The sequence below is a fragment of the Onychostoma macrolepis genome, chromosome 07 (assembly GCF_012432095.1).
Source record: "Onychostoma macrolepis isolate SWU-2019 chromosome 07, ASM1243209v1, whole genome shotgun sequence".
Taxonomy (NCBI): domain Eukaryota; kingdom Metazoa; phylum Chordata; class Actinopteri; order Cypriniformes; family Cyprinidae; genus Onychostoma; species Onychostoma macrolepis.
The window spans coordinates 15,931,193-16,038,681 of NC_081161.1; the positions used below are offsets into that span (position 1 = coordinate 15,931,193).

The window sequence follows — 107,489 nt, forward strand, 5'->3', positions numbered from 1 at the left end:
ACAGTAATTGTGAAGAGTTGGGAAAACAAAAGCATGTTTTAAAAGGGATTGTTGTTGATGACAAAGCTTGACATCTAAATAATGCATACGTTGTCACTTGTCAGAATCAGCCAAATTAGTCATATGCTAGCCTTTCTGCTGGATGTAAACCGTATCTTCCTGGAAAAAAGAACACGGTGTACTAAAAACTAAACCTCATCCCAGCTGTGATGTAATGCTAATGGAGAAGTATGATGCTGCGGGTTGTTTTGCTGTTTCAGGGCCTGAATGGTGTGCAGAAATTGAGTGACCAATCAATTACAAACTATACCAAGAATTTCAACATCAGAACATCTGACTGTGATCCGGCAACATAAGAGAGACCGAGGCATGAAACATGGTAGTTACACAAAACATAATGACTCAAACACAAGAAATGCAGTGTTTTAGAGTCACATCAGAACCCAGACCGCTTCCCACTTTAGTCCTGTGGAATCGCGCTATTTAAGCAATTTAGGTTTTTAGGCTTTGTTTAATATAATAAGCTAGATAATCAACTCCCTTTATTCCCAACTGTGTAAGGTGGAGATTCATTTTCTCACATTTTTATTCCAGTCACTGGTTTAAAATAAAACAAAGAGGTTAAAAGGTTGTTTCAGTGTTTTAGCTACACTCTTAATAAACTACTTTTTAATTCACAGCAAATTAAATAGATCATTTGACATACAGCTACTGCTAAATAAGGGTGCCGAGGCAGAGCTATACAGGGAGACACATTGTTTGTCCGACACTCCAAATCTGCACAAAATGTCACAATTGGAGCTCAAGAGCTGTTGTTAGTTTATCACAGGATTACTGCCACCTTTGCCGCTCCGCAAGAGTAATTACCTGTGAAAAACCAATTAAATTTGCATTGTAATAAAGCTGAGATTACAAATGTAATTAATTTTAAATTATGAGGAAGCACCAACAAAATCATTACACAAGAACGGCCAACTACCTCAGTAACGAGGCTCATTTAGGTAACGTCTTCCATCATGTATCATATATTCTGCATAAATATGCAACAGACAAGCAGTTTTAAGTTAAATTTGCTTTATTGTCCTTCATTTCATGTTTCAATAGTCGGCAAGAATTTGTGCTTGCAATTAACATAAAATAATCTGTACATGCATTCGTAACAGGCAACATTGTAACAAGCTGGATGGCTCCTGATCAAAATTTCTAAAAAAAAAAAAATACATTGTGCAACTGAAATGTGCTGGAAATAATCACTTGATCACTAGGAGGCGGCATCTTGATTTTGAGTTGTGGATTGAAGAGGAAGCCCTGAGGGGTCCTGACGGGATGAGCGACGGACACCTGACGTGGGCAACTCCAAAAGCGTCTGAACGGTCTGAGCGATGCGAGTGAGCCCCTCTTCCTCCAGAATCAGCTGCGGCGGACACAGTGTGTCCTGGTGGGATTTGATGATAAAAAAAATAATACCATTATAAGTTTGTTTACACAATAAAGATCATACAATAAGCAATAAAACATCTCGGCATAATCAGACGGCTCTAGGAACATTGCTTCTTGTATTGCAGGCCCTGAAATCTGCAAATATATGCTTCTAAGAGGAGATGCTGAAGGGTGAAGTGCACTCTGGTTAGACAAGCAAGACCCTAGACCTCAATATGAAAAGCTTTCCATGCACCTAAGGATGGTTGAGACATGCGACTCCCATCTGTCATCTCAAGGACCCACAACATACAAGATAGCCTACTCCTCAGATGCAGACAGGATCACATAAAGTGGCAGTCTGGAACACATGCCATGCAATGCACGATCAATGCAAAATCAACGCTATCGCACAGCAGCGGCGTTTAAGACACCGTCTCTCAGAGACGCAGCCATGCAGTTATAGCACTTCACAGAGAGGATGCTATTTCATCCCAGGGTGAAGTACAGTGAGTGGAGCATAACAAGCCAGCATCTCACCATCTTCAATATCCATCATGCATTCCAATTATTAAGTTCAGTCAACCTTAACCGTATACATTAAGTATAGATTATGTATGAGTTGCATTTGATAAAAGGCTCTTATTGGCATATTCAAGCTGTATATCACATGCAGTATATATCAGATTTTGCAGTATTACAGTGTAAACATATTATGTTGTTAACCCTCTTTTGTGCCGTGTGGCCATATGGAAACAATTCACTGTCTTGTTTTTCAGAAAAAACAATGACGTGTGGCATTGTTAAATTAAAAGAAGCCAATAACGTTGTTTTTAAGACACGTAATTAGTTTTTCCTGGGGGTCAACACATGCTCAAGAGCTCCTCTTATTACCCTATTAAAAAACATTTCTTCAACATCTGGGTTTTTGCTGCTTCTCTGTTAAAATAGGAGTTTATGCTCATATATTCTAAAGTTTACTAATACAGCTTTACAGTAAACTAAGAAAATATGAATGCAGCTATATGGCAACTGGCAGTGATGAATTTCTTTATTGTTAGGGGCATCAATTATTTATTTGGAAGAAATTGTACTTATAATTATGTAGAACTCAATTATGATTTATGTTTTCATGTGGTTGAAAAAAACGTATATACTACTGAAATGCCGTTAAGAAGAGTACATGATTGATTCTACTTCAGAAGAGTGTTATAAACAGAGTTCATAGTTCCAGAAACACATAATTAAAGGAGAAAATGAGGAGAACTCTGAAATTAAAATAGATTTTCTTTAATGCTAGAATTTTTTTTTAAACCGTTCCATAATTAGAAGAAAAAGCGACACTATAGAGGGTTAACTAGCAACTGTTCTCCCCATGAACACAAAGCACTTTATAATGTCAAAGTGACAAATGAGCTGGCCAGTTAATTAATAAATGATTAAAAATAATAAACAGAAAACAAGTGAGCACATAAGTGTTCACTCGCCTGCTTTGACACACTTTAATGAGTTCAGATTTGCTTGATGAAAGTACACCTGTACGCAGATAAGGTGCTTCACATGATTTCAGTGTATAACTGCACCTGCGTCTGATAGCATCCTAATCAGTGCATTTACACCATTAACACTGGCAAGTGTGGTAGGAAGAAAGTCTTTGATGATTTAAAAACTCAGTTTGCACAGAGGAATGACATTCATCCAAGTGTTGATTAATTGTACAAGCAGCTTTACAGTTCTAACACTTCCTGCAGACAAAACCTGAACTGTTGCAGTTAAATAATAAGCACTGTGTTTGAAAAGAAGAATGAGCCAAAGCGCCATTGTCACTATATGACCAATAATAGCTGGTAAAGTATCATTTACTTAAAGTGAGTGAACACTTAAAGCTCAGTTATTGTCTGTTACTTTGATTTGTTCTGGGGTTTGTAAAGTTGTTTGTGCTGATGGGTGGCAGTATATTTTCATCTAAAGAACAGTTCTATCATGCAGTTATAGATCAAAAACTCTTACCGTACATTGCATTTTATATGAGCATGCACTGTATGCATGCACTACCATTCTTAAAGAAATGAATAATTTTATTTAGCAGACGCATTCAATTGATCAAAAGACAGTAACAAGATAAATAATCATACATTAAAGATATCCATCACATAAATTTGTTCTTTGGAACTTTCCATTCATGAAAAAAACATGAAGGAAATGTATCACTGTTTTCAACACTGATCATAACAAATGTGTTTTGAACAGCAAATCAGTATATTAGAATGATTTCTGAAGGACCATGTGATACTGAAGACTGGTATAATGCAGACTGCTGAAAATTGAAAACAGTTCTAATAATATTTCAAAATATCAAATTTTTACTGTATTTTTGATCAAATAAATGCAGCCTTGGTGAGCACAAGAGACTTTTTTCAACTCTAAACTTAGCTTCCAGTATAAACAAGCACACACTAGGGTCCACAAGTCTCAAAAAGCAAGTATCAGTAAAAAGCTGAATTGAAAAACCATTTTACAATTTGACATTTTTTTTGTAATTTGTACATTCTTTGGCTTTAACGGCAGCAGCACTCCGCTGTCCACTGAAAAATGAAACTTTGGACCCCACTGTGTAGCCAAGTGTATACTTTTCTTTTTCTTTGTTTTCTACTACCCACACAATGGATCAACACTTACCTTTTGGTAAAGGGCACAGAATATCTGGACCCATTAGCTACAGAGACGAGCTGACGTGAGGATTTCATCCTCAGCAGAGAGACAAAGAACTAAAGCAGAATTAATCATGAGCGAGAGCAACAGTCAGTCATGAACATTTGACAAAAGCACATGTAAAGCAGCAGACAAAACATAAAATATCAATGTTTCAGTTTTTTAATAATTTCTTTACAGACAAAACAAATCTTTATATCAATATAAACTCATTAACTTCTTAAATACACAGTATTTTATAAATATTACAAAATACGTTTCATGTGTTGCAACAGCTTCCACTAGGTAACATTTGGACGGAAACATTCATGTAGATCTAGTGCCTTCTAAACTGAGTCTAGCGTATGTATGTCGTCCTCTGTAAAATCCTTCAACATATAACACATCACAATCCCTATTTCATATGGCTGAAGCCTCTCGAGCAATGCGAGGAGGTCTATCTGTGCTAAACGTGAAGTCTGAGTTCATTATCAGAGTGGACATTTTAAATGAAAATCTCTATTATGATTAGCTTTAGCATTGACAACAATGTACAATATTATAAAACCTCATCAACTTACTTAACTCCTCAACAAACCCTCTTAAAATATGTTTAAGACATCGTTAGGTGAGAGATGGTGCATTGGTAACTAGTTACAGCATATCCCTTCACCTAGCCTTATTTCCCAGTCTCTCTCTCTCCTCTTATCGTTCTCTCCAGATGAGAGGCTGCTCGTTAGTAAACTGTCGGCAAAGCTTCTAAATCACATTAAGTAGGCACGGAATACAAAAGCAACATCAGCATACAGCACCGGGGAAGATGGGTGCTCATGGCACATTACAGGACTACAAAACCACTACGGCCACATTTAGAATCAGGAAGGCTGTGGAGAAGCATGACTCACAACCATTTCATCTTTAATTTAAAAAAAAAAAAATTATTTTGCGATATTGTGCATCCATGAATTTAAAAAAAAACAACTAAATGTCCACAATTTTTTTCCAGCTTAATCAGAGATGTATTACTCATTTAATCTGTTCAATTTAATTAGTCTAATTTCCGTAATGTGCTCAGTGAGACTGGGTTTCCACCAAATGCTGCTTCGGCAGAACATAAATAAACTGAAACAATAACTTAATCCTCAACTGTTTGCATATAGGAATTATATTAAAGATGCTCTCAAGAAAACCAAAATGAACATTCAAAAAAAAAAAAAAAAAGTAACAAGTTTACACAGCTTTGAATCATATTAGTACCGTCAAAAAGTGTTTAAGGAACAGTTTAGTAACAGCACTGCCCTCTGATGGTCACAGTCAACAAAACAAGAAAAGGAAAGTGAAATAGTCCACTCAGCCCTGACCCTAACAGATTCCCACAACGTGCAAATTAAACCAAATTCAGCTGAGAAGTACCATCACCACACTGTTATCCACTGTTAAACAGACTGTTTACCAGATGCTACAAACTCATTTGCACTGCTGCGTGAACAGAAGGAACCTACAAGCTTCTGAGGCACTTCGATGAGGACCAAATACAAGCCATTTTAAAGCCCTTCAAGAGATAAAAAAAAAAAAAAAAGGGATGGGGAATTTGTGCCAGTGCTTTAAAACTCTTAGGATAACAAGATCCTTTGCAAAGACCACTAGAGGTGTATAAACTATCCTGGGATCAACAGCGATTCTAAGGCAATCAGGTGGAAAAGCCCTTCATTAGTGGAAACCATGTCTATGTACAGATAAATTCCACATCCTCTATAGAAAAAGCGGTATGTGGCCATTAATGAGCAGTTTATGAGCATTTTGGTGTGGAAAAATTTGGATATTTGATCAAGACATCTGATAATTTGCAATATATTTCAATATTTCACTAGTTATACAAAAATGAAGTTCTGAAGTCCTACAACTAACCTTTTAAGATATCTGTAGGGAGCTTTAACGTGTAAGCTGAAAGGCATTATGGGTAAGGAATTCGCTCTGATATATATATATGTCAGACAGCGTCAACGGTGTGTGTGACAGTGTACACAGTACAGAGATGATGGACTTTAAAATCCATTACATTTGCACATTGATACTCGCTCACTCTATGCTATAAGGTGGCAGTAGAACAGATAGAGCAAAGCCATGAGGAGAGAGTAGAAGAGCAGGAAGCCGGTGGAAAAAGGGGAGGAAGGAGAGACAGAGGGAGAGGTGCCGCTGTTGTCCTCGTTCACCTCCTCCTCTCCTCCTGCCATTGCCAGGAGCGCCGTCACACAGCGGTGCACTGCAGATAGCTTACTGCACAGGATATCAGACGCTAAACACAACTCCATCTGAGAAAGAGAGAGACAGACAAGGGCAGGAAGAACAATGCAGAGGGGACAAACAAAGATGTTTGGACACACTGTTCAACAAAGACAAAATTAAAGCCGGATCATTTAAAGGGATAGTTCACCCAAAATATGAAAATTCTGTTATCATTTACTAACCACTTTTCGGAACATGTATAACTTACTTTCTTTTTTTCTGCGATATAAATTGTAATATAAAAAAATTAAGAAAATTATCACTAGATTACTTAAATCCAGGTCCAGTCACCATCTACTTTCATTATATGGAAGAGAGCAGCTCAGATATTCTGATAAACATCTCTTTTGGGGTTTCCACGGAAGAAAGTCAAATGATTTTAGAACAACATTAACTACTTGAGATGACTATCCCTTTAAGATAAATAAATAAGATAAAAATAAAACGAGAGCGCACAAAAAGGAGCAAATCGAGCTTGAAGCAATTGAAAGACAACATAAAAGAGCTTTAACATTGTTGCAGTCACATGTCAGTGGGCAAAGTAGGTTTTTCTCATTTACAAACAGCTCAGACAACACATCTCAGGAAGACCAAAATATGGAGGATAATAAAAGCAGCAAACAATAAAAGATGAAATTTATGTTTACCTCAGGGATTCCCAGTCTACGACATGCAGCAATGAAGTTTTCGACATTGAGGCGGCACTTGGCAGCACTCAGCTTTGGCTGAACAGATAGAAATATTGCACATACATTCATTAGAAAGCAATTTGAGAACAGCCTGCTAGTAATCCAGCTGATCCAGGATCAATATGGATAAATAAGGATTACACATAAAGATCCAGGTATAGTGCTTGTTTTATGAGATATTAGATTATGTTTTGGCCATAATGAAAATAAGATCTAAGTGTTAGCTCACCACTGCCGGTGAGGGGATGTGGATGATTGACACAGAACGAGGTCGCACGTGATTGGCCAACTGGCAGAGAACTGTGCCATTGGACAACGCCTCTCCCAGATCCTCAGCCAGAGAGATCTTCAGACGTGACTCCAGAGTCTAGCAGAGAGACATGGAAAAAGTGAAGTGATTAGGAAGATCCCTGAAGAGAATTTTCTTGGAAGATACATATCACTTTGTGAAGACTCCGGAGATCAAATCAGAACACATCACAGCTGAATGTTGTGAAAATCATGCAAATCATGCATATTAAACTCCTATCTAACCCTTAAACAATACTGGACTACATTAAAAAATAGAAATATAAACAAATATATACAGTACATATATATATTTATATTTATAGAGTATTATTATGGAACACTCATAGTGAACTGAAAATATAGCTATTAATAAAATGTATTTGTTTAGGTACTTTATTTATTTATTACTTATTACAGTACTCTTCAAAAGTTTGTGATTTGTGATTTTTTTCACAAAAAGTCTCTTTGCTCATCAAGGCTGCATTTATTTGATCAAAAACAGTAAGATTGTGAAATATACTCTAATATGCTGATTTGTGCTCAAGAAACATTTCTTCTTATTATCCATGTTGAAAACAGTTGCGCTGTTTAATATTGGAAACCGTGATACTATTTTGTTCAGGACTATTTAATGATTAGAAATAAAAAAAAAACAGCCTTCACTTGAAATAATAAATACTTTCACATTATTATAAAAGCTTTCTGTCACTTTTTTTATCTATTAAAAAATAAGATCACTGCAACAAAAATAGGCTGAGGTGTTTCAGAAAAGCTAGAGATGCCTCTTTAATACAGGATGCTTCTTTACTTTGCGCAGTTGCAGGACGTCTGTTCTCTCCTCTCGAGGGGATCTGAGTGTGGAGCGGGATTCACTGCGGCCAGACTCCGCCAAACTGTTTCCTGATCCTGAGAGAAAGAGACAACATATATTATCGACCAAATCAAGAAAACAGGTCCTATATTCCTAGATTTACTTCTCTATGTGTGTGTGTGTGTGTGTGTGTGTGTGTGTACCAGTCTTGACATTGCAGCGTGAGGATGTGCGGAATAAGAAGCTGTTGGGTTTGGGAGCAGAACCTGTAGGAGAACAGGGCTTCACATAGGACGCATCTAAAACATGAAACAAACATAATTCATTAAAAAACTAAGTTACTTTACCAATACAGCTTCAGAAAATAAATAAATAAATAAATTTAACCAATATATATCTATATTATATTTTATTTTATTTTGGCCAGAGAAGAATTGGTTCCCCAACTGAGCTTGGTTTCTCAAAAGGATGTTTTCTCCATTTCTGTTACCTGATGGAGTTTGGGTTCCTACCCATGTGCTTTGTTGAGGATTGAAAAGATCCTTAATATTCAGTAATATTATCATTGTCTTCAGCAGAGATGCTTTTATCTGAATTTTACTTGTTTCATAATTGATAAACTTTACACAGTCACTGAACTGAACCAACACTGAACTGACTTGAGCATAATAATTACGCTATTGTCTTGTTAGAGTTGCTTTAAAGCAGAATTTGGATTTGCCTCATATTTGATGACGTTTGCATCACTGATTCTGTTATTTTCCTGTTTATTACTGTGAAGCTGCTCTGAAGCAATCTGTACTGTATATAAATAAAAGTCAAATAAAACTGAACTTGACATTTAACTATAATAAACTAAAATAAATTAAAAACTATATCAAAAAGTACCAAAGCACTTTTGAATCAGCACTGCCCTCTGGTGGTCACAGTGCTTTCGGAAGATTCATTTCTAAAAACAAAATTAGAATTCACTCTAGGGACTGTTCAGGATGGTCTTTCACAGACCATGTTTTTTTGCCACGGTCTCTTCAAGACCAGTGGTTCTCGAACAGGGGGCCAGATAGCCCCCTTGCCATCCAAGGGGGCCGGTCTTAAATTTTTTTAAACAAGACAAACCGCGTTAAAAAAAGGGGGATCCCTGAAGAACATTCAGCTTATAAAACTTGAATGCAATTACTTAAATTTTAATTATAATTATTTTAGTGACTTAATTTACAGGAACTAGATGTGCCTGTAAATTGGTCGCATGAATGCAAAATATTTCCCCAAGCAGATTCCACAACAGGTTCAAGTTGGTCATTATGTGCGAGAAGCTCACACAGAAAAAAAAAGATAGATCTTACATGCTATTTTTCATTTGTACCGTCTATTAATAACACAATGTAATCTTAAAGCATCTTGGTATGGAGGGTACCTGTGCGACTGATGGAGCGTTGTAAAGAACCTGATTGAGAGGATGAAGAAACCTGATCTACACTCTGACAGGAAGAGAGAAATAAGTTAAAGTAAGAAGTATTAAACTCTCATGTACAGTTAAATACTCCAGTATAATATTATGCATTTATAACAGAAGCACTCACTGCACATCTCTGCTTCAGGCCATTGGGTGGAGAGTTGCTATCAGAATCACCACTAGAGGGACACAGAGATCAACAATAAACTGATCACACAACTACAAACACGTTCACTGCTTTGAGAAATTCACTAACGTGACAGCTACAAAGCAAAATTGAAATAATACAACCACATCATGCCTGTTTTACAAAGGTAAGTTCAATAAGGTACAGTGTATCTGTTTGCTTTGACTGTTCATTATGCCACCACAACTAGTAATCTGGTCCCTTGAGCGTCTCAAATTCAGATTTTTGTCTCTTCTTTGTTAAAGAGACTCAGATTGCCACAACAAAATGTTAACACAAGCACGCATGCAAACACAGAACACAAAAATATGCGCCACTAGGCCATTCGTTCCACTCTTACACTGAAAAACTTCCTGTTCCTCCGTGCTTTGTCGTGGTGGCCAAGTTACTTCCTGTTTTTACAGTCATCTTCTGCAAACTGTAAGACATCAAATGCTTATTAGTCAATAGCCTCCTAATACAGAAGAAAAGCACAGGCATTCTGGGAGAGTCCCTCTGATGTTGTCCTTCTGGCTATGCTTTCAATGATTCAAGACTCTAAATGTGTTTTAAGACAATAATGAAGTAAAGGCACGCGACAGCAGGTAACAGTGGTTTCCTTTACAAACACAATGCCTTTGATGACAAAGCATCAGAAAGAAAACAAAAGAGGCCATTTTATGCACTTTATAGCCATCACGTGCTTTTGAAGATGCTTGCTATGCATTAGCAAACAGGCTTATTAGTTCTATCACTTTTAAGGCCTAACCGTTTTTTTTTTTTTTTTTTTTGATGCTGTATCACCAATTGTCTCCTATATCACATTCATTCAATCCCATCAGCCACTCACGTGCTAGCTCGGTCTCTCTGCTGTTGGGCTCTCTCTCTCTCCTGCCAGATGAGCAGGTTTCCAGGTTTCCTTCTCTCCTCTAAAGTGGGACTGGATGGTGAGCCAGAGTCTGAACCATCTCCAATCACAAATATCCTGAAAGAAAGAGATTTACGACATCTACATCTAAGAATTTTCTTAATATAAAAATATTCTTAACTTAATATAACTGTGGCACTTTATTAAGTCACCACCACTATGCAAGGGCGTTGTGGGCGGTTGCTGAAGTGTTTTGTATGGTTTTTAGTCATTGCTATGCAGTTTCTAGGGTGTTCTGGGTGATTACTTACTGACTTGAGTCAAAAGTGTCTCTATCATTTTCTGGTCCCTAAATATAACTTATGTAAATTGAAGTCTAAGGGATTTCTTGTCCATTTTAAAATCGCCCACCTTATGTCTGATTGCTTAAAACCTTAATAACACACCTCTCCACAACAAGCCACATGATTTGAGGTATCACACACATCAGGCATCATACACTTGCTGACTTTGTGAATGCATACAGAAAAACCTTGGCATCACACACCAAATGACTGAGGACCACACACTACATTACCAGACTTTCAAGTGTTATGTTTTCTAGAATCAGCAAAAAATATAACAACTGGATAGAATCATAAACTGAAGCTAAACAAAATTCAAAATCTGATAGCAACTATTATTTTTTTTTAGTAATATTTTATTTTTGACAGTAAAAAAAGCCTTTATTTGGCTGTTATCATAACACAAAAAAAATGGACAAGTTTACTGCGTGAGATACTCAGTTACACTGAAACTGTGGGAGGAAACTGGCTGTTGACTTTTCCCAGCACTGCCTCACAGATTGACCTTGTGCAATCAAAGTGGAGGAGGGATCCAGTACACTCTAATTAAGAGACTCTGTTTTTCACAGCAACTGTTTGAGCATGTATTATAATCAACTGAAGGACGTCACTGTGGCCTTCAAATCACACAGGAACAGGAAAAACAGGTAATTGTAATTCTGACCGTCTTCTGCTTTTTCTACCTCTGTTTATCTCTATAAATGAACAACTCTGCACATCTTCTCCATCTTGGAGCGCCTTTGGTTCGTTGACTTATTCCACACTCCAAGGAGAGCTACTGGAAATTTTCCGGCCTGCTGCCATGAGACAGTACAATGTCTTCCTCTCCTCCATTTATCATGCCCATCCACACATTACGTAGCACGAGAACTGATCCTTACCAGCTGTATTCAAATGCATTCAAATTCGGACGCTCTTTATGTCCTCGTACTCTCAGTTCATCCTGCATTGTCTAATTTGAACGCAGTATGTCTATATGACTGATATTTCTTCATGGCCAACACTTTCATCTACAATGAAAAATATTTGGGCCAAAATTTCACTCTGTGCCTTGGAATAGAAATATGCCATCTGTCTGACAGATTGTTGAAATATCTGAACCAGATCAAGCCGAAACTATTTGCAATGTCTGTAAAATAAACGTGTCTAACACAAGGTGCGGTGCAAGTTAACCTGATACCACACACACAAGCACAGATCAGTTTGAGTATCTAGTGTCTGTCCTGTAGATCTAAAAGTTCCACTATCAGTCACCTAATAGGCTGGTCAGATAAGCTAGTATATACTGCTGAATTGGCATTTTATGTGGCTCAAATGCATATAATTTGCTATATCTGAGAGTTCTGGGGGGCTCTTTTGTATGTGAGGACCCTTCAGAGACATTCTCCATTTTAATAATAATAGCAGGTTTTGTGAGCAATATATGTATTTGCAAACAAATCTGAACATGTGCATAAGCCCTCACCTGCTGCCTGTAGATTCAGGGCTCTGGGATGGTGTGCTGCTGGTACTTTCACTCTTTTCCTGTCATGGAGAGAGGGGATAGTATTTTAATTTGACATTACATCAACCATTTTTATTTGACTTCTACACTAACGATCAAAAGTTTGAGGTAAGCTTTTTTTATTTTTAGTAATGACGAATGTTAAATGAAATGAGTAGATGAATGTTGTTTCTATTTACATTTTATTCATCAAATAATCCTAAATACATGGCTTACACAAAAAATAATAAGAAGCACAATTGTTTTCAACACTTATAACAATATTAAATGTTTATTGAGCTCCAAATTAGCATATTAGAAGGATTTCTGAAGGATCATGTGACACTGAAGACTGGAGTAATGGCTGCTGAAAATTCAGCTTTGCCATCACAGGAATCATTTTAAAATACATTTAAATAGAAAACATAGAAAATAACAAAATAGTTATTTGACTTTGTGATAATATTTCATAATATTGCTGTTCTACTGTATTTTTGATCATATAAATGCGGCCTTGGTGAGCAAAAGAGACTTAAAAAAAAAATTCTAAAAATATTACAGAACTTTTGAATGGTAGTGTATGTGCCTGAAAATGTATTGAAAATGTAGAAGTGGAGGGTTAGTTAATTTAAAGGTGCTCCTGGGGCCTGTACCATGAAGCCGGTTTAGCTGGCTAGCCAGGTAAGTTTCAGTTTAGTTTGCCCCAACTCTGGGTTTTAGGTACCATGAAAGTGGTTTGGCTTTTAGCAGTGTTCATCGCCATAGTAACTTACACTCCACAGATAACCTGCTCCGGGGCAGGTTATGTTCTGGTTTACAGAGCTCAAACCGAAATTTGACCAATCAGCTTCAAGCAAAGTGGAATAAAGTCACTCCTCCGGTTTCTCTTACTCCAAATTAAAGGACGCTACATAAAACATTTTTAAAGATAAAATCATCTGATTTTTTAGAGATGATTATTTTTTATAATTATTTTATATTATTTATATAATTATTATACCCTTAATTCATTACACAAGCCAGCTTAGTTTAATAGTAATTAAGCTTTTATTTAAAATCAATGTAAACATAAAGCTATTGATTCTAAAACTTATTTATATTGCATATTATCTATAAGCATGACTACATATGAGCTTAGAAGTGTTTTTATACCTATAAACATGATCAACTCTATAAACTAACTTTACAATTTTTACTTGCACTTATATGGTAAGATGTTTTCTTTAAGTTTTCCTCATTAATGGATAGATCGTTTCATGATCGTGCTGTGTAAATGTGTTTAAATTCTTCATATTGTTCAATCTTTTAATCTTTGGTAGTGAATCGCACTCACCCTCTCATGAGAAGTGAATCACAGTTTCAAGGCATGTTATTGGCTGCTCATTAATGATGTCACACTTTCATGTGCACGCGCTCCATTAACTCAGGATCAAGCCTGAGTTGACAAAGTTGATGATCAGCTTCATGGTACCAACAAAGCCGGATTGGACTGGTTTGGTTTTGTCAACTCAAAACTAATCCTGTAACCCTTGATGAGATTAACCACTTAGGTATCGAAATTGGGTACCGAACGACAAGACGTTTTTCGATACTCGATGGTATCGAGGCAGTTCGGTCGGTGCCTAAAAAGTATCGAACTCGACACCCAGCCCTAGTGCTATTGACAGCATAGTGGCTGACATCTTCAGATCACATGACCAGCTGAATACTTCTCACTTCTTCAGTGTTAACCCTGAAGAAGTGAGATTATCACCCCGATTATCACACACTTTCAGTTGTGTAATGAATCACAGATGACAAGCATACCATCATAAAAATGTGCTATTTACACAAAAGTTATACATTTTCATCAATTTAAATATAACCTGACTGCAGTTGGTACCCTAATGTACTCAATATGTACCCTAAACTAAAATGTAAAAATATCTAAAAAATCTTTAGCTCTGTGTATGTAAATGGCTACCTTTAGTATCAACCTTACCGCAGCAGCAGGAACCTGTCTGAAAGGCTTTCATTTCCTCAAAAACGGATTTGAATAAGTCATTGCTTCTTACTTTTAATCCTCTCAACAATCATTTTATCCATTAAAAAGTCAAGTAGTCTTATCTACTAGCTAGTTCTACACACCCTTACCATGCTTGAGGAGGTATTTGTTCTGACTGAGCGAAGTCAGATTACTAACAGCTGCATGTAAACATGGCTAATGATATTGGTAACCATAATTTTTTTTTGTTGCCAATAGCTGTCAGACCACTGGAGCATCAGCCAGCACAATACAGGGTACCATTTGGAAAAGGGCCAAAAACAAAATCCCTGAGTGCACCTTTAAAGGGTCAGTTCACCCAAAAATGAAAATTAGCCTGCGTTTTACTCACCCTCGAGGCATCTTAGGTGTATATGACTTTCTTCTTTCAAATGAATCCAATCGAAGTTATGTTAAAAATGATCCTGGCTATTCCAAGCGTTATCATTACTCATCAGGTGTTTCTGTTCAACCGTCCAAAACACGTCAAATAAAGCATGCGCATCCATAAAAAAATGTGCCTCAAATGGCTCCAAGGCATGAATAAAGGCTCCTGTACCAAATCCATGCGTTTTTGTAAGAAAAATATAAATTTTTTCAAACATAATAAACACTTCTCTCTCACGTCATCTAAATGTCATAAGCGTAAGCCATTCCCGGTGGATGACGTAGGGCATCGGCGTTGCGTGATTATGGACTGCTCGATCTTGCAGGTTTGCACTACACAACATCAGAAAGATCAGGCCCTTTCTGACGGAGCATGCTGCACAACTTCTTGTCCAGGCCCTTGTCATTTCTAGGCTGGACTACTGCAATGCTCTTCTGGCTGGACTTCCATCAAACACAGTCAAACCTCTACAAATGATTCAGAATGCGGCGGCACGACTGGTCTTCAAGGAATCCAAAAGAGCCCATGTTACACCTCTCTTTATCTCATTGCATTGGCTACCAACCGCAGCTCGCATCAAGTTCAAGACACTGATGCTTGCTCATAGAACAACCACAGGCTCAGCACCCGCCTACATGCACTCACTATTAAGAATCTACATCCCCTCCAGAAGTCTGAGATCTGCTAGTGAGCGACGCCTCGTGGTACCATCACAAAGAGGCTCAAAATCACTCTCCAGAACATTCTCGTTCACCATTCCTGGCTGGTGGAATGATCTTCCCACCCATATTCGGAGTACTGGATCCCTGTCAATCTTCAAGCAACAGCTGAAAACTCATCTCTTTCGACACTACTTGACTTCAACCTACACATAAAAAAAAAAAAAAATCTTTCTCCTTACTTATTCCTTCCCTTGCTAGCTTGTACTTATTTAAACAATGCCTGAGACTTGGTGTTACAAGCACTTCCTTTGTCGGATTGCCTCTTCAAGATGAATCGCTTCATGTGTTCCCCAAATTGTAAGTCGCTTTGGATAAAAGCGTCTGCAAAATGACTAAATGTAAATGTAAATGTAAATGTGACGAACGCGGAGAGAGAACAAAACAAAATGGCGGTCATGAATTAGAAGTACAAACCGAGGATTTGTAAAGAAAAATGTTGGAGGATTTCGATATAAGCCAAGAGGAGACCTGGTTTTCCTTTGGTAAAGTAAGGAAACTTTGCTTCCTTTGCTCCTGTACACAAACTCACGCGATTAGCATATCTCAGAGGCGCACACACGACGCTTACGTCCTACGTCATCCGCCGGAATGGCTTCCGCGTACAACAGTAGTGAGAAAAAAGTGTTTATTACGTTTGAAATATGGATATTTGTCTTACAAAAACGCATGGATTCACTACAGGAGGCCTTTATTCACGGCCCTTTATTCAACATATTTTGGACTGTTGAACAGAAACACCTGCCCACTGCAATGATAACGCTTGGAAGAGCCAGGACAGTTTTTAATATAACTATGATTTGATTCGTCTGAAAGAAGAAAGTCATATACACCTAGGCCTCGAGGGTGAGTAAAACACAGGCTAATTTTCATTTGTGGGTGAACTAACCCTTTAATGTCCAGTGTACTGCTTATGTCACTGCAGTAAATCTTCCTCACCTGTGGGGGCGCTGTAAGTGGAGGGTGACATCTCTCCTCTTCTTCCTCCGTTACACTGTTGTCTATAAAATCCACTTGCTCCAGTTCTCCATTCACTACAGAAAGGACCAGAAGTTTTAGAGGTGTTTTAGTCACAGACATCCAAGAGTAGCCATCTATATTTATAGAGCAGCTATTGTTGCAGCCCTTGTTGTCCACAACAATATCTGAATATTTATAAGAATTAATAAAGATTTTAAAATATATATTTTTAAATCACAATTTCTATCATTTATCATTTATAGCTTGACATTACTACAAACATGTATATTCAGAAAATGTGTAAAAATCCCAAATGAAGCATTTATTATTATTTTTTTTTTTTTATGGAATATTTTATTGATTTAAATGACTTCTAATAACAGGTCTAGAATTCACACAATGAGGCTTCTTCATATATCCAAGTTTTCCAAGACCGTAAGAATCCTGGTTCTTTAAAAGACAAAAGAGCTGTTAAGGGGGTGAATTAAAATAAAAAAAAATTGTTGTTTTAGCTTATTTTAATGCTTGTTTTGTCTTATTTTAAATTCTGTAAGTCATCCTGAGGCCCCCTTGGAAATTTGCTTAGGCCCCCTAGTGGGCCCCGGCCCCTAATTGAGAACACTGATCTAGAGAGTTCATTAACATTACCTTTGGGTGTATCTAGCAATATATTTCTCTCCTCTTCCTCCTGAAAATTTGTGTGTTCGCGGGAAATGTCCGTCAATCGCAACGACCGTTCCGAGAAATCATCAGCAGACTAAAATAAAACAACACACACAGCTGTTTACATCGTCCAATAAAATGACACTCAATAAGCCTGTAGCAACCAGTGAATTAATGCTTAAATTAAATGCTTAAATCTCTTTATACCTCATTTCCTGACCATCTTTTGCTACCGCTGTCCACGCTGTTAAAGCCAGAATCCAGGCCACCATACTGACCGGGGAACAGGTCCTGTTCCAGACTGCAGAGACCACACACATAAAGAGAAGCATGAGTAGAGTTTTCACTGATAGAGGCAATTAAAACTTTTCAACACCCTAAGATCACTCGTCCTTGACGATCCCTCACCAGCTGTTGAAGGCGGTGGGCCGCAGAGCTTTCTCAAACTGGTCCTGAGTCCTTTTGCAGGCCTCCATGTTCAGATATTTAAAGATGTGGAACTTTCCTTTGGAGCAGATCTGGGCCGGGGGCATTTGGAGGGGGTTGTTGTCAAGAATGATGCTTTGGAGGTGCCGGAGATGACGGTAGCACACAGGCACGTGCGATATGCGGTTGCACGACACATCCAGACGGACAAGCGGCAACTCTGACAGCTCTGAGATGAGAGAAGAGTCAATTAGATGAGTCAATGTACAATATACACTGTTCCTAAAAACTAGTCGTTAATGCTTGAATGCCACAAATCAAGTGGCACTGTGAAACATATGTATGTCACAACTCAAAACATTACTCTTTGGAGTCATATTTGCAATGACTTTTAACCAGTGAAGTGTCTTCAAATTCATAAATGTGTGCTATCTGAGTAACCACGAGTGTAGTTCATCACATTAACCATTATCATGACAGGAAGTGTCCAAATACAGTAAAGAAAATCAGTTGTTTTATCATTTAAAATGAAAAATAGTGAAATAGCTTGAAATAGTGATCTTCAATGACCTTCACAAACTTTTTAAGTGTGGTTTAAGTGTCATGTAATGAAAGCCTCTGACAACCACAAAACACATTGGCTTTTGGGATGTTTGTTCATTTAAAGAGGTCAACACTTTTTTGTGATATTTCAAACAACATCTCAATCTCCGTAATACTGCAAAATAACACACTATTGGTTTATGTGATAAGGCCTAGAAAATATGATTGAGATACTGACCTTCTGGTAAAGTTGTAAGCTGATTTCTTCTCAGATTTAAATCCCTTAAACATTCTAACTGGCCGAGCTCAACAGGAAGTGACTGCAGCTCATTACAGCTCACATCCTGATGGAGAAACACATAGTGAGAGGAAGGTGCAGTGAGAAAGATGAAGGTATGGAAGAAATTATAACTCAGGGACTGAATATTGCGCATACACTACTGTTCAAAAATTAATACTTTATTGAGCAAAGGTGCATTAAATTGCTCAAAAGTAAGAGTAAAGACATTTATTTCTATTTCAAATAAATGCTTTTCTTTTGAACTTTCTATTTAGTAAAGGATCATTAAAAAATATGCATCACGGTTTCCACAAAAATATGGATATGGTTCTAAAGACTGAATTAAAGGTGGCTGAAAATTCAGTTTTGCCATCATATGATTAAGTTACATTTTAAAAAATATTAAAATAGGAAAAAGTTATTTTAGAAATGTAAAAAATATTTTACAGCATCACTGTTTTCATGGTATTTTTAATCAAATAATTGCAGCCTTGGTGAGCATAAGAGATTTCACACCACAGACAGCTGTCAGAAATGTACAGTCATTAATAACTGTGTTCATGTGACTGTTTTTGTCATGGTTTAACTATGCTAACTAAACTACAAATTTAGAAAAACATATCGTGAAAATGTTGAAAACACTTGTGAGAACATGTTCCTAGAGAGTGCTACTGTTGTGATGACAAAACCTGGAATAGTAATTCACTGTCACAGTGGGTTCCCGAAAAATTTTCCTGTGGGTTTTTATGATAAATATAAACTGAAGATACTTGGATGTTCTGTTCTTCAACATAAATTAGTCACTCATACTGAATTTTGATGAAGTCATGAATTGGAAAAACCCCATAAAATTTTTTTTTTTAAAAACCCATAGGAAAATCTCAGGGGAATCCATGCCATATTAGTCTTCTGTGTTTTGAATCACGGCTGCAGCCCTTCTATTTGAAAGGCTCATAAATCTTTTTTTTTTTAACCAGTTTGTGTGAGGGGGAGGGTTAGGATTTAGCAGATAAGGTGATATCATCACCTCTGTATAAAAACCTTTGTGTCTGTAAGATGCCTTTAAAATGAAGATGAGGGTATATCTGTCAGTTATACGTACCAGTTGTCGCAGGTGTATGAGTGTGTGTATGGAGGCCGGTATGACTGATAACTTGTTGTTGCTGACGATGAGCACCCGCAGGAGAGGGAGCTGACATACTGACAGCGGTAGACTGGACAGCTGGTTTCGACTACACCACACAAACAGAAAGAGAGAGAACTCAATTGATGCAATCTAACACCGGTACAAAAGACTGAATGACAGATTTACTGTATATACAATCCTTCAAAAATCTTTAACAACAAACAGACTGAAGTTATTTTGTGTACATTACCATCCAAAAGTTCAGGGTCAGTTTTTTTATATTTTTGAAAGAAGTCTTACATTCATCAAAGTCAAAATACAGTAAAAACAGTAATATACTGTGAAATATTACTACTAATACAGGTGCTGGTCATATAATTAGAATATCATCAAAAAGTTGATTTATTTCACTAATTCCATTCAAAAAGTGAAACTTGTATATTATATTCATTCATTACACACAGACTGATATATTTCAAATGTTTATTTCTTTTAATTTTGATGATTAGAGCTTACAGCTCATGAAAGTCAAAAATCAGTATCTCAAAATATTAGAATATTACTTAAGACCAATACAAAGAAAGGATTTTTAGAAATCTTGGCCAACTGAAAAGTATGAAAATGAAAAGTATGAGCATGTACAGCACTCAATACTTAGTTGGGGCTCCTTTTGCCTGAATTACTGCAGCAATGCGGCGTGGCATGGAGTCGATCAGTCTGTGGCACTGCTCAGGTGTTATGAGAGCCCAGGTTGCTCTGATAGTGGCCTTCAGCTCATCTGCATTGTTGGGTCTGGTGTCTCTCATCTTCCTCTTGACAATACCCCATAGATTCTCTATGGGGTTCAGGTCAGGCGAGTTTGCTGGCCAATCAAGCACAGTAACACTATGGTCATTGAACCAGCTTTTGGTACCTTTGGCAGTGTGGGCAGGTGCCAAGTCCTGCTGGAAAATGAAATCAGCATCTCCATAAAGCTTGTCAACAGAAGGAAGCATGAAGTGCTCTAAAATTTCCTGGTAGATGGCTGCGTTGACTGTGGACTTCAGAAAACACAGTGGACCAACACCAGCAGATGACATGGCAGCCCAAATCATCACTGACTGTGGAAACTTCACACTGGACTTCAAGCAACATGGATTCTGTGCCTCTCCACTCTTCCTTCAGACTCTGGGACCTTGATTTCCAAATGAAATGTAAAATGTACTTTCATCTGAAAAGAGGACTTTGGACCACTGAGCAACAGTCCAGTTCTTTTCTCCACAGCCCAGTTAAGATGCTTCTGACGTTGTCTCTGGTTCAGAAGTGGCTTGGTAGCCCTTTTCCTGAAGGCGTCTGGCGTGGTGACTCTTGATGCACTGACTCCAGCTTCAGTTCTTTCCTTGTGAAGCTCTCCCAAGTGTTTGAATCGGCTTTGCTTGACTGTATTCTCAAGCTTGCGGTCATCCCTGTTGCTTTGCACCTTTTCCTACCCAAATTCTTCCTTCCAGTCAACTTTGCATTTAATATGCTTTGATACAGCACTCTGTAAACAGCCACACCTTTCAGTAATGACCTTCTGTGACTTGCCCTCTTTATGGAGGGTGTCAATGTTCGTCTTCTGTTTCATTGCCAAGTCAGCAGTCTTCCCCATTATTGTGGTTTCAAAGAACAAGAGATACCCAGAATTTATACTGTAGGGATGGTCATTTATTCAAACTCAAATGTAAATATTCTAATATTTTGAGATACTGATTTTTGACTTTCATGAGCTGTAAGCTCGAATCATCAAAATTAAAAGAAATAAACATTTGAAATATATCAGTCTGTGTGTAATGAATGAATATAATATACAAGTTTCACTTTTTGAAAGGAATTAGTGAAATAAATCAACTTTTTGATGATATTCTAATTATATGACCAGCACCTGTATATATGTATTATTTTTTTTTTTTTTTTTTCAGGATTCTTTGATAAATATAAACGTGAAAAGAACATTTATTTGAGATGAAATTCTTTTGCTACATTATTAATGTCAATTTAATGCATCTTTGCTGAATGAAATATTAATTTCTTTTATTAAAAACTTACTGACCCCTGGTTCAGGTAAACTGCACACTGCAGATGATGTGAATGTGTGTGTGAGACTGAGCCTGTATCTGGAGATGGGTGTGTGTTTTACCTGAGGTTGAGGTAGGTGAGGGCTTGCAGCTGGCACAGGCTGGGCGTGAGGGATCGCACACAGTTGTGGTACAGGCTGAGCGTCTCCAAAGAGACAAACTGACACACCTCCTCTGGCACCTCACACAGCCGGTTCTTTGACAGGTCTGAAAGAGAGAACCACCAATCACAGTTAGCACACAATAAATAATCACAGATGCACACACACATACACACACACATATAGGTTTATGTAATGCATCATTATTATATATATCATTAAGATAATTCAGCACATTTCCCCCCTTAAATTCTCATTTACCAAAATGTGTGCAAGTTATTATTAATCATTCTTAATATTTTTGAAATAATTCAAAGCATTCTCAAAGATAATCCTATTTGATTATGTAAGAGTAAATATAAATTAAAATCAGCAAAAATCCATGAACATATCTTATTTAAAATGTGTAAAAAAATATATAACATTAAAGTTACAGTAAAGAGAATGAGTATTGCAGGTACTGAAGGTAATGAAAACTCATGAAATTAATAAAAACAATGGTCCTAAAAATACAGCAAATATATAAATGTTGGTAAAAATTTATTTAAAACATAATGCATTATAATTATTCATAATGTGCGCTGTAATGCATTATATCTTGTTGTAAATAATTATAACCAAATTTAAAATGCATAGCGTAACAATGAATTGATTGAAGTCTTATAACATATTAACTGTGGTTATAATTATTCCCAAGATTGTACAATGCATTATAAGGTGCATTACAAGCCACAATTCATGCATTGGAACTATTTTTATAAGGCATTATACATAAAGGCTTTCAGTCAAGTGTTACGTAAATTTGTGAAATATAACCCAGGCATGTACTTGACAGGTTTCGTGAGACCAAAACCAAAACGGACACACTAGATTGGAGATGATCTTGCCGATTACGACACTTCCTTTGTGTTTACATTCTGTTAAAGTCACACAATCAATGGCAACAGTCAGACTTATAGATGCATCTATTGTCCAGCTAGCATATGCATTCAAACACATTGTTATGCCATCCATGGTTTTTGTGAGCCAGGGACAGGAAACGCGTAAACAGTCATGATGTTTCCCAAAGTGAACAAAGACTTTTTTTATAGGAATTCAGATTTCATCCAAGTCCATTTTTGACAGCAATTGTGGATGTGAGCTTTTTGTCTGAATATAGCTCAAATGTTTCCAATTCCCTTCCATATTTTCATTCCAGACAGAAGTTGCTCTCTCCAGATAATCGTGAAACACACACTCCCTCTGTGGCGCTGGTCGTAGGGTCAGGATGTATTTCTGGAGAGGGCAGGATTTTAATTACAGGGCCGAGGAAGCTTAGAACAGGGTGTGTGAATGTGAGCGTAAGTCCATGTGACCAGAGAGACAAACCAGACCAAAACACAGAGAATAGGGCTGAATGAAGGTTAGCGTGTAATGTTTTCAACGTACATTAGCGTCATATACACAAGTACAGTGTAATTTCAAGCCTTTCAGATCCAGTTCTCCACACTTAGTTTTGACAAATAACCCTCTCGATGATCTTAAATCCAAATTTACTTTCACACTGTGAGAACAATAGCTTGTGGAAGTGTGTGTGTGAGTGTGTGCATTTTTTCTCTTCTTCCCTGCACTGTCCAATTGTCCAATCTGCTCTCCTTCTCCAGATCTTTTGTTCAGCTGTTTTATTTGGCAAGGAAGCATTTCCCGCCTCTCCGTTCCCAGTGGGAACTAAAGATTCCCAGGGGCAGCCCACATTTCCCACAATCCCCTGCACTGCTTTGCACTCGCACCAGCCTAACATGGTAGAAAATGAGAGAAATGCCAATGTGCCCACATCATGGAGAAAGATGATATGCATGAGTCTGAATAATGCTGAGACACTTAAGCAACTTTTATCAATAACTCTTTGATAAATTACTCCATGTGGTGAACTAACAGCTCTCATTAATAACAATTAAGCATTTAACAAAATATTTAAACATCACAATTAGTTTCACTTAAATTTTGTATGGTTCTTTTGTAATTCTGAGGGGCTAATTATTACTGTTCTATTTAATTTCACATAAACATCAAAACATCAATAGGTCAGATGCATTTTAGAACTTCTATCATTAATTATGCAACACTGGTTTAGTACAGATACTTTTTGTAGTAATTTTGAATAGTTTTTAAAGATATTTTGCTTTTGCAAGGATGGGAACATTCTAAAAGTTTCTTTATTCTAGTGCTTTCTTGAACATTGTGAGGAATAATATTAAAAACAAAAACCATCCAATGTACTCAAGTCTTGGTAACTGTTCATGTTAAATTAACTGTTTATGTATAATTTTATGCATGAGTACTAGTAGATTAGTTTTTTTGACAGCATATAAATTGTCCGCATAAATATTTTAGTTTTCATGAGCAGTGTTAATGCTACACATTTTGTTTGCTTTAGTGGCCTGACAACTTCAATGGCATCAGTTTGAGGCGGCACTACCTGTTTAGCTGTACAACAGAATCAAGCTCTTTTCTTTTTAGTTCTAGTATTTGCAATACTAGATAATCTCTTATATCATTTTTGTTTGAGTGGCACTGCGTAATGCTTTCATTTCAGTTCTAGCCATGTTTACTTTGTGTTCCTGGAAATAGTCGCCTAGGAGTATCACATTCTCCTGAGGGGCTCACAAACACCTCCTGCGTGAGGTCTCCAGCTGTGCCCAGGCTCAATGACACATCCAAATGATTATTATGGCATGACAAAAGCCACTAGCTAATAAGCAGGACTGTATTTCAATTATGTCCTGAAGGTCTCACTCTAAATATCTTCCGTGCGTGTGTGTGAGATGAAGAAACTTCTTAAGAGTGGCAGTTGGTCTACTGATCCCCTCCCCTCTCTCTCTGAGGAATCTGACCGTTCTTCTGCCTGCTAGTGTCTCTTTAGTGTAACTAAAGCTGGTTTTGCATCTGCTGTGTGTGAGAGAGTGTTAATCAACACACACACACACACACACACACACACACTCCTCTCCACACCCTGCACTCCTTCTTTAGCCCTAGAAGGAGATTACACAGATTAGCCTGCTGGATAACAACAGACTCCCTTACAGTTCATTTCAGACAAACATTTACACAAAAACAACAAACAATCCCTAATTATACTGTACGTTCCACACAAGCTTTATGTAACATTTTAATAACCGCATGACTACTTCTACAACAGGTGTTGAGGTGTGTTACTTGAAGGGCTCTGACCCAAGCAAAGATTTTTTTCTCTAGTCATCCCTGAGATTACCTGAAACATGACACTGTGCTTGTGTCGACACAACACACTGACTAGACCTGATGTGTCAGGCACTGACTCATTTTTATCTGAACAAAACATTTTTTATGCTGCATTTGTATTTATCATCAATGCGTGTCCTGTCTTAAAGGGGAAGCACATTATTTCTGTAGCACTTTCCAAATACTGTAGGTCTCCACTCTACCTATTCATCCATTGGTTGGACAAACAAGTGGCCCCATCCCAAACTCACATCAATATAAATAATATCAATCATATGCTAGTATACTTGTATTCTAAAACAATGTTTATTCACAGTGGAAGATTCACCACTGTCAGACATTTGAATAGGAATCTTTGTGATTGGGGATTTCGTGTGAGGGCGAAAGCTTTCCCCGTGTAGATTCTGCAACAAGTTTAAGTTGGTCATATGGATTTACCATATTGAGCAACAGAAAGCTGCTTGGTTTGAAAGTGACTTCTATGTGAGCTGTGCTTCATTCATTGCTACACTACTGATAATAACCAATGGATTCATTTTGCAGAAATTTAACTAATGTGACCACACCTTTACAGTTATCTCTGTACATTAAAGCAATTAGGGATAGGCATTTTTGGCAATTTCTCATTTCGATCATTGATAGGTTTAAAAAACGAGTACTTGAGTACTCGGGGGCGGGGGCGGGGTGTGTGCGGGGAGCGGGGCATGGTCATAATGGAGATAATGAAAATATCTGAAGACTGTTATGAAAATGAATGTTAAAAATAAAAATATGACATGAAAACCTGTCTATGAAAACAAACACATGATTAGAACACTGTTAGATTATGATTATGATGCAGCAATGTTATTAAAAAAGAAGCATTTAAAAAGGAATAGCTGCCTGAGGTGAAGCTGAAGAGTGACTTTATGCCAATAAACTGAAGCCCATTCTATGACACATCCTATGAAATTAATCAGATAACTTAGGCTACAAGTTGTTATGTTACGTCTATGTTATGTATCTATCTGCACAAAAGGATGCAAATGCCAGTGAACTTTAAGTTATGAGAGAGAGAGAGAGAGAGAGAGAGAGAGCGCTCGCGCCGTGAAGTGCTTTCTGAAACACAGGCAGGGAAAGCAGACAGAATTTACTATAGATTTAACATTCTATAAAGTTCTAATTATAATGTTGTTTATGGCAGATTTGTGCTATATTTTCACCTACATTAACAAGTGATTCCTGAAATCGCCTGTGAATTTTCGAAGCCATACGAAGTACAAAAACAATAGGCCTATAAGCCTACTAAAACAAATATATGATGAACATCAGTAGGGCTGTCGCGATTCGTTGATTTTAGTCGACTAGTCGATTTGTTAAAATGATCGACTTCATTTTGCTTGCGTCGACTAACGGGCAAAATACCGGAAGTGGCGCATTTCAAGGACGAGAATCCATAAAAGGCATTTTTAGACTATTTTCCAAGGCTGCAGGATATATTAAACCCATTTAAAAATCATAATTAAGCATAATTGTGAATTCACAAATGCTATGATTTAATAAAATAATTATATGCGATGCAGTTCTACTACAGTATATGCGCTTTAATTATTTACATAATTAAATGCCCCTGCAGGCCTTTGTTGTTATGCGTAATCTACATTAGCTCTATTGTTTATAATACTTTATGTATTTTAACAGTTTTGTTCAATAAAACCATATGATTTCTTGTTTTTGATACTTTATTTGAACTAATTATTATTGCATCATTGCTATATATGTATTTTAAGAAATACATGAAATCCTATGAAATCCATTTTATTTCCAATTTTCCATTTTCATTTTTCTATAGGCCTACTCTTTCTTTTAATAATCAAAAGCATCTCCAATTAATTGATTTTATATTAAAATAAGTATTTTATTTGATTTTTTTCAGAAATACTGCACATTTACATTTTTCACGTGGATATGTTGTCATTCTGACACTATAATACTGAACTTTGGTTTCAGTGAGTTGGACACTTGCTTCTTGCACTCTGTAGCACTTTACTTTTTTAAAAAAGAAACATCTGAAAGTAATAAGACGATCTCAAATAACTGCATTTGAGCATGAAACTAAACACTGGTAATATGCAGCGCATTCAGCATGTTAATAAATGTTAATATCCCAACGCATCCTATATAAGATTCATCAGATATGTATGTAGCTAACCCAGACATCTATTCTCATCTGTCTCTTCTCACGTCTATTCTTTGAACCACATTTTGTGGTCAGCTGAACAATGAGAGCTCAGGGTGCTGCCCAAAGTACTGCTATAACCAATCAGAAAAAAAAAAAGTCCATGATCATCATTTTCATGATCAATCGTCGCTGTCACGGCCGAGCACTCAATCACTCGATCACTGTTGCACATCCATAAAAGCAATAGATTTTATCATCACTTGATTACCTTTATATGACTTTCTTCAGTTAAACACAAACTGAGATGCAAAATATTCAGACTGTTCTTCCTTTCGATACAACAAATGTGAATGGCTACTGTCAAGCTCTGAAATGGAAAAACATAAGCAATGGCCAAGGCTTCTGTTCCGAAGCTATATTTTTTGTGACCCAAAGGATAAAATTGAGGTTATTATTCACTTAAAATCCTTCCCTCCACTGTATAGCTCTAAAAACCTCAAATTTACACATTAAATTTCACATCATGCCATGTGACATCAATAATCTCATAACATATTTCAACACAATGTTTTGAATCAACCACAAGAACTAAAATGACATTTGATACTTACAGAGATGGGGTATATTTGTAATATTGAACCAATTACTTGTAATTAGTCACCAAATACTAATTGGAAGGCTTGGAAAGTGGTACTTGGTTAATTAATTTATTTATTTTGAAGATTCTTTTTTTTTTTGCCTTTATCTATAGAGGACAGCACAGATAGCAGATAGAAAGAGAAGGGGACGGGACCTCTGATGAGCTACTTTTGACTTGTTTGTCTTTTGTCCCATTAATTTCCTCTGTAAGGAAAATTTCCTTTGTATGGAAAATTGTTCATACAGAAAATACAAGTTTGAAACAACACGAGAGTGAATAAATAATCACAATGTTCATTTTTGAGTGAATTAAGGAGGAAAACAAGCTGAAAAAATTGCACAGTTCACCTTCCAAATTTTCCCCTAGAGCCACTAAAGAAACAACACCTTATTCCTTCTCTTCCTCAGAAGGAGGAACAACAATAAACCTTTCCATGACTTGACTTGAGATGGGGGCAGAGAAAAATGAGAGAAAGAAAGGGAGAGGGGGAGCTTGAGAGGGGAGAGGAGGGCAAATCTTGAAAGGGGCGAGTGAATGAGTAACAGCAGCATGACAATAGCTGTGAAAGCATGAATACCGGCCTGAGCCGAGGGGGTGTCGGAACAAAAACACACGGGCCAGAATGACTCAACACATTCAACAGAGCACTACTGGAGGCCAAAACGTAAGATTGTGTGTGTGTGTGTGTGTGTGTGTGTCCACGAGTGCTATTCAAGTACATCAGTAAATTTACTGTCAGAAAAAAGCTGATTGTTTGACCTCACTAGCACTTTAGAGAGCACTTTGGAGTGCACTGACCAAATCGATCAAAACACAAGTGTGCCGCATCCTTTTCATTATTCCTTGCTGCACTAACAGAGGTTTATTTTCAGACCTCAGTCTCCAAACAAGCTCTAACATATCAGTAATGCAATCATATACAGTTCAAACACCATAATCCAACAGGACAGGCCTGATTTATACAAGCTTTTAGCAAATGTCAAGGCCCATCAGGCTTAATTTCATAACAACGGCATAAAGGCCAGTCCGAGTTACTTCAGAAAGCCTATCCGAGCATTAGCAAGTTTCTGTTGTTTTCCTCTGAGAGAATCCTTTTCAAAATAAATTTGTGTGAGTGGTAACAAAGCAAATCTGGTTTTCATTCCACTTGCATTTCATCTAATTAACACTTTTGAGGAAGCACTAAATAATGAATGCTAACTATTCATAATAACCTACAATGTATTGTTTGTAACACATAATAAAGTAATGGTTTCCTAGTTTATTTTGAGATGCAATGCATTTCATCACATTCAATTCAGTTCAATGAAATTGTTTGGTTATGTTTGCCATTTTTGTTTTGTTTGTTTGTTTTTATTTGTGTGTGTGAGAGAAAGTATTTTGTTTGTTTTTGTTGTGTTGCATTTATTTGTTTTGTTTTGAACCAGTTCTGAATAAGAAAGAGGTTGTTTCCCAACCCTAGCTTTAAAGGGATAATTCATTGTCTTTTTCACTCTCAAGTAATTACAAATCTGTATGGCTTACATTCTTTGGTAAAACACACACACACACACACACACACACGTGTGAAAAATGTCTTAAAGGGGTCATATAATGCCATTTTTGTACAAGCTAATATGATTCTTTAGGGTCTAAATTGAAAGTTTGTAATATACTTTAATTAAAAATTCTCATTAGTATTGTAAGAAAACACTCATTTTACCTGCTCAAAAACAGCTCTGTTTTCAGCACACGGTTTTAGTGCGTGTGTTTTTAAATGCTAATGAGCTTTGTTCGCCCCGCCCCTCTGTTCTGTGGGGCATTTTTGATTCTTCAGATGTGCTTGCCTATACAAAAGTAAATATGTGATCAGATAACATAACTTATTCTGGCATAATATTGAAAAACATCAATTAGAGTATTTATAGTCTTGGACCATATGCATTTGCAGGATGTAAACAGTATTTTGCAGGTATTGTGTTACCATTAATTTTCATGCAGTTATAACTGTTTTTTATTTATTTAAATTTTTTACATTACTTCTTCACAGACACCGTTATAAACCATCTACAAAAGTAAGCTTAGTGTAGTGTTATCATGTTAACTTTAATACCTGCGTACACAGTTTGTAATAACACAATAATCATAACATTTGTTCATTATAAACGTGGGATTATTAATTATATTGAGAACGTCGTAAATAGAAAACATGCATGTACCCTGAATGTAAACATTAGCCACATACATCGTGAAGCCTGCTAGCGATTTGCAAAGATTAATATAAAGATTAATATAAAGGTTAATTAAACGTTACACTCACTTCTTCTGGAGGTTCAGCAGGAACACGAATAGTTGGTACCGATTCTTTTTTCAGGAGCAGCTTCTTAGCAAAACCAGCTTTATACTGACCTTCATTTATAAAGCAGTCTGGTGAAAAATGATTCGCGCAAACATGAAAACATTGACGTTGCTCGTGGGGAATATTCCCTTCAAAAGCAAAACTCAGCCACTGTGTCTTCAGCGGTTCGGACTTAGGAACATCAAAATGACTGCTGTGTTCATTATTGCACCCGAGAACAGAACACCACAATCGCTTAGACGCCATTCTGCTCATAGACAGCTCCAGCGTATATCATAGACTGTAAAAAAAATGGACGTAGTGTCCGTGACGTCACCCGTAGGTTTCTGTAAAGCGTTTTTGAAGCCTAAAGTGGGCGGAGCCGGCCGCCGCCATCTTGGAAGCGCGTCACCGCGCATCACTCCCGGATAATCGAAAATGGGCAAAAAGGCGGGACGTGGGTGAAGCTGAGCTGAAACCACGCCCCTCTATAGTGACAGCAGTGCTGCCGTGCAAAGACTAAACACCATAACTTCGTTTTTGGTCGAAAATGAGTTATTGATCATTTTGGGACATGTGTTTAACTTGTTGTATCATGGAGAAAAGCCCCGGAGAAACCAAGGCAGAACACAGTATAACATCAGTTACCATTTTGCAGACAGTGCAAAAGCAGAGTACAATATCAATATAGCCGTAAAAATCAAGTTTGAGATCATTTTCATTAAAACATCTAATTGCCAGATTCCCAGTGTCCTACCGATAATAATTTTTTCTGTACAAATACAAAAGTTTCACACTCTAGCGAGTTTCACACTCTGGAGCAGAGCGGCAGTCCACCTGTCACTCAAGTGGCCACGCCCTTAATTATGCAGAACTTTAAGGCTTAATATAATTTAAACGGATGAGTTATAAAAAAATTCACCCCCCTCACAGTTGTCACGAAGGGCAAAATTAGCTATATAGACCAAAATAATTTTTTGTACCAGGCTATAAACATGTTTTTTTCTGCTGTAAAGTTGGGCATTTTTGGAGCCAGCCTCCAGCGGCCAGTCGATGAATTGCAGTGTTAGTCACTTCCGTGTTGGTTTCAAGAGAGGGAGCGGGAGGTTGCCGCTTGGCGTATATCAACAATGACGCGCGGACTATGACTGACAGCTCGCTCACGAGCAAGGGCGGGTCTGTGTTGAAACACTGCTGTCAATCAACCATCGTGGGAGGGGCGTCCGACCGTGTGGCGTCACACGGTCGAACGGCTTGATTTGAGACAGGGTAAAACAAATAAGGAGATTTAAAAAAAAACACTGGATGGATTTTTATCATTTTATGATGGTTGTGTACAGGCACTGCTAACACACATTTCAGTACAATCAACTTGTAAAAGTGCATGTACCATTATATGACCCCTTTAAGTGTCTACAGAAAAAAACAATTACACAGGTTTGGAACAACTTGTGGATGAGTAAATGATGACAGAACTTTCATATGCCTTTAAGTCTTTATAACATGGTCACTAGGGCCACGTTCACACAGCAGCAGAATACGGTTGTCAGTCCTGTATTTGAGTCCTTAATACGGTTACGTTCACACACAGTTCGGTTATTTACGGGGGTGACAACCGCATTCTGTAACCGAACTCACACCTGTAAATTTTCAGGACTTACAACCGCATTCTCGGAACACACGCACTGTGTGAACGGAACCGGACTGGACAACTAGTTGTCTGTCAGGTCATACCGCACAAACGCGCGTCTACCGTGTGTTTCGGTAACTTACAGTGACGGAGAAATGAGCTGCGTGTCATCTGAAACTTTTAGATCCTGTCAATTTTGCTCCGGAGCCGCTCCCGTCAGTTTTGTGTTCTGTGCGCGATTCAAATGCTCCGCTCTCCACCCAAATTTAAAAGCTGCCGTCGGTTAATGAAGATTTGACGAATGAACTCGCAGCTCGATTGGACTCTTGTCGTGTCAGAAAGTGATAAGACTTTCAGTTTTATGGCCGGCGCCATCTTTGATTTTACTTTGGTCACTGTCGCTATGGTTACTGGCTTGACTCCCGTTGCATGTTCATACAGACAGTATTCTAAACACAGCTGTGTGAACGGCACATTTCGAGACTCACACCTGTAAAGAAAATGCGGTTGTCAATCCCAAAAACTGAAAGTGTGAACGTAGCCCTATGGTAACGCAAATCTACCTATAGGATTTTTTTTACCCATGTAATTGTCTGCCAGGCAATAAATGAAATCAGTTAGAAAAGTAAAAGCACATTTCTGCTCAACAAGCCACTGGATTCAAGTTGTCATAAATGTCACAAAACATGCAAACATGTAATTTGTCAAAGTTTAATACTTGTAGATTTATTCAGATTTGAACTATAAGCAACAGTATTTGTGATGGTTTTGCAGACTCATGGTTAGGGAGTGTCCAATCTGGTCTGTGTGAAGCTTTGCCAAGGACAACAGTAAAACCCCCACTGACGTTAATCACTTCACTTATGGGACAGTACAGTCAACAACGCTGTCTTCAAACGCTCTGAATGAACAGAGGAGTCTGTGTGCATCCTGTTTAATCCACGGTCAACGGCCCAGCGCTTAGACTACAGTGTTATCTTTGTCTTTAAACATGGATGAAGGCCACAAAAGGTCAAGCTGATGGATTTAACCAGCCAAACATTTAGGGGCCCCCTGAGTTACACCACACAACTCCACCAGTGGAGTGAAAGCCTTTTGTGTTCAAATACAAACACATCTCAATTACCTACACACCTAACGATTTTCCTCCTCTCCATCTAAACAGTTTTATTAAAATCCTAATGAAACACCAACATGTTTACTGCTGTTCAACAGACACCTTCTAAACTGACAAGCAATAAAACAACCACAAAGACCGTTTAATCGCAGCCAAACAGGGTTAAGTTTCTTACTTTAGAGCTCAATGAGTAAATCGATGGTTATCAGGTTCTCTGCAAAAGAAACCACTAACGCTTGAGTTACCAGCCTAGAAGATCCCATTTATATTCAGAAGATTTGTCATGTCTAGTGACGTATGTACTTCACACAACAACACAGAGAACACGCAGAGAACATCAGCACTGATCATCCTTCTGAATTATTATTTTTAATGCAAACAAATTCATTAAGAACAAAATTTAGGTATGTATTGAGTGAAAACAATTTTTCAAAAACTACGGCTGTTGTGGCGGCAGCTTCTACCATGCAGAGCAATTTTGCCCATAATAAAGTTTTTGTAATCTAAAATGAATGTACTTGGTTAGTGTTTTTATTAACTAAAACAATTAAAAATCATTTACATTATTTGAAATAAAACTTGAAATTTATGAATACTTAAAAACAAATACATAGAAATGTGTTTTTTTATTTTTATTTTTTATTTTTTTACTAAAACCGATAAAAGCACATTACAAAATTACTAAAACTGTACTTATAAACACTAATTGAAAATATTAATAAACAATATAAGAGTAAATAAATATGCATTTTCTAATGCATAATTTCCAGTCGTTTTAATTTTGTCAAAGTATGCAAAAAGTGTGAAAATACTATGCAATTGCATGTTGTAGGATGCATAAAAGGCCAATTCTGAAACAAGTCTTAGCAAGTTATAGGAGTCAGCCATTTTAACACAAAACAATTCAATGGAATTGATGGAAGTGAATCTGTGGTCAGAACTGTCATTACTTAATGAATAAAACAATGAAAACTATTAAGTGACATGGTCCTCATTTATTACTTTTGGTAATGTAAAGAGAGAGGAAATAAATTAGTATTTTGTCCCCTTTCGTATTTAGTTTTCTTTACTAATTGCCTGAAGCCATTTCACTCATCCGTGATGTTTAATAACAATGGCAATATAGAGACAACCAGTATGTAACACTCTGATCATTCACCAGGATTGTAAAATCTGAATTTACATAAGCAACACTTAATGAAGTAAACTCACATGGAGTATTTACTCATAGCGCACATGCCAGCCTGACACTATACGGGCTGCTGTGTGTGTGTGTGTGTGTGTGTGTGTGTGTGAGAGAGAGTGTATGAGTGTGTACCAGCATCTATGCAAACTTTCCAAGCTGGCAGGCAAAGTTGTGGTGGAAATAATCTTTGTATCAACAGCAAACTTAAGGATCTGTTGCTATACCCCATAAACACAACTAACTTATAACACAGAGCTTTAATGGGCAGGTTTGTGAAGGTGGAAGCATGTCTCATGCGTAATCAGATTATGTTGTGCTGTTCTGAGCCCTTGATCTCATTGCTGTGGAGGTGGTTCAGCGGTGACTCAAGACGCTTGAAGTCTCAGCTCTATATAGCAGGAGCTCGTATCTGTTACACAACACAGTGCGGTGAAATCCATCTCACACAACCAAGACGAGGTTAGCGGATGTGTTCTGTTGCCATAACAACCAAATCATCATGTGTCAAAGCAAACACAATGCAGTCAATTAGTGATCAAACCAGGCATATATTTGTTTATTGAACACTCTCAGAAAGGTACAAAAGCTGTCACTGGTAAAAAAAAAAAAAAAAAAAAAAAAAAAAGGTACACCTTTGTATCTTAAGCATCCATATTGGTACTTTAAAGGGAACATATTAATATTTAAAGTGTACCTAAAAGCAGGTGTAGCTTTTGTACCTTTTTTTTCAGAGAGTGAATAAATTAATAAATGTTTAGAACGCATGCCTATTTGAGAACTTTCGCAATTTTAATTTGAAATGCATGTTTGAGCTCAGTTGTTAAACAAATAGATTTTCTGCTGTGAAGAATAAAGAGGGTGTGTTTCACCAATGTCTGAATAACCCTGAAAAAAGGTCATTTTTAGCAGTATTTGCTAAGGCAAGTCACATAAGTGAAATTTCAGCTACATTTTTCACACAAAAAAGATTCATTGTCAGTATTATCAGCAGTGTAGCGATGCATGAAGCAGAGCTCAAGCGAAAGTCACTTTCAAACCAAGCAGCTTTCTGTAGGTCTACACTCAAATCCGCCAAGGCGACCCAAATGCATTGCAAAATCTGCATGGGGAAACTTTGCACCCTCACATCAATTTTATATTGAGTGAATTCCTATTGAAATGACTGGTTTGCACCAGCATAAATTCACCAAATAACGGTAAATGTGGCCGCACTTTAAAAGTTAACCTGATACTTCAGATCGTGAGCCATCATGGTAGACCATCGAATAGGCTAGGTAAAAAAAATTAAAATAAAAAAAGATTCTGTATACATTAAAAGTGAGAACCAATCTAGAGCCATTTTTTTTAGGATTTTCTGAATCATTTTTTATTAAAAATAATAACTAATTGATCAATCAACATGCATGTGATGGGCTCAAAAACTGCAGTATGTAGGCTACAAGTACTGGTATTTTATTAAAGTACAAGTACATTTTCAGTTGACTATTTCAAGAGACATAGGCCATGTTTACTATTAATTTTAGCATTAATTTGTAAAGTGTTACTATTAATAATGTGTTTTTATGCTGAAATGGATTAGATTGATAGATCATGAACATCCCTCCTAGCAACCACATAACAGCACAAATTTCACTCAGAACACCTTAGCAACTACACGGGAACTGCCTGGCAAACAAACGCCCTCACACTGTGGAGTTTTGCACAGGCAAGCACAGCTTTGGCCAAACTCACTAAAAACAATCAACTAGCACTAACCGTCAGTGTGATAATCCTCAATGTTCTCTCTCTAAGATAATCTACACCAGAGGTCTGATATGGTCTAGCTCAGTCGCTCGCTCTCCCGCTCTCAACCAAGCATTCACCAAGCTCTCAAGCGTACACACACACACACACACAAACACAGTAATCACCCCCAGAGCCTCTCTAAAGCCTAATGGGAGATGGTGATTCTGCCATCTGGACACGCTTCACGTTACATAACTTATCAGGAGCTGGTGTTCATCAAACAGTTGAATCTCAATCAGATTTGAACTTTTGCATCCTATCGAGTATGCTTATGTGGAAAGGAGAGGAGCAGATATATTGAGACACCATATGAACTGTGTGTTCATTAAACACAGCCATGTGTGCAGTGAGATATCACCCCATGTGTGCATGGACGAGATGTTAGCTCAGAATGTGTACGAGTGAATGAAGCATGACATGGTATAGAGAACGTTCAGCAAACACTTACACCTACACGTTTTCTAATTTTTCCCAACAGTTGTATTATCAGCAATTCACAAAAGCACAAAGCAGCATCAACTCGACTCAATTTTTTAGAATATCAAATATGCAAAGTGTTAATTTTTAGATAAACAGAAGCATGTTTTTGTGAAGTTCGAGTAAATACTGTGTAAAATAGGCAAATAAATATACATATATTTTGGTAAACCTACTATATACTGTAATAATATGGAGCCCTGCACATGACATGCAGGTAAAAAAAAGAAAAGTCCTATGTCATTGTATAATATAACAAATTAAATTAAATTTTTGTTTACAATCCTTGAAAATGGTGACAAAGTTACCTAAAGTTACAGGATAAAGCAGCGATATAAAAGTCTTCAATACTGTGAATGCACTGATTTTTTAATTACACTTCATAAACAACGCATACTTGTGCATGCAAGTGCCAGCCATCGCAACACAACTAATCTAGAAAAATGTGAAAAAGTTACATAAAAGTGTCACAGCAAAAATAGCTCTACAAATCTTAGAGGAATAAATCTGAGAAGACTTCCTGTGAGTCTGCAATGGTCTCTGCTGCAAAGATTGATAATAATACAGCATCTGTGCGATTTCACTATTTTTCATTATAATGGATATCCGTTATTAAAAAAAAGAAGCAATATAGCAATTATAAGTCGAGGGTTTCTAGCTGTGCTCCTCTCTTGAGATTTGAGACCTTCTGACCATCTGCTGTGCTTTAAAAGCATGAGTGAAAGTAGAGGAAGAGGAAGAGAGAGAAAAAGAGGGAGGGAGTAAAGCTGAGAGTTTGTCGCTGAGGAGAAGCAGAAGTTGAAGTCAAGGAGCCCACATCCGGTGGCTGTGTAGTTGAAATGCAACTGCAAGGGGAAACAGAACAACTCAAACAGGGTGCTTGTTGACTATCACGCAGCTGGTGGTGCAGTCACACTCCAGTTCTCACTCATGGACAATTATCTGCATTTTTCACATATATATGCACTACAGACCTAAACATGACCACTCACATACACACTCACACAAACAGAGTCTCCAACAGCTGGCACTTAAAGGATGCACACACACTTATACAAAACACAGCTGGCAAACACTCAAAACATAATGACACAAAACAGAAAACCAACACACACACACAAACTTGAACTTTTGCATAGCAGAGCTGAATTCATAATAAGTCCTCTCTAGCTCTGAATCTGAGAGACTCATTTGCATAGGAAAAATGACCTTATGTTTAATATTCATTAGTAATGTGCAGGGTTGACCACATCCTCACACAACAGGAAATACTTTTATGAAAAAGGGACTACTCAAACGACCCATAAAACACAAGGGATCATCTCAAAACCGAGTGAGCTACCTACCTAGACAGCATTTTTTTTTTTTTAAACATTATACAACTAAAAAGTTGCTGCGAGATTTCTTGCTAACAACAAATGTGAGAAGATGGACGTGCTGATTTGTTGCATAACCCACTGTGAATAAGTCACATGCATCGACTCAGCCATGAAATGGTCATTGTGTCACCGTGTATGTATACGGGATCTGGTGTTTGCCTGACTGGGAAAGGCAGTCGGTGTCATTTTTACTTCCTTGTTGTCAGTTTATGACACGAACGTGTGGGTGTGGACTGAATCCTTCAAACTGTTTTAGATCTAAAAAGAACCTCTGTGATGCATGACAACATTGAAAAGTACATAATAGCATGATAGCAATTAAAAGTACATTTTAAAAAAAAACGCCAAACCCTTTATCTGGAAAAATTATGCACTCAAAAATTACCAAAACATTATTTGTATCTTTGACAATGAAGCTGCAAAACCACTGTTCTATAACAGGAATATACAGATCTATCTAAATACTGTAGATCAGTTTGCAAAGACAAAAAAAATGTGTTTGTCTAAAACACTGTGGGTGAAATCATGCATTTCTGTCTAAATTTGTTCAGTCAAATCATGTCATAGTTTCCGCAGATCATCTGCTCCCATTCTGTCATCTACCCACCCTCACATCTCTCTATAAACTCCGTATGACCCACGGATTTTAAATGATCTTGATATGGATTACTTTTACACTATCTTAAAGAACTTTTTGCAGCGTCAAAGTTTTGGTATGATGAACTTTCAACTGAGGGACAGAAATCGTTTTATGAAAAATATCTGCATTTGCGCTTCAGATACGGAATTCTTACAGGTTTGTAACTAGGAAAAAATTCTGGCTAAACCTCATAATTTTCATTTTTGGGTGAACTGTCCCTTTAATTTCCCCCCACTCACAGCAAGAACCATAACTATAGTGATAACTATATTAGCATCCACAGCAACAGATAACAATGTTCTGTTTATTATAAATGTGTGCTGCAGTTATATCATCTAGCTGCTGCCTTAATGCTCAAGCTCTTCAAAGTCTGGATTCCGACTGGCTGTCAATGTTTTTATCTTTCTTATGCCTAAAAAAAAAACATTATTAAAGTGATTCCAATGATATTGTTCTTCTGTATTGTTACCGTTATAGATGTGATGTGAACTTCCCTATTCTAATTGAATTAGAATACTCTATACTTCTATTTCTGTCACTACTTCACAACTTTAAAGAACGTTTACTTCTTTGGTCATGTTGTCTTATCTTGTGCAGTGAGCCTGAGCTTCCACAAAAAATAAAAAAGGTGAATGAGGCCTGTGAACATGAATGAACACACATGAATCATAAGTATTTACCTATAAACACAAAAACAGAAGACAAATCAAGACATTTCTAATGAATGCTAGCCGCTTTGAGGAGTTTGTTTCTTACAATTACTGAACAAACAGGCAACCGAATCACAGGCAAAACTCCAACACAGATAGTCAAATGCAGCTCTAAACTAGACCGTTATTAGACCAACATCCAGACAGTCCAGACACAGCCATGCCTACAGGCTAATGTCGGACAGGAAACATTACTGATGGGGGATAGCAGATCAATGGAAATAAGCCATGAGGAGAGTATCTTGTAGAATATAATCTAGGCCATCTCCAGAAAACCCTTTGAAAATCATTCAACCCACACCAAATTTGATGACCTGGATAAATGTGAATCTTCACCCGACCAAAAAAGGAAAGAGATAAAAACCAAGAGAACTAACAGGAATGGGAAAAGCAAGGGGGAGAGAGAGAAGCCTGCCTCAGACAATGGAGGAGGGGTCTTGCCGAACGGGACTCCAGTTGGGGGGAAATAGGAGGGTCCCTATTTCGGGAATATCACGACAATGGGAGCAGCCCACGAGCCCGTTTTATCAAAAAAAAGGCCTCTCTCCCTCCCCTCTTTCTCTCAGCTGCTGTGAGGCTTAGTTGTGGTATGGAGTGTGTGTCCCTCTGAATGAAACACTGTGTTACGGGCTACATGACGTTCATGCCCCAGGCATGGTCACAAGTATGTGGGAGCTGGATGGAAACAAATATTTTCATCTAATGCACTCACAAAAACACATTCACTGTGATTTCATTTGGAGGACCCCTCTTGGTGCCCATGTCCTGAGACATCTAAGGTGGTCCTTTTGTTTTCATACACTCTAATCTTAAGCTTTCTCTACATTCGTCTTTCAGCACCTCTTCCAAATAACCAAATTTATTCCACTTCTCCGATGAAAACAAAGTCAATCCGGGACGTCAACTCACCCTAAAGTGCTGAGGCACAGTCGAGCTTGTGTTATTGCTGTAGGGTGAAGTCAACAGCAGCTATATTATTACTCTGGTTATGAGTGTAGGGGTCTGTTTTTAAGGTGGATTGATGGGCCTGAGCTGTAGATCTGGACCTCCAGCAAGACTGAACCCCTGACCTTCCTGAGGGGAAGTTAGTCCATACTGGAAAGTGAGCTTCAGTAGAGAATGGGACTACGAGTGTGTGTGGACTGAAAAGAGTGAAAGAACAAACCAAGGCCCATCAATCCTTGCCTCCTTAGGTCTCCTATAGCAAAAGAGACACTATCATCTTCCACCTACCTTCGAGTACACTTAAAATACACACAGCAACTGCAACCAGTAATATGTGAGCAACACCTAGTAATCATTCTCCACCTGATGGTAGGTGTGTCTGGGGAACATGATTATTATGGAATGATTTTTTTTACACTGGATCTATGCTTGGATTTCTAGCATTTTTAAATGGCAGTTTCAGGCCTAGTTGAATTGTTTCGCACCCTCGGACGGCTCCCAAACTGGCGCTTGGATTTTGGAGAGTCAGATGTACAGTACGGTTGTCAAGGCAACATGGTTATCCATGCAGAAAATTGATGTGAAAAACATCCACTGAAAAATATGAGATTAGACCATCTAAAATATCTAAAGACAGGGCTTAATATACTAAGCTAGAGAGTACAAAACTCAAATTCAGCAGTGCCTCAGTGGTATCAATGTCCAAAGTCCAAAATTGTTAACAATGATGTTAACAAATATTTAAGATCATGAGAGAAAAAAAGTGAAAACTATATTGATTGACTACCACGCATACGTTCTTCTCTCAATTACTATTTTGCACAGCATTTGATCTGATTAAAGTATACGTTATAGTTAAAAAACAACAACATTGGATTATTTCAATATGTACATGTAGCCCATCAGCATATTCCGAATAAACTATCACATGTGCATTAATTTCCTACTGGAGATGCTCATTCTTGCCATTTATTATGCTGCATTTAATTTAATGAACTCTAAACAATTCTCATTCATGTCCTTAACAATGGCATACCAGAGCACAATGAATTAGAAAACGTAGGCCTCTTCCTCACTCCAAAAAAAAAAGAAAAGTGTTTTGTTCAGTAGCTTTTCAACAACTGTCTTTTTCCAACATCACACATAACGAACACGGTTTGGACATGTGCAGATAAAAAAAAAGGATGTTCAGTTACAGTGAATACTCTAATTAAACAAAAACCTGAATAATACAGCCATTTTCCAGTTTGCCAATCTCAAATATTGTCTTAACTGGGTTATGATTATCTTAATAATGCATTTAAAACAGTGATTACATAATGTGAATATGTGAAATATCAGAAATGCAGATGGTTTTAGTCCCGTTTAGTATAATTTATAAGTTGTAAATGCATTTTGAGTAGCTAAATATTCCAGCAGAGTCTATTTCTAACTTGTCAGTAACGCCAGCTGTGGTAACAAGTTACAAAAAGAGGTACAAGAACTGAAATTACAGTAAACAGATAGAATCTGTGCTAGCTCAGTCTAAATAACTGGTAAATGCACTGCAATGTCTCTATTAGACTGCAGACCATGTGCGTGTGGGGGTTTGTATGGCTCAAAGACAAACTGCTTTATACCCACTTTGTATAAGAGGAGCAGATGGTCATGTTAGTGCTGCTGGCAAGATGGGTCTCAATAGCGATGAGAGTGCACTCAAAAGAGCTGACTACAACCATATCATTTTATATCACCGGTTCTGCGGGGTTTTCACTGCACTCAAAAGTTTACAGTGGGTCTGTGGTAAGATGGCTCAGCCCCAGTGTAGTTTCCACCTCAACAACAGGAAGAGAAGCACAACGCAGATGTCTTCAATCTCTAAAGCAAACACACCAGCCTCAAACTCAACAACTTGACTTTAAAAACAAAATAAGCTGAGGTACGGGCATTGATAGAGTTCTTTAAAAACGAAAGCGAGGACTAAAATGAACTTATCAGATGATCCGCTTCCTACAAAGATGACTAAAGTGAAAGATCCGCTTTTTCTGGGGCGGGCGTGATGGTGGTGGTGCTGGTGCTCCCCTGCAGAAGGGGCGCAGGTGAAGAAGACACTCAAACAAAGGACATTAAATGCACTGATACATTTCCTCCCCCTCTCTCTCATCCCCTGACCGCTTTCTTTAAGTCTTACCTGCGTGTGTAATGTCGGACAGGTCATAGTTCTTGGCGGTGCGGGGGAACTCTTTGAGTTTGCGGTTGGAGAGGATGAGCGCTCCGCTGGACGCAGCCTCTTCCAGCGCCTTCTCCACGCTCCTGCTGGCCGCTACGGTCGCCGGCAGCTGCGCTCCATCCCCAGCAGCCATCAAACGCTAAATATGACCCAAAGCTTACTCTTTACAACGACAAACAGCCCTCCTAAACCTCCATCGCACCCGAGGCCGGTCCAATAACGTTACACCCCAGAAAAGTAAGTTTTCGTACTCCAAAAGTGATGTAAAATCCAGTGATTGAGCAAAGTTGCGCGGTGAGTTGACAGTCCTTGTGCTGCATCGAGCCGAGAGCAGAAGGGGCGGAGCTTACGGATTGAGCAAGTCTTGATTGACAGGGCGGACACACCCAATACGAGCTCGGGAAATGAACACAAAAGCGCCGCTCTCATCTCAAGGGGGAAATGATAAAGTTTTTTGGACGTTCGGAGATTTTGTAATTCAAACTGTAGAAGCTTCACAGCTGAAACCGAAGAAGTTTTCGCATTGTTTGCATACCGATAGCAGGACTGACAAGGTTCAGCAGTAAGCGGAAGCTTCTAATGGATATATCACAAAGCATTTCCCTGTTTCCTGATCCATTAAACGACGTGAACTTAGAGAGAGGAAATGAAGGACATAAATATTGCATTAACGTTATAGCATTGGTTGACCCTTACTTCGCTTTATGGGTGTGACACCAAACACTCTTCTGACTTTGTGTCTAAGCTAACCATAAAATATCGGATTTGGCTCATACTTCCAAAACGTATTAAATAAAAATAACTTTTTAAAAAACAACAACACTGAGATTTAAAAAAAAAAAAAAAATCTTCCTTTAACAATTGTCTGTGATACAGTTGCTAGTTATATATATATATATATATATATATTTTTTTTTTTTACTTTAAGTAGGCTAATTTAACTTTATATTAAAATTTGATAAAACTTTTCAAACTCTAAAAACATTTGTATATAAAAAAGCTTAATTTCTATATGAACCTTTGAAAGTCATTTGAAATCTACACATAAAGCCATTTGAAATTTAGTGAAAATAAACCTTCATAACAAAAATAGATCTAAAACTTTATCTAAAAATCTCTTCTTTTTTTTGTAATGAAAAATCAAGTCTGAAAAAGTTGTTGATGAGGTTATACGGGTGCATCTCAATAAATTAGAATGTCGTGGAAAAGTTCCTTTATTTCAGTAATTCAACTCAAATTGTGAAACTCGTGTATTAAATGAATTCAGTGCACACGGACTGAAGTAGTTTAAGTCTTTGGTTCTTTTAATTGTGATGATTTTGGCTCACATTTAACAAAAACCCACCAATTCACTATCTCAACAAATTAGAATACTTCATAAGACCAATAAAAAAAATATACATTTTTAGTGAATTGTTGGCCTTCTGGAAAGTATGTTCATTTATTGTATATGTTCTCAATACTTGGTAGGGGCTCCTTTTGCTTTAATTTCTGCCTCAATTCGGCGTGGCATGGAGGTGATCAGTTTGTGGCACTGCTGAGGTGGTATGGAAGCCCAGGTTTCTTTGACAGTGGCCTTCAGCTCATCTGCATTTTTTGGTCTCTTGTTTCTCATTTTCCTCTTGACAATACCCCATAGATTCTCTGAGGGGTTCAGGTCTGGTGAGTTTGCTGGCCAGTCAAGCACACCAACACCATGGTCATTTAACCAACTTTTGGTGCTTTTGGCAGTGTGGGCAGGTGCCAAATCTCTCATCTGAAAAGAGGACTTTGGACCACTGGGCAACAGTCCAGTTCTTCTTCTCCTTAGCCCAGGTAAGACGCCTCTGACATTGTCTGTGGTTCAGGAGTGGCTTAACAAGAGGAATACGACAACTGTAGCCAAATTCCTTGACACGTCTGTGTGTGGTGGCTCTTGATGCCTTGACCCCAGCCTCAGTCCATTCCTTGTGAAGTTCACCCAAATTCTTGAATGGATTTTGCTTGACAATCCTCATAAGGCTGTGGTTCTCTCGGTTGGTTGTGCATCTTTTTCTTCCACACTTTTTCCTTCCACTCAACTTTCTGTTAACATGCTTGGATACAGCACTCTGTGAACAGCCAGCTTCTTTGGCAATGAATGTTTGTGGCTTACCCTCCTTGTGAAGGGTGTCAATGATTGTCTTCTGGACAACTGTCAGATCAGCAGTCTTCCCCATGATTGTGTAGCCTAGTGAACCAAACTGAGAGACCATTTTGAAGGCTCAGGAAACCTTTGCAGGTGTTTTGAGTTGATTAACTGATTGGCATGTCACCATATTCTAATTTGTTGAGATAGTGAATTGGTATTGGTGAATTGGAAAATCATCACAATTAAAAGAACCAAAGACTTAAACTACTTCAGTCTGTGTGCACTGAATTTATTTAATACACAAGTTTCACAATTTAAGTTGAATTACTGAAATAAATGAACTTTTCCACGACATTCTAATTTATTGAGATGCACCTGTACATCCATGAACTGTAGTAATTGAGAGGGAGTTTTTTTTTTTTTTTTTGTATAAGTATAAATAAGGCCATTATTTGTTTGTTTCAACCATGTTGTATTATTATGTTGGCACGTTTGCCCATAGTACACAGAAAGCTTTCACGGAGTTATTGCTTACCCATGCATGCTTAATGTCTATCTGTTTTTTGTTTAGTGTTTCTGAGTTCAGTGTTTTAAGCCTGACAGGGGCACAAAGTGGGTCACAAAATTATCCACTGTGTCATTACTCCCCATGGAACAAACAGAGAGGAAGAGAGGGATCGAGTGAGCCCAGAGGAAGAGAAGGGATGAGAGGCCGTGAGAAAGAGTGAGGTCATAATCGCAAATCTGTGTGAAGCCCCTATTATCTATGTTAAAACATATAAAGTGTAATAAAATGAATGGTTTATTAATTAAGAGTTTAAACATTGATTTAAGTCTTTACTACACTGTAAAAAATTATTTTTGATGTAAAAAAAACAAACAAACAAACAAACATCAGTCTTTCTACTTCGAATACAATTAATTCAATGTGTTACTTGCCACCTCAATTTCCTGGCAATTTCTGGGTGAAAATTGTGTCTACACCACAAATATTTCAGTGTAGCCTTTAATGTAGTTGTGAGATTCTTGTGTTGTTTTCTTGGTGGCATTGAATATAAATGACAGAGAGGCTCACAATATTAGTGAGACTGCAGTTCTTTTATTTATTTATTTATTTATTTATTTATTTACTTACTTACATTTTTATTTATTTATTTATTTATTTTAGAGAACCGTTTATTTATTTTAGAGAACCATTTAAAATAATATATTATAATAATATAATAATAAATAATTAAGACTAAAGAGATTCTTTGGAAAGTTTTTTACAAAGTTTTTTACAAGTTTTTTCTGTATTTTACATTTCTTTCCAAAGTTCCCTTTCTGGTGTTGTCAAGAGTCATATCATGGCAAAAATCCCCGTTAACAGGCTGAAAATCCAAGACCCAAAAGAAGTTAATAAAGGAAGTGCAGTGCACGGATGCATACAGTATACCCTTCGTGTCTTTCTGCAAAGCTACATAACAGCGTCCCCTGGTGTACACAATATATCATGACAACTCAAAACAGAACCCTTTGTGTGTGGCAGAAAAAGCCTACTTAATTTCAGAATATTTTAACAGTAGTAATATAATTGTAGTCTTTTATTTATTTCTTTAGTATATTTTATCTCTTTTCTTCTAAATGTTTCAAATACATTTGTAATCTATTTGTAATCAATTTAAATTTCTTATTTTTATTGTTATTTTATTCATTCTTCAGTTCGTCTCGTATTTAACAGTTATCTTTTATAGTAAAGTATTGAATTATCGAAAATTTGAATTATCACTGTGTATTAAATGTGCTGTATAAATAAATATAAATCGCCTTGCCTTGCAATATTTCCACTATCTGAGAACACCTGTTGGTTTAAACTAAAAATCCCAAAGGCATCACACCCCTCAGGTATACCTTTATGACACTGGTTTTCGGTGCAGTGCGCCTTTAAGCAGCAGCGCTTCTCTGATTGGTTGTATGTGGTCACGTGAGCACTTCCTCCTCCGAAGGGGCAGTGCGCAGAGTGCAGTAGTCTCGCGGTTATTGAACAAGGTAAGACAAATGTTATTTCAGCACTGTTCAAACTAATGACATGAAAGCAGGAACTTCGGCACCTTTAAAACAATGCTCTTTTTAAAACATTTTGTTTACTGTTCGTGTGTAGTGAAATGACTTTCGCTAGCTTGCTAGAATAATAATAAATGGCTGGAGGTGCTCTTGTTTATTTTGATATTGTAACATGTATTGTGATATGTATATACAGGAAGAAATATTATGTGCCATAACATTTTTGTTCTACATAAACAAGTTAAATCCCCCCCCCCCTAAAAAATGTGTTGCTCTTTGAGCTGTTTTGTGACAGCAAGTTTTGTAACTGACATTGAACTTTGCATTGAGTTGGCCTGATAACTAGATCACAGGTATTAACCTCACAGATTTTTTTCAATCCTGCAAATGATAAATAAAGTTTATGAAAGGAATTATACATTAATCAAGTGGAAAACACTGCAAAATCTGAGCTAATGTCTATAGCATATTAATGTGCAATTAAATAATTTACAGTTCCAGGTGTCCAGAAAGGGTAGCATAGGAATATGCTGATATATTGATTGTTAACCTGAATGTCATTACAAGGGGGAATGGTTGATTCAGACATACTAAACATACTGCAACTGCAATAGCATAATTTACTGCAATATCAATTTTCTTTCCTTCAGAAAATCATGACAGTTATCATTATCTATGTTGTGAACATGATTGATTTGGTCATGTTTGTTTTTTCTTCTTCCTGGAGGTTTTAAAGTGCCTTTGTATCAGAACATGAGTGCACCAGCCATCACAGATGCTAAATACATTTTGGGAGAGAACATGGATGAGGGCATCCCCGACCTTCCCAGAGGTCCCCTAGATATATACAGGAACAAAGCATCCTTCAGCTGGAAGGAAATGTTGCGGTTTCTGGAGGGCGATGAAATCATAGCATTCAAGGTAAGATGTTTATGTTTTGCTGATCTTTTATTTTTATTTGATTTATTTGTCCAGGAAAAGTACACATTTAGTAAGATTACTATTATGTAGATAAACAATAAATAAGTAACATCATATAATAAATTAAAAACTCCTGATTTTTATATTCCAAATATATTTTTACACATTTTATTTATATAGTAATTATACACAATATACAGTGGGGCAAAAAAGTATTTAGTCAGCCACAAATTGTGCAAGTTTTCCCACTTAAAAAGATGAGAGAGGCCTGTAATTTTCATCATAGGTATACCTCAACTATGGCAAAATGAGAAGGAAAAAAAAAAAAAAATCCAGAAAATCACATTGTAGGATTTTTAAAGAATTTATTTGCAAATTATGGTGGAAAATAAGTATTTGGTCAATAACAAAATTTCATCTCAATACTTTGTTATATACCCTTTGTTGGCAATGACAGAGGTCAAACGTTTTCTGTAAGTCTTCACAAGGTTTTCACACACTGTTGCTGGTATTTTGGCCCATTCCTCCATGCAGATCTCCTCTAGAGCAGTAATGTTTTGGGGCTGTCGCTGGGCAACACGGACTCAAAGATTTTCGATGGGGTTGAGATCTGGAGACTGGCTGGGCCACTCCAAGACCTTGAAATGCTTCTTACGAAGCCACTCCTTCATTGCCCGGCGGTGTGTTTGGGATCATTGTCATGCTGAAAGACCCAGCCACGCTTTCATCTTCAATGCCCTTGCTGATGGAAGGAGGTTTTCACTCAAAATCTCACGATACATGGCCCCATTCATTCTTTCGTTTACACGGATCAGTCGTCCTGGTCCCTTTGCAGAAAAACAGCCCCAAAGCATGATGTTTCCACCCCATGCTTCACAGTAGGTATGGTGTTCTTTGGATGCAACTCAGCATTCTTTCTCCTCCAAACACGACAAGTTGAGTTTTTACCAAAAGTTATATTTTGGTTTCATCTGACCATATGATCATCCAAATGCTCTCTAGCAAACTTCAGACGGGCCCGGACATGTACTGGCTTAAGCAGGGGACACGCCTGGCACTGCAGGATTTGAGTCCCTGGCGGCACAGTGTGTTACTGATGGTAGCCTTTGTTACTTTGGTCCCAGCTCTCTGCAGGTCATTCACTAGGTCCCCCGTGTGGTTCTGGGATTTTGCTCACAGTTCTTGTGATCATTTTGACCCCACGGGTGAGATCTTCGTGGAGCCCCAGATCGAGGGAGATTATCAGTGGTCTTGTATGTCTTCCATTTTCTAATGATTGCTCCCACAGTTGATTTCTTCACACCAAGCTGCTTACCTATTGCAGATTCAGTCTTCCCAGCCTGGTGCAGGTCTACAATTTTGTTTCTGGTGTCCTTTGACAGCTCTTTGGTCTTGGCCATGGTGGAGTTTGGAGTTGGACTGTTTGAGGTTGTGGACAGGTGTCTTTTATACTGATAACAAGTTCAAACAGATGCCATTAATACAGGTAACGAGTGGAGGACAGAGGAGCCTCTTAAAGAAGAAGTTACAGGTCTGTGAGAGCCAGAAATCTTGCTTGTTTGTAGGTGACCAAATACTTATTTTACCGAGGAATTTATCAATTAATTCTTTAAAAATCCTACAATGTGATTTTCTGGATTTTTTTTCTTCTCATTTTGTCTCTCATAGTTGAGGTATACCTATGATGAAAATTACAGGCCTCTCTCATCTTTTTAAGTGGGAGAACTTGCACAATTGGTGGCTGACTAAATACTTTTTTGCCCCACTGTAACTTGGACCGGTGTCACCAATATAAATAAAAAGTAAAAGTTTATCAGACAGTACATCTGTACTAACAACCCAATGGATATAGTGTGCTTAGTCCATTTAGTTCATACTGTATAAAGAAAACTCTTCAAACTCTTTCCTTTATTTGACCAGTTTGAGTGAAGGGATGGGCGCTTTTAAAATGCTGCTTCATGAAGCTTTGATTAATTTACAAATCTTTTGTTTCGAATCAGTGGTTCAGAGCTTGTTTCAAACTTGCCAAGTCATGTGATTTAAGCAAACAAGGGTTTGTTACGTTATTCTATTTCAAACTTTAGTTTCAAAGCATTTAAAAATTCTGATAGTTTACCACTAGATACTTTTGATCTGGTGAACTCATGAATAAATGTCTAATGGTTTTAACAGTTTTATAATTTAGTTTAATTTTAATTAATTTAATGAACTTTTAATACATGACTTTTAGGCTTAGCTTTCATTGTATTTGATCATTTGTTTCATTTATATACATTTGATTCAGATTTTCCAAAAGTTCAGTTTCTCCAATCACTAGTCCCCAGTCATTGATATAGATAACTTGTGTTTCTCTCTCTGAGCAGCAGTATGTGTTCAGAACACTGGAGAGTGACCCGCTCTTTGCGCGGCAGCCTGGTGAGGACATCCCAGTGGAGCAGAAGCGAGAGCTCACCTTCCGCCGCTGTAAACAGTTATTTAAGTATGACTTTGTAACACGCGATGACGTTATGCAGAACCCCTGGAAGATGACAATTCTCAATGACTGCCTGGGAATGTATGACTGGTCTTTGGGAGCCAAATACTTCCTTAACAATGGGGTGAGCCCATTTCATATGCCCTCTAGAGACCCCTAAATGTGGGAGCTTAATACACTAACCTTCCAAGAATAGTTTGTAATCCTTACAAATTATGAATTAAGAATGAACCCATTCTGGAATGGATCAAGCTCACACGGAAGTAATTGAAGTAATATTTTGTCTTTTTGTTGACAATTCACAAAATTCCATGCAGTAGTGTTTATTATTTTTTGTGATGATTTTTTTTTTTAATTTAAAAACCTTTTATATTTTTGTTAGATGTTTGGAGCCACGGTGGCGCAAACAGGATCTCAGAGACACTTGATGTTTGTGCAGGACTGTGAGCAAATGATGGTAAATGATATCTGTTTCTTATGGCATGCAACAAATATAAAACCATATCAGCCATAAAAATTAAACTAAACACTTGTCAAGTTCAGTGTGCTGAGTAAACATGCACTCAATGCATTTATAGAAAATATGGTTGCTTAGCATTTTTTTTTTAAAGATGGTCACTAGTTTACAAAACCCACTACTCAAACGTTTATTACATTATTTAACATGAACTAACAATGATTTTTCTTTTCTAAAGCAATAATTAATCATATGTTAATTTCACCATTTAATAAAACATTTTCAAAATCAAAACTTGTATCTGTTAAGATTATTTAATGAACCTGTGCTAACATGCACTGTTAATGAAGAGATGTATTTTCATGAACTAACATTAACAAAGATTCATAAATACTGTAGCAAATGTACTAGTTCATTGTTAGTTAATGCTAGTTGATGCATTAACTAAAGTTAACTAAAGAAGTTTATTGTAAATTGTTACCATTAAAATGCGGTTAATTATTTGAAATGAAAGATTATCATAAGCTTATTATTTTCTTTTGTAGATTATCATATTTTGCTGCTCAAAGTATAATAGTATGATACATTCCCTAGTGAAAAATAAATACTAAAATGTATATAAAATACATTTATTTCATGTTAAGTACAAATACATTTATATATTTATGTACTTAATAAAAATACCTTGCAATTTTGTTTTAGTATACTTAACTGTTATACATAAAGTCTGCTAAATTGGAACAACTAATTTTGTACTTAATGCACTTTAATTGTGCAGAAGTAGTGCTGAAATCCAACTATAGATATACTGAAGTAACTTGGATTGTGCTAAAGTGGAACGACTGCAAGTATACTTTAGGTAAAGACAGATATTATTCAAAGATTGTACAATCCTCGTACAATCTCGAGCGATGTGTCAGTAAATATGTTTATACATTTTAACTATACTTGTATTTTAAATATATTACTTTTTTTACTAGGGTTAAATGAAGGCTTTGACTGTCAAAATTCATTATCATTATTACCATAAACAGGAAGTTCCAGGGTGCTGCAAATTTGCGTGTGTACACAAACCAGCGAGTTACCTTTGACATTAGTCATGGCAAACCACATGAGCCACTGACAACTTATTAATATTGTGTCTGTCTGTTTAGACATTTGGATGCTTTGCACTGACAGAGCTGAGCCATGGCAGCAACACGAGAGCTATGAGGACAACAGCCAGATATGACCCCAGCACTCAGGTACTCCAGTATACTCTAGCACTAGATTCAACAACCTGTCCTCTACTAATGCAAGTCTGAACACATTGCAGTCATATCACGAGATTATACAAACATGGCATTTCAAATCATAAAGAGACATGGACTGTTGATTCATTAATCTAGGTTAATAAATAAAGCTACAACAAATCAATAAGTTAACATTCACATAGAGTAATAAATACAATTGTTCGTTGTTGATTCATGATAGCTGAAGTATTAGAAACCATACTAAATATTTCATAGTGTTTATATGTTATCTGAATAATTCAAATCACAGTCTGTCAATGACTCGCCTATAGGTATACCCTGTCATTATAAAAGCTTTCTTATTGTGGTTTTTGCTATTCCTTCCTTCTGTTTACTTATTTTAGATGGCCCTAGCTAATTTATGTTGTTTTGAAATCCGCAGGAGTTTGTGATAAACTCTCCAGACTTTGAAGCAGCCAAGTTCTGGGTGGGGAACTTGGGAAAGACGGCCACTCATTCAGTCGTATTTGCACAGCTCTACACCCCTGATGGGCAATGCCACGGCCTTCACTCTTTTGTAGTCCAAGTATGTGTGAAAATACATTTTTCAGTTCATTTGCTTGTCTCGTTAGAGCAGCTGTGAATAATTTGGTTTTAATGTAATTAAATTTCTAGGTCAGAGATCCAAAGACCTTGCTGGCAATGCCAGGAGTGATGGTCGGGGATATGGGAAAGAAACTGGGTCAGAACGGACTGGATAATGGGTGAGTTTACTGCTAGACTGTGGACTGTCGATCTGCTGTGATTACAGTATTTGGTCATTAGATGGCGTTATAAGAAAACCATAAAAGAATATATCCATCTGATATCTGTCTCACATTATCTCCTTAATATATCTTTCTGTTCATATTAATGAAAATGTTATTCTTCATTGTAATCACTTAACAAAAAATGTTATCATTTGTAAATTAATGATTTTTTTTTTGTCAGTTTTGCTGTATTCCACAATGTAAGGATACCTCGGGAAAACTTGCTAAACAAAACAGGAGATGTTACGCCTGACGGACGCTACGTTTCACCTTTTAAAGTAAGCAATGCTTAATAAACATTACATATACTGCCTGTTTTTATTGCATTTACACTGTGAAAATAATCTGTTTACAAAAAAGTTTATATACATACACATTAGAACAGCATTTATTAATCTTTGTTCATTTTAATTTTCTATATTTGTGACCCTGGACACAAAACCAATCATAAGTAGCACGGGTATATTTGTAGCAATAGCCAACAATACATTGTAGGATTTTAAGTAAAGATCATGTTCCATGAAGATATTTTGTAAATTTACTACTGTAAATATATCAAAACCTAATTTTTGATTAGTAATATGAATTGCTAAGAACTTCATTTGAACTTCATTTTAAATATTTAGATATTTTTTCACCCTCAGATTCCAGATTTTCAAATAGTTGTATCTCGGCCAAATATTGTCCTATCCTAACAATCATCAATGGAAAGTTTATTTATTCAGCTTTCAGATGATGTATAAATCTCATTTTCAAAAAATGTACCCTTATGACTGGTTTTGTGGTCCAGGGTCACATTTATTAATACATTTTCAACATTAATGCACTAAATGTAGGAAAAAATAGAGCTGTTTTGTGTGTATCTGTGTGGACATCTTGCAACGCTTTACTCCTGCTGCAGTAAGAGAAAGCAGTGGTGCAGCAGCTGTTATTCCAGCAGCTGTGCTGTGCTATGCAAGATGTGCGAGAAGGAATCCCTATGCTTTCATTTCAAACAAACAGGGAGTTTTCAATCACAGGGAAAGCCAGGACATCAGCCAATATTACTGACAGAAAGACATAAAGGGGTTTTTCTGAAAACAAACAGAGGCGAGAAGATGAATATGAATCAATGAGATATAATTTGCCCTCCTTTTTCCTCACATTCTTTGTCTCTTTTTTTGTGGTTTGGTCTAGTCATCTCTGCTATGTGTTTTCAATTACTTCATCGTGTTTCTTTCCATCCTGTCTTTTTCTAACCGTAAACCTTTATAGGACCCCAATAAGCGGTTTGGGGCATCTTTAGGGGCTCTGTCAGGAGGCAGGGTGGGCATTACAAGGATGGCACTGCTCAATCTGAAGCTTGCAGTGACTGTGGCTGTGCGATTCTCTGCCACACGCAGACAGTTTGGGCCCAAAGAGGACGAGGAGATTCCAGTGCTGGAATATCAGCTACAGGTACAGAATACTGACACTCTCCAGTGGAAACATTTCATGACATGTCTTTCACTACATCTTCCTTTTCTTCCTTAATTTACTTTAAAAATATAAAAACTTAAACTTAAAAAATAATTGAAAAATAATTACATTTAAAATAATTTAAAATCAAATGTGAGCATATTTAGTTTTACTTTAGTCACCTACAAAAATAATGATATAATGAATAATAAATAAATTTAATTAATGAATAATGTATAAAAAAAATCCTATTTTACATATATTTTTGGTTCAGTACTTTCTTATGTAAATACACTGTAAGTGTACATAAGGTGCAACCAAAATAACGTTTTCAGGGTGTCACTGAAGGTTACTTATACTCTACACTAATTTCATAGATCAAACTAAGTGTGTGTGCACATTTTTTGAGCTGCTCGTCTTTTGACCCTTCATGTTCTTGCGCTTCGTCCTCTGTTGCAGCAATGGCGTCTTATTCCCTTCCTGGCAGCGGTGTACGCAATGGAGCACTTCACCAGGTCCTTCTTCATGAACTTTGTGGAATTTCAAATTGGACTCTTAATGAAAGACAAAAGCGACAGACAGGTAAACATCATACTAAAGATGTTTTAGATATGCTGAATATACAAGTATCCGTGAAATCTGAGATGATTATCTGAGATGAAACATTCTTAAACTCCTTTTTTTTTTTTTTTTAAATCGTCTTGATCAATAAATCTTCTAGTCTTGATCACATATAGATTGTGTGTGTCACTCCTCAGGCTGAACTGGGCAGAGAGATCCATGCCATATCGTGTGCTAGTAAACCTCTGGGATCATGGACAGCCCAGCGATGCATTCAGGAATGTCGAGAGGCTTGTGGAGGACACGGTTATCTTGCCAGTGAGGAATTTTTAAAATCCTCATAAACTAAATGTTTAATAGATGCAATAAACACCAAGTCTAATATCAAAAGAACTTTGTCAGCTTCTGTTTATCTGTTAATCTGTTTATCTTTCCGTGTTAAGTGAACCGGCTGGGAGAACTGCGTGATGACAACGACCCAAACTGCACATATGAGGGTGATAACAACGTCCTCCTGCAGCAGACCAGCAACTATCTGCTCGGCTGGCTTCAACACAAACAGCAAGGTCTCTACACACTAGAGTTCATTTGACCCACACTCAGTTTTCATACTGCTTGAGATTAAACTGGTTAAACTGTTTTGTCTACATATTTTTCATTTTGGGTCATGAATGTGCATGCAAAGTTTGGACACATAGATGTGTTTTAGAAAGGCTGCACACATTTTTTTTATGGCTGTTGTGACCCCCGTTGGTTTCCATACAATTTCAACGCTTTGAGAAGCAGCAAAGAAAATAAAAAACAGAAAACCTTTATTGTAGCTCACTCAGACACTAAAATATAAAATACATTATTAGATCTTTTGAAAATTAAGACTCAAAATTTTTCCAAAATTGAGGACTCTTAAGGAAAATCCTGTTTCTTATTTTATGTCGTCAAATTTCACAGTCACAATCAATCTGCCAAAGGTTGTTTTTTGGTTGTTAGTTTGGATCGCAGTTACTAGACTGTTGCAGCACTTAAAAAGACGTGTGAGAAACTAATTTTACCCTCACAAGGTTCTGAGAACCAGACATGACATAAAAAGACAGGAAGTGCAAATAACAATAAATACTACGCACACTAAGTACAAATAATGTTTGATACTATTTATACAGGCTTGTAGTTATTTGCACCTCAGTGTGTAAATAGTCACTGCAAAAGTCATGACAAAAAAAATAAAACATACTTTTTTTGTTTTGTGTCTGTGCAGCTAAATATGTGGGTCTAATTAAAATAGATGGGAATTATTACATTTATCATAATTTATATTTATATTGTAACATATATTATATTTCTAGGATCAGACAAGCCACAATAGAGCTTTTCTGTTTTTACATGAATCTTTAGTGTTTTTCATATTGTCGATTTTTGGCAAAATTAAACGTGAGTCGATTTGACACAACACAATGGTGCCATGTTTTTGAACACAAGAGGAGGGTTTTAACATGTATTCTTCTTTTTAGTTTTGTCAAGAATTATTAAATAGGAAGAAGTAATGACAGTGGTCATGTGTTTGTTAACCAAGACATCCAGAGCATTCTTTGCATTTTGGTTTTAGTGGTATGCAGAATATGAAGAATGCTTTTTGTGTCTGATATGATGTTGTTTGTGTCTGATATAGATGTTTTTCTCCCTCAATCAAGGTAAAGGAAGGATTGAATCTCCTCTTGAGACTGTGAACTTTTTAGAGGACATGAACAGCATTCTGCAGAGCAAGTTCACAGTTGGCTCAGTGGAAGAGTGCATGAACTCAGCCGGTACGCTACATTAACACTACATTCTCCATGACAGGGACACATATATGCACATTCTTCACAACCGCACACACCAGCCACATTACTCATCTAGCATTCACCTCAGCTACCTCTGTTCTCCTGGTGCTCTTCTTTTTCTTCTTTTAGACTCCATTCAAACTTTGTTTTGTGGATAATTTCAATTAGTTATTTAACATAACAGCCAAAACTGCAATTTATCAGATGTTTTTATTTAGCATTTATTAACAGTTACAAAAATGAAAAATATTATAACAGCTTGGTCTTTTCTCTTTAACCTTATAAAAATGGTAAGCATAGTGTTGCAATTATGTGTTGATTCTTTCACATTTTGTAGTTCTAATACAGAATTTGCACAAACCCAAACTTTAATCATTTTCTTTTGAAGCACTGGTGTTTTCCTCAAGAAATCCAATTCTAGTTCATCTCTGTTATTTAGCTGTAGTGAAGTTTTAGTTTTGTTTAATGGAGTCATTATTCATTTACGCTCAGAGGAAACCAAATAAACAAAATGAGCCTTGTGTCGTTTTCATATCCCACTTTTATGGTTTTGGTTTTGTGTAATCCACAATGTTTGTGTGTACAGTGTTTTTTTTTCCTGAGCACATTATCTAACACATAAACTGTCGCACCTCCACCGCACACAGAGAGAATGTGAGAATCTGCGTCACGCTGTGTTTTTGTGTAGTTTACTGTTAAAAGTGCTCCTTGATGCTGCAGACTACTCCTTACATCCTGAACCAAGCTGCACATCTGCTAAACATCTGCTCTCTTTATTGACATCATTCCTCAGCTGGTGACTCAACTCATTGTTGCCTGGTTACAGGGGTCAGAGGATCCTCGTTTTAATTGGACGAGGATAGGGAGTGGACTACTTGGCTTTTAACTGACTTTTGTCACCTATCGCATCATGTGACAAGTGTCCAGGGAGTTTTCATATGCTAGACCGGTTTTAATATTGTTTTTCATCCCAGCTGTTTTGCGTCAAGACTTTGAATGCTCTCATTCTTTACCTATAATAGTCCACGACTTGAATCAGTCCGTTTCAAGCCAACTAAATGATGACACACTAAAGGAATAGATCAACCAAACATTCTGTCATCATTTACTCATCCCTCATGTCCTTCCAAACCTTAATATGTAATTTTAAAGTATTAATTAATATAAAAATATTAATTGATATTTTTAAAACATTAATGCCAAAGATGCTCATTTCCACTAATATATACTGTGTATATATATATATATATATATATATATATATATATATATATATTTTATTTTATTTTTTTATTGATTGATTGATTGATTGATTTGGCAATATTGCCTGACTAGAGTTATTTTGAGATGTTGTTTTGACTAAACCCATAACTGTTTGGGCTTAGAATATTTTTAAATATCTTTGGCCAGGAAGTCTCAGTGACAGTCTAGAGACCGTTTGAATCTAACTCCAAACAGGGAAAAAAATATTCAAGAACAAACCAATGTCGCTTTACACATCAGTACCAACATAGACATTTGCCTTCAAATATTTATCATACTCACTCATTTCTTCAGAACTTATTTGCTTGATTGAGTGTAGTGAAGATATTTGAATAGAGTTTCAGTCTGTGTGGTCTTGTTTCACAACCTTTGTTTCATAACAAACATATTTTCATATTTAGAGAGGGTTGAGGGTTGTTTTCTGATTTATTAGTTCCTTTATAAGATGGGAAAGCAGTTTTGTTGTTTCTAAATCTTAAGGATGTTGTGGATGTCTTAGTTTGTACTGATTAGGTTAAATTTCACAGCTTTATAGTCTCGGTCAGAAGGTTTGGATTTTGCGGTGTTCATCTGTTCATGCTGTTACTATAGCATGAATGCACTTAAGTTCATCTCTCTATTGACTTGGAGTTCGGGTTACTTCTGAGTCATGAGTTGAAGAAATGCTTCCAAACCTCAACCATCCAAAACACGAGACCTCTTGTTCTTTAGTCACAGTCCCCACCCAGATACCTAATCCATGATTACATCTTTGTGCGCACCAAACCTCTGCAAAACAGACCCATTCCAACAATAAATCCAATATCTGTTCAATATTTGTTTAATCTTATTAAGTGGCCTTTTTTTGTTGCCCTTTCCACATAATTGTGAAAATAGTTTGCCAGCTGCAGTCCATTACACTTTATTCAGTCTGTTTTAACAGTCATGTTAAACAAAATATCCACTTAATTTGAAGCCGTCATATTATTCTTTTCAGACTCTTAGTCAATTTCGTCCATCTTTTTAATGTCATTATATCATTTGATGTTGTGTCCTCAGTGCCTCTGGCAGCATATAAGTGGCTGGTGTGTTTCTTGCTGGGTGAGAGCCAGAGGAAGCTGTTTCAAGAGAAGTCCTCTGGACTGGGAGACTTTGAGGCACGAAACAACAGCCAAGTATGTTTTAATCCTGACTTTCATTGCATGAGACCTTAAAATGTCATGTATGTTTACTGGCAGCTCAGAGGGAGATGAGGTATGCTATAAGTTTGTAAAACACATTACTCAGCTACCTTAAGCTGTACCTCACACTGAGTGTGTTTACATGCAAACGAACTGGTGAAATGGTGAAACGAACTAAACAGAACCGTGACTGTGTGTGTGTTATGCATTTTTTTAAGTTCAAAAGATTGGGGTCGTATGATTTTTTTATGTCTTTAAAAGAAGTCTCTTATGCTCACCTGTTTATTTGATCAAAATACTGTGAAAACAGTAATATTGTGAAATAACCGTTTTCTTGTGTTTTCTAACTGTTTTCTATTTGTATTCATGTATTTATTTCTAATTACATTTTAAAATGTAGTTTATTCCTGTAATGACAAAGGAAAATTGCCAGCAGTCATTATGCCCCTCTTTAGTGTCACATGATCATTGTAATGCTGATTTTGTGCTCAAAAACATTTTTATTATTATCTATGTTGAAAATGGTTGCTTAATATTTTTCGGGAAACCATGATACGTTTTGTCAAGATTCTTCAAAGAATAGCAAGTTCAATAGAACAGTTTGTTGTTGATGTTTTATGTATTTGTAAAAAAAAAAAGAGCGAGATTTTTTTATTTTAGTAACTTTGCACATTTTTTTCTCTCTCTCTCTCTCTTACCATTACCAAATATCACTCTATGTATAAACACCTGGCCTTCTGACTGTTAATTCAGTGTACACATTTCTGTTAATGCTTTTGACATCAAAACCACAGTGTTTATCCACTGTATATAGGTCAGTCATCTCATGTCAAAAGCTGGGCCAATTTACACGAATTCACACTAGACAACCACGACACATGCGCTGAAAGAAAAGTCACCAAAAAGACTTTTGACTGAAAGTTATAGTTATGATATATACTGTAGATATCCAATCAAGAATCATGTTTCACCTTTAGATGTGTTGTTATTCATGAGTGCATGGAATGCTGTTTTTGTTCATATTTTAGTATCAGGCTGAATTGTGGGGATAGTGCACCCTAGGTTTCCCATTAATACCTTCTGTACAGTGTTGTTCCACTTATGACTTACATCTAATATAAAACAGACCTCAGGTTCCTCAGACATGCCTTAAACATTGAGCAGACACTTGGCTCAGACTTATCCCTTACTTAATATATATTCCACCGAGCTACAAATCTACATCACACTGGGCATTTCAAAGGGCCGCTGTCTGACCTCCACATCTTGAAGTATTTAAAGCCTTTTTGCCATATCAGATTCATTTAGACCCGTATATATGTGCTCCGTAGGGTCAGAATCACATGCAGGAAGTGTGAAAGCTACTCGCATCTCGTTTCAAATTATATGAAAGTATCACAGTTAGACCGAATCTGACCTCAGCACAGTAATGAAACACAGCAGTTACAGCACATGCACATCCAGTGACCCAGAAAATTATTTGGACACTTATACATTTACCATTTCAAAATAAGGTTTTTTAATTACTTTTATTTTTAAAAAGTGTTCATTCCTTTAAAATATATTCCATTTGGCTTGGTAATACCATGACATACTTTTTTATAAACGTGGTTCAAAAATTTGGGGTCACTGTGGGTGTGTTATGTGTGTTTTATGAGAGTCTAGTCCAGCCAAAAACAAGCAGTCAGTTAAAGGTCATATGATATAATGAGTAGAGCTTGGACACTGTCCAGTGAGCATCTCCACCTTGAGACGTGAGTTGAACTGGAGCACTTTGGTGACATGAACTAGAATAGAGAATGTGATCGAGCAGGATACGGTATGTGGCTGATTCAATTATCTTAAAACCTGCAGTGAGGACTAGAGAGAAATTAATAAAACAGACCTCCTTCACACATAATACTGACCCAGCAACCATCAAACACAGAGAATCACTGTCTAGCAACCAGACACAAACACAAGCACATTGCTAAGCTTTTTTTCGTTTAATTCCCCCCCCTCTATAAACATCCCAATTAGTGTCTCGTCTGTGTGTCATGACTGTCATTGTGCTGTCATGACCTGGCTTGTGATTTATGTGGGTCAAACTGTCTTCATTTGCTCCTTAACTCCATAAACAGTCTCGGTAGATATATATGTTTGAGTTTGTGTCCTTGGATTCACTCTTCCTCTAAATTTTCTCTCTCTCTCTCTCTCTCTGTAGGTGTATTATTGTCGCTCATTGGCTATCGCCTATATTGAGCACACAGTGCTGAAGCGTTTCCATGATCTGATTCAGGATGAACAGACTCCAGCTGCTCTCAGATCAGTGCTGGGGCGTCTCTGTGCTCTCTATGGCCTGTGGACCCTCACCAACCACATGGCCATCCTGTACCAAGGTAAACCACTGTTCTCTGCAATGGTTTCTTTGTTTTTCCTTTCATGTCTGTTGGCGCTGGCTGTGTGACACAAATGATGACGTGTTAAGGCTTGAATAGACTACACAGCTTTTGCCCTTATTTACTGTCTGGACAATTTGACTCAATTCAGAACCAATCTGCAGATTCGGGTTGACAGATTTTGTAGAAAATTGCGTAGTGTATGATGGGCACATACTCTGGTTTTTTAGCTTCAGACTATGATTAAATCCAGTCGAGGATATCAAACAATTGATATTTAGAACATGTATTGTTTTCATTTTTGTCATACGTCCCCTAGGAACAAGGCACGTGTTTCTGTGCAAGTTTAGTGTATGATGTCCAGTTTTGTGCATGATGCCTAGCATTTTCAAAACTATTCCAATTTTAAACATCACGTAGTGTATTCTAGCCTTTACGTACACTACCTTGATAATTGATAATAAGAAGAAATGTTTGTTTAGCATTATAATGATTTCAAAAGGATCACATGATATTGAAGACTGGAATAATGGCTGCTAAAAATGTATTTACAGGAATAAATTACATTTTAAAATATATTCAAATAGAAACCAGTTATTTTAAAATGAAACATTTCACAATATTACTGTTTTAACTATTTTTAACAAATAAATGTAGCCTCGATGAGCATAAAATGTTCTTTCAAAACATTAAAAAAAGGTTAATGCAATGAAAAATGCATCTGATACAATACTTATTCTTTATTACATTAGGTAATAAAAACATAACTGTTAGCTCATGTTAGCTCAACTCCATTAAACAATGCTAGCAGACACTACTTTTGATTTAACATTATCTAAGAATGCTTTAGAAGTATTATTTCATTGTTAGTTCACTTTAACTAATGTTGGTAACTAATGTTAACAAACGGAACCTTATTATAAATTGCTACTAAAAATCACTTTATTTTGATAATCCACTTTAGACATTCTGCTAACTATAAGTAACCTTGCAACTACATGTCAACTAACTTTCATTATAGTAGTAGTAGATTGTAAAGTTAGGATTAGGGTTAGTAGAATCAGTTGATGTACTTGCAAAGTTACTTATAGTCAGTAGAATGCCTAAAGTGGACTCTCGAAATAAAGTGTTACCAAAACATCTTATTGAGTTTTTTGGTGTATTTGTGTTTTTAGGAGGTTATTTTTCTGGTCGACAGCCGGTTGACTTCATCCACACAGCCATTCTCACTCTGTGTGGGCAGGTTAGTGTTGTTTTAGCTGTAGTTCAGTTACAGACACCCTCACTTATAAGTGCATGAGGAAGGCTTCAACATTGCAGGTGCCCTCTCATTTTGTCTGTCTAGCTGAAGGACGATACTGTGGCGCTGGTTGATGTGATTGCTCCTCCTGACTTCATCCTGAACTCACCCATTGGCAAAGCAGATGGTGAGGTAAGAGAACACAGGCACACATGTGCACATGAGGAAGAGGACTCGCCAGTCCTCCACTGTGACTGTGGAATCACTTATTGTAGACAAATGTCTTTGAAAGCTGCAGAAGTGATCATCTAATTTACAGTAACTCCAAAAAAGTATTTTCTTACCTGTTTTTTCAGTGACTTTTAATCAACTTGTCGCAAAGTGATTTTTAGTGGATGGTTTTAGATGCAGTCAGTTCCTTTGAGTTCACACAGACGTCTTAGCAAAGTAACCTCAAAACTTTTTTTGTGTGTGCATGTGTGTTTTCATGTGTATTTAATGTTTAAACAGTTCTTTTAAATTATAATTTTTTTTTAATAACTATGTTTTAACAAATAAATACAGCCTTGGAGAGCATAAGAGACTTTTAAACATTAAAAACATTGAAAAAAATGTGTGTATGTGTATCCACATTTAAAGACATTTTTAAGCCACTGTTATGACTGTATTCTTGTGTATTCACGTAAGTGTACATCATTTTTTATTATATATTTTCAAAAGTACTGTTCAAGTATTTAGGGAAGTTTTATGGAAAACAAAATACATAATTATACTTTAAGTTGTACATGTTGTTTACAGATTTGGACATATAAAAAGGTGTTTTCTAAACAGAATTTTTTTTTGTTAGTCTATTAAAAACAGCTAGTGATGATGCAATATTTACTGGAAAATATTACATCTTAATGTGTCACATAAGGGGGTTAAAGTCAACATCAGCTAATAAAATCAACAATTTGGGCGGATTTATTTCCTCGTTTCACAAAACAGCAAGAAAAAAAGCAGACAAGTTAATTAAAACAAACTAATTTCCCGCAATTGGAAAATCTGGAGGGTTTTTCCATTGTACTGCCCTAAAGGGTGTTTTAAATCCCTTTAGAAACAAGATTCTGACTAGACATTATGGTTACTGACTCATTCCTCCAGTCATATTCTCTCAGCACTTGTTTGGCAGGCCATACATTCTGAGTTTAAGAAAAAACAGCTTTTTTGAAACACTAGACAGGGCAGAGCAGTCACACACACACATACACGCCCCACTGACACAGAGACCTTTATACTGAATCCCCTGCTGAGTGAGACACTTCATATTTACAGTTGGGGAGATGTTTACTGAAAATGAACTCTTCTTTGGCCGTGAGTTCATTTTCTGGCTCATGTGAGGTTCTGATAAAAGGAAAGACTTATTTATTAAAGCCATCCACATGCTTGTTTTTTTTACTATTACAGGGTTTATGTGGGTCTTAAAAAGTCTTAAATCAGAACAGAAATTCATGAAGTCATGACATTAAATGTTGCATGCATGCATTAATGTCTTCCTCAGTATTTTTGTTTTTCAATACAAAAATCTAAACATCCTTAAATCAAAAGGCATTTACTTGAGATGCAAATGTAAAATGAAGTCTGGAAAAATTTAACACGATTCTTGTTTTTTATGAACTTAATTTTGATCAATTCCACAGAAAAACAAAAATTCTTATGTGATTTTGTTTCTTAAGTAAATGTATCTTGAATGTGTGTATTAGAAAACAAGACAAAAAAAACAAAAAACAAAAAAAACACTGCACTTAAGTGTAATCAGGAGTATGATAAATGTTATTTCCATAACTTGGGAGCAAAGGTATTGATAATTATTTTTGGTAAAATAAATTTAAAAGTAATGGAGATCAGTTGGAAGTTATGTTTTCAAACTTTGAAGTGTAGCTAATACAACTCGTGTGTTCTCTAGACATTTACATTAAGAGAATATGTTCTGTATTATGTTCCCTTCAGTTTTTTCCTTGAATTTTCTTTACTTGGCCTTTAAAAAAAGTCTTAAAGTCTTACATTTTCCTTCATCAAACCTGCAGAAATCCTGGTTTTAATAGAATTGTAGAGGTGTTAGTGATAGTAAGGTACATGGCCTGACCTTATATTGGTCCAGCAGTGCAAGTGCTTTTTGTAAATAAGGACTTTGTGAGGACTTCTGTGCAGTATCTCTCTGTTTCTCATGTGTTTCAGCTCTACAAAAACCTGTGGTCTACAGTCATGCAGGGTAAGAACGTCCTGGAACGGCCATCTTGGTGGGCCGAGTTTTGTTCTGACAAACCTGTGGTTGGATCTCTCCGAGCCAAACTGTAACTCTTCACGCTGGAAAACTGTTAGGGAAACAGGATCATTGCTAACATTCATCTGTTTGTCCTGAAAGCCAATAAGTTTTATAATGATATTATTATACAGTCATATGGTTGTCATTGATAAATTGAGTTTATTGAAAGATAATAACAGCTTATGGAATATGAGAGGGAGGATAGAAAAGTCCAAGAAGAATCGAATATAAACCGATTCACTAAAACTTACTAATATCAGCAGAAAGCAAGATTTGTGATGTACTGTTAACAATAACAAGAGCTCTTATTATAGCACTTCCTAATTCATTGTGCCATGATAAACTCATTTGTTTGGTTCGACTGATCAATGTTGCTGTGTTGAAAGCTTGAGTCAACAAAACCCTTAACAATAACAGTGTTCAGATGCTAACTAATTGTACAAATAATGCACATGTTGATAACTGCTTTCATGTACATGTAGATCCACTTGGGAGTGAACATGTATGATTGGTTATTTTACATACATAATGTTTTTGAGCACAAACACTTGTATGTATGTTTAATACATGATATTTCATATGTAAGAATGTAATTAAAATCTTGACTTTTTATCAAAATAAATATTTTTAAAGAATTTGTACTGAAGTCTTTTCATTTAGACATGAATGCAGTGCAGTTGTATGTTGTATGTATGATATATTATCCCATGTTGAAGCATGGGACAGTCTTAGACATCTTGAATATCAGATTAAACCACATTAAACTATGGAAACTCGGTTAATAACAGAGATGATTTCCCCCATTTAAAGATGGCTGTGCCGTGCATCAGATTCAGTACACTCAAAACAGGTGTTATTGTCATTTCATGCTTTTGGGACATGTTGGACATGGTGTAAGCAGGTGCAGGTGGGAATGCTTAACTGTGTCTACGCTGAATGCATGTGACCTGATGCAATGCAGCTAAACTATAAGAGCCCATTTGAAATAAAGTACTCTACATTACAAAGAGCAATACATTTAAATGAGGACTTTAAGTGCCATGCAAAGTTTATTTCTTGTCCATTTTTAAAAATAAATAAATACAAAGTTCTGACATGTAACTCTAGATGGTGCAGTCCGATAGGTCTAAATCAAACTGACATAATGACCTCATTATTACACGACACAGCTGATTGGTTCTCTCTTGTATCGGCTGCTCAACATTCAGATATATGACTAGTGCTTGCTGTAGCAGTTTGCAGCGTGCTTCAGAAACCCTCCACCTTCCCCAGCTCCACCTGTATAGATTTGCTACGGGGTGATCATGCTATGGGGGTTATTTCATGTATGTTATATTTGCAGCAGCAGTATTTCTTACATGCTCACAGCAGCATGTTGTGGATGTATTGGCAGTAGCAAGTCTCGGTACTTGCTCTGCCGCCGCCACAGCAGCAGCATAGCAGATCAATTCCGCCAAGACCAAACACATTAACGTTGTCATGTACATTACCACGCAAATCACTCCAAGAGTTGTCATGACAGAAATACATTTATTCAGCAAGGATGCATTGAATTGATCAAAAGAAATCTGTTTTAAATAAATGCTGTTATTTTGAACACAGGAATAAATATATTTCAGTTGCCCCTCACTTTTTCAGCACTTGTTGCTCTGTTGCTCTTCCTTTGTGCCATTCTTTGAGTCCATATACATGTGATTGGCTGAGAGAATGAGTGTCTGCATTCCACACATTGACGTGAGGTCTCTGCCGACGGCCCTGGACAACAGTGTGCACTTCAGTGTCAAGTCTGTGTTTGTGTTTCTGCAAGAGCGTGTCTCGTTGAATTAACATTCTTACATACATGCGCAAATCTAATGGCTTGTGGCTTCTTTGGGACACTCCACTAGTTTGTTTTAATTTGATGTGGTCAGGTTTAGAGACCAAAGCAGGAAGTTGTAGCAGACTTCACAGTTGATGAACTTGAATGAAACCATCTGAAATGTGTATTACTGTCAAACATTGATGAGTGTGTTTGTACGAAATCTGTTTTACATTTTATAATCAGCTAGTATTTTACTTACTAAAACGTATTTGGATTTTACCATGATATATCATAGTAATACCATGATACTTTTTGAAGTACCTTATATAAATACCATGTGATATGGTACATATCAACGTAGCATTATTTTCTGATACCGTAGTACTACCACAGTACTTTGTAGTGGTTAAAAGGTGATTCTCCCTTATATATAGAATTTTTCTTTGAAACATTGAACTTGTTTTGGTCTCAAACCAACGTTTAGAAGTGAATTTTGTGTGAAGCCAATGGCTACATTTAAGGAACTGTAATTAGCGATTAGCTGCATTAGCTGCATAGATGATTATTATTATTACAGAACACACCCAGTGTACCACATGTTTGTTTAATTAATTATTTTTTTTATGCCGAGTCTTTATTTACCCAGAAATACATTCTGAGTTGAACCACTTGGGTGTGTTGGCATAGCACTTCGCCACAACAGCCTGCTAATATGCTAAATCTAAACAGAGCCAGTCATCTGTCGACCCAATGTTTCTATTTATCTTAACTCTTGAAAGACTCAATTCTGATTTCCTCCATGGTCACATGTGGTTTGGCTTAAATGCTGTACTTCAGCACAATATGATATTAAATGTTATATGCTGTATGTTTGTGGTTTTTATAGTCAGATTTAAGGGCAAATTAAATTAGCACATTTTAAAACTGTCGGAAGACAAATCTGAGGAAAAGAATGTTTAAGGGGTTATGACAGTTTTTTTTTTTATTTAATACCTATGTTTTTTGAGGTTAATATATAATGTTATTAATTTTTTTGGCCAAAAAACAGTCATATTTGCAAAAATGATTATTTTTAACCCTCATCCTGGCCCTCTGTCTGAAATGATCAGTTTACAGTCCAGCTGAGGTTTGTGCAGATGAAAAGATGCTGCTTAAATTGTACTCATCCATTTGTCCTGTTGTCAGGAGTAGCTCTAGTGCATGAAATACGTTAGATACTGTATCCAGTGTATTGATCATAATGGGTTCTGTTTACTTTTGATGCGGTGTGACTCTCACTTATGGTATGTAGACAATAATACAGAGCTGCAGGCTCAAATGTCACAGATTCAGGACAGCAGTGCCAGACCAGCAGTTTTAAACCAGAAGTTAAGGTGGAGATTATAGCATCATTAATGTTAGGCTTAATATGGTGGTGTTACAGTAAGTATCCGTTGTGGTGGAACTTATAGTGACACAGCCATTTCCAAACGTATTCCCTGTTGAAAAAAAACAGCATATGCTGGTTAGGTATGTTTTGAAGCATGGCTGCTGGTTTGAGCTGGTCCTTAGCTGGTCATGTGCAGCTTAGGACCAGCACATGGCCAGCTTAAACCAGCTCATGACCTGCTAAGAACTAGCTTAAACCAGCTCAAACCAGCAGCCATGCTTCAAAACATACTGTACCTAACCAGCATATGCTGTTTTTTTTCAACAGGTTTGCCCCGTGTGATGTCACAGATCCCACAATATCCAAATGAGCTATTTTTGTATCTTGGTTAACTAAAAGCTAAGGGGAACGATTTAGGTTATAAAACATGTAGAATAATTGAATGGTACAAAGACCTCTCATATGTCAAAAGCAAAGGAAAGATCAAGGAAAATTTGATTTCTCGAGTTTCTCGACCTTTGTGGAAAAAATGCAGGATGTGCTGCAAGCAGCTTTTCAGATAGACTGCACATCTGCAACATGACTCACTTTCCATTTATAGAACCATTTTCTGAAGCCCCTCATCTCAGAAAACACAAAATTGTAGGTTATTCTTAAAAAATTACAACTGGCAGGGGTGGCAGCCATCTTTCATCTTAGCCAAGTTAATTTGTTTTTTTCAAAATACGTTTAATACAAAAGTGCTTCTGGCTTTTAGGTTTCTATACATTGTTGCACAGTTTGAACCATAAACTTTGTGTCTTCAAAATCTCTTTAGCATAGTCAGCATAGCATATATTAGAGCATGGTGCCAGCAACACCAAGGTAATGGGTTTGATTTCCAGGGAAAGCAAGAACTGATCAAATGAAAATGTGTACTTTGAATACAGTGTGTCCTGATGTATGATGTACTCTATTAGTGTATGAATTTAAGTTTTGTTATGGCGTACGAAAAGCTGCGGCAGTTGATTGCATAGTGTCCAAAATCCCACACTTAGTTTTTTTTCTTTGGTTAAGTAAATGCATCATCTGAGTACTGGAAGTTGGAATGTTTTGTTGGAATTTTCAGTGTGGACACACTACTACAAATTATGGCATACAGCTGTGCATAATATGTTCACAAAGTGGGATGTGAACACCTTGTATGTTAATAAAGTATATTAAAGATTTAAAGATAATGGCACTGAGGGTTTTTTTTTGAAAGCGTTGATCTGGATGGTGTTTTTCATAGAGACAGGCCTACTTCAGTCAATAAAATAAAGCTGCAAAATCATCCTACGTTGCCTAAAGTGTGTAGCCGTGTGTCATGTCTGGATTTTGTCATCCACAGGTCCTGTCCAGACAGTGAGGACTGGAGAAAAAGCTTTGTGTACTGGAAAGTTCTGACGGTATTCTGGATCTGTGAATTTCCAACCCAAACGCTGACTAATCATGAATCATTAGACCTGACAGTGTCAGTTAACTTGCCTTTTTTTTTTTACATAATCTAACACAAATAATATGATTTAGGCCCTTCTTTAAAAAAAAACTTTTAACTGACTGCTCTGTTAAAACTCAGCATTTATCATCCACCAATCTGCCATGTGACTCTTTTCTGAGAAAGTTTTATTTCATAGGTCCAACATTCATAGATCCAGCTGAAGAGAACCAAAAAATTATATGAGCATATTTGTAATCATTGTAAAGACATTGTAATCAAGACATACAATATACTGTAGACATTTGAGACAAACAGGAACATGAGCATATACAGACTGATAAACAGATTACATGAACAGAAGACGTCTCACTCTGATATCTGCATATAAAGAGCACACATTTGATTGGACAAAATGACCATAAAATGTCATTCATCATGACAGTCATTCTGTACAAATTATATAAAATTTATCTTGCACAGCAATTGATTCTTGCCACTGGTGCCACAATGAAGTTTCAGCAATGAATGTTGAGACATTTATCAAGAGGAGAATCCACATACTAATCTATAAGATTTAAAAAAAAAAAAATATATATATATATATATATATATATATATATTTTACTCGTTATTATTATTATTATTATTATTTATGAGGTGGTTCTGTGTATTTATAATATTTATTAGATATTGTTTTATATATATATATTTCTTATTGAAATTTCAACTTAAAAAGCTTTTCCCAGCTTAACATATCATTGTGGATTCATTGTGGATTGGCTATAAAATATCACCAGTTTTGTCTTCTTCTACAAAATACAGTACTGCAAGTTTTCATAATGAACAAAATCATTCTCCGCTTCAAACCTGCTTCAAAGAGAGTGTGCTGTTATGAAATGCCTTTCATATAAAATCTCTTGGGCAGACTTGACCAAGACTGCAAAAGCTCAAGGTTAGATTCCTCTCAGCTTGTAAAAGAGGTCCTTGTTTTGTGGATGGATCCACCGTTAGACATTCCTTTGGCCATGACAGCGCATGACTGATAGGATAAAACCAATGTCTTTGGGTAAAGTTCGATGGTTCACATTTGGAATAGATCACTGCATGATGACGTCAGGCTCAATGTTGAAGAGCAGGTCGTCGTTGCCTCTGCGCACCTCCAGCAGCAGAGTCGTGTCTTGGTTGAGCGCTTCCTTCAGGTCGCTGCTGCTCATCAGAGGCTCTCCGTTTAACTTAACGATAATGTCACCGTCTCTGATGCCCCCTCTGAAACACATTTGGAGAAATTATACATCAGTGTCTACTTGAATTTGTAAGGGACAACATAAAGATCTAATTGTAAAATAATTGACACAGAGAGGAGCAAAATTTGAGTTAAATTATTAAAATTTTAAATGTTATTAAAAATGTTATTTGAATCATGTTGTAGTTACATTTTTAAGTTGACTAGTTACATGTTAATAAATCAAAATCTTTATCTTGAATCAATAAAACATTTTGAAAAAAAAACAAGATTTTATTTTTTGCCATATCGCCCAGTTCTAAACAGATTCATTACATAAACTTGTATAATACAAATCTGTCATTTCATAGTTAATTGTGACCTTCAATATGTTGTTATCCACTCAGCTCAGACAGAGATAAACTATTTGGCTTGGAGTTCTGAAGCACAACCACAACAGAAAGACCAAAGAGCATCTGGTTTGTCTGATGCTTACTTCTGAGCAGGGGAGTGAGGAACCACCTCATGGACATAGATCCCGCTGCTGACATCAGGGAAATCAGGATTCTGCTGCCTCAGCTCTTCCACCAGTCTGGAGGAGACAGACACATACACACACACACACACAATCACTAAACAGAACTGTGGTGTTCATTTACATGTGTTGTGTATTAGCGTCTGTAGTGAAGGACACTCACGCTTCTGTGATGGTGAGCATTCGGATTCCAATGAAACGCTTCTTCAATGATCTTGGCTCTAAAACAATATGTAAATGCGTTAACGCATTTAATCCTACAAGGATGACTCTCAAAAATAAAACATATGTTTGGTATCAAATGATTCATATTCTGACCTCACTACAAATTCCCTTGTACAAAAGTTGCCTCATGTACCTTTGTTTTGCTTTCCCAATGAATCATTTAAGAAGCGTGTAATCCTGTCTGAAGGAATGGCAAAGGAGATTCCTGCAGCTACCTTCAGGGTGTTGATTCCTATCACCTCCCCATCCTTATAGAAGACAAAACAAGAAGAAAAATTCAATACAGTATCAGTATGTTTGTCGTTGTATTGTTCCAATGTGTCATTCCAAACTTGAACGCCTTTGGAATGACACATTGTGAATTTGCAACAGGTGAATTTTTGAGAAGCAGACTGAAATTTAATATTCAAATTCTATAGAAAAGAGTGGATATTTTTATACAGATTTGTAAAAACATGAAAAAAAAAAGCCATAAAACTAAAACTCAGTATGAAATAATTACCAAATTAACGAGTGGTCCACCCGAGTTCCCATACTAAAAAAAGAGAAAAAATAAAATAATGTTAATTGTTGGTTCTCAAACAATTTTACACATACATTATCTAGGATTACATTCATGCCAAAACTACTGAACACAAATGTTGAAGCATTGAACAAAAATATAAACTCAAAACTTTAAATGAAGTAAAAATCTGAGACTTCAGATTAATAGCTTCCACTCTAAAACCTAAGAACCATTTGTCAGAATTGAAAGGGAAATAATAATTAATGTTAATTATCAATGCTCAAAACTAGTTTACATACCTTATATAAATGGGATTAGATTTGTACCAAAAGTACTGAACATCAATTTTCAAGCATTGAACAAAAACATAAATTGAAAACCAGGGCTGGATTGGTAATCTGGCATAATGGGCGTCTTCCCAGTGGGCAACACAATTTGGGGCTGATATACTGTTTTTTTGCCAAGGACTGCAGGACATGATTGCCATCATGCAGGGACAGCGACCCATGGGTTTGTAAAAAAGTTGATAAAGTTTCCTGCCCCTTCCTGCCCACAGAATGAAATGACCGATGTGCAAAGGTGGTGCTGAAAAACTCCAGGATAGGAAGCTTAAAAGTTTGGAGGTGGATGCTGCCAAATGTGCCAAGATTCTGGACATGTTTATTGTAACATCAGCAGTGCCAACGTTTGTGCAGCAGAATAATCAAGTAAAAGAGTAGGTGGCACGCTATGGCGAACAGGCTTGTTCTGTTCCAAGGGCCAAAAGGTCCAAAGAGACAGGCAGGAGGAGGAGGAGAACAACAACGTTGTTAAATCGATAAGGAGTAGCCTTGTGATAACAGGGACTCACAGGGAGTGAAGAAGGAGGTAACCTGTCCTAATGTGTGTGCGCCATAAAGATGATGACTGTTAATTAAATTTCACCAAAGTAACTACTCAGCTCAACAGAAACTATTTGGCGTTGTTTGTTTAGATAGCTACTGGTTAGTTTCCTCAAACAGTCGTAACTTTGAAGGACTACAATATCACTACTGTAACTAGCGGTTACACTTTGTAACTACATGCCAACTACATGTCAACCAATTATAATTAATTTGTAACTACACGTTTACTAACTCTCAGTAGGGTAGGTTTAGGGTTAGTAGAATAAGTTGACATATACTTGCAAAGTTTCTCATAGTCAGTATGTTGTATGTTGTGGAGTATTAGTCTACTAATACTCTAATAACTGCTAGTTGACATGTAGTTGAAAAGTTACTTACTGTTAGTAGAATGTCTAAAGTGGACTATCGAAATAAAGTGTTACCTAACTAGCTAATATTTTTGTCAGTGTTGCATTGGCCATTGATGACTTCGGTGATCATCATTTGATAAAGACTCCATGCATTAAATGTTGGGGGGGGAAAACAGCTCTACTCATTACCAGTATGGTTTCAATTGTACAGATTTTAGCAAGCCTTTGTCAGATAAATACAATGGTGGCCAAAATTCTTAGAATAGACAGGTCTGAAAATATTGAACTTTTTTGCCTCCAAAACATCAGATGAAGTGAGTCATACTCTTTTAATCCACTTTTAACTTTAATATTTGGTATATCCACCTTTTGCAGCAATTACAGCAGCACATCTCTCTGGCATAGTGTCAATATATTTCCTGAGAACTTCAACACTAATCTTATCCCATGCCTTCTCTGCAACTCAAGCCAAAGGCTTTCCTTTGAATGTAAAAAAGTTCTGTCCAGTTTATTTTCCAACTCGCCCCAAATTTGCTCAATGACTTTGAGGGGGCCAGTCCATCATTTTCAATGTTCCGTTGCAGGTAGTTCTGGCAGGAGTTCGTTTTATGGGTATTATAATGGCCAGTTCAACAAAAACAACTGAAACCTCTTAAATATGCCAAGTGTTCTAACAATTTTGGCCACCACTGTACCTAAACTAATCATCTCTCTATCTAGTCAAGCCAGGTTGTAGAAGTGGAGGAGAGAGGAGGATCAGGGGTACTGGGTGATTTTTTTGTCCCGGTCCAGCCCTGTTTAAAACTGATGAAAACCAACTGTCGGAATTAAATAAATAAGCAAGTATAAAAATTCTATCAAAGTTCTGAAAATCAAAAAGGAAGCAACATAACCATTAGCAAAATATGATAAGGTTTTGACTTTTTTTGTTTTAAAGGGTTTTTTCTTCACAATTTATATTTTTGTTCACTAACTGAAGTTATGTTCAATACATACGCATTACTTCTTGAATGCAATATGATTTCAGAAATGAATTTCAGAGGCTGTCTGGATTTCTTATGCAACAGTAAGTATGAGTAAGACTCATAACATGTGTTGTTCTGGTTATTCAGTGTCTTACGTTGATGATGGCGTCAGTCTGGATGTAGTCCATGTCTGAGTCACGGAGACCCAGTTCTTTCCCATCTCTCTGTGCAGTGCTGACTATTCCTGTCGTCACTGTGTTCTGCAGGGCAAACGGGCTGCCGATAGCAACCACAAACTCACCCGGGCGCAGGTCTGCCGAGTGACCCAGCAATAAAACAGGCAACTTTTTCTGCCAAACGGGTCAAAGGAAGTAGTTGAGTGAACACATTTTGACATCTTGTATTATAAAGACAATAAGAAGAGTTTTGTCTTACCTGCGAATTGATTTTGATAGTGGCAATGTCAGACTTCTTGTCGATGTCTTTGATAGTGGCCTCATACACATCCCCACCACGCATCTGTACTTTGAGTCGCTGATGACCCGAAACAGGTGTGGTGCTGGACACCACATGAGCATTAGTCACGATCAGCCCGGTCTCTGACATAACAAAACCTGAACCACTTGACAGCGGAACCGTCCGGCCAAAGAGGGGGTGGCTAGGGGGCAAAAGCGAAAATATAAAGTTCTCGTTATTTAGTTTCATACATTTGCATAGAATTTTTTTACATTCACTATTGATCTTAAATTTCTTTCTTTCTTACTTTTTTTGTATACCCTATGTTTGTGAAAAAGTACACTTCAGCATTCTTTCAAAAAGACTACTTTGAAATAACATACTGTACATTAGAATCTACTTTGCAAGTGCAAACTTAACTGCACTATTAACAGCAAATCAATGAAAATGTATTATAGTTTAAGTTTATATGAAATGCAATTAACTAAACTAAGAACACTTTTTTAAGTACTTTAAAGTTGAGTAGTAAAACTTGGTTTAGTAGTATATCTTTTTATTTTCTATTGCATTTCTAAAATATACTTGCAATTTAGAACATTTAAAATATTTAAACATTTAAAATATATTAACTTTAATATTGAAGTACACGTTGCATCAAGTACACTTCATGTGTAATCAAGTACGTCATGTGTGTTTTAGTATGTTAAAGTAAGTGCACTTCTTTAAAGCATGAAAAAAAGCTTATTAAAATGTAATGTAAAGTAAGGTACTTTAAAGTAAAACTTTTAATTAACATGTATTATAACATTGTGATAAGAAACAATCATACACATAAGTAGCTTTTATTCCCATAATATTATATTATTTGCAAATGCAGTTTTTTGGTCCCACTTTATATTAAGTGGCCTTAACTACTACTGTATGTACTTACATTTAAATTAATAATTTGATACAATGCACTTATACATACATGTTTTTACTTATATTTTAAAAATACCTGCATGTAATTTCATCTGTAATTAATTTCTGCAATTACACTTATAATTACACTGTTGACCCATCCCTTACACCTTAAACCTACCCATACCACCAAACCGGTCCCTAAACTTACCCGTATCCCACCTCAATAGCAGCAAAAGTGTTTTGCAATAAGTGTTTTGTATACTTATTTTTTGATGTAATAGTTAAGGCCACCAAATATAAATGGGGACCAGTTTGGTTAATATGTTTTTTTTAGATTTGAAGTACACTATCAGTGCACATTCAATGCAATTAAGCACACTTTTTTCTTGAAGGTTTTATTGTATTTCAAAACATTAATTCACCACAAATATATATATATATATATATATATATGTTCCTATAAAGACATACGCAATATAAGACATTTGTTTACCCAGTGTCTCCATGCCACACTCTCTCACATTATTCAGAAATGACTAGCCTTGGCAAAAGCAGTTGTGCTCACACCGCAAAAGCAGTGACCCTCACACAGCTGTGTTTGCCAAGCACCTTCCTCACTTCCCCACAGTTTTAAAGCGCCGTACAGACGGCTGCCACACCATGAAAGTGTTTGCAAGTGTTTGGGCTTACTTTAGGAACAGCTCAATGTGCACCACAGCAGGGGCGATCTTCTCCACCACGTCAGCAATGAAGTTGAATTTGTACCTCGGGCTGCTGGGGTGTGTAGGACCTATACTAGCAGAAAGAATTACTCATGTTAATAATTCCAATGTATAAAATAGTCAAAACCAGCTCTATGTTTTCTTCTGTATTGCAGCTACTGTCTATTTACTGTCTTTTCTGGCTCAAGAGGGCATGATTAGCAGGCATGCAGTGTTTAAAAACGTTCCTGCAGATTCAGATGGTAGTTGGAGAAAGTCTTTTCACACACAGGAAATGTTCCTCTATAATTGGGTCTAAAATCACTAGGTGGCTTTTATCCTTGTGCATGCTTGACTTGTGCTGGGTATGCAGTATGTGTATAGAAGAGAATGATGAAAGTGTGTTCAGTGTGTAAAGTCCTAGTAATTAGGGCATGTTATTTTCTGCAAACATAAGGGTGGTTTTTCCCTTGACTGCTGTTTCCTGTGACCGTGTTGGCACAGCCATCATTCCTTTGTGTGCACACCCTGGTTGTCCTACTAACCTAAAATTTGAAGTCATTAAAGAATCAAGACCCTTTAAAAACTAGTTTAGTTCAGTTTATCACTCGAAGTACTACACCTAATGGTCATCTCTTACATTGTTCTTACATTGTGCAAACTCTCTGCATTGATCTCTGGCTCTGGTTTTGTTTAACAATTAAAGTTTTGTCTATGGCATAATTAAGAGATAGGTTGCAGTCTATTTAGAGGTTAAATGCAAAATGTGCTTAATACAGAGACAATAATGAAAATTTTAACCCAAAATTGTATTAAAAGTTTGGAGTCAGTCATTTTTTAAATGTTTTTTGAGTCTCTTATGCTCAAAAGACTGCAATTATTTGAGCAAGAAAAAAAAAGTAATATTATGATATTATTACAATTGTTTTTAAAAGTGTTTAAAAGTTATTTTAAAATGCAAACAATTTCTGTGATGCCAAAGCTGAATTTTCAGCAGCCATTACACGTCTTCAGTGTCACATGATCCTTCAGAAATCATTCTAATATGCTGATTTGGTGCTCAAGAAACATTTCTCATTTTTATCAATGCTAAAAGTTGTGCTGCTTCATATTTTTGTGGAAACTGTGATCCATTATTTATTTATTTTTTCAGGATTCTGAGTTGAGAGTTTAAAAGAAAATAATTTCTTTGAAATAGAAATCTTTTGTAAAATTATAAATATATTTTTTGTCATATCTGTAAAAAAAATCCCCAAAGTTTTGAATGGTAAAGTGTAAATACATAAGCTTATATAAGTAAATATATAAGACAAATAACATCAATATATATTCTAAAGCTTTATTCCTGGCTTTCTGGATGAACATATTTAAGCTTTATAATTTGGAAGCTGTGAGAAACCAAAATAAGCATGCAATGAATTACACTCAACTGTTAATCATTAATCAAATGCAACACCCCATATAAAAGCACATTCCAGTAGAGCTGCATCAGGGAGCCGTGACCTCTCAGATTTCACGACTGCCAAGTAAGTCAACTTCCAATGGCAATGTGTGCAAATTCATTTAGACAATCACATACAATATCGAGAAATGTCACTCGACCCAAAGTTGGCCAAGCATAGACCAAAGATGAATGTCCAATATAAATATGTTCTAAATAGTTTCCTCGTTCATTTTTTCCAGTCTGGAGTGGTGAAGAGACGAGACATCAGAAGAGCAGCTGATCACACAATCCGGTGGAAAGATGATGGGCAGCATCTGTTGCTTAATACAGTGATTGCAAAGGTTAGGGTTTTATTTTGAGGTTTTTGACTTAGTAGCCTAAATTGTATGGAATGATAGACTATAATTTATGTGACAGTTAATGCTATAAGTATTTGCTGCCCTCCAAATAGCCATGGGCTTTTCTGTGGGTTCTTTTGCTTACAGTTTTGCTGCTTGCCTCACTACCGGGTTTTTCACCAAATATATACACCAGTGTGGCCAGTGGCATTGCAGGGGCCAACAGTAACTAATGGGTGAATGATTGCTACCAGACGGGCGTCTTTAAACCTGGTTTTGCTGAATCATTTTTTAACTGACCTAAATATTTGACCTAAAAAGCCCATCTTTTGATCTCTTGATCATTTCACCCCATCGATAGCCTTTTAATTCAATTCTAGGTCACCTCACACTGATAACGGGTCTCCAGAGAGGTGGTACCGTTTCCAATAGGTGCCTCCTCCCTTTTCCTGTCACCACTGAAATAACTTTTTACTGCTGATCTGGAAGCAGTTTAATATTTCCTTTAAAAATGATAAAGGATAGGGTGTTGGTAATGAGGTCTTGTCCAAAATCAGAGCAAAAGGGCAACCTCCACTGATATCCCCACAGGAAATCATGCCCGGTCTGCAGAGCACAAAGCAGCCCTATTTTCCAAACTTCTCTGCAGCTGCCATTTGCACGTAAAGTGAGGTCACAGTCCCATTTTTCAAAATACTCGCAATTGGTCTTTTGGTTATCAGTGGAGTTATGATATGTGGTGGTCACTACAGGAGCTCAAGGATGTTATCTTCTGAATGCAGTATGACACACAAAGCACAGTGGACTCACAGTGTGTATGTGTGTGTTAACTTAATTATACTTATAGGGACAAAATTAGCCCCCAGAATTGAGGTAAACTGCACTCACACTATTGGATGAAAACAAAACTTGAACTGAACTAAGCTGCATAGTAAAACTATTGTCTTTTGTAGATCTGCCTATTCATAACTTATGAACACTGCAACACTGACACAGTTATTGAACTTATTTGAATTAACATCAAACTGGTTTGAGCTGAGTATTGACTCTATTGTCACCAGTAGAGGTGATTTATACCTGAATTGAATCTGTTTTATAATTAACTTTGCAACATTGACACTGTTATTGAATTTACTTGAATCAACAGTGAACTGACTTGAACTGAACTCTATAGAGCTGCTGTACAGCTGGACTGAATTCTTTCAATGAACCTGGCATCATTAACACTGTTATTTTCCTGCTTAATACTGTGACGCTGCTTTGATAAATGTGACTTTACTTGAACTTGACAAAACCTCACTCAACTGTTTTATTTACACAAGTCAAATTTAAACATTTCACCCAACCGCCCAGTTGCTGGGTTTGTCCATATTTCACCCAGCGCTGGGTTGTATTTAACCCAGCATTTTTTAGAGTGTATAAATTGCTTCTTTCATTTATAAAACTGGATTTTTACAAATATATTTTTCAGGATTTTATAACTCAAACAAAGAATATATTTCAACGGTTATACATACATTGCATTGTGCCATCTATATAGATTATAATAGGCTATATAAAAGTAACATGGCTGGTGGTCACAAGTTAATATGGGACAGCACCTTTTGTGGAATGACCCAGAAACATATGGTACCTCCCCATTTAAATTGCTAAGGTATGGGGCAGGCTTGCCTATTTAAGAGTATTTGGCATTCTAGAAGCTAATGAAGAGATTTTAGTCTTATGTCATACATCCCGTCCTTCCCTTACAAACATCCCATCCTTCCTTTCCCTCCCATTTACCACAGTGACCACAATTCCATTATTAGGTCCTACTATTACTGTATTGGTGATAACTTTTGCTACACCACTATGGATAATTAACAACTTACTTAAATAATTGCCAAAAAAGGATTCTTACAACGTTTAAGGCAGGCCTGTATTAATTTATGATTTTAGCACTAACAATACTGTTGTAGTAGCCTATTTCTGTGTTTAAACCGGTTTAAACCTATTCAATTATTAAACTTTCAGCATAAATTAAGACACAAATCATTTTTGATGTATAAAGTTATTCATCTTGCTATACACAAATCACTTACCTTTGCTTTCGCAGGGTCCTTTGTGCAGGTTGGTGACCGCGGGCAGACCCTGCTGCAGCGCTTTCCTGCTCACGGCCTTCAGCTGGCAGATGTTACCGTACGTGTTCCCGTCGCTGCCGCACACTTTACTGCTGTACCTGCACTGACACACGCCTTTGGACAGTCTTTTTCCAGACGGGTGCTTGCACTCCAGCCCGTCCCCGCAGGGCAGGTCGTCTTGCGGCCGCACGGCTCTCCCTCCCCCGGTGCGCACACCAGACAGCAGTTACAGCGGTCCGGCACATAGCCGCTGGGGCAGCTTGGGCTCGGACACTTACTCACATCACAGCGCTCGGGACACTTCAGTTTAGTGTCCGCGAGAGCAGCTTTGACGCAAATAAAAACGACGGAGACCAACAGAATGACCTGCATTATTATTATTATTTTTTGTTTGTTTGGTTAAAATGAAAACGAATTCTCAGACCGTTCTTGGATAGTCAGTGTCCTCTGGAGATCACCAGTACGCATCAGATTCCCAATGCAAAAGCTTGTTTCAGATGAGATGTGTGAGTTCCTGCAGGATCAGCTGAAAGACCAGTGTGAAATGCTTGTCCCAGGAAGAGCAATATTTCTTATCCAAGCCAATCTGATCTACTGATGCGCGCAAATGCTTTGATTTCAAGTGCAACTTATTAAAACAATGTATGTGAAGCGAAGCCTCTAGATGTTTGGTCCTGTTGTATCTGCTGACCATCTCAACATCCTCGAGTGAAGTCTGCTTTTCTCTTCTCTCTAGAAGAGGCGGGGACTTTCGTTTACCCCAAAACGCACTAGTGATGGGAAGTTCGACTCATTTCCGCGAATCGGTTATTTCGAACAGTTCGCTTCAGAGAACCGAATCAGCTATTACTTCACGCCGCTTTATTTTTTTTAATGAATAATGGCATTTGTTTTAATTTCATGTGTTTTGGACTATTTCTGCCTTGATTCGGCTCATAAAAACAGCTTTAAAGTACTAAATTGCAACTTCATCATTACAAATGTGCAAATACAAATGCATGACATGGAATATAGAATATAATTTCAATAGAAATGACATTAAAGTAGTATATTTTAGCTTGTCAGTACATTCTACAGCATACTTTAACCACATTCCATTATGAAAACAGAAATAATAATGAAATTACTCGTGCTTAAGTGGGACAAAACACTCTTAAATTCAACCAATTGCATTTAATATTTAAATTACAGTACATTTTAATTTAATTGCAATTAACATGCAGTTAAATGTCTGAAAACATTACATTCAGTTCACACTGTAAATATGCTGAAGTGTCTTATTAAACATGACACAAAAATTCAAACATCATTATTTCAGCTTACTCTAGTGCACTAAGTCTGCTGATTTTCCCCTATTTGATCTGGACTGAGTCATCATAAACTGCTTGGATACCAACAGACCTATCGTTAGGATGAAAACCAAAAGAGTAGAACTGTGTTTGTAGAATCTTGACAAGGGCTCACTAGTACTCAAGGTTTGCGTTGCTATAAATTACTTTGATACATTATACTGTAAGCAATTAAATATTAAATTCACTTTTTACTGGTGACCAGGGTGACATAGTTTCTTTTTAGCACATACATCTGAATTCTGCCAAGGCACTCGACCCTACAGTGCCAGTGGATTTGTTTCCACTGAACTGGGAGGATTTTGACCAAGTCATGTTTTTCACCAGGCATGAACATGTTTATTTAAAACTAGAACTCCTGTCATTCTCTGCACTTAGTACAAACAGAACAGCCCTTGTTGAGGTAAAAATGTGTTCACTGACATCACTTGCATGTGTCAAACAAAGGTAATAAGATTTTAAACAAGAAAACAAGAAACAACAAATTCTACAATTTTAGACAATTATTTTCCTTAAGAAAGAAAGAAAGAAAGAAAATTGTATTTGTTTTTGGTTACTTCCAACATGGGATATTGTGCCAAATGGACAATGCCTGAAAGTTGTATTGCTTACACTCCAGTAAACACCCGCCGGACCAATCAACATGTCTCATGAGTCAGACATTCCGTAAATCAACTAATATACATCACATCCAGCAAATAAAAGTAAACATGGGAAATTCACACACAAGTCAAATCAAAAGCATGCAGTGGAAGTTTCATATCCCATTAGAGTCCAGCTCTATCTTGTTGTCCCAGTTATTGTGTTTTTGTACTGGGCTGTGGTCCTGAAGCTGTAGTCTGGTGCCAGGTTGATACGGCGAATATGGAGATCGTTAGCGAAAGCTCTCGCTCGCTGGTAGAAAAACAGCGAGAGTTCACGGTCCATGAGACAGTTGTGATAGATGGTGGCCAATTGAGTGCACAGCTCTAGCTGAGACCTCTTGTTGCCCAGATCCATAGCAGCAGCCAAGGCCAGGTGATAATAGCCAGCAGCATCAAATGGGTCCTTGAATACAGAGGGAGAGAAGATATTAGTAACTATTGTTCTATTAAGAGATTAAAATATTAGTCCTGTTGTTCTATTAGGAGACTAAAATATTAGTCATATTGTTCTATTAAGTGTTTAAAATATTAGTCATTGTTCTATTAAGATATTAAAATATTAGTCATATTGATCTATTAAGAGATTAAAATATTATTGTTCTATTAAGAGATTAAAATATTACTCCACTAAGAGATTAAAGTTTTAGTAGCTATTGAGTTTAGTGCTGTGTGCTTTTCATTTTGAAATATCATGGTTATCGACAATAGCAGGATATCACAACACCCCTAATTGACACAATAACAATATTTCATTTTTTAAATATCATGATTATTGTCAATACCATACCCCTAATGGATACCATAGCTTCCGCACTGCATCTAGCAGCAGTGTCTGGAACACCGTTAGTCCAAAATTAAAACTCACCAAATGCCAAATGTTAGTAAAACACAAGCAATGGTGATTATATATAAAACGGTGATACTTGGTTGATAACTGGCCGTCGCACGAGTAAAGCACTGACTGCACTGTGTTCATTTACATGCAAGAAGCCAGTGTTTTCAGTGTCTCAGAGCAGCTAAATGCTGCTTCACATGAACTCCATATGTGCTGTGGGTTTGGGTCACTTGTAGCATATATTTAAAAAGCAAAATATGACAACCATCTGCCCATCTTTAATGAGAATCATTTATCTTTTGTCAACAAAAGATAAACTTTTCCAAATTTTCTAACAAAAAAGCTATATAGTTCAAACTTAAGCCATCCTTGAATATTTATACGAATTATTGAACAGAAATGTAATTTAACTGTTATTCTGTAAATTTATTATTATTAAATTTTCATTTTTTTTTATGTTGGAGTACAATAGAATTATTAGTAATATATACAAATAATATATTTATATATTTTATTTTATTTTATAATATATAAACAATAATAAAACAATAATATTTTGAATAATAATAAGTACTATTATATAGTCATATTGAACAAGGAAAAACAAGTTTTCCTTCTTTTTCGTCCTTAGATGATCACATGCCTAGATGTAGCATGTGCTTTATTTAATTAAATATAAATATATTTTCATTCTAAATATGAATAAGCTTCTATTTTGAGGTGTGAATAAATGATAATTTACCGAGTATGTATTTAGACTGCCATCTTCTGGTCAATTTAGAATCTGGAGATTAATGTGTTTTGGGTTTTTTGCTCAATTTTGACTGTCACTTCTCCCAACTTAATTTGTAGAGACAACTATAAGTAAGCTATTCATACACTGATTTCTAATTCTATTGCAGTCTCACATTATTGGTCTCTGCTTGTTTTATCATCGCGATAAAACATTGGCTAAACCAAAAGGCACACGTCCACTGGCTTACCTTTACATCATAGAAGACGATGTCTCCAAGTGTTTTGTAAACCCTGACATAGTACAGGGCTTCCTCATCGTACTGCAGGGGTGAGGGGCACAGGGACAGGGCTTTCAGAAAGTGGTGCTCTGCCATTTCAAACTGACCCAGACAATGGTACAATGTGGCGAGTCGATGGAATGCCACCCGCTCATTTAAATCATCAGCTGTGAGAAAATACACAGATGAAGGGAAAGACTGTTATCTGTCTTCAAAGCTTTTTGGCTGTGTACTGTCATGAACATGAGTTTACCATATGTGCTTTATTCTCAAAACAGACTAAATATTTGGCAGAAAGCCACAATCTGTGAAGGATCATAAGTCAGTATAATACAATGAATAACTTGGATTTAGAAAAGTCGCAACGAAAGCCACAGTTCTGCATAACGGGGTTTAAGGGGAAAATGTTGCCAGACCGTTATGAATGTACACATTATATTATACAAATTAAACATACAAAACTGTAGAGTGCTTGAGTTTGTGCACATGTGTTAACCTACCCAGACTTGTGCTAATGTCTAATGCAGTTTGAGCGTACTCAATGGCCTCTGAACACTGTCCCAGCTGCAGCAGGAGCTCTGAAAGCTTATTACACAGCCTAAGCTGAGAGCGCACACTGCTCGTCTTCACCGCGATGGGAAGGGCTCGGTCCTTATGAACACACAGATACACACATTCACAGCACACAGACAAACAAACTGAAGGATTATGATCGTGATTAATGTTTTCTAATAAAACAATATTGTAATAACGGAAATAACAGGGACCTGACAGTCACAGAGTGCAATAACAACACGAGACCTCCCTCTTCATCAACAACGTGTACACGACCTACCCTGTAAAAGCAGATGGCTTTCTCCCTGTCCTGTGAGCTGTTGAAGAACACATCTCCAGCTGCCTCCAACATCTCCAGGGTGAAGAGTGTGTCTCCTGTGCTCAAAGCCATGTCCTGGGCTACCTGTTACATAGAGAACAGGCCTTTAATTCACCTCTAAAGCAAATGTCCAGCAATATCATATTTGAAATGCAATTTTGGCATGGCATGCTGTCCCTGGTACTTACCCACAGACACAGACACACAGACAGACACACAGACAGACACAGACACACCGACAGACATAGACACACAGACACAGACACACAGACAGACAGACAGACAGACAGACAGACAGACACAGACACACAGACAGACAGACAGACAGACACAGACACAGACACAGACAGACAGACACAGACAGACAGACAGACAGACAGACAGAGACACAGACACAGACACACAGACACAGACACAGACAGACAGACAGACACAGACACACACACACAGACACACACACACACACACACACACACACACACACACACACACACACACACACAGACAGACAGACAGACACAGACAGACAGACACACACACACACACACACAGACAGACAGACACAGACACACCTACTCATTCCTTATTACTGTTTCAACATTTAAGTCATTAAAATTATGAAATAACACAAACAAAAGTGTGGGAATTAAGCAGTGGCCAAAAATGAAAACATATCTAAATATTTTAGCTTCCTTGAGTTGCCATATTTTGTCTAGACTACAGCGCTGCACCAGCATTGAAACTATTAAAAATGTTTTTCATTAATTGAAATCAAATCAAAATAATATAAAATAAAAAATTTAAATTAAATGAAAAACTTTAATTATTAGAAACAATGCCTTATAAGTTCCAATAGAAGTATTACAATTCCTAAAAATAAATTACAGCTACTGTAAATATAAATATAATATATATATATATATATAAAAACTCACACTCTGAGGTGCAACTTAGATGATTATAAAAGATACTGAAGGAGTTGGTAGTGTGTTCTCACCATTATATTACATCAGTCAATGCATTTAGACAAATTAGGTATATACAATATCCCTGCCTATGGTTTCAGTAACAGTAACTCCTAAAAATTTAAGCAGAAATGCAAAAATGAAGGCAGTTTTCACCTGCACATAGAGGTCCACTAGCTCTGTCTGTTGGAGGATGTGGTAAATCTTTCCCGCCTTTAACCAGGCATGAGCCTCCTTGCGTTTTTTGCCCAAGTCGATGAAGATGCCCAGGCTTCGTTTGGTGTAATCTAAAGCAGCTCTATTGGCTCTGTGAGATGACATGACCAACTTTAGTAAGGCTGTCTGCAGTCATTATAATAATGTGTGATGCCTTGCTACTGGCAACTCATTATTATTGCAACAACTTTGGGCTAAACCACTAAGTCCTTTCCTGGATACATAAATGGAGTGAGAACTTTATTACATAATTCACCCAAAAAATAAAATGTCATCATTTGCTCACCCTCATGTCATTTCAGACCTACATGAGTTCCGTTTATTACAAAAGAAGATCTTTTTGAAGAATGTTGACCAATTGGTTATAACTAACAGTAATTTTGATGAAAAAAAAACAAAACAAAAAAAACACTGAGACATTTCTCAAAAATTTTCATTTATGTTTCACAGAAGGAGTGAGGTGAGTAAATGATCATTTTTGGATGAACTATCCCTTGTACTGCAGTATATGCTCAGAGCATCTCTCTTAAATCTTCTATAAGCAGATCTCACTTCTCGGTAGCCAGGTTCAGGTACAGCTGGCTGATCTTCTCCAGTAACTCTCCCTCTAAGCTCTTGTCTCCTATCTGCTGAAGAAGGTTCAGCTGGTGCTCGTTGTAGATGATACACTGGGCTTCATCCAGACACACCTCTTCGTATAGCTGACACAGGTGACGTGTGGCTTGCAGCTGGCCTGTTGTCATACAAAGAAGAATATATTTTTGACAGGTTAAGTCTGGTGATCAGCAAACCTGTTAATAAACTGGACTGGATGTGGACATAATCGAATGTAGCCAGGTGGTTAAATTTATGAATACATTTTTTTTTTATTCAGAATAATGTCCACAGACATGAACAACACTAGGGACAAGTATTAAAGGGATAGTTCACCTAAAAATAAATATTCTGTCATCATTTACTTACACTTGTATCATGCCAAACTCACAAGACTTTCATTCATCTTTGAAACACAAATGAAGATATTTTTAATGAAACTGATAGATTGTTCTCTCCACTGTAAGTTTATAACACTTTGATGCTTTAAAAAGTTGATAAAAACATTGTAAAAGTAATCAATATGAATAAGATACACATTTGTTCTCACATGTCACAAGCATGTTTGAGCAAAATGCAAGAACCAATCAGGTTTGTTCTCACATGTCAAATATGGCTGACTTTCCATTTACCATATTTGATGAGCTCTATGTATGTGCATTAATCAATGTTTGTATGTTAATAAAAGCCTTAAATAAATCTGTTCATAATATAAAGCAATGGCATACCTTCAGAAGACTGGAATGGATTAAACTGCTCAATTCATATTGATTGTTTTTATTGTTTTTTTTTTAAACATCAAACTTTAGGTGGAATGGACCTTCAACAGACAGAAATCTCACAGGTTTCATTAAAAAATATGTTCACTGAACGAAAATGTCTTGGTTTGGAATGAAACAAGGGTGAGCAAAGTTTTTCTGTTTGTTTGAATTATCCCCTTAAAGAAATTACATAAAGTCATTTGTGGTTTTATGTTGACTTACAATCAGAAACCAAACTGGTATGTCTCACTATAGATTTCCTTACATCAAACCGTTCTAAATACTGATACTTGCACTAATACAATTATGATAAGCACTTACTATCAATGTGATGGATAAACATGGCACTCATCAGGGCCCATTCGTAGTATATCTTCCCACTCTCATGGTTTCCTTGGGAAACAAAGTGTTTCCCCAACTCAAGAAGCACTAAAATAAAACTGAGTTCATGCTCTTCGTCCTCAAGCTCAGAGAACAGCTCCACCGACTGAGTGAGGTATTCCTCTGCCAATCTTTTTGCCTTGATTTGCAAACACATGAATCCAAAGTTGGCCAGTACTATGGCCCAGTTACGTCTATCCTCAAACTCCTCGCATATCTCAATTGCAGCCCGGTAGCTCTCAGCAGCCTGTCGGATGTCCGCTGAATGTCTGTATGAAATGGCCCGCATGTTGTAAACCACTCCTTCTAACTGAGTAGTACAGTGCTCGGGAAGCGATGACAGCACAGCGTCTAGCACTTCCAGAGCTGTGCCGGGTTGCTGGTTGCAGATGTACAGCCAAGCCAACCATAGCAGAGCTGCAGTAGTGTCTGACTGGCCAACACTGGACATACTGCTGTGGTTGAGGACAGTGGACATGTAGCGAACAGCTCTGTCAGGCATGCTGTGGATATGGAAGAGCCAGGACAAACACAGGGCGTGGATATGACCCAGCACAGGCTCCTTGCTGGAGGGCCCTACAGCAGCGGCACAGGTCAAGTATGGAGCCACTTGTGTTGGGACGGCCACTCCATACAGCTCTGATGCATTTTCCAACAATAGTGAGATACTACAAAGACAGTGTGACACGGTGGCTCCTACCTGTGAAAGAGAACGGATGAATGCATAAATCAACTGATTTAATTTGAATAATTTTAAAAATGTAGTTCATTTTTAAATAAATAAATTAAATATATTAATAATTGTATTAACTATTTCATTTATTCTGTTTAATTAAACAAAATCTAATCATTTTGTTTTTGTTAAAAAAAAAATAATTAAATTTTTGCTGTGAAAGACAATGGATAAATGAACAAATCTTTTTTATTATTTTTTTATTTTATTAATTTATTTAATTTTTTAATGTATTTTTTTAAATAATTTATTTATCTATTAAATAATTTTAAAATTAAATTACAAATTATTAAATAAATTTAATGATATAACAATTAACTTTTTATTATAAATAAATTTGTTTTATTTAATATATCCATATATTATATAATTTATCTAATCTAGTGCTTTCTGAAACCACTATCAAGGTATAGCACCCACCTGAAGTGATGCTCGCTTTGCACAGCTTTCAGCCAAACGTGGCTGTCTCTGGTCACTGTAGAGTCTTGCTAACACCAGGAAAACTGGGCTCAATGTCTCATCACATGCGTCAGGAACTTCATCAGCAAGGATCAAAAGCCGTTCAATGAATGGGATTGCACTCATGCCGTCTTTAAGCTTCAGGTGGAGCTTCGCCAGAAGGAAGCAGGCCCGTGCCTCGGCAGGCTGATTCTTAGCCAGGATGGCTTTTTTTAGTAAATATTTTAATACCTCAGGATCCTCACAGCCAAACAAACAATCAGGGACAGCCATCAACAAAGCAGACAAGCGCTCTGAAAAACTGAAAAATCTTTCATGGTTCTTCTGTGTTAGGTAGACGAATGCCAAGTTGGAGTAAATGGCAGAGAGCAGAAACATGTCTGTGAAACAGTCCCTGGGTACATTCAAGGCTTCCTCAAAATAAACCCGAGCTTGAGAGAACTTTGACCTCCCTGCACAAAGCTGTCCAAGAAGAAAACAAATTCGACTCTGCGCCCACGAATCACGCGTCTTTCGTGCCAGTTCTCGGGCTACACCCAAATACGCCACTATCTCCTCTTCATCAGAGTGACCCTTGAAATGTGAGATGAGGAATTCTGGGTAAGCCCTGTACAAAAGCAGGAACTCCGGCTGGTGGTCACGGCTGCTCAAGAACGAAAGCAGTGCATGATGTTCATCTGGACTGCTGGTGTTGTCCTGCTCTAAGCAGACAGAAAAACGTGGGGTTTCCCGGGACGACTCTGTATCATCAGCTTCTTTCTTCATCTGTTGCTTGATGCTGACTGATGAAACATCATTTCTTTGAAACTCATCTACCTCACTCAAAATGTGTTTGACTTTCTGTTTTAGGTTGTTTAATTCTGTCAGATGAGTCTTGTCTGAAGACAAAGAATAAAATAATAAACAAATGTGTTTAAATAAACAAATCATTATTTCAATTAGCCCATCCTAGCATCAATCTAGACATTAGTCATTTAAATATACAAAAATGTCTCTTTACACATATAAAAATTTGATTAAATAATTAGCTAGTAATAGTTTCATTTTATTTGCTCTGAATGGACAAACAAATAATGAACAGACAGACAGATAGACAGATAGACAGATAGATAGATAGATAGATAGATAGATAGATAGATAGATAGATAGATAGATAGATAGATAGATAGATAGATAGATAGAACAAATAAAACAAACGTTTGTTAAAGGAAACTAATTAAGCAAGAATTCATGTTTCCTGTCATGTTGGTTCATTTCCGTGAGCTTTAGCGCCTCAAGTGGCCAAATAATGTAAATCTCGCCAGGTGCGATAGAACTATTGATTACACGGCAGAAGAACATACAACAGTAACGTCCCATCTTTGTAAGTTCAAAACTGTTGTGGCCCTGTGCTGTCTGTCTGTAATTTATGTGCAAATATAACCCACAAACACAGTAAAGAAAACCCGCGCAATCTTGAGTATTATTTCTCTCTACCGTAACGACAGCTTTGTTTTTATAAGCACCGCGATTGGTAACGTTAGACGACTGTTTTAGTGATAACGACGCTCTCTTTTAGCATTTATATCCGCTGGACAGTGACTGAGAAAGATGCCGAAGAAAGGCAGAGACTCAAAGCCCGCTGTTACAGCTCCACGGTGGGAAGAAGTTCAAGGTAAACCGCAGGTAGTGCTGATGATGGAGCGCTATAACATCAGCACTAACTAAGACATCGGTTTATATTATTTTACAGTTGCTTTCATTATTACGGGTTTTACAGATTTCTGCAACCCTGACAAACTGCTGTTGTGCCCCTATGACCCACATCATCTGATCCGGGCCTGTCGGTTCCCATACCATCTCATCAAATGCAGGAAGGTGCGTGTGCAGAGGCCTCCACAACAACCCCTCTTACTTCTTAATTTATTCATCCCCACACTGTTCTGTTATGAGCCATTATCAGTTCTTAACCAGTAAACATTCAATGGGGCCACAAGATTACTTACAATTATTTAAAGTTCTTAAAGTAGCTTAATTAACATGCTAAATAACCCCTGCTAATAGTCCAGATGTACCTACAAAATGTACTGTAAATGAGTGAAAAATAGGAAAATCTGTAATTTGACAGCTATAGTATGGCTGCCTTACAAGCATTTCAGTGATTCAGCAACTATTTTATTTTTAAATATATAGTAAATTCAGTCTAATGGGATTGTTTCCCCACACCAGAATGCAACAACAAAGCAGCTATGATGGACTGCTATGATGAAGCAGAATTGAAGTCCTTTATTGATTAAATACAGTGTTGGCCAAAATTAGCACACTAGTATTTTTTTTCACCAGCTAAAAATGGTTTTAAGTCAGCTATTTCTATCTTTTGCTGTAGTGTGTCAGTAGGAAATATCAGTTTATATTTCCAAGCATTCATTTTGCCATTAATTGTAATAATCCAGTGAGATTTTAGTTTGCACAAGGAGTCTGACAACAGCCAGTGCTCCACACAGAGATCTTATCCAATCATGATCCAGTCTGTCTGGAATGACATGAAGAAACAGAACAAACTGAGACAGAAGAACGTGGCAACGTCTCCAAAATGCTTCAAGAAACCTGCAAATGCCTTAAACTTTTAACAGTGCTGTAGCTTTGCAGGAAGGTTTCTTGAAGTGTCTTGGAGACGTTGCCACAGTTCTTCTGGATTTAGTCTGTATTTAACACTATTCTTGTGGTTCAGTGCAAGCCGATGTTCTGTCAGTCGGTTGTTGATTGGATGGAGGCAGAATGTTAGTTTGCAGTCAATTATAAGAAAGGGGTATAGTTTAAGTGAACTAAATAATTGGTCCAGCTGGCTGAGCATACTGGAAGATCGAGTTTTGACATTTTGAATAACATTACGAGGTCAAATGGTCAAAAAACATTTAATTAAATTAAACATTTGCATGGATGAATTCTATAGCATGAATTTACCAAACTGTCATGTCATGCTAAGTTATTACCAAGTTACTGATTTAATATCAGCAACTAGACTTGCATTCCTAGAAGAAAACTACTTCTGTTTCATTACGATGTTAAGACTTTTAAAAGTATTGAGCACTGATAAATATCTGTGATCTTAATGTCATTTGTAGAATCATCCTGAATTGGTTGGTGAATTATGGACTTGTCCATTCAATGCACGCCACTTAATGAGAAAACATGAGCTATCCCCTCACATCTTAACCTGTGTGGACCGGACTTGCTCTGTTAATAACACCTGCGGTAAGCTCTGTTTTACCCTTTCACCTTCATCATGTTGGATTATTGCAGACACGCTCCGTGCATGATGAATTCTTAATGCTTAATGTACAATGGCAGTGGGCAGTGACAAGACCGATAGCAAGTTTCACATCCCAGTGAGCACCTGGACTGCGCCTGTGTGTGATGAAGACTGGGATGAAGGTAACACTTAGATCTGTATCCTGAGTTAATGGCAAATTATTATACCCCAGAGATAAAATTTTGAACTTAAGGAGCATAATATGGGCATTTTAACATTGGATTGTGTCTGTGCCTTACAGAGGTGGACAAGCATGTAACTTCAGCGCCATCTTTTGTCTGGGATGTGTCGAAATCGCTTCCTCAGGACAGGTCAGTATGGAGCTAACTTCACAACAACATTACTGAATCATACGCAGTAGCATTTAGGATTCTTTTGATCAGATTGGTTGAATCTTCAATTAAAACAACAAAATCGTGACAGCACATCTCTCTTTGTATTAGGGAAAACCCCAGCACTTCCAGCAATGTGATTGCTGGTCTCAGAGCACCACGCGTTCTTCCCTGGATGAGCAACTCTACTGATTTTTGAGTTTTTTAGTGTGTCAACCATGTCAAGAGTATTCCTGAACAAATGACATTGAATCCTGTTAGTGTTGGTTGCTTGTTCTGGCATTTCTTGTATAGGTCACTAGTTCTGGCAGTGACAAATTAGTTTCTTAATCTTCAGTTTATGTTCCCAAAGGTGGAGCAGTAAAGATGGTTTAGGTTCTTAGCTGTGTTTACACCACACAAAAGAAAAGCTTACGACCAGGATATACAGAATACAAGACTTTAATTGATGTGTTTTTGCTTTGTGCCTGTAATTCTACCTCTGTGGTGTGTTAGGAACGCCTCTTTTTGGTAGAAAAAAAAAAATGTTAGTAGTTTTTTCTTAGACAAATCCTGTTCATAGCACAGATACTGTTGTAAAGGCAAATAAAACTTAATTTATAAATGCTAAAATGTTGAGATTCAAATCCCTGTGAGCCTTACCAAGTTTGTAGTTTGTGCCAACATCAGACTGGCATATTTTCTTCAATAAAGCAATAGTGTCCTCTTCTATTTTCTCCTGATCCAAGGTAGCAATTTGTCTGTCCTCGTCTTTCAAGAATATGTCAGATGATCTGTAATGCAGAGGTGTAAAAAGTACTCAAAAATTTGACTCAATTAAAAGTTCAAGTATCTGGCCAAAAACATACTTGAGTAAAAGTACAACTTTAAATTGTACTCAAGTATTAAAAAAGTAGAAGTACTTTTTTTTTTCTGACAGACATACAGAAGTTTGGTTAAAGGGAGAAAACTAAACAAAATTCAATGGCACAGGTCAAACACATATCTAGTGCAGCGATAACAATTAAAATGCAGCACAGTGGAACACACACACACACACACAAAATTGCAGGGAAAGGAATTAAAAGGAAACTCCATCCTTTCCACCCTCATGCCATCCCATATATATATATATATATATATATGACTTTTATTTATCAGATTTATCAGACAAACTAAGATCTAAATCATCCCTCTTCGCATAATAAGACAAGTATGGGACTTCCAAAAATGACACTTCAAAAACTACACAAAGTGAATATGACAGTAACTCATACAACCCCTGTTAATGAATCAGTGTCGTCTTAAGTGAAACGGTAGGCATATGTAAGAAAATTACAAATACTAATATTTTTAACTTGACTGTTGTGTTCACTTTGTGTTGTTTCTATAGTGGTCCTGTCCCCTTGCATTACACGGACTAAAAATCTTTGCTTGTGTTCATCTGAAGAAAGAAAGTCATAAACATCTTGGACGACATGAGAATCTTAATTTTTGGGTGAACTATCACTTAATAACAATGTGATGCAGAGGTTAGAAACATATTCCAGACAGAATGCAAGAATGGGCTGAATTAATGAGGAGAGTCATAGAATTAAAACATACAACATTAACGTTTTGAAAGGCCACTTTTTTGTGTTGTCTACGTCATTGTCTAAAAGGATAATTCATCTTTTAATTGTTTATTTGGGGCATTTTTATTTGGGCATTTTCTTAGCAAATATTGCTACATAATTATTTGCGACTAAATATATGAATTAATGAGCAAATCATGTAATTATTAAGATTTAAAAAATATTCATTGAGAGTCAAAATTCCTACTCAATGCGTCATATAATGACATATTATTAAAACAACTTATCCACTACCTGGTAAGAACATCACAATATGAATTACAATTAAGTAAACATACAATGTTCATTTAAACACTTTTTTGGAGATTTGTAACATTTAATTAAAAAACTAATAATTCCCACAAAAATATTAATTATATTTAAATTTTCATCAATGATTTTATTTGCACTTAATCTTGTGAATTCACCCAATATTTTACACAGCTAATGGCTCTATCAAAACAAAGAATAATTAATCAACTTTTTTGGGGAAACGCAACTACCTCATTTGATGGTGAACTTTTGAAGCCAGACATTTACCTGATGAAAGTCATAACTGAAGCAGAACTTTGTGTTTGATGCATGAAAACAATGATCATTGGTTCTCATGTCAAGAACACGTTTGAGCTTCTGTTTACCATATTTAATGTGCATAAGATAAAATAAAAATATAATGTACTTTTTAAGTTGAAATAAAATTGTAAGGAGTAAAAAGTACTGTTTTGTCTTCAGAAATGTAATCAAGTAAAAGTACAAGTAGTCAGTTTAAATTGTACTTGAATAAAGTACAAATCCCCCAAAATAATACTTAAGATTATCAAGTAGGATTACTCAAGTATTTTACACCTCTGCTGTAATGGAAGCACAAGATAAAGTTATAAAGTGTCATGCATAAAATTGTGAAAACTGACATTTAAGACAAACCACACAACATAAATAATACTTGAAATATTCATAAAATGACAGCAACACTTACTCACAAAATGAACTGGTTGTTTTGACCAGGTTGGTTTTGACGAGTCCGATATCCCCAGTTCTCTCCAATTTTCCCATAAACCTCTCAAAACAGGCTACCAGGAGGCCCAGGATGATGATCCGTTCACCAGCCTGGAAACTCAGTTCATCTGGCCCGTCGGCATCATACTCTTCTGTGGTCTCACAGACCCCTACTGCTGTGAGAGATGTTGTTACAATTGTGGTAGAGTTAAATTTTGATGATGACAATGCCACACTGTTACATTATTTTATTTTTAGTTCCTAAAAATCCTCTAAATGAATTCAAGCTTCTAAATATATAAATCTCAGAGTAAATCCTCCAGATTTTGTGTGCAGCTTATATAATATCCACTTCCACTTATCCTCAATCATTTTCATTATTCTAAAGCTTTTTGCTTTACAGCTTTTTCAGTGACAGTAAAGGCTTTTACATTACACAATTTTCAATTGTTCAACTTTTTATTCATCAAAGAATCCTAAAAAAAATTATTGGCAGCACAACCATTTTCAACCACATTAAGAAAATGTTTCTAATATCAACAAAAAAATCTTTCTTTAGCACCAAATCAACATTTTACAGTGATTTCTGAAGGATCATGTGACACTGGAGACTGAATTAATGACTGCTGAAAATTCAGCGTTGCCATCACAGGAATAAATTACATTTTAAAACATATTAAAATAGAAACCTGCTATTTTAAATTGTAATAATATTTCACAATATTACTGTATTTTTGATCAAATAAAATCCGTGGTGAGCCTAAGAAACTTCTTTCAAAAGCATTACCAAATCTTACCGACTGCAAAACACAAATCAGGATATATGAAATAAAATACAATTATTTAAACATTTTCTCACCAATCTGGAAGGGAAGGTCACTTGTGTCCTTTCCACCACCCACTAATATACTCTCTGGGCAGGACTTTAGAAACCACCTTGGGAAGTAAAAAAAAAAAAAAAAAAGTTCTTAGTTCTGTGTTCTGTTGATTTTATGTCAACAAGTTAATATGAAATTCAGAAGGTGACACATACTCATGAAAGGGAATGACTGGCTCCAGAGCTGGTTTTGGTTTGGTTCCTCTAGCCCCATCTGCGAGTGACAGCACTGTCCACCCTGATCCTAGGAATGGAGGCTCAAACAAAGCGATATCCCCCTTCTCCAGATAAAGGTCGCTACCTGACGTGGAGCTATCAAACATCTGATTTGCTGTGCAGCATCCAAAGAAAGACCCTAAAAAGTAAACAATATTGTTTTATTACAAATAGCAGTGATATTCACTCACACGTGTGCCAGTCTGTTTCTGAAATTAAATATAAAGAATATAGTGTGCATAACCTTCTTGCATTAGAAAGCCTTTATACATCAGATTTAGTGTCTCTTCTTTAATTGAGATCTCAATTCCTGAATGCTGATCAAGGGAGATTAACCAGAACTCCTGGTTCATGAGAAGGTTTTCCATACACTGACCCAAGAAGCCTGGTGGAAATTACACATTTGGTAAGTCTTAAGATATATTATCTTTTAATATACACTACCGATTATTGATCCTTCAGAAATCATTCTAATATGCTGATTTGATGCTCAATTATTATTGGTGCTTAAGTTATTAATATTGGTTATTATTATTAGTGTTGGATTCTTTGATGAACACAAAATTCAATAGAACAGTACTTTTATGAAATAGAAATCCTCTTTAACATTCTTTAGTGTCTTTATTGTCACTTTGGATCAATTTAAGGCATCTTTGCTGAATAAAAGTAATATTTCTTCCCTTTTTCTCTTTTTCAAATCTATCTTACCCTAAACTTTTGAATGGTAGTGTATCATGGTTTCCACATGAAGCAGAAAAATTTTTTCAACATTGATTATAATAATAAATGTTTCTTGAGCACCAAATCAGCATTTCAGATTTCTGAAGGATCATGTGATGCTTTTAATCATAATAATTTCACAATATGTATTTTGAATCAAATAAATGCAGCTTTGGTGAGCATAAATAAGAGACTAAAGAAACATATTAAAAAAATCGAACTATGGTAGTGCACCTGTCTGAATCTTACAGTACTTGATATTATTAATAAATGCATACAATAGTATATATGTGGCATTGAAATAAGAACAGACCCATTTTGTGGTATGTGCTGAACTTCCATATTTCTTCAAGTGTTTTAAAGGTGATAAATATAGTCCTTTCCTCACTATTGATGGATACAAAATGAGCAGACAACTCCTGCAAGACAGGGAAGCCAGTGTGTTAAATGTGTGCATTTATCTGAAATACATTTCAGATAGGTTTTGAATATTTGATGTAGTTTGAATAGGGATGACCATACAGAGATTAAGGTCACGACCCCTGAGAGGTCAGCTTCCAGCACACAAAGTTTCCTGCAAAGCACTTCCTGTGTGCCCTCATCGGCAGGAAGTCGGTCTGGTCCCTCCACCATAGCCAGCTGCATAGCCAAAACTGCAACAGGAAACGGTGTATACAGTTAACATTCGCATCCAACACTAACAGATCAACCTACACATGGAAAATACTCCAGTCAGCTCTAGTAAATGTGTATGGAAAGTGAATTAGTGATGTAAAGAGGCCAGTCAGTTAGTATAAGGTGACATAATAAACCAAACCTTTATACTGCTGTAAATTCCAGGTCTAGTTCTACTATTCAATTATAATCTAAAACATTCATTCCAAAGTTTAGATTTTGTATTTTACCATAATCATGTGATGTTTCACTGCTGTGTTTAATGGAGAGGGTTAATAAATGACAGTCAATGGGCTTTGTAAAGTCCAATGTATGATCTCTAAAAGTTACTCTTTTTTTGAGTGTCACCAAAGAAACGGGTCAGAGTTCAATTAAAGGAATAGTTCATAAAAAAACTGAAATTCTGTCATTTACTCACCCTTTTCCTTCTACCGTGGAACATAAAAGAAGATATTTAGAGAAATCTCTCATTACAATGGAGGTCTACGGTCACCAAAAGTGTTTGGTTCCCAACATTATTTAGAAAATCTTCTTTCGTGTTGGTTTGGAATGACATAAGGGTGAGTAAAGTGACTTGGAAGCTCGTCTCAGAGTACGCTGACCAAGAACTGCCAACTCTGGACAGTTTTTCTACATAGTATTCTATTATTATGTGAATGGAGGCAATTTACAAAGTCATCAGGATTTATTCACATCAGTCACAGTGTATTAAGAGGAAGTTAGTATTTTATATGGAGAGCCGGATTCACCTGTTGGTATATTATCATCAGAAGCTCCTGAAGTACCTTTGATGCTTCCTCTTGAGGTCTTAAAATCTAAAAAGAAATTGACACACTCCCTTAAACAACAAACTAACCTGTTAACCATTGTAGGATATACAGGTAGCTTACATGAGGGTGTAAACTCAGCTTTCATCACTTGAATGTTAATACCACAAAACATCAATCCATTATTAATACCTATATATTGATGTTTGTGCTGTTGCATTCCCACTAAAATGGTGATGTCACTTCCTGGAGGATGATGTCATTGTTAGTTTCAGGGATTTTACAAAAGAATAACAGGATGGAAAGTAAAGGACACAGAAAAGTTTAATAAAAGGATTACCAACTGATTCAATGTTCATAAATCAAGAAATACCAAGAATTTTAGATTTCCATTCTTCTGTGCTTAGAAGTCAGTGCAAAGCACTTGGAGAGCAACATCTGCTCAAACCAAAAAAACTACTACAATTATTTAGAATTCTCCCATATGTTCACTTGGGCTAATTGAGAAATTGTGATAAAAGAAAATATGATTTTCATAGGCCTATTTATAAATTGTTTAAATGGAGATTTTTAGCCAGTAGCCAATCAGGCAGTGCAATATGTATGACCAAATTATTCAAAACTTAGATCAACTTCATACGTTCATTAACATATGAATGCATCACACACATGCAAAACACTTCTATGTTGGTCGTGCTGCTCAACCGCGTCCCTACCTCTGGATGAAGACTCCATAACATTATCCCATTCATTGTGTGTGTACTCAGTCGACAGCTCTCTGCGTACCGTCCGAATTCCATCCGGACCGGACTCCAAGCCGTTCCCGGTTTTGGACGAGTTTCTACGATCCGCGGCTGACATCCCGCCAGAGTTCCGAGAGGAGAAGCGAATGGTGATGTCGATCACGCGCTCATCGCGCTGTCACCAAATAAAAGCGCACAGGTGGCGGAACTGATTTTGAGAGCGTATGTGTTACATCATACAATACAAGACTGCACGGACTCGTGTCCTTAATGCTGAAGGCGAAAAGAAAACGAACGTCCAGAACAACAGGCAGCAGGTCCAGCTACTCCTTACACCCCTGTCGGAGGTGCGCGTGTTATGTGATTTTGGCATCAGTAAGCAATTTTGTTTTTTAAAATAAATAACCTTGGGAAAAACCTTGGCACGCAAAGTTTCAGCAAAAGTTAATAATCACACGGTGTGAGTGAAGACGTTTTAAAGAATTGCTGGTGGTCCGTATTATGAGTGTAAACTTAGTAGGTGTGTCTCTGTGTATTTGGGTGAACTCTGAAAACTTCAGAGGAAGAGTGTCAGCATTTCCTCTTCCTCTCTGGTTGCCTAAAGGAAAGTGGAGTTTTAAAACCCTTGTAGCTATTATGTGGGTACAATTTTTATGGTGGGGGTCAAACTGGACCCTAACTGGCTTCAATACAATTAATCAAGAATCATTAAAAGGGAAAAATCAGGCAAAAACAGCAAACACCTCTTACCACTGATCTATAAACATTTATCAGTAACTCAAACTTATGTGCGCCAAGGTTATTTATTTTTAAAAACATGTGCTTTTATAATACATACATTATAAAATAAACACATGGTTTTTAATATTACCTATTTCATAAACTTTTTTTATTATTACCTGTGTGAACATTATAAAAAGTACTGTAACTATTTTTTAACATTTGGTTTGAAAAACAACATTTTAAACAGAAGAAATGTGGACAAGCACTTCTTCTGTGTGATGTCCCTCAAACTAGAGCATGGCTACGCTGAGATCATGGGTTCAATTCAAACTGATAAATATCTATGCCTTCAGCGCAAGTTTCTTCAGATAAAAGGGTCTGCTAAATCTATAATGCAAATACCCTCACAGGGAAACTGACATAAAATTACATTGTAGTTGCCCGTAAACATCAAAATCAGAAATTTTGTATGCACATTCCACAACAACAACACAGCAAAGTCTTTTGCAGGCATGTTCATGATCATAAATGAGAATAAGTCACAAAATCATATAGATTAACCAATATTTCCAACAATTCAAAAATTGTAATGGTCAAAGTGACCCAACAAGAAATGACAAATGCAGTAATTATAATTAACAAATGCAATGATTGACAGAACCAGCTTATTCCTTCTTTAAATTATAGTGTATTTGCATTCTGGAAAACTTCAATTTATGGATCCTTGATTACAGTAGCCTACAATAGGTGTGTTTTGATCTCCCCCTTAAAATCTAGTCGAAGTGCATTATGACAGAAGTGTATTATGATAATAAAAAATGAATTATGAAGTGAGATTATAGCCTAAAACTATTATAGCCTATAGATTATAGCCTAGAAGTGTATTATGATAATAAAAAATGAATTATGAAAAGAGATTATAGCTTAAAACTTTAGGACACAACTTTGTTTGGCAAAAGCTCTACCTTTAGGTGGTTGGTGTTCCAGCATTCCTGGGTGGTCTAGTTATGTCTCCTAATTAATATTCATGAGACAAGCCTTACTAGCCCTAGAGCTTTCAGATTTGACTTATGTGTGCCCATTTACCAATATCTATTAACAGAATACGGAAGAAAAGAATGAACATATGGACATAAAAAAGATGCATTGTAGAATGGCAGTTATTTTTAGCCTAATCAAGTCCTGGTTGATGACCATTTTATTTTATTATTATTTTTAATTTTACTTTTCAACATATATTTTAAATTTAATAAGTTTTGACTTTGATCAGTGCCATTATTCAGATATTTAAGTGTTTATCCAAACCCAAACCCAATCACAATCATTTAACATACTGGACAAGGCGGCTGAAATTAGTTTATAAAGATACTGAGTTGGATTTCTATTAACTTTTGAGCATAAAACTCTTTACCAAACACCAATGACTTGTACATATGGGTACAGTCATTTTAGACACTTCCAAAACTGTTGCAACAGAGATGGAAATACAATTTTTAAATACATGAATTATGTTTCCATCTTTGTTGCCACAGTTTTGGAAGTGCCTTTTTCTGTTCTAAAGAAGGGGGCGTCCCAATACGTTTGTCCATATAGTGTATGTACAAGTCATTGGTGTTTAGTAAAGAGTTTTTTGCTCAAGATCTGCATTTAAAGTCACACCAGAGGTGTTCAGCTTGATTTGGACTTGGCTTTCTGCAGACCAGTCAAGTTCTTCCACACTGACTGAATCAATCATTTCTTTTTGAACCTTGCCTTATACACAGAGGCATTGTCATGTTAGAATAGAAAAGGGTCCTGTCCAAACTGTTGCTTTAAAATTAGAAGCACACAATTCCCTAGAATATCATTATATGCTTAAACATTAAGATTTGTACTCATGGAAGTTACTAAAGTAGTCAAACCTGTTCATTAGAAGGGGGTGACCCAATACTTTTGACAATATAGTGTATATAAGCAATTACATTTAGTGAATGAATGAATGAATGAATGAATGAATCTCAATGGAGATTCGGGTTTTTGAACCCCCCAGCGCCCTCTGGTAGACCAGGTCCAATATGTGGTTATTAGTTGCAACACTGAAATTGAGAAATCCACCTGCTGGCTGTTCTGATAGAACAGTCAGTGCACTGCAAAACTATGCTAAAATATGGTTTGGTAAGCAATTAAACATTAAATCAGGATTAGGAATAATATGCTCAAAATCGTTTAAATAGTTGATATTGACTAAACATCCATTTTTTTTAATGAGCTCTATGTATCAAGTGTAGAAAACTTTAGTTTCCAAGTTTCCATGTCTGTGTGATTCTGGGAGCTATTGGTCTATTGTTTGGGCTTTATATTACTGCTGGTTCTACCCTTGTGAAAAGAGAAACAAAATATTGTCTGTTCTTAATATGAGCTTGATATAGAAGCTTCGTTGTTGCTCAATTTTCACTCATATGATGTTTCTTTGTTCAAAAGCAGCTGGAAGAACACGTGAACGTAAAAGAGGAGGAATCGTGACCTTGGATGTTTTGTATTGAAGAGAATGCAATATTGTAAGTGGTAGTACATTTTATTTGTATTCAAAATAAAAAATAAAAAAAAGAGATTAAAACACTATTACACAACAGTTCTGCTGAGCAGTTGTAAATAATTGTTAAAAAAATAAAATAAAAATGCAATAAAGCTTCCAAGTGTTGTGATCAGCGTTTCCCCAATAACATGCGTAGCTATTTGGCACAAGGGCGACAATAGGAGTAATTAAATTTCCTTGCAGTGATTTTGTATTTTGATTTTAAACAGTTAATTTATTTTGCGCACACAATAAAACCCCATTCAGTTTAATATATGAAGAGTTTATTTGCGAAAACAGATAACTGCGTTTTATTGTGTTAGTTAGCAGTATTTAGTTATTTTTAACCTAATTAAAATAACCCAACTATAGTTTGATTGAGATTAATTGGAACGCACAATGAAAAAAACATGCTTTTTGAAAATTGTTAAAAACGGAGTTATGTTTTTGCAACTCTTCATATTAGGACAGAGGTATTTTTTTATAATTGTCTGTGCGTGTTTTCACTTGTGCTCACATTAATTTAATGTCTTGTGCGTCATAATTGTTTCACTTTTGCTGAAAAGCTGACAATAGTATCGGTTTAATAGCAGATGCCATTGTCATAGTTTACCCTGTGTGATGTGACAACATAACCCACTATTGGGGCATGTTGTCACAGACGGGCAACATGTGTTCAGAAAACAGATTTACAAGTCTGCCCCGGTGTACGTAGTTGTACAGTCAGACGGTAAGGTTTCACTGACTGTGTCCCACCATATATAAGTTTGAAGTCCGGTTCTCCTGCATCCTCTGGCCAGACCATACGAAATCGTTGCAGCACCGTGACCAGGATGAGGAAGAGCTCCATGCGAGCTAGATTTTCTCCTAAACACACACGAGATCCTAGAAAACAAGGTAAATGTACATTACACAAACACGCCGTTTGTTCCCTTTCTAAAACATGGATGCGCTTTCTACTGATTTTATGTATTGTTGCAGTATGTGAGTTTAAACAGCCACTGGCACTAGGATAAATGAGTTGCTACTGATAAAGATCCACTGTGTTTTATCATTTAAAGACCTCAACACACTACATACCTGCAGAGAAAGGCATGAATGCATCAGGCTTCACAAATTCCCCCTTATCATTCAAGAAGTTTCATGGGGAAACTTCCACTGACTTTCCTCTCTGAGAGCAGATGACAGATAGGGGATGATAATTGTCCCCTGGAAGAGCAAATGTTTTGAACAAAATTAGCAATCCTCCATTGCTGTTTAGGGGTTGCAATAATAATTTGGTAATGGATTGATTAGTTAAGATTAAATAATGGATAGTTGTTCTTAGTTACTCTTTCTTCTGTCATTTTTTATTTGTGTCAGAGTAACTGTGATGCAAAGAAAGTTGTTGCCAAAAAAAAAAAAAAAAGAATCATAGTAAATGTCACCTTTGGGATGTTGTAGCCCTGGAGCTGAGTGTTGGTTGTGGCGGTGTGAAACATACCAAGAGGAGCAATGTCAGCAACACGCTGACCCTCATGAATCACTGCTTGAACGTAAGGCATGGCGTTTCTGTCCTCAAATGTGACATGTTCACAATCACCAAGGACTTCATCAATCTGACGCTGACATTGTTCTGAAAATGGATTTAAATAGACATTAAAAGACACAAGCCCACATTGAAAGACTGAATGCTACGAACAAGTCACAAAACTAAAATATGAACATGCCATCTTACCCACATCCCTTACCCTGCATATGAGTGTGGGTCATCAAATAGAGATTTAAAGTTCGGAGTGTGTTTGAGGTTGTTTCAGTTCCAGCCACAAACAGGTCAAACAGCAAAGTGACCATCTGCGAGTCGTCAAATGTGGTGCCCTGATCTACTCTCTGAAAACAAAACAAATCCACTAACAATTCATTGTAAATAAAAGAATATTAAACTCATATTGTGCTGATAAAATCAATAAAAATACATAACACACAAACACACACACACACACAAACACTTAAGGGTATATCTTACTTTCTCCATCTCCTCCAGGTAACAGTCAATCAGGTCTCTGGGCTCCCCAGTAACATGCAACTTCTTGTGCTCATCCACAACTTTAAGAATGTGATTTTTGATCCCCGCAAAATAATGAAAAGCCTTGCAGAATGGCAGTGGGAAAATCCTTAACATTGGGGCTATTTCGTAGAGCTGTAATTCAAAATAAAATACTTAAGTTAAATGTCTGTCTGTGAATATTCTATCCATTTGTGCACAAACTACAATCTCTACTTTTTATCGTTTATTTTTGGCAGCAGCAGTACTGCAAGTGTAATAACGGCAGATTATAAAAAGCATCTTGTTTACACAAAATGTAAATAGAAGTAATAATGTGGGCAGAGTTTGTGTAAATAGCCTTTAGCACACTGGTCTCAACTCTGCACAGTTTAGCTCCAACCCTAATCAAACACACCTGATCCAGCTAATCAAGGTCTTCAGGATCACTAGAACGCTCCAAGCAGGTGTGATTTGGAGCTGGTTGGAGCTAAACTCTGCAGAGCTGCAGCCCTCCAGGAACTGAGTTTGAGACAAGGCTGGCTATTTGCATTCAGTGTAAATAAACAGTGTCTTTGCTTTTCATTGCCCATTGTCCAATGATAATCTTTGCAAGTTTTTCGATGTCTGTGATCAATGTCTGGAAATAGTCATCCTTATAATTGAATCGCAACCCAAAAATGATTGAGGCAATGATGTTTGAAGCAACTTGGTGGTACAGATGGTCAGGGTCAATTGACTTTCCTGGTAGGGATGTAGAGATAAGAGATGTTTTCATTCTTGAAATTAAATTTTTTTTTTAAGATCATTAAAATGTCTATATTTAAACATTAGACTCTGAACATGTGATTGCATAAATGAACTATGTTGATAAAAAGATTAAATTTGTCACAAGTGAGGAGACTGTATATACCAGCAGATTCCTCCAAATGAGAGTAGATATATTTGACCTCCTCGAGAATCCTCTGCTCCATACTTCTCTTTCCAAGGCCAAAGTTCCTCAGTGTGGTCAGAGCAAAGCGTTGATGTTCTCGCCAACTTTCTCCATAATTTGCCATGAGCACCCCTAAACAAACAAAGTAATCAGGAATTAGGAATAATTAGGAAGCCCTTAAGCCCAGCAGGGAGAGTTTTGATTCTATGCTGAGTGCAATGCACTTATATGAGTAGATGGCTGCATTTTGTTTAAATTGCATTACCTTTGCTATTTGTTACATGACTGAACATCATGTTGTCTGATCTGCCAGCAAACTCCGCCGCTTGTGTGATCAATGCCTCCCTGATTGATTTCTGACCGGCCAACACCACTGCTGGCTGGCTACCAATGAACAGCCCGTAGATTGACCCATAGCGCTGAGCAAACTGCACAACAACATTCATGTTGAAGACCACAGACTCACAGCAGCATGTGTTTGCTGTCATACTGTATGAATGAAGTCTGATTTACTTTCATCACTTATTTCAGTGTGAATATCCTACCAATAATAATGTGTTTTTAAGGCAGCAGTCTCCAGTGTGTTTGAGACCGATTTGCTTACCTTGTCAAAGTCCTTTATCGGGTTTGTGCGGTCCAGTTGAGCAAATTTCCAAAAAATGGAACAGGAGTGGGTCCAGGGGGGAAGTTTTTGGGTCGCCGAATTCTGAACTGCAAGTACAGAAGAAAGGCTCCGAGACACAACAGAACCAGTGCAGTCATGGTTACTGATCTACTGGACGGCCCGTCTGAAACCTGCTATTTAATAGGGATGAGCGTATCGATCCTGAAGTATCGATATTATACTGACGCGAGTATCGAAATCGTTACTCAAATAAAAAATATTACTATACTAATACTAAGGTGTGTTTTCTTTACCAGCTTTTGTTTATTCAACAAAAAAATTAATGCGTACAATATGCATTGAATTGGACAAATAACCTATGTTAACGAATAATTGTGTGGGATAGAACTATTTTCTAGACAGAACCAATCAATCACAGAGAGCGTTCACTTCTGACAGTGCGGCTGCCTTTCATAAGAAAACATTGATGGGTCAATATCACTGTAGGGTGCCTTTTTGTTTCCTATACATACATAACTCATTTGCCATGATAACTTAACATAAAAATATCTATGAAAATGGTAAGTTTATATATATAAATATATATATATAACTTTTGCAACTTTTAAATCCCATGCAGCAGTGAAATTTTAGATTTAAGTTAAAATTTGTCATAAATATATTCACAGTGACATTACACACCTTGACAAAAAAAAAAAAAAAAAAAATACATATAATTAATGAAGCATTTATAGGTCCAAAAATCATTTTTGTTCATGTCCCACAACTCTGTTGAGATACATAAAATAAGCTAGTTGAAATACAATTTGACATGATTTCAAATGGAATTGTTTAATATACAAATTAATTTATAGCATCTTAAATTGTTTTGAATTATTTACTGATCATTTTAAGGAATTTTTCAACTAAATGTGCCTGTCCCACACTTTTGAGTCCTTACAGCAACAATGAAAAAAGGCTTTTATTATGACATTTTATCAAAGAGCAACAAGTCTAGTTTCTATGGAAACAGAATCTCTACCTCACTCACAGGATTCCAAAAATGTAAGGTAAATATTACCTTTTCTGTGTCAGTATTTGTTGTGTGTATTTGCCATACAGCTTAGTAATTCTGTACTTTGAATTACATTTTAAAAATAAATATATATTACTGTTTAATTCATTAAGATGCTAAGATTCAAAACTAATGTAGTAGACATTTGCTAGCTGCCAATTAGCAATTTGAGGAGCTAAGAGAAAGCACATAAAATGACAATTTAAATATTTAAGGGTAAATGTGCATTAAGTGTAACATATTCAACATACACATGTAAAAATATTTAAACAGATTAAAAAAATAGGAGTGCAAGTGAGCTATTCTGAGAGGCGATATCCAGTGAATTCCAAAATCTGGACACAAAATCTGAACCGTAACAAGAAATGTTTTCAGACAAACCTTTTCTTTATTTGCTAAAAATGATAAAGAATGCAGAGTTTGTTGTGCCTGATTGTAGGGCTGCACAATTTGGCCAAAAATATTGTTTTTATACAGTGGGTACGGAAAGTATTCAGACCCCCTTAAATTTTTCACTCTTTGTTATATTGCAGCCATTTGCTAAAATCATTTGTTCATTTTTTTTCGTCATTAATGTACACACAGCACCCCATATTGACAGAAAAACACAGAATTGTTGACATTTTTGCAGATTTATTAAAAAAGACAAACTGAAATATCACATGGTCCTAAGTATTCAGACCCTTTGCTGTGACACTCATATATTTAACTCAGGTGCTGTCCATTTCTTCTGATCATCCTTGAGATGGTTCTACACCTTCATTTGAGTCCAGCTGTGTTTGATTATACTGATTGGA

At 36.7% G+C, this 107,489-nt stretch overlaps 5 protein-coding genes and 1 pseudogene across 9 annotated transcripts; 2 read left to right on the forward strand and 4 right to left on the reverse strand.

Annotated features, from left to right (window-relative positions):
• Nucleotides 1–1,057: 1,057 nt before the first annotated feature.
• On the reverse strand, nt 1,058–42,668 carry lrch4 (leucine-rich repeats and calponin homology (CH) domain containing 4). 3 transcript variants are annotated; one of them, XM_058781738.1, is made up of 18 exons: nt 42,227–42,665; nt 21,788–21,932; nt 19,606–19,735; nt 18,462–18,567; nt 17,663–17,909; nt 17,462–17,555; nt 17,240–17,348; nt 16,571–16,665; nt 12,484–12,542; nt 10,657–10,791; nt 10,168–10,245; nt 9,768–9,819; nt 9,602–9,665; nt 8,391–8,486; nt 8,185–8,282; nt 7,315–7,452; nt 7,044–7,121; nt 1,058–1,435 (listed from the first exon to the last, which is right to left on the reverse strand). In XM_058781738.1, exons 1-18 carry the CDS (start codon nt 42,396–42,398, stop codon nt 1,262–1,264), a joined length of 2,070 nt encoding a protein of 689 aa, XP_058637721.1. In that variant the 5' UTR covers nt 42,399–42,665; the 3' UTR covers nt 1,058–1,261. The 3 variants fall into 3 exon arrangements, with proteins under 3 accessions (XP_058637721.1, XP_058637720.1, XP_058637722.1); XM_058781737.1 differs by lacking the exon at nt 1,058–1,435 and adding an exon at nt 4,280–6,422 and having other exon boundaries at nt 42,227–42,668; XM_058781739.1 differs by lacking the exons at nt 1,058–1,435; nt 42,227–42,665 and adding exons at nt 4,280–6,422; nt 31,961–32,139.
• A 3,597-nt stretch (nt 42,669–46,265) lies between these two features.
• acox3 (acyl-CoA oxidase 3, pristanoyl) lies at nt 46,266–65,091 on the forward strand. Its single transcript, XM_058782948.1, has 18 exons — nt 46,266–46,403; nt 47,146–47,339; nt 49,703–49,936; nt 50,195–50,269; nt 51,424–51,513; nt 51,944–52,087; nt 52,177–52,265; nt 52,492–52,588; nt 53,565–53,747; nt 54,207–54,329; nt 54,506–54,626; nt 54,752–54,874; nt 55,994–56,107; nt 58,424–58,539; nt 60,749–60,923; nt 62,099–62,166; nt 62,269–62,355; nt 64,381–65,091. The coding sequence occupies exons 2-18, from the start codon at nt 47,172–47,174 to the stop codon at nt 64,498–64,500; spliced, it is 2,127 nt and encodes a 708-aa protein (XP_058638931.1). The 5' UTR covers nt 46,266–46,403; nt 47,146–47,171; the 3' UTR covers nt 64,501–65,091.
• A 4,181-nt stretch (nt 65,092–69,272) lies between these two features.
• htra3b (HtrA serine peptidase 3b) lies at nt 69,273–80,495 on the reverse strand. The gene is given in 10 exon segments (XM_058782051.1): nt 69,273–70,363; nt 70,816–70,911; nt 71,018–71,075; nt 71,213–71,327; nt 71,582–71,614; nt 73,939–74,133; nt 74,219–74,441; nt 75,833–75,932; nt 79,707–79,922; nt 79,925–80,495. Coding segments are annotated over 10 exon segments (1,398 nt in total). The 5' UTR covers nt 80,118–80,495; the 3' UTR covers nt 69,273–70,194.
• Nucleotides 80,496–80,898: 403 nt separating this feature from the next.
• LOC131544393 (SH3 domain and tetratricopeptide repeat-containing protein 1) lies at nt 80,899–99,406 on the reverse strand. 3 transcript variants are annotated; one of them, XM_058782565.1, is made up of 17 exons: nt 98,753–99,406; nt 98,019–98,084; nt 97,117–97,247; nt 96,908–97,013; nt 96,119–96,259; nt 95,815–96,013; nt 95,641–95,717; nt 94,762–94,954; nt 92,836–92,966; nt 88,531–89,447; nt 87,318–88,077; nt 86,194–86,374; nt 85,582–85,732; nt 84,422–84,544; nt 84,087–84,237; nt 83,557–83,753; nt 80,899–82,141 (listed from the first exon to the last, which is right to left on the reverse strand). In XM_058782565.1, exons 1-17 carry the CDS (start codon nt 98,895–98,897, stop codon nt 81,875–81,877), a joined length of 3,936 nt encoding a protein of 1,311 aa, XP_058638548.1. In that variant the 5' UTR covers nt 98,898–99,406; the 3' UTR covers nt 80,899–81,874. The 3 variants fall into 3 exon arrangements, with proteins under 3 accessions (XP_058638548.1, XP_058638547.1, XP_058638549.1); XM_058782564.1 differs by having other exon boundaries at nt 94,762–94,957; XM_058782566.1 differs by lacking the exon at nt 98,019–98,084 and having other exon boundaries at nt 94,762–94,957; nt 98,753–99,405.
• On the forward strand, nt 89,796–92,787 carry LOC131544394 (gametocyte-specific factor 1). Its single transcript, XM_058782567.1, has 7 exons — nt 89,796–89,932; nt 90,128–90,223; nt 90,329–90,426; nt 91,674–91,803; nt 91,900–91,983; nt 92,103–92,172; nt 92,305–92,787. Exons 2-7 carry the CDS (start codon nt 90,160–90,162, stop codon nt 92,390–92,392), a joined length of 534 nt encoding a protein of 177 aa, XP_058638550.1. The 5' UTR covers nt 89,796–89,932; nt 90,128–90,159; the 3' UTR covers nt 92,393–92,787.
• Nucleotides 99,407–102,022: 2,616 nt separating the features above from the next.
• On the reverse strand, nt 102,023–105,969 carry LOC131544396 (cytochrome P450 2B4-like; annotated as a pseudogene).
• Nucleotides 105,970–107,489: the final 1,520 nt, after the last annotated feature.

Excerpts from the sequence above, each read along its gene's own strand:
- lrch4 (XM_058781737.1), bottom strand. The coding sequence starts at position 42,398 with ATGGCTGCTGGGGATGGAGCGCAGCTGCCGGCGACCGTAGCGGCCAGC. Across the intron at positions 10,792-12,483 it reads CCTGAATCTACAGGCAGCAG|GATATTTGTGATTGGAGATG; the intron begins GTGAGGGCTTAT and ends TCTTTCTTTCAG. Across the intron at positions 8,283-8,390 it reads ACGCTGCAATGTCAAGACTG|GATCAGGAAACAGTTTGGCG; the intron begins GTACACACACAC and ends TCTTTCTCTCAG.
- acox3 (XM_058782948.1), top strand. The coding sequence starts at position 47,172 with ATGAGTGCACCAGCCATCACAGATGCTAAATACATTTTGGGAGAGAAC. Across the intron at positions 51,514-51,943 it reads GATATGACCCCAGCACTCAG|GAGTTTGTGATAAACTCTCC; the intron begins GTACTCCAGTAT and ends TGAAATCCGCAG. Across the intron at positions 52,088-52,176 it reads TTCACTCTTTTGTAGTCCAA|GTCAGAGATCCAAAGACCTT; the intron begins GTATGTGTGAAA and ends TTAAATTTCTAG.
- LOC131544394 (XM_058782567.1), top strand. The coding sequence starts at position 90,160 with ATGCCGAAGAAAGGCAGAGACTCAAAGCCCGCTGTTACAGCTCCACGG. Across the intron at positions 91,804-91,899 it reads CTCTGTTAATAACACCTGCG|TGGGCAGTGACAAGACCGAT; the intron begins GTAAGCTCTGTT and ends GTACAATGGCAG. Across the intron at positions 92,173-92,304 it reads AAATCGCTTCCTCAGGACAG|GGAAAACCCCAGCACTTCCA; the intron begins GTCAGTATGGAG and ends TCTTTGTATTAG.
- LOC131544393 (XM_058782564.1), bottom strand. The coding sequence starts at position 98,897 with ATGTCAGCCGCGGATCGTAGAAACTCGTCCAAAACCGGGAACGGCTTG. Across the intron at positions 94,958-95,640 it reads TGACCTTCCCTTCCAGATTG|CAGTAGGGGTCTGTGAGACC; the intron begins GTGAGAAAATGT and ends CATCTCTCACAG. Across the intron at positions 84,545-85,581 it reads TAGTGGACCTCTATGTGCAG|GTAGCCCAGGACATGGCTTT; the intron begins GTGAAAACTGCC and ends TCTATGTAACAG.